Here is a 127,630-nt window from a genome sequence, read left to right as displayed (position 1 = left end):
TATTTCGAAGCTTTTAGGAGTGTAACGTTAAAGGCGCGTGCGGGCGGATGCGTGTCATATGAGTGCGTGTTATATACGGAAAATAAAGGTACTACGGTACTAAGGTACTCCTGGAAAGCTGTCCCACTCTTTTCTGGAAAGCATCACGCACTTCTGTCCATACAGGTTCGATCGGCAGAACGGTGATTCGCAGTAGAGACGAATTCTGACCTTAGATGTCCACGTAGCGAAGGAGAGAGAGGAGGCAATAAGCAGGCCTTCTGTATCTAGGTGGCGTTGGCATGGGCAAGATGGCGCCGCACAGGCAGGCAGGCAACCAATTTTCAGCGTACCGCCTCGAGAAAATTTCACAACGATGACGTCGAGGATGACGCCGTGGCGGCAGCAGCTGGAAAGCTGGTCAGAGATGCCTCTGGTGGTTTTGATCGATGGTTGTGGTGAAACAGGAGGTGACGCCTGCTGTGTCGCACCACTAAGGATTAACGTGCGTTGAAATCGACAGAGAAACAGCGCCCGCGCTTAGCGTCCCTCGTGGACAACTGAAGAAGCAAGTAAGATAACGGTGTTAGCAGATGACCTCCGCAAAATTCGACCGTTATTTTATTTGGGAAGTTTCCAAATGGCTTGAAACGAACAGATAACGTGATTATGGCAGCGGATATCAATATGACACCAGGAAAGGAAAGTAACAGCACCGAAGTCTACGATGATCGTACTATAGCAGTCTTCTCTTTCCTTTGTTGCGTGGAACTACTTTTCCCGTTTGGGCAGCAAAGAGGGACTAATAATTGGGAGTAGATTTACACGTAACGTGAGGGGGGCTACATGGCGCACCACTGCGGTTAATTTCTACCACCTGGCGTTCTTTTGACGAACTCTAGGTGGTCCAAATTATGCGCGGTCACTTCGAATACTCAAGGTGATTTATAGGGTGGAAATGGTAATAATTATCGTCGCGCTTCAGTGGCCTGTGCATGCGTTAAGACTCTAGAGCATATAGCGAAACAGACTATCGATCATTTGCAGATGTAAGACTTCCTTCACTTGTGTCAGCATGGTTTCTGTAGTGGCAAAAGTACCGTTGGAGGAGCTTCTCACAAACTGGCTATAGGAGGCTTTCCGGAGAGTTCAGTAAACTGGGTGTGAGCTTATCTGTCCGTCCTTTGGCCGGGATTGTAGGGAAAGCTTATGGTAAAAGATTGCGGGCAGCCTGGATCAATGCTTGAAGTTTTTACACGGATCATATGTAGTCGAAAATGAACTTTTTGTTACGTTGGCGTAACGATCACATACGTCGTGCCTCGCAATGCATGGTACCATCATCACTATCATTTATCGCTGCTACGAGGTTACGCCATGGGCGGTGTGTGACGGTCGTGGTCTCCTAGAGATGGTCACATGAAACCCGAATTCGCTTTTCAGTGGGAGACGGAGGTTCAGCGAGACGAACAATTTATTCTCGTGCAACAGACCTGCCGAGTCGCAAAGCCTTATTTCGGGAACGTACGTGCTGCCTCGTTGCGGGCAGTTGTAGGGCATCGGTGCTCTTTCTTCAATGCTACCACAGGATGGGTCGTGAGGCGTATTCACTTGGTGGGTGACGTCCGAGGTCGCTGGATCCGGGTACCGTCGGCCTCCGGTGCTTCAGCGCAGTATGCTAGGTGAGGTTCAGTCGCGCACTCACCGCTACAGTCCCAGCCCATCCAGACAACCCCCTCTGCCCCGGTCTAACCCTGCTTTTGAAGCTTTCATCCCTTTTCGTCTGCCCAGAAAGGGGGCATCTTTCCCACCGCGTCCTCCGCGTGAATACATATCACATTATGTCTTCTACCCCGAGGCCAGGTTCCCTCACAGCAGCGACTTTCACAGTTCCGTTCTCCAGACAAGGATTACCTTGGGGTCTCTCTCTGATCACGAGTACTGAGGAACGAGTGATGAGGAAAGACAGGAGATTAAACTTCACTCTTTCCCGCGGTCCGGAGAGAGAGGTCCGGAGTGTTGCACCAACTTGTTGTCACGTGACGGCGTCACGGCTTCCCGGTCATTTGTTGCTCCGTCCGTTCTCGATTGCCTCGTTGCCCCCCTCCGTTACCCTGCTCGGGATGCCCGCCATTTGCCGTGCCTCGTCGTCGGCCCATCTGAGCCGGCAGAGGGGTCTCGTTTCTCGTTGATTGCGGAAAACAAAGCGCGCCATCTTATTTCTTATCTTATTCCATTTATTTCATTTCCAAAAAATACAGAAATGAGGTCCAGGTACAAAAGGCGGAGCCTGACGGGGTACCTGGACCGACAAACAGGAATGCATACAGACATATACATAAACATGCTGCCATTCTGCCCATATCTAGATATGCGTTATAAATACAACCATTATACACGTTTCTCACTAGATTTATATCTGTTAAGCACTGTGCAAGCTGCAGTAAAGCCCGAAAAGTGAACAGTTTCTCCATACATTTCTATGCGAAGGCGCAAAAACGATGGGAGCACCAGCGCTGCGCCCACTGCCACTCTCCAGAATTAACTCTGTCTGATCGCGCGCCGCCGCTTGCTTCTATGGGGAGTTTCACCACCTGTTTTTCTTACTCCGTGGCGCAGACACAGTTGCCACTGCCTGAAGCTAAAAGGTGGCGGGATGACGATTGCGCTGACACTACACCTTCGTGCTTCATGCTTCTGGTGTTGTGAGACCGACGCAGGCGTACTCTTTCATCAGCAGCACCACCACCCAGCAATGAAAACCTACCGCACCTATAAGGTCACGTACACAGTCCCCAAGCAAAGGCTTAGCAGGATTGTAAGGTTGTGCATTAGGTGAAATTCTTTACGTACTCATGCCCATGCATATAGCACTTTTGGGCATGGTAGATGGGAAAGACAAAATAATGCGCAGTGACAGGTAGAGGTGTATCGTCACATGGCCTAGGACGGTGGGACAGTGTGTGAAGATATGTAGGCGTGAGATGGTGGCGGTATTACGGACGAACACCATGTGCCCCCTCCCACTTCCCAAGGAAAAAAAATATTCTACGCTAAGAAGGGAATAACACGGTTTAATGTCGTACGAATAGGGTTGCTGTAGTTGATAGCGGCAGACCCTGCACTGGGTAAAAATGTGTCACTAATATCAGTAAAGAAAGAACGACAATCAGTAATACAGCTACAGGATTTCTAAGTGGCTGTCTGATGCACCGAGAAGGCTGTTCTACAAGCAAACTTGTGCGTAACACGTTACTAGAAACTGCGTTACTTGTAATCAATTACTGTTTTGAGTAATTTTTCATCAGTTTTTCATCAGTTTCATCATTTTTCGAGTAATCAATTACTTTTCTGAGTAATCCATTGCTCAGGAACTCATTACTTTTCCGGCAGAGATTAATCTTTCAGATGATGTGCACCAAGTCAAGCCCCTCGTGTCGTCAGCCTTTGTTGGTCATTGTAATAACGTTCTGGAATTTCAGGGTCTCTCTCCCTAATCTCTTCCTACACCAGTGTGGTGGTACCTGAAAGTTTGGAGGTTTAGTTAGTAATGGGGAAGTTTCACGCAATGTTCTCCCGCAATCGGGTCAACGTCTTCCCGGGGAATAAATACAGTAGACGTGCAGATCTACTTGTCCTCCGGGTATTTCTTTTTCGTGTTATTTCAGCTGTTTCGTTGTTGAACGGGTACAATTTGCGTGAATGCAGAATAACGCCCGGAGTAACGTGTTACTTTTCTACTCGTTACTCAATTACATTTGTAGTCGAGTAACTGGTAACGGTAATCAGTTACTTTTTCGAGTAACGGGCACAAGTCTGCCTGCAAGTGCACCAACCACGCGGTAGCGAAATTATAGTTCCAAGAGCGATGTGTCTTGTATATACTATAGAGCAATGCACGGACCTGAATTTACCGACACGACCTAGCCCGTAACCGAAGCCAAGGAGCCTTATAAGACCTTAGCCCGGCGCGGCTGCCGAAAACTCAACCCGGCCCGGCTCCTACCCGATGCGACGGAGGCTTACCAGTCCTAGCCCGACCCGGCTGCCGAAAACCCAGTCCGAACCGCGGTTGTATAGGCAGATTTATAATGTGATCAATCGAACAAGTTCAATTCAGTCGGTAGGGGCTCGTAATACAGCGGAAATCGATAAACTGCGCCTCGTCCTTAGCAATATATCCACAAGGTATTCATCCAGTGAAATAGTTCTCATGGGGGATTTTAACTTTCCTAACATTAAATGGCAAAATGCGCTTCAGCTGCAGTGCTCCCCAGAAGCTCCCCGTCACAGCAAACGTGAAGGAACACGTGATTTCAAATATGGCGGCGGCCGTGATCGGAGGCCAAACTGTTTGTAAACAATGCGGTTGTTGTTTCTGCTCGACGTTTTGGATGTCTTCCTACCACTGTAATTATTTTTATCCGATAATCTCGCAGTAAAACGCGCAGTTTTGCACATGACGCCTCGTACTGTTGACGACTTTCAAAAGTGTGATGACGACCGCGCCTTAAGGCTCACAGAGCCGATGCGATGGGCTACGATATGTTGCGGAAGAAGCGCAGCATAGTTTACGCTGGCAAAATACGTTCATCTCTTGGCTTTATGACGACGGAAATATGTCTGTAAGCGGCAAAACGACATGCAAACGAAGCCACATGACCTCAAAATGACGTTTCCTATGACGTGCGACCAGGACAAGGTGGCGGCTTTGCAAAGAGCACCCGCTTGAGGGTAGTTACAAAGATGGCGGATTTATGTCACCCCTGTGGGTTCAAATCAAATCAAAATATTTCAAATCAAAATATTTTTATTTTGAGCTTTAGGTACACATGATAGGTGTGGGACAGCGAGGACAAAGCCTGTGCTGCTGTCCCGAACATGATAGTACACAGCAATAAACGCACGTCTTGTGGGCCTACCGGGTTATAACCAGTTTGTAAACATAAACTATCATAACAAAAAAGAAAAAAAGACAGAAAAAAAAGTGATATCTGCATCAATTACACGCAAAAATAACTTCGAGATACCACAAAAAAGGGGAAACACTATATATCTATATCGATTAATACACAAAAGGATAGAACAAGGCTGACGTCAATCCCATCACATCACCGACAAAATGAAGACTTTCAAGTATTTTTTAAAAGCTGGGAAATTATTCATTTGTCTATATTGTAATGGGAGTGCGTTCCATAGCTTTGGACCTTTGTACCCCATTTTTTGTAGTCCAACGTTAGTCCTTTGTTGTGGCACTCTCAGATACATATCATCTCTTCTTAAACTGTAAGAGCAGGTAAAATACTCCAACTGAACCACGGAGGAAGTATGAGGTTCAGACGTGTCTGCATGGGCGTGCCATGTGTTATGCGGAGGAGCGGCGGCGAACGAAGGCTAAGGCTGCGAAACAGCGCCGACAAGCTGAATAGGAGGAATCCCGAAAGGCTCGTTTGCCTTCGAGAGCTGCCTTGCATTAGCGTTGTGTAGGGTCGTTGAAGGGTTGTGTAGCGTTGTGAAGGTGAGTTCCCAAAGGGTTTTCAAGTTTTAATGCCAACGCATTTCCGTCGGATCTGCCAATGAATGGATCGACAATGATTTTCGTTTGCTTTCGGAAGTGCAAGGTGTGTCTGCACATCTGCAAAATGGGATTAGAGCTTCAGAATGTGTAAGACTATAGCATACCGTTCAAATGTATTATTAATTTTAAAACAGCCGGCAGTTAACCTTGAAGCAATGTTTCAGAACCACTGCACATATCATGCCCACGAACACAGATCGTTGTAGATCACTTCAGCGACTGTGTAGAAGAAGAAAAGAATCTCCGATCGTTCACGCTGTACCTCTAGCTGTACCGAACTAAAGTAATTTGCGCCACACTATAAGATAGAAGAAGAAGGAGAAAATTATTTGTGGCCCCTGCGTCCGACGAGGTGGCCACTGTTCCTAGTGGTGGAAGAAGAAGAAGAAGAGGTAGCCGAAATGCCACGTTCAACGAGGGCACGAGGTATCTTTCCCGTGGTAATGTGTAACCTTGTCGTCACCACGTTCGTGGCGTCCTTTCTGACTGGCTACCTCTTGAGCAAGGCGCAATTACACCGTCGAAGTTCTCCAGAAAGATCTAACGGCGCACGCTTCGCCCGCGTCGGATACAACGTACTGGGTGCCGACTACGTGAAAACACGTTGTGGTTACTTCGAGTCGCCGATAGAGAAATCAGAACCCACACCAGTGTGCCCGTTATACCCGCCTCTTCTGAGTAAGTAATAGTCCTACTTTGCTGCAACTCTGACTGGGAAGCGTCAATATTGCATTCGCTCGTGTCTTCCCTCTGCTAGCGTCCGTTTTCCAACTCATACAAGTAAAGACAAGATGCAGATACTTTGCTACATTAGTATATCATACATGTAATGCAGATCTTTTGACAGCCGAAGGAAGAACTTATTCGATCTGCTAGCTCGGATCATTTTTATACCAATCGTGCTATCGCAACATACGTATGTTGTTAATACAACAGATTTAATACTATAGTATTAAATCTGTTGTATTAAGCAGCTGCTTTGCGTTTTGTGCGGGCCGGAACGTTTCCTTGTTTTCTCATGCGCATTCATCAAGCTGTTTGGTATTTGGGCTTTCGAATTTATTCCGAAATCGCAAAAGAGTACCTCAGTAAAAAATAAAGCAATACGAATTTATCCGAAAAGCTCCGCCTTCGGATGGTCTAATAAACGAGAGCTCAGCAGTGCGTTTTGCGTCGAGGTGGCTTTGCATCCCCGTTTACCAATCCCTGCGACATGGAAGGTTGGTTGGCCTCTCTTGATCCAACCCTTCGCAGTGTTATCGCATGCAATGCTGGTGGGCGCCTATCAGCCTTATCAGCTTATCAGCCGACGACTTGGATAACCATATCGTTTTTCTCGTGACGTCACATGTTTGTAAACAGAGGGTCGTCTCCCTCGTGGCGTCACAGTGGCGTCGCATAAAGTCACGCATACGTCTCTGTAAGCGAGAATTTCAAATCTCGACGATTCCAGCGCTTTGCACAAGGTTGGCCTCCAATCTTGTATTACACCGTACAACTTCACGCAGAGTAACGCTGAATGGTAAATTACAAAATGCACTATACCCTTTCCAACAAAAGTATTCGATCTGATGAAAACCTGCGGTTTCGACCTCAGCAAGCCAGCACGTTACCGATTGACTATTTCCAAGTTAATACCCACAGATAATACCCTTGTCACACGGGCAGTCTTCAGTGATCGTCGAAACCAACGGCCATTGAACATGCGCGTAGCGCAATCTACAGGGTTATTCTAGCAAAGTTATACATTTCGATCGCACTGTAACAATAGAAGACTAGGTTTAACCCATCCGAAACTCTGCAGACTGATAGCCATTTATCTGAAGTTTCATTCTAATTTTTTGTAAGCGCTATGGTCATGTAGGAATAAAATTAAAAATAAAGCAAAATCTCGCCCCATGCGTTTTCGATGGCCTATATCCCCCACAAACACCGCCAGTTTTTCTTGTGTCTGCTTCACGTGCACATCACTCCACACAGGTAGCGCTGCCTACAACGATGTGACATGCCGATTCCGACGTTATTATGAAACGATAACTGGATGAAACTGGATTAAACTGGACGCAAACTGGATTACGTTGACAGCAGACGAGAATCTCAGTGGTGAAGTGTCGTACAGGCAGTGTGGAGAGGACTACTTCGTCCATCTGAAGCTAGGTGTGATAAAAGTTCCTATCGTATGTATCGATGCACCAATCCTCTTGTTCCAGTCTTGTTCTGTACGCCGATGTCACCTGTGTGTGGTGAAATGAAAATGAAGCGCACACAGCAGAAAATGGCGGCTTTTGAGTGAGATATAGGCCATAGAAAATGCATAGAGTAAAATTTTGTTTGATTTTCAATTTTTCTTCTACAGGGCCATAATGCTCACAAAAAATTCCAACAAAACTTCAGACAAATGGCTACCAGTCTGCAAAGTCTGGTGTTGGATAAACCCCGTCTTCTATTTTTATGATGCGATCAAAATGTGTAACGTTTGCGAGACTAACCCTGTAGAATGTAATGCGTCAACCTATCAGAGCACATTGAATCCAATGCTGTTGACGCGTTACACGCTATGTGGCGCTACGCACATGTTCAATGGCAGTTTGTTTCGATGATCATTGAAGACTGCCCGTGTGACAGGAGTATCAGACACAAATAGACTCCTTCAAAGGACAGCGAGTAACGGATACGTTGGGACGCGAGCCAAAGCTGCCTTGGGACTCCGAGTACAACAAGGAATACCCGGATTTCGAAATTTCCGTAGGTAGTCGTGGTACAGATTTCCTTTTCCTGTAACTTCTGATCTCAGTCGTTCTGTGTTTTTTTTTTTTTTACTTTTTTAATCTTGTGCCTGAGCGTGTCCCGGGATGAAAGACTCGTACTTTATCATCGAAGTACACCGAATCTTTGTGCGTCGTTATGAAATCGAGCTTACCTAATTCGGTTCAGTTCTGTATAGTCGTAAATGGGGTCGTATTGGATTGCGGTTCGATAAAAAATACGCTTGAAGGATATGAAGGATATGAATACGCAGCCATGTTTCGCTGCATGTACATACTGGAACAACGAGAATCAAATTCTACCATGTTAGAGACACTAATCTCAGAGGCGTTTTGCCACCAATTGTTCGTGATCTTCCACGTGCGCAGGATCTGCCACGGAACATCCAGAACGGAAATGAATAATCCAAAGGAAGCTGAAAAACACGTAGACAGGCGCACATTAGTTGCTGAAGTAACGTGGCCACGCACGAGCTGTCTAATAGCACGTCTCATAGTGTGTCTTGACCTCTCAACGCATCCTTGCACTCTGGTTTTTACAGCTGGTGTTTTGCGAATCATTCGAAGACCAGAGGAAATGAAACTATTAGAAGTGCTGTTCTCCGACGTGCAGCCCGGAGGTCGCTGGATGCCGAAGCACTGTGTGGCTCGACATCGCGTAGCCGTCGTAGTGCCATATCGTGACCGAGACAGCCACTTGCGTACGTTCCTGAACCATATGCACCAACTACTACGGAAACAAGAACTCGACTACGGCATCTACGTTGTCGAGCAGGTAATTTACGTTTGGTTGGAAAATTGCTTGTAACGAGGCATCCTGCCTGCCTGTCAACTATTGCAACTCAGAATCGTTTAAAGGTGCTGTAAAGCAGGAAGCGAGGCATACAATTTTATACTCCTGGCGTATTTGACAGCCTGGGTGCTCAGCATACGAACGACGCAAATTTCGTTTAAATCAAAGTTTTAATTCAGATTTAATATTATTGACAACCCGACAGAAACTCCGCAGTGTAGGGCGGCGAACATAAACATGCCAATAACAACGGGAGCGGACAGCGGCATCTGTGGACCGCTGCCATCAAGGAACGGCAACATCGCCGACGTCCTCTGTTTCGCGACAACCAAGGCAACCCTAAGAGCAACACCGACAGCGAATTCCAGCACAATACTGGGGAAAGAACTGACACCCATCACAACCACACCATGACGCACGACGCCCAGAGGAGCGGAAATGGCGGAAGTGGAAACTACGAAGCGCCCCCTACTGGAGTGAAGGTGCACGGAGTGAAAGGAATGCAAGCAAGGAAGGAAATGAACCAAGAAGGTCATCTTTTTTCAGCCCAGAGGCAATGACACGACTACCGTGAAGAAGTGCCAAAGGCCACTCTGACACAAAAAGGATACGACGATGACGACGACGACTACCACTACTACCACCACCACTACTACTACTACCACCACTGATACTCCACCACTAATACTACCACCACTACTAATACTACTATTGCCACGCCAAGTGGCCTGCAGGGGCTCCTCTCAAGGTGGCGGCGTGTTCTCTCAGCCTTACATTAAGGAATCGATCCGTTTGTCCAATGTGTGATTTTCTACATGACAGCGGGAGGTCATAGATCACATACTTAGTAAGATGCTTTGTGCTACACTGACTGGTATTTCTGACGCCGCCCGTGATCTTGCACCAATCTTTTCCGGCGCAGAGAACGCAACCGGGACGTTCATGAGGTACCCTATCATGCACCCTACACTCTTAAAAATGAACTTCACCGCATAGCACGCTCCTAGCCATTATTTTGTGCACGGCACAAAATAGGCTCCTCCTCCCGTTTTCAACAAATCAGGGGCGAGAACGTTGTCATTCGGGATGGTGTTGGCTAGGAGCGTGCTATGTGGTACCAGCTCCGGTGGCGCAGCGGTAACGCGTGCGCTTGGAGACTGGGAGGTCCGCGGTTCGAATCCGCGGGCCGGCTGTGCCGTCTGGGGTTTTTCCTGGGTTTCCCTCAGATGTGTAATAGGCGTATGCCGGCACAGTTCCCCTGAAGTCGGCCCATGGACGCAGCTATCCTCCCCCGAGCGGATTCCGCTCGGTCTTCCACTTCACCCTTTCCTCTCCTCCTCTCCACCACCTTTCCCTTCCCGAGAAACATGCCGCCTAATCAGGCAGACAGACCTCTCGGGTTCCTCCCAACGACACTCCTCCTCCTCCTCCTCCTCCTGCTATGTGGTGAAGTTCATTTTTAAGAGTGTAGATGACTGGCTCACTCTGGGAGGGGCGGTGCACAACCCCCTTCTCCATCATCACGTATTGTGTTGGTGTTGACTCGGGCTTCACGGGGCATGAACAGGTATGGTACACCTTATCAAAAGCAGATTTTGGGTCAGGAACCTCCTCGTCATTTAGCACCGGGCGAACACGCCTGAGTGAAGGAATTCCTATCGGGGGCCTAGGCTCAGCTACGCCCAAAAACACACGCCTGCACTCTTAAAAATGAACTTCACCGCATAGCACGCTCTTAGCCAACCATAATCTCGAATGATATCGTTATCTGCCTTAGACAACGAGATTTGGCCGAGGCAGACCAACAATTAGGGACGACACAGACAAGTAAGCCTCAAACGCCCAGAAATCAGAAATCAGAAAATCAGAAATCAGAAGACCCAGGTTCGATTCCTGGCGTCAGCACCTCTTTTCCCTGAGTTGTTTGCATATCGTTATCTGCCCTGATTTGATGGAAACGGGAGGCGTACGCCTTTTCTGTGACACTTATGCTGTTCATAATTGTCACAGAAAAGGCGTACGCCTCCCGTTTTCAACAAATCAGGACAGATAGCGATATCATTCACGATAATGGTTGGCTAGGAGCGTGCTATGCGGTGAAGTTCATTTTGAAGAGTGTGCGTCGATTTCTACACTCTTAGAAATGAACTTCACCACATAGCACGCTCCTGGCCAACCATCACCCCGAATGACAACGTTCTCGCCCCTGATTTGCTGAAAACGGGAGGAGGAGCCTATTTTGTGAACATTATGCACGGCACAAAATAGGCTCCTCCTCCCGTTTTCAACAAATCTAGGGCGAGAACGTTGTCATTCGGGGGGTGATGGTTGGCTAGGAGCGTGCTATGTGGTGAAGTTCATTTTTAAGAGTGTACCATCAGTACTCGAAAGACCACAGGTCGTTGGTTACTATACCCTGGGGGTCACAACTAATTGGATCGTTAATAAATCGTGGAACATGCTACGAATACTGTAGAAGTGGTTTTTTTCGCGCGGAATTATTTTTCGCGTTTTTCGCGCACACCTCCAAAATCGCGAATTTAAGTTGCCGCGAATAACTCTGGCCATATGATGGCGAAAATCGTTCGGCGTTCGACGCTATACCGCGACTACCTGACCCTTTCTACTCCATGTAGCATAGGCAGTTTAACTTAGCGTAGAAGATTGTTTTGTCCCATCAGGCATGATGAAAAGAAATGAAAATTCATTATGCTTTTGTTACTCCTATAAACGCTTTGCACTATACATGGAATATACCACTATACCACGAAGCCAGAACATGTCTTTCCCCGCATTCTCAAAACCAGCTTGAATGAATTAATGAATTAATAAGAACTGCTAAAATAAACCGGCTAACTTGCGCACGGCCAGTACTATGGCCCCCTACAGGGACCCTAAAGGCCATTTGACAGGACATTTCCTCCTACCTCTGTGAGGAGAAGAAAGGAATAGACCTAGAATGCCGCAATCCACGTGAACAACGGATGTCTTAGTACGTGCCGAAATATGCCCGAGTATTGACGGCGGCACGATATGCAAGAGCAAAGCACTCCCGGAAACCTGTGTCGCGAAGTTCTCGCGAATCAATCCTCAAAGCAGCTCTGCTCGAAAACGCGAAAATATTTTCCACGCGGAAAAAACCACTTCTACAGTACTTATACTAAACATGTAGCCCATGGGTCTATTTTAATGCTCACGTTTCGGGGCTTTGTAAAAATTTTCCTCGCGCAGTACAGACCGTTGTAATCAAGAGAAAAAAAAAAGGGTATGCGAGGAAGAGTGCCAGGATTATCCGTGGGAGTAGGAAAGGCTTGCCTTCCTGAAATCACGAAATTATAGGATGTGGTATATTTATTGTTCGTTTTTACTTTGTTTTGACGTGAATGCGTGTACCTATATGCGTTCCATATGATGGCGAAGACCAAGAATTTCGCGACATGATTTGGCAAGCTTGAAACGGGTCGTGCTTGAAGACTCAGCTAGAGGTCCACGGGAAAGGTGCCGTCCAATCGACAGAATAACGTTAACTGCGTTCAAAGAACTGCACCTGGTGTTCCCTCGGTGCGGTGAGGGGAAGTGAATGGAACAAAACAGCTACTCCTGTCGCTCTGGAGAGAGGACGCCGCTAGTGCGTGTGCAGATTTCAGACAAGGTCACATCAATTGGTGTAGAATGCGAAACTGCGCTTCGCTCAATTTCAAATACATGCATCTTGTGAGGGAGCTTGGCGAAATCCACACGCAAATCCGGTGAAAAAGGGGCGATTCAATCCAAATCCAAATCATTCGTGGAAAATGCGATTGAATCCAAATCCAAATCATACCTCGAATATGCGATTGAATCCAAATCCAAAGCATTAGTGGAAAATGCGATTCAATCCAAATCCAAATCCTACCCATATTTTTTTGCGCAAATCAAATCGCAAATCAAATCCGCCAGCCCTCCGGTGGATTTAAATCCGGATTTAAATCAAATCCGTGGATTCAAATCCGCAACACTGCGTCTCTACTATTGCCATCATGACGCTGTGCTGTTCGTAACAATACATCACGGAGCACGAGAGGCAATTACCTGCTCAGGCTGGGGAACGGGGTATGGCGGGCGGGACGAAGCTTGATCAGAAAATGGGTGAGGCTCCGAATGGGGCGTGAGAGAGGCAGAGGTGACAGTACGGAAAAGGACTGACACTGTTCATTAAAAACACTGTCTGCGCTTTGGAGGTGCTGCGCGCCCCAAGGCCGCCTATATACCATAGATAGCGTACATAAATAGATGTTGACAATTTCGCGACTGCATGCACTTTACAGATGGGGAAAGGTGACTTCAACCGCGCGAAACTCTTCAACATTGGTTTTGAGCTGGCGAAGGAGCTGTACGATTACGACTGCTTTATATTCCACGACGTCGACCTCCTTCCAGAGACGGACCATAACATCTACGCTTGTACTGACCTACCCAGGCACATGTCAACATGTGTCCAGAAACTTGGCTATAGGTACGATTATATAGTCTTAAATCGTGTACATGCATCGTGTATGAGCTGAGTCGAATATTAAAAGAGAAAGTGATGCCTGTAACATGTACAGTGGCGGATCCAGGGGGGGGGGGGGGCGATGGCCCCCGCAACGTCATTTTATACATTGGATATCCCTCTCTCCCCTCCCCCACTACGCGCTCTGACAAAGAAACTGTCTCCCCCCCCCCCCCCAAACCCAGAGTCTGGATCCGCCCGAGAACGTGTAGCAGGAAGAAATGCACGTATGTCACTGGCCATCCGAAGTGCCCCCAATAATCAGAAAGTGTTTGTCATTGCCGTCACTCAAATGGAAGGGAATTGGAATAGCAGCGCTTCTGGGACGTAGTGCTGTAGGACGTGGTACTCTCAATGCAGAACTTGTACGTTTAATGCTCCTTGGGGTCATCTGGTCACAGGATGTTCTTAATGTATTTCACGTGTTGGGTTCACACACGAGTGCTAGAAAAAAAATAGCTTCGAGATCCCTCCTACGGTTCTTTCGGATATGCTACCCATGTGCGAGTAAAAATACATGTCTCCGCGTTCCTTTGGCTCCATGTCTCGTTGTCTCCGTGTCTGTTGGGCTGTAAGTTCGGGTTCGGATCCCGGGATTTCGGCATAATTTCATGTCTCAAAATCCCGGGATTTCGAGAGGCCAAGTCTCGGGATTGAGGGATAATAAATTTCGTCTTTCTTCACAATGCATGCTAGGCTGTACGGCGTAACTTTTGGTTTCAAGTATCCCTTCACCGAAAAATATCATTTGCAATCCGAAACCGAACCACACGACTGAACATGGCTGCCAACTGATGCGAACAGCGCAAGCCGTGACCAAGAACAGCCCTCAAGTAGCATTAAAGCCCCTACGAAATCAGAAGGAGTCTTCCAGTCCACAGGGCTGCACAGAATACTGCCAGATTATCTATATCTCTACGCAGAAAATCTTTTTCCTTTAAATCCTCACGATAGGTTTGAAAGTGAAAAGTGAAAACGGAGACAGCCTTTTCAGAAAACTAGACTCTGCTGCTCCAGACGAGAACATGAATGTTACTGTGGAGCAATAACAGGGGAGAAATGCAAAGCGCACCATTCCATGTACTCTCACAAGCGACGTTCCGCAGAATACTCCACCGGATGACGGGAAAATGTCATTGATCTTAGCTGCAGCGCAAGTATACCAGTGCTGAACGGCATGCCTTCTCGTGTTCTGATAACTGCGAGAAGTATCCTAGGGCGCAGCCACAAGACAAGAAGAGACCAACGCTCGATATTCCGGCACGGTGCGAGATTTTTTTTTTTTTTTTTTCGGTTTCTTCCACTAGAGTCTTCCGTGGGAATGACAGGAAACGCGCGCTGTATCGCAGTTTGTGATAGGGTGGATGTATACAGGCGGATACAAATCCTGTACGGCATCCTGGAGATAGTTGCAGACAATCCCAATACCTTCCCGGCACGACACGGGATCCCGAGATTCATATTATTTAGAGATCCCGATATCCGGGGACTGTAAAAACGGCTCGGGATTCCGAACCCTACTGTACATGGTGTACACTCCGAAGTACGCTAACAAGACTTCAATCGCGTGATATTTGACACAGATAAGTATGTGCTTATCTGCTTCGAAGCGCACAATAAGTTTCATAACAAGAAGAGAGCTGCATCAAATATTTGTATATTATGGAGTAAATGATTCACTATTCTCCTACACCTATGCCAGTATGTTATAACTAGGGTTTTTAGTCTTCGGCATTTATCTTTACAGAGATTTGGTGGGGGTTTATCAGAGTTTATTTTTACAGAAATTCGGTGGCGAGAGTTCCGGATTTTTTTTTTTCAGAAATAATTAGGCTAAAAACAAATGCCCCAATCTGGGTGGCTACACCATAGCACTGGAAATAACTTGACTGTTAAGGCGAACAGCAGGACCCAACAGAAAAAAAAAGAAAATAAGAAACTCCCCGTATTTGCTGTACTACACACAAGTGCATCACTATGCTCTCCCATCTGGAACAGAAGGGATGCTTACACATCATTTCATTTCGATGGTCATGGCCTTGTCTGAGCATAGCAAGCCTAAAACCGAGTGGGAAGGGCATTCTCTATAGAAAAGCACACATGACGCACTCTGAAAATTATGAGTTTAGCGCACATGACAAGCGAAAACATTTCCTCATACAAAATGGCAATTTCCTTCTATACCGCTTCAGGCAATGACCGGAATACACTTTTCATGAATACCGAAGCACTGAGAACGCAGTTCCAAATTAAGGGGACATATATTGACTTTTTGCAAAAAGCCAGAACCCCGAGTTATAACAACTTACCAGTGTCCCGCTAATGAGTAATGCTTCAAACATCGCCTACATATCTATATTTCACACTAATTCATAGAATGTAATACTTACATTGTATGTAGCAACCATGCATGTTTCGGATGCATGGAGTCGCAAGACTTGAGCAAGTGAACATAATATGTATTACGGAATGCAGGCTCGTGTACGATAGTATGTTTGGAGGAGTCTCGGCTGTCGGAAGAGAGCAAATGGAGAGGGTGAATGGCTATTCTAATATCTACTGGGGTTGGGGAGCTGAAGACGACGACATGTCTCGTCGGTAAGGAAACGACTCCCTCCATTTTCATCGAGTGTAATATAGCCTCTTGCATACCGCCTCCAACGAGTACGATTCTCACTTACCCTTACGCTAACCCTTTGCGCAATGGGAGCCTTCCAATAAAACCGCCCGGCTAGGAGCGTCAAGTTATTCAACGCCGGTCAGGAAGATATACAGGGTGTTACCCTATAAAAGTCTACCCGCGCCGGCATGCCGTGCTCGCCAATTACTCAATGCAGGCGGTACAATGTGTTGCCTACGTATAAAACTCATAAGGACATTCCATCATGGTAAATATCGAAGTGATTGAGCACCGTAACGCAAAGTTATAGCGCAAAACGTGATGTTCCTGTAGTGAAAACAGCCAAGATGGCGCCTCTCAGTTAGCAGACGACATCCCTTTTGGGTGTCGTCTGCTGAGTATACGTCGGCATTTTTGGTTCCTCACGTTGCTTACTTCTGAGCAAAATACGACAGTTACACGAAAGCGAAATGAAAACTGCAGTTCCATCCGGCTGGCAGGATATGCGACACGTCGTCGTCTGGGGAGCAGCATGTCAAGTGCTCTTCTCAACGACGCCATCTTGATTGTTTTGACTATGGGAATTGCACGTTTTGAGTTATAACCTCGTGCTGCGACACTCAATCACCGTGAAATTTACCAAGATTAAATGTCCTTATAAGCTTTATATAAAGATCGCACAATGTGCCAACTGCACTGAGTAATTGGCGAATACGGCATGGCGGCACGGGTAGACTTTTATAGGGTAACACCCTGTAGTTTACAGCATAGATTGAGAAGTTACCCGTCAAAAAGAACTCGTTACAAGTTAAGTTACCATGTGCAAAATGTAACTAAGTTAATAACGAAGTTCTTCAGCCTGAAATGTAACTCGCAGTAACTGAGTTACTTAATAAGAAGAACGAGTTACTTCCAAGTTACTTCGGACACAAAATAGCATTATGCAGGTGCAGCGCGCGTGAGCAGTTGAGTTAGACCTTGCGTTGCCTGCGGAGGAGTGCAACACGCTTTTCGTTTTCGTTTGTGTTCAACAATAGGCCCCTCCCTGTTTGTAAACAAATGACGTCGTAGTGTTCGACAGCGCCAAAATTTGGTAGAATTGAACTACGCTCGAAGCTAGAGGTGAACAAGGCACGAATGCCACTGTCTTGAGGGGATTACAATATGGTCCCTTAAAGGGACGCGACCCTCGGTCCTACTTTTCTTTCAATGGGACAGCGAACAAGTGCCCGTTCGTGGAACCCAGCCCTCTCCTTCCGATTTGTTTCGGTTTGAGTCTGTCTACCAATGTCATGATGACGTTTCTCTGGTAGAGGTCTATTGGAACGCTTTGCATCTTACTTCCTGTGGGCGCACAATGGTTCAGCTTCATTTCAATGGCAGCGGTTTTTTCTTCCTGAATAAAATACTGTCGTTGATTGAATATCACGTTTTTTTGGCAAAAAAATGTCAAATGTGGCAAATGAAAGAACCGGAGAGAAAGCAAGAAAATATGTGGACGTGAGTGAAAAGCGAGTTAAAAGTAACTTGGAACTTAAGTTACTTTGGCAAAGTTACCTGAAAAAGGAACGAGTTCCTCTGAAAGTTACCACGGTGCAAAAGTAACGAGTTAAGTTACAAGTTACCAAAAAAAGGAACTTAGTTACAGTAACGAGTTACTTGTAACGAGTTACCTCGAACTCTGGTTTACAGTACACGCTGCACTGTAAACTAGCAGCCTACCCCCATCATGCACTGGACGTTGGATCAGCACTGGATCAGCTGCACTGGACGTTGCATAAATGGTTTCCCCCGTACGCTTAGTAGGATAAAGTAGGATAGAGGATAAACACATGGTGCGGAAAGGAAACATGACTAGGTTGCATATTTCAGATTTTGATACTACGATCCGAGTTACGTAAAACAAGAAAAAAAGAGGTCTTTCTTTCCAATATGTATTTGGATCGTCCGTTCATAATCAATAAAAATTATAACATAAAAAAGCAGCAGTTCTCGTCAGACGTGTGAGCCTAACAAAAAACGCTTGTCCGTAATTTTAATAATGAATACACACACAATACCTTGCACTGCGCACGGTCATAGTATAGAAAACAAAAGTGTTTACTGTGTAACAAGTTGGGGTCAACCGGGTGAAGTGTGGTGAGCTCCGCGTCGCTTAGAGAAAAGCAAGGTACATTGTCAATGTTACAGGGCCCCCTAGGCTGGACTGCACACAGGGTAGGAGAGCATTGTTATTACACGGATGTAGTTCTCTTGGGGGAGCTTCCACCATGTGCTTGATGCCTACACTGTTAAAACAGAACTTCAGCACATAGCACGCTACTAGCCAACCATCATACCGAATGATATCATTTTGTGTCATGATTTGTTCAAAACAGGGGGGAGGCGCCCAGATAGGCGCCTCCCCCCTGTTTTGAACAAATCATGACACAAAATTATATCATTCGGTATGATGGTTGGCTAGTAGCGTGCTATGTGGTGAAGTTCTGTTTTAACAGTGTAGGGTACAAAAGAGCCATCATCCGTGAAGTTCCACGCATTTAGTAAATAACTCTTCTGCATTGCCTAATTTCTAGACTTCGATCGAGTGGACATACCATTCACCGTTACAGCTGCAGCATAGGAAGGTATGCTTCTCTGCATCACACTGCGGTAGAGCCGAATTCAGGAAGGTAACTGCATACCAGACGTACCTCAAGGTATAATACGGCTTTATCGTGTGTCATTTGCGCAGGGCTACCATCCTGGATAAGTGGGATAGCCGCACTCGCAAGGATGGCCTCAACAGCCTGAAGTACAAGATTGTGGACACTGTGTTTAAAAAGCTCTACACATTATTTCAAGTGGACGTATTGCAGGGAAGTCATTTTCGTCGGAGTAGTCGAAGCGGTTTGACGGGTGCACCAATAGTGCCCAAATATCGCAATTCCAGTGTATAGCCTGCTTCGATCAACCTATATTATACCTGAGGAGGCTTTGCAATCTTGGAACAATTTCGAAGACATATGGTTGGTTGTGACATGGCTTTGTGAATAAAGGTTCGGAACTGAACGTTTTCATATTCCGAACAATCATTGTGGAATGTCTTCATGCACACTACTTCTGATAGAGGAGCAGAGAGGGGGAAAGAAAGGAGAGGGGGTGGCAGTATAATATCTATACAGTGCCCAAGATCAGTTGAAACATTTGGTGACGACAAATTGAGATGGCGTCAGGACATCCGGAACCCACACTTGACCAGTTTCTTCAAGGGCACGGTAATATTGAGATTCCCGTTTAGCAAGAGGCCACGAAGTCAGATTTCGTCCGTTGCGGCGACGGGTCAATGCTTGGGGAACGTGCTGCGTGATTCTACCTGCACCATTTTTGCTATGGATCATGTGCGAGTGCTCGAGGTGAATTGCTTAGTACTCGAACATTCTACTCCTCCACTGCGTTCATTAAGACTGTCACGTCAATATACGAGGGTGGTCTCAAAACCCTAATTAAAATTCTGAGTTCGATATCGCACTTAATAACTGTGTTGTGTTTGTGCCTCCTGAGCATGGCGCACGCGACAACTGATTAGAAACGGCTATCCCCCACCCCCGCTCAGGTCTGTATCAGGGAGGAACAACGGTCGGTCATACGTTTTCTTGTGTGTGAAGAGGTGACACCAACCGAGGCCCACTATCAGATAAGGAACGCGTGCTTATTACTACAACAAGTGTATGGGTAGGCGCGTAAGTGGAGGCGAGACTTACGTGCTCGACTTGCCACGACCTGGCCGCCCGCACACTGTTGCACGGGTCAAAACTGTTCGTGCCTCAGATGATCTCATCCGTCAAAACAGACGCATCACTCTGGAAAGGCTTGCCGAGTTACTGGGCGTGAGTGTTGGATCAGCTGATTTGATCACACCAGAAAAACTGGAGCATGCAAAGGCGTCCATAAGTTGGTTTTCTGGGAGCCTTACACATGAAATGAAGGAACGCTGTGTCGACGCATGAACAGCGCTTTTTGCCATTTCAGGTGTTTTCGGGCGTTGCACACACTCATGACGCGGTGACCCTGACGACATCGGGTCACAAGTATTTTGTAAATGCGAGAGCATTTCTTTATTGCACTTTTTGTCCTCGGTCAAGCCGCCGTGTCAGTGAAGAGGTGCCCTTTCACTCTCGCGATGCGCAATCCCCTGTATACCAGTTGTCCAGCTCGGAGGAGAGGCCGGCAGCAGGACTGGGAGGGGGCCCAGTGACTGCAGGACCGGGAAATCCAGCCGATGAGACCCAAGTGCTAACGGTGCTTCCGCCCCAAGGTACGTCGACTACGGTATCTGCAATGTCGCATTCGGTCCGCAGTCAGCTTCAGCAGCTGTGCTTATTGGTGGCACAACGCCTTGATGCCGGGTTGGCTTTGCCACAGCAAGCACATGTGCAACTGATAATATTGGTCCCTACCTTTTTTGCCGGTATACCCGATAAGAATTATGTCGCAGATTTCTTGGATTACCTATCAGCCTATCAGACTGGTCCCAGACATTGCGCTCAACCACGTGTTTTTGCTGCGTTCTCTCTTTCTCTTTTTTTTTTCTTAGCGCCGTTGCCGCTTCTTGAAGCTTGTGATTAGACATGTAACCTACCTGGCGAAAAAAAAAAGTCTTCTGAGTGGAAGCGAAGCATAATACTTTCGTGCCAACATCGTTGAAGTCTGATCATTCTGATGTACACTTTTTATCAAGAGTTTATGCCTCCAGAACACTGTAAAATTTCTGGCACTTTTGGAATTTTTTACGGAACTCTGCAATCTTTTCATACCTATTTGCACAGTAGCCCTCTTGTGTACGAGGCATAGATACGCCCCTTGAGCATTTATTTTACAAAGTTTTATCGAAACACTATGTTCTAGCAGCCAAAAAAAAAAAAAAGAAAAGGAACTTGACCACCCGCGCACTCATCGGGATGCTTCTTCTTCTTCTCAGAGGTTGAGAGTCATTGCCCCGGAAGGCTGCTTCACCCCAAGGCGCATCGTCGCCGCTGCCGCCAAACGCGCACGGGAGCTGCCCAAACGATTTTTGTTCTTCAGCGAAAAGAAAATTAATGATAAATAAACCTATAATCTTCAGGTTCTCACGACAACGCCCTACTGCGGCGACACAGTACAGCAGGAGCACTGGGCTTAGGGATGTACTTCGGTAACAACCGGCACAGGTGGGTTATTGAATGACCATAATCTGTTCGAACGATGACGCCCACAACGCTTACTAGCACCGATTCTACGGCGCCAGGCAATAAAGGGGGCGGAGCAATATGTTTAATGATGGTAAAAAAAGTGACGGAAAGTTGAGTCATGATGGAGGCTTAATAAGAGTGCCGTGAAGTTACACGTAAAGTTTGTCGGCACAGTGCTGCGACATATTCCAGGTGCCACAGTGCAGGACTGCGGATAATTTTGACCACCTGGGGCTCCGGAAATGTCCGACAGAAGGTGCTGGAAGCAACGTTTGCCTCCCCCACACTGCTACCGTCCTCGGTCGGGATCGAACCCGCGATGTTGAACAGCAAGACGACACGTTACCGACTGAGGTACCGAGGACAGTTCGCTATTCCCGAAAGCAAAGGAAAGGAACAAAGAGGAAGAAGTAGAAACAGAGACACAGAAAGTTATGAAAAAAAAAAAAAAAAGAGACCGCTCCTTCACTAGTCGACAACACAGACAACCTCACTCTTTCGGCTACCACCAAAGAACACAATCACAAAAGGGAAGACATAAAACTGTCCAAGTGACGTCATTGAATATAAGAAGCCTGCTCAGGAGGATGGTGTCGCCTCCGATCAAAGTGAGACAAATGTAATAGATGCAGACCCGTCGTCGTCGAAGTACACCCCTGGCAACAGTGCTCCATGTGTACACTCTTAAAAATGAACTTCACCGCATAGCACGCTCCTAGCCAACCATCATCTCGAATGATATCGTTATCTGCCCTGATTTGTTGAAAACGGGAGGCGTACGCCTTTTTTGTGACAATTATGAACAGCATAAGTGTCACAAAAAAGGCGTACGGCTCCCGTTTTCAACAAATCAGGCCAGATAACGATATCATTCGAGATAATGGTAGCATGCTATGCGGTGAAGTTCATTTCTAAGAGTGTACTGCGCCACCGCAGAAGGCCGTTCTCATGAGAACCTGAAGTTAATTAGGAACTTCGAAAGTTAATTTGTACGTACAACATATTTTTGCAGGCAACGCGAATCGCTTTGGGCAGCTCCCCATCTGTACATATGGGAGCAGCAGGGGCGATGCGTCTTGGAGTGAAGCAGCCTTGCCGAGCAATGCCTTACGAATGCAGGGGTGGTCAAGTTCAAAAAATATTTTCGATGCTAAAACAAAAAGTGTTTCGACAAAACTTTATAGAATAAATGTTCAAGGGGCATACTATCAGATGCAATTTGTCTCATATTTTTTTCATGACCACCTCAGTGTGCAATTGATGGCTGCATGAATATGGGGTAAAAAAGCAATATTTCCAAAATTCATAATTTTTTCTGGGTACTCTTCTAAGCCTGCGCGCCTAAAATATTTTAGCACTTTCTACACCTCCTACACAACATCTCTAAACAGTCTAAGTAGGTGTAAAAAAATTGCAGAGCTCCGTAAAACATTTCAACAGTTTCCGAAATTTTAGTTTCCTCGGGGCATAAACTCTCGAAAAAAAAAAGTGTAGATCAGCCTACAACAGGTCTTAACACGAAAGTATTATGATTTGCCTTCACTCAGAAAAGATTTGATTGGATTTTCGCAAGAGCTATTTTGTTATAATTGCTTTTTTTTTTTTTTTTCGCCAGGTAGTTTACATGTCAAATCGTCACGAGGACGACCACGGCCAAGCGACGGCCACGGCGCGAAAAAAAATTTTGCGGGAAAAGTAAGCCGAGAGAGCATTGGCTGCTTGGGAACGATCAACCACAATTTATTTGAAAGAAATTGGGGATGGTCGAGCGCAATGTCTGGGACGTTTGGCGTGGAATGACCCTATTCGAACTTACGTTTCTCAATGCCCCTTTCATTTCCGTCTACTCCCACTGCCCTTCTTGTGCCCTATGAGTGCACTCCTCTTCTTATGCCATTGTATTCACTTGATCGTTTTCTAATGAAACCCAAGAGTGATCTTCGAAAATCACAGTCTTCGACGCATGCACTCTTAAGTTTGCATCTTCCTCTATTTTTAAACTGGACGTCATTAGGAGCAGTGTAGTCACTGGCCGTCCTCGGTTGATTTGTGCTTTCTCTTTTAGACGCATCTGACGTGGCTGTTTGCCAGATGCTCTTGCACGGAGAGAGCACTGTTGCACCGGCCGGCTGTCCTGTCCTCAGTTTGATGCCAGCCATGGAACACGTCTTCCCGGAATGAAAAGCAACTATGCAGCTAAGATTAAAGAACTGCATGTTCTTAAGTCGAGGTTATTCACCTCACACGGCTAGACAATGTCTTTCGTTGTTCGCTGAGCGGAGGACATTAACGTGTAGAGTGTTCACTGATTAAACGACGAAAATACCTGTGTGATCTTGATATGGCTCTCCGCGTTTGTAACTTTTTGTTGTGGACCGTATGGCAGGAAATAGGTACTATATTATTTATTGCCTTCGCCTCTAATGCGTTCTCGGTAGCTTCTGCGTCGCTGACGGAATAGAACATTTGATAGAAGTTAGGGAAGGACAGCATAATGTTGCATTACTTATATTTCTTTCTGTTAGAGGCATACACTGTAAACTTTTTCACACCTTTAAAGGTGTGCGCTATGCACATTCAACCTGGTTGCGTAACATTGCATCTCCAGGATGATATTTTACAAAATTCGGAAAGCATTACTAAAGATCAAGTGTCAGTGTAAATCTTGCTTTCATTATGTCACGGATATTGTAGGTACGAGCTAATGCATATATGCATCGCTATCGATAATCCAGCACGCGCAAGTGTCTACAATACTGTTGAACAATGCTGAGATGTTGCAAGACTGAATTTTTGGAGGACAAACAACACTCGAGTAAAGAAAATTTGTGCGAAACCGTGCTCCATTATGATGTTACCAAAATTACACCTAAAAAGGCGTGCGCCATGCACGTTATTACACCGTTAAAGGTGTGAAAAGATTTAGAGTGTAGTATCAGGAATTGGCCAGTCGATTACTTTAGCTTCTTATTATTAACTTCTCTAGTCGTTTGTTCAATGTCGATTGATAAACTAATCCACTTATGTACATTTCTAGTGTCAAGAATGCCATCTTCTATGGTCTCGCTGAATTGGAATTGGGCAGACATCAAAACAGGTGGCTTACAACTCGAAGGGTGTACCGTCTCAATTGTATGTTTCGTTTTGGTCGTATATTCGTTCACATTGCGATGTGCCATCAAGCTATTCGGAGAAGTGTGCATTGCGGATAGCTACCCAACGTATCCAGCCCATTTTCCAACGCCAAAAAATGAGACAGAGAGAGAGAGAGAAATTGCTGTTGAGACGCTAACAGAAAAAATCTATGGAGAGTTTCATGGGGGGGGGGGGATATATAAAAAAAATGTTATGCAGAGAGGAAGCTCATAGAAAATTAGGACGGGCTATTCTGCATTCAGGGCCTGTTAGCTGCCAGCAAATGAAGACAGGTGCTACCCAAATGAAAGCAGGCGTGTCCAGTTCATGCGATGAACCCCTAAACCCACCGCACCGGCACCAACACGATCGCATGATTTAAAGACGAGAGGCTAGTCCCGTGTCCAGAAGCTTCGATGGTCATGCGCTGTAAGGATGAGTTGGTCCACGGAAAAAGTAGCACTTTCAAACGCACGGGTTCACTGCTTTTCAATGTCATTTTGTCTTATTCGATCTTATTGAACTTTATTTTAGCGTAGAATTGCAGTTATCAAGCGAAATCAGAAATATCGCACACTGTATTCGCACCAGAGCACATGCCTTTCCGTGCAAGCAAAGGCATTGCGTGTGAGACTATATTCGAGCTATGCAAACTGACGAACATGCCCATCGTAGAAAAACAACAAATTGTAAGATCCTGCTGGCTTAAATAGCATGTGCGTTTAATATATTACAGCTGAAAATAAAATGGATGCAAGCCTTGTAAGCAAGGTGCGGTCCCAGGAAAAGCCGCCTGCACGAAAGCCAGACATATACAAGAGGAACGTCTACGAACCGACTTTGTCTACACAGCAAAGTTTGTCTTCGGTGACAACCCTTGGCAAGTTTTCACGTTTCACCGCGAAGTGTCGTAAGCTGTCAATTCCCATAGCCTCAACTCTACTGAGAAGTACGACGTAGTCGTGACGTCACTAGCCAAAGCAGCGAGACGCCCAGCAACTGTGAAGAGCCCGTCACGCAAGCTGCGGGGTCTGAACCTGCAGTGCGCTAAAAATAGCGTTCCCGGCTGCCACATCGGAAACCTGCACTATTTTGCGCTCTGCGCGTTCTTCGAGATGTCTTGAACCGGATTAACTGCGTCCTTTTACTCCCCTCCTTTATTTCCCTGTGTTGTGTTTGTTTATTTTATATTACAACAATAACACGAACTGCGCGCTTCAAGTAAACGTTTAAAGGCAGTGCGCTTCCAAGATTAACAAGTGTTGCAAGACGCTTGCAGGAAGAACGGGAACAGTAGTTTTCGTCTGTTCTTTTGGTAGTTAGCCACATAAATCTAGAGCTGTTACTGTCCTTACGTCTACACTACACTATTTCCACGGGTTGAGTCGGAACAGCTTTCCGCAGAAAGAACGCATGCATGGGCAACGTTTGTTTTGTGAAGTGCGCGTCAGTTGGCTATAAAATATTATTTCTACTGGGCTTGTACTCACAATTAAAAACCTTTAGGGCGCTTTATGGCAGTATCGTTTGGGTAGTTGTCTAGCGGTTTTGATTGTTTTCCTCTGACGATAGCTCCAGTCTTTTAGCCATGTGGCATGGCGATATCAGCGATATCAGCGGTGTCGCTATAACCTCATTCAGGATAGAGCATTATTGTAAGCCATGGTGTACCTGTTGCATGCACAAAAAGCAACAATAGCTTATCTAATTACATCACTGGCATTTTTTCACTACGAAGTTAATCACTTTCTTGGAACTTGATTAGTATAAATTACGACTGTCCTGTGTAAGGTTAACAATGCTTCTACCACGACCAGTACACCTCTTGAGTGGGTAATGTACCCTTACGTTCCCATAACCATCTTGCAATTCGGAGGAGCAGTAAGGTTTTCTTAATTTAAAAAAAATCTAAAAAGTGAAACCGACGCATAAACATCTGTTATGCGTCCCGTCTCTCGTGTCTTTCAGCCCATGTTTTCTGGAGCGCTGATGGTTACGGTTAATATGGACCAACTACACCAACTGCTTTGATACATCGAACAATCGGTAATTGTTTATGATATCCGTAAATGCAGATATGTGGAAGTTCACTCGACAAAAGGAACTCACTGTTGCGGAGTTACAAGTAACGAAAATTAACTTGAACTTCCAAAGTTACTTTGGAAAACTAATGAGTTACCTTTCAAGTTACTTGCTACGTAATGTGTACCTATAGTTTTTCAACTTAGTGCAATTAGTTGAGACGTTGATGTCACAATGGGTGGTGCAGCACGTTCTATAATTGTTTTGATACTTTATGCAGTTCCTTAGATTGATGTTTGATGGTTTAATAAACTTCTCACTAATGAGCTTCTTCAACGGAGCACTAAGGAAGCCTCGGAATTTTAATTTAGATGAGTTCCATCATCTTTCTATACCATTGAGTTGCCATCCTCTGCGCTTGTTCCGTAGAACTCCGTCAAGCGAGCTAGCTACAGTTGCAGTTGTGCTAGCTAAGCGTGTTTTAGCTACACAGTGCATTCCGCCATTGTGCGCAGTGCACACCGTGCACGTGCAACCTCTTCGAACATGACAGTCGTCTCATTAGAGAGGGAGGGCGCAACTCGCGTTATTTGTGCGTCACAACAGTAGAAAATGTAACTGCAGAACATGGTTACAAGTTCCTTAAAGTTACAAAGTTGCACGAAAAAGGGAGGAGTTCTTCAAGAAATTACTAGAACTGAAAAGTAACGTATGAAGTTAAAAGTCACCAAAACACTCAGTTACAGCAACGAGTTACCTCTAACTGGTTACCCGCACACTTCGTAGATGTACTGCACGCTAGCTACACTATGCGCATAACACGAGTGCCTGCAACGGGATATTTGTCAATCACATTTGGCAATATCTAGCTAGCCGCAGTTCATCTGAATAAATGTAGCAGCCTGACCAAGCGACACAAGGATAAGCTGGAAACAATGCTGCTGTAGCGAACATCATCACATGGCCACAGTACTATATGGCATACTTAGAAAAAGGTTACTTGAAGGTCGGAAGGTCAAAAACGCCTGATGTTAGGATTTGCACGCTTCGTCACACTATAGCTACTAACACGTTGTCGAACGGAGCGCAGCACAAATCTTTGAAAGTTCGCAGTCAATGGACAGAAAATGTAACGTTGTCAATGTACACAATGAACACATATGAGTGGATACTTGAAATTATTACTAACTGCTTCATTAACATGTTTCGTTATTTAACTTTCTGTGCTCCACTGACATTTAGATAGTTTTCACGAAGGAACCTTTAACCGGGATTTTCCCTCTGGTTCCTTCAGCTCTATGGCAATTGTATGCATTCTATGAATGAACGAAATAAAAAAGATTGACCGACTGATTGAATTCAGACATTGGTATATGGCGCCAGCTGCAGCATAGCAGGCCCCCACCTGCTGAAGTCCACCTGCTAGGATGGCTTCACACGAAGAAGTTCATTGAAGCATATTATACGAGGCATTCTCCAAGCAGCTAACCACGCAATTTGAAAGGCACACCGCCTAGACTATAAGCGTGAACGCTTGTTCCTCGGACGAATCGAGACTATAACGTCATTGTAACCATATTTTGCGGCATATATGAGGACTGCGTGTACCTTGATCATTGCAGGTTTGTAGGAGCCACAGCGATGTAACCAGGAAGCTGGTGCGGGCCGTACTAGGATGCAAGGGTGTAACCACAAGGAGGATAACTGCTAGAGGAGCATTTTCACTTTAAAGAATGGACAGTTGACGAAAAGGCACCAGCAGGGGGATTCGAGTCCGTAACATCCGATTTCCGGTCTGAGATATAATGCCAGGTCACCTTGCTAGCTACCCTCTCATCTACTCTACGGTTCTCTACTCTACTACCCTCGCATCAACCCTATACGTTCAAGTAACTTGTCCCGCGTCCTGTACCCATCTATCGTGCCATCTTCAGTAACAGAGCACATGGGCGTCGGAAGGTGGAGACAGGGGGGGCGCCACACTTCTCAATCTAAGTAGAACTTCATGCACCGTAGAGCTTAGGGTGGTAGGGTAGAGAGTTAGGTTGGGTTGGGTTAGGTTAGGGCTAGTCCACCCTGCCGTGAAGGACGCCTCTGACAGAGCACGTCTTATGGCAGTGAGTCACGACTCATGCGGCTCATTTACAAAACAGCTTTCTTGTTGAGACACTTCGCTTGCTCCCCTCGCTCGCTGACATCAGGAATACCATGCCACCTTGGTAAACAAATGTTACGCATCCTTTTTGGCCGGAACGCCAACGTCAATGTCTCAACGCTCAAATCACGTGAGGATGGGGATGAAAAGATTCGCCGCACGGAAACCATGGAATGGGGCTTGCTCGTTAAATTTAACAGACCCTCGTGGAGGAACCTGGGGTGAGGCGATCTGTACGACCACTGTTGCTCCACCAGAAAGATGATTCCGACAGGAGAGGGCTTCCGTTCCAACTGAGAAAGCAGCAATGACTCTGCGCAGCCAAGAATTCGCCGCCCTTTCCGCTGAGTGATCACCTTCTCCCTGGTTACCCTCGGTGTGTCATGGTTCTGGGTACTAGCTAAGACGCAGCCTGATGAGTCACATGTAATGGGAAACTTATCATTGTAGTTGGATCAAGCGCAGTACACCGAATTGAAAGAGAATTATATAGTTCGCTTTGTGGAGCTCAGCACCTTCATTGGACGTACACTCTATAGAAAGGAGTGCAAAATTAGTAAAATGTGGAGTAATTGCAGCTTCTAGTCCCCTAGACTGCAATTACTCCTCGCTTTTGTCCGCTAACCCAGAAGTTTGCTTCCCATGAGCGCAAATTGTACCTGAACAGCACATTCTTTATGGAATGTGCACTCTACTGCCCGCAGGGGGCGGATACTGTGTGATGAGCCTGCCCGTATCAGCAAGAGGCCGCTCAGTTTAGCTGCACCCATTGATCCTATACTCCATCGTCGGATTCTTCACCTGTTCATGGACTTCCTGTCGTCCACTGGATTGCTCCAGACGCCTTTAGTTCTTTCTTGCATTTTCATCCTTCATTCATCATCTTCACATAATGTTACACATGCAATGGAGTAGGGTACCGCACCACAGCGGTGAAACATTCCATTTCATCGTCATCATTTATTGTTGTTGTCACTGAACTTCGCAAGTGGTCTCTTGATGCAACAGCCTGCGTAAATCTGGGTTCTTCGTTAATTTCAGGGAATAAGGCTATATAGCTTAGCTAACTTAGCACTTTTCCACCCGCTTAGGAAACAAAAAAGGGTTCTTTCTGGCAAAATTGTGCCCTATGCATGTCGCAAGATTTTATATCACTCAACGTATCATGGTTGACGGTTTCATTCAAAGTATTTTCATTCATGCACACAAATTATGTACCTGGGACTCCTGAACAGAGCGTGAAATGCAGTCCCAACTCTGTGACGTTTGTTTAGTCCCGTGCATTTACGCCCTAACGGGATTTATTTTTGCGACAATGCATTTAGTCTCCAAAAGGACTAAAATGACTCTCTCTTTCATTTTTTTTCTTAGAGTGTAGGGGCTGTAGAAATTGCTATCTGTCAGCAATCAGCATTAGTCAGTTCATGAATGGTAAATGCTAAGGAACACATATTACGGGTTCTGATGGGAAGCCACTCTGCTTGACTGCAAGCCTATAGGCCTTCGTCACGATCCAGTTCAAAACAGTCAGGGTCTTCGATGATTTATGGATTTATTGACGACCACCGGTGGCCCGAGTGCTTGAGTCACATCGCGTGGTTCCTGTTGTTATCCTTTTCCTGTATATATTGCTCAGCTAAGAGATCTAACTCGTCCTTGTGAGCCAATTCAATAATTCCCGTTTCACTCCAGTACGAATGCTATAATCTCTCACATTCTATGGGGTACACGGATAATACGGAGGGAACCCAGAGACAGGGGAAAGAAAACACGAAACACACACGATCTCTGTCCCCTGTCTCTGGGTTCCCTTCGTATTATCATGTATCAGCTCGCCTGAGCCCTTGCACTTCTTCCGGGTACACGGAGTATTTTATTTTTTTTTAATAAATTTCGGAACCATGGCCGTCCCGCTCGTTGGATCTAGCCGAGGTCATGCTGAAGACTGGAAGGTTTTGGACCCTAAGGGGCTGTGCTGTCTGAGGAATTCCCTAGGCCTTCCAAATACTTTCCAGACGAATGTGGGCACAGTTCCCCCTGAAGCCGGCCCAGGACGCATACTAAACCCCTTGGTCCCCCACTCCTTCCTCATGCCCTACCTCCATTTGTCTACATCTCTATACGCCGCTCAGAGCCACAGTTGATTCGCGGCGCTAACGCGGAACCCAGGCTGGGTGTGGGAGTGTACCGAATTCGCAGAGAATTATAGTTCGCTATACTGAAGCTCAGTCCCTTCATTCGACGTAGGGGTTGTACAAATTGATATCTGTCGGTAATTGGCATTAGTCAGTTCATGAATGGCAAACACGAGGGAACAGATACTGCGGGTTCTGTTCACTCGTATAAGCGTCATTCAGCTTCACTGCAGATCTATAGGCCTTTGTCACGATTCTGTTCAACACAATCAGGGTCTTCGATTATTTGTGGATTTGCTGACGACTACCGGTGACCCGGAGGGCTTGCGTCACATCTCGTGGTTTCTGTTGGTATCCTCTTTTTGCATACTGCACAGCACCATGGGAGATTTAGCTCGTCCTTGTGAGGTAATTCAATAAATCCCGTTTCACTCCCGTACGAACAGTATAATCTCTCACCTGCTATGGAGTACCTGGAGTTTTTTTATACCATTCGGGTGTAGATATAGTGTCCTATGTCGCACACCTCTTTGGTATATAGGTGTCACAACATACAGACGGGGGGTTTCTGAAACACTCTTCAAAAATGCGAATTCTGCATGAACCATCATTTCAAGGGGATTGTATTCTGTTTAGGACAACCTCGTGTTTCAGATGCCTTTTCTCCATCATCCAGATCCTTATAGGAAGTAGCATAGGGTGAAGAATTCGCGAAGACAGGCGGTTCCTGTGGATCATTATGTTACTGTCAACTGCTGTCACAAAAGTCATTTATTATTTCTCGTATGATTGTAAGGGATTCCTGTTCCCTGGTAAGAACGCCGTCATTTCTTCACAAACTCTCCGGTTAAAAATACACGTAATTAAGAGCCGTTCTTGCCCTTGGGCGATGGAGCAAGATAAACGGCGAAAATAAAGCATCTTGGCGTCGCTGCCCGCTCCAGGGTTACGCAACCCTAGCATACGACTTCCCAGAGAATAAAACCAACAGCTGGCAAAAAAGCACAACCCGCCAGGTGGCAGCAGAACGACCTCCAGTGACGTCATCAGTACTTGGAACTCTCGCTTCCGCTGTCGCAAGTTTTCGCTTTCTTTTTTTCGTCGCAGGCCTTGTGTCTTTCTTGGAAAGTTCACTTCGTGTGTATCGTAACCGTTTCGGAACCTCTGGCTAACGCTTTCAGAGTATTTGGAGAAATGAGAGGGGTATGTGAAGTGCAGGTTGCCGACACAATGACTCTCTTGGGGAGGAAAACATTTGACCGCAAACCTAACATTTGAAACACGATTGGAATACGTGGGAACGTCGCGTAATGAAATGGCAAACAGATAGAAGACCTCAGGAACACGAACACGATATGCGGTAATGGCGTGCCAGCCTGGGACGACGCCGAAAGCGCTGTTAGGCATCGTCGCTGTCACAGTCAACCGGAAACACGCTCAAAGCAGCCAGCCGGCAAGGCCTAACAGACAACAATTCTCGAATCTTTTCTTTTCCTTCGTGTTGCGAATAGCAATAAGCCGTTCCTGAACAGTAATAGGGCATTTCCCGAACGAATTTTGCTCTTACCGCTCCTTCTCGCCAAACTAATTCACTGAGAAGCACGTGAAACGAGCAGATTGTCAATGAAGCATCAGAGGCGTTCGAGGGTTACCGTAAACGCATGACGCAGTGTAAAAGAAAAGTAAATTTTCTTTTTGTCACTGTAACTAAAAAGAAAAAGGAAGTTACAAAATTTCGGTTCAGAATCTAGCAGTCGGACTATTATTTTTCTTGCGCCGCTCCGCTATCTTGCTTCGCGAACGTATAGCCCCTGTTTGAATAATCATTTCGCATCACTCCCCAATTCAGATGATCCCACATCTCAAATGTTCGCTAAATGGTACTCCAAGAAAGATGAAAAAAAAAAGGAATCACAACAGCTCATGAAAACTATGGAAACATAATTGGCGGTCTCTTCTTCCGGGCACAGGCGGCAGTGGTACATCAAACTGCACAGACCGACCACTGTGGCGTCGCACATGATGATAGTTTGCTGATGCCCTAATTACATCACACTGCACTCTCAGAAGGGGGCGGGGGGGGAGGGTAGGGTCGGCTCGCCGTTGTTGGCCACACAGAAATGGGAGTCGTCACGACTATAGCAAAAAAGAAAAAAAGAAGAAGAAAGAAGGACGAATGGAGGATAGAGGATGAAGGGTGGAGATGCGTAGAGGGTGCACGAGTTCGTCGGGGAGAGCAAAGTGTTAGATGGGTCGTTGCGCAAGGCCTGCCTCCTGCAGGAAGGGAATAAGGTGTCTTGCTTTAACTGAACGTTCGGCAGAAGAACCGCCGGGGTAGAGGATGTCTGCTAGCGTACCCGAAGTGGTGCGAGGGAGATGGGCTTCGCGCACAGAATTGTATGCTCGACAGTCTCGCAGGATGTGTTCGATTGTTTTAGGTTGTTGACAGTGGCCACAGCAGGCGTCACCCCTATAGAGCCGATCTTGAGTATAGTTGAGAGTTGGTGAACGCAGACCCAGTGCGGAGCCTATGGAGCATGATCTGTATGCTTCGAGGAAAGTTTTTCTTGTGGAGAAGGGGGCGATGATAGTGCGTGATGTCCCGTATCCCAGGGTGGCGCAGTTCAACAGGCTCAGAACAGGACTTCAGCGCATAGCACGTTGTCTGCCAACCATTGCCACTAATCAATGAATGGTCGCTCGAGAGGCGGAGACAATTTGAACATGTGAAGGCTGCGCTAAAGTACAGGTGCCAGGGCGATGACCCAGTTGTACACTATAGTGTGAACCCCGCTCTGGAGCGACTCTTCCTTGTAAGGCCCTCTGTTGTACCCTCGTTTCCGCTTCCCGTGCAGGCGGCGAGTTCCCTTGTGGGATTCAGTCCCTTTGGCGTTCCCCTGCAGCAGGCAGTCCTTGATGCTGCCCCTTGGCAGAGACACCTAATACAATCCAATTTAAAAATGACACAGTTTGACAAACAATCCACTGCACACAATGTCATTCACCAGGAGTTCCTGGAGATTCACCATAACTTCGGGAACCACCATGCAATCTACACTGATGGGACCAAAGTAAGCAATGGTGTGGCGGCCGTTGCCGTTGCGGCGGTGATTCTATTATGACTGCACGCCTGAACACGAACGCCACAGTTTTCACCGCAGAGCTTTACGCGATTCTCCTAGCTCTGCGCCACACTCAATAAAACGACCTTCAAAATTCAGTTATTTACTCAGATTCGCTAAGCCCTGTGCGTGCGCTGCTTTCATGCTATATGACAGCAAGAATCACCTCGTCAAGCGAGTACGAGCGCTTGCGACTCAACTTTGTTCCCGAGGCTTTTCAATCTGTCTCTGCTGGGTCCCCAGCCACACTGGGATCCCGGGGAATGAACGAGCCGACCGTGAGGCTCGGCGAGCGTTGGCACAAGAGGAGTCGGACCTAGGACTAACCTACCAAGACATCCTGCCAGTGTTAAAGAGAGCTGTCTACACACAATGGCAGCAGGAGTGGGACATGGAAGAAAATAACAAGCTACACGTCACACAGCCACACGTTTCCCCCCGCATTGGACTGAACACATCAACAGATCCTTCGAAGCTCTTTACGCGAGATTGAGGATTGGGCACACATGGCTCACGCATCACCACCTACTCAGAGGTCAGGATCAGCCAGCTTGCGCGCACTGCGGTGACAGCTTGACTGTCTTGCACGTACTGGCATCCTGCCCTCACTTCGAACACCAACGCCAACAGTATTTCACCGCATTCTACAGATACCATGTCCCACTCCACCCAGCCCTTCTATACTGGGTGACACTCCTCTTGTGCCGTTTGATAATGTCATCCAATTTTTGACCATGTGTGGGCTACTAAGTCAGATGTAGATGTTAGGCATTGCTCCGCTTTTATCCAATATCACCGAACTCCTCATGTAAATATGTCATCCTGGATCACATCATCGCTCACACTTTTAGATAGCTTTTAACTGCCATACTCACTTGTTATCGCCATTCTCCTCTCTCTCCTATCCTGGTCCATCTCATCGCTCCATACCTGTAGATAGCTTTTAACTACCACACACACACTCTCTCTCACATCATCTCTCCCATAATCATCTCACACCACCACACACTCACCATAGTTCTGGCGCTCTATGGCCTCTGCTGCCTTTGTGCCATTAAACCCATAATCGCTCTCTCTCTCTCTCTCTCTCTCTCTCTCTCACTACTCATAGCGTTACCGTTTCTGATTCGAAGAGCAAGAGGGGAGTACGCCTATTTATAGCAGTTTGGATATATGATAATTGCTACAAAAAAGGAGTACGCCCCTCTCTCTCTCTCTCACACACACTCTTCACATGATAATCGACTACCCTATCATTCGTGGCAGCGGTTGGCGCACAAGGAGCTATGCGGTGAAGTTCTGTTCTGAGAGTGTGCATCACTGCAGCCAATAGACCTCATCCCCAAATGGGGATGTGAGTTACGACGAAGGAGAACTGCACTCTTAAAAATGAACTTCACCACATAGCACGCTCCTAGCCAACCATCATCCCGAATGACAACGTTCTCGCAGCTGATTTGTTGAAAATGGGAGGAGGAGCCTATTTTGGGCATTATGCACGGCACAAAATAGGCTCCTCCCGTTTTCAACAAATCTAGGGCGAGAACGTTGTCATTCGGGGTGATGGTTGGCTAGGAGCATGCTATGTGGTGAAGTTCATTTTTAAGAGTGGTGCTACCCCAGGACGCTTACACACAGAAAACACAAACTGCTGGTATCGTAAGGGAATACAAGTTTTAGAAGAAAATGCACGCGAAGAAACGAACCGTGATCTAGCCATCCACACCTATGCACTCGCACTTTCAGTACATTGCGCTAGTTGAGCCAAAGGACTACATTGAAAAAGGCTTTTGAAAATAAAATTATGTGAGTTAATGTGCTGGGTGTTTGGAAACCCAAGAAGAGAGACTCAACTTGTCAACGCTCGTAAACTTTATACTGGTATGAGTTCGGTTGTGGAGACGAACAATTTAGGTTCGTGTACTGGCTGTGTCTCATCGAGTGCTTTGTTCCTTGTCTTGCGTTTGTTGCGTTATCGCGTTTCTGTATACAGTGTGCAAGATGCAATTCGGAGAGGCGCGTTTGTGAGGTGCGTGGGGAGGATTGGGGGTGCCATTTTTATGAAACGTCGTAATGTGCCTTGTTATCGGAGTAGCAGAACTTTATCAGCACCTATCGAATGAAATATCTGTATCTGCAACTTTTACTTTAACAAAACGTTCCTTAGGACAAGCTGTTCAATGTGATGTCACAACTTCCGACGATAGACAGAAGACTGGCAGTGCGAAGAGGGCTCATGTTGTTGTTCAGAGTTCGTCGAGTGACGCCATTCAGTTTCTCTTTTCTCCCCTCAAACCTATCACTCAGCAAAGCTATGCCATGCACAGAGAAACAACAGACAACTAAAACAAAATTGTCTTGTCAGAGAACACGACACATGCAGGAATATACGAGACATTTCTTTATCTGCAACGACAGACATGTTTGCGTCATACGCATGTGTTCGCCCCCAGGGCTTATACTATGGCTTACTCATGGCTTGATCTGTCCCATTTCTTTGTCTATTCTATGTGTCCTTTGTCTGTTGTTCTGTGCTTTTAGGTCTCCCATTTTTTTCTCTGTTCATCCGTTTTGCGTGTATTCAGGTTCTCTGGTCGCGACTTGTTTTGTTCGTTAGTTTCTTTAGCTACGACTACGACTGCTGACCGCCTAACGAGAATAACGTCTCCATTCTTTCTTCTTTAACTAACCAATCCATTCGCAGCGAAGTCAGGGGGCGCCTTCCACATATGGATGCACACGCGAAACGTGTATGCGGACAGCTTCCTATGTGTGTGCCGATGGGTTCCCTGTTGGCACAGTTTTGTATCGGTATAGAGTCAGCCTTCTATTTACATTTCTTTCGCGGATATTTACCCGGCCGTTTCTCCCATCTGTCAGCTGTGTCCTTCACAAGGCCTCAAAAGTCTGTTGCACCGTCGCTTTTAGCAACGATGTTGTGACACAGCGGGAGTTAAAAAATAGCAGCCGCGTGATCAGTCGGTGGTGTTGTCACGGAACAGGTGTAAAAACGGGCCTATTAGGACTTCTAGATATGCTGTCCGGACAGTTTCCATGTAAGAGCTAACGTGCCAGAGTCATCAGCAAGGTTGTATATTGGTGTGCGCAAGTTGATTGTGAAATACTGGGCATCCTGAGGCCTCTGACAGTCAAACATGAGACTAATGTTGTATGCATATGTATGCTCCGTAATGCAATACTAATAATGCATTATGTACAGTTCTGAGTGTTGATTTAATCGTTTTACCGCCAACGGAACCTACGGAAGTACGTGATAGTGACGACATTGCCGCATATTAGCGAGTCTTGGTGAATCGTTTTCACTCAAACGGTTTTGCCCCTGTCCAATCAGAGGATCCCATTCTGAGTCAGTCCCTCATCTAAATGGCCCCCCGCGAAACCGTTCGCGAACCATATGACTGAAAACGATTCACTAAAACTGGCTATTATTAGCGTATAGTATGACGAATCATTCAGGAGTGTCGTGCGGCCTGTCGTTCTAATGCCCATTCCTACTAATCTTTGCGATTCCCGTTCGTCTGATACACTCTGAAGACAGAACTTGATCGCATGACAAACCCAGGACCAACTATCATTCAAAATGATTCCCTATTTGTTGAAAATGAGAGCCGTACGCCATTTTGTGACACACGCTTAAAAATTAACTTCACCGCATAGCACGCTCATAGCCAACAATCATCTGGATTGATGTGTTTATCTACCCTCATTTGTTGAAAAACGGAAGGAGTACGCCTTTTTCTTGTGTGACACTTATGCGGTTCATAATTGTCACGAAAAGCCGTATGCGTCCCCTTCCAGCAAATCAGGGCAGATAACGATATAATTCCAGATGATGGTTGCCTAAGATATTCAGAGGCAATGCTTTGTGCAGAGCGTGTTCTACACTTCTAAAAAGAGCGCACACTCTTAAAAATGAACTTCACCGTATAGCACGCTCCTAGCCAACCATAATCTCGAATGATATCGTTATCTGCCGTGATTTGTTGAAAACGGGAGGCGTACGCTTTTTCTGTGACACTTATGCTGTTCATAATTGTCACAGAAAAGGCGTACGCCTCCCGTTTTCAACAAATCAGGGCAGATAACGATATCATTCGAGATTATGGTTGGCTAGGAGCGTGCTATGCGGTGAAGTTCATTTTTAAGAGTGCAGCCTATTTTGTATCATTATGCACGTGCATAATGATACACGCTGCTTCAGGAAGCAAGTAGGAAGCCTGTAGTGTAGCGAGCATACAAAAAAAGCTTGGATGACAGAGGAGCGTTTTACCACTTGGTTACAGAAGTTTGACGACGACGTGGTCGCTGAGAAACGGCTGGCGGTGCTAATGCTAGTCAACTGCACAGCCCACAACAGGCAGCCAAAGCTGACTGCTGTCATCTTGAAGTTCCTGCCTGCGAACACTATACCTCCAAGAGCCCCCTATGGACCAGCGTGTCATAGCAACTGTGAAGGCACACTACAAGAAGCGCATCTGTGAGATAGTCATCCTGAACCAGCAGTTGACATCAACCGCTTAAGGTGGATTTGAAGGCTGCTATCGAAATGATAACTGCCCCTTGGTAGCAAGTGAAAGCCGCAACCATGTGCAAGTACTGTACCGTGCCGGACAACGACACAGCCAAGAATGAGGGTGTGAACGCTGAAGACGTCTGCCGTGACCTCGTCAGGAACTACGTTGTTTCTGCGGGGACACTTTTGACGACTTCCTCAATGAAGAATGCGACGAGATCAATGTCTGTGAAGCAGCAGCTACGGACGAGCAGATCATAGAAGCTGTGCGTGGTGCTGAGGAGGAGTGCTCACCGGGGGATGCCTCCGACGGTGTCTGGGACGGGACGCCGTCGGAAGTGTCATATAAAGATGCGCTAGAATGCGTGAGAAACCTGAAGGATTATTGTGCTCAGAACCGCCTAAACGATTAGGTGGTCAAGTGTCTGAGTATTGTCGACGACGCCGTGGTCCAGAGCGCCGTGGCGAGGTGGCGGCAGTCGAAGATCACCGCATTCTTCCCCTCCGGTTGGCAGCGCAATAAACGCCTTCTAGCATCAAATTTTCGTGTTATTTAGTGTGAAGTGCTTGAAAGGTGTCTGTGCGTGTGGGGGGGTATATGTTTATTAAGAAAACAAAGAAAGGAAAGGTTAGCCAGGCAAAGAGCCGGCTTGCTATTCCAAAAAAGGAAAAAGGGTGGGAAAGGAAAGGTGGGTTTTCTATCAGGGATGCGCATTTGCTTTTAAAAAAATCATGTTTTGGTTATAATGCGGTACCGCTTATAGTGCAGGTTTTCGCCGCCCCCGCGACGTACGTTATAAGCGGTCTACATTGCGTCGTCTACATTGCACAATAACACACGTCATGTACACGTCGTCTATACATAACGTTGTGGTCTACACAACGATGTATTCTTGTGGTGAAAATTGTTGTCTTTATATAGCAAGTATCAAAATTCCTCTGTAACTGCCTTACGAATAAGTAACAAAACTGCACTGAAGGAAATGCTGTGCCTTCTCTATGCCAGGTGGGTAGTTCACACAATGGAATGTGTGTCAGAAAAAGCGCCCTATTCTGTTTTGGGGAAATCAGCAAGGGTTCTTCTTAGGTATTGTGAAGTAGACAACCACCTTCTCCGTGCTGCTTGCTTAGAAATGATACAGCTAATTTAGCGCAATGTTGTAGTGGATGAGGCAATTAAACATAGGACAAGCACAACACAAGCCTTACAACGCCCAGTTGCATACTAATTGAATGGTGGTAGCTGAAGGAAAGCACCAGTAGTTGCATGTTATTGGTAGTGTGGCAGGAGCAGATAGGCCAACCTGTGTTTATTATCTACACTATCTATTAGAGGGGGGACTGTTTTCTGTCCAGAAGGTAGCTCTCTTCTTTCTCTACCTCTTCGCTCCTCCACACCTAGGTGTCCGACATAGTTCGCTACATGCTCCCCAGCTTACAGTCCCTCCCTCCAGGAACAGTAAGGACCAAGTTCCCTATAGCGGCTGTTAAAAGGGTACCTCGTGGCCCCTTGTAGTTCAAGGCTTTGACGATCCCCCATGTCTGATGGTCTTGATAGCTTCGTAAGGTCCCCCAAAGATGGGACGAGAGCCGGGTAGCCCTTGCCGGACAAAGACAGCTTCCCCTTCTTGGATATCCGGTATCTTGGGGTTGAAGCGCTTGTCGAAATTGCGTTGCATGTTTTATGTGTATATTTCTTGTTCCAGTGGATTCTTAAGACGTTCCCTCAGGTCAAGCGAATCGACTATCCCTAATTGTTCGTCACCGTGAGACCACGAACATCTGCCCGATGGGACATTACATCACGCGCCGGTGAGGGGGAACACCATCTCCTCTACATTTGGTAACCCGAACGAGCAAGAACACGCCACCTGACTTCATCTAGACCGTCCCACCACTTTGGCAATATCCTCCTGTTCCATCCTCTGAGTACATCACTGCAAGCCGCACGATGGCTTCTCTTATAAACCGTTTGACTGCACGAATATTATGTTTAATACGCTTTTAGGGGAGTATGAGTTCCTCAGGAAGAATATACCCGTCTGCGATTACTTCCGTAATGAAGCATTTACAGAAAAATATATTATGTAATTTTTCCCTAAACATGTCAAACGCTGTAAACAATCGATTGTCTTAAAGACAATTGCCTGCGTACCGTCACCAGGTGTGCAAAGCGCATCAATAAGCATGTTGACATACGTTGATTTCCGAGTATTATTATTATTTCTTCATTTCATGTGGCTCACAAAGCTGCATTGTAAGCAATGGGCTAGAGTATCGCCTGTGGCGATGAAGCTCCCCACTCTCCAAAGCCAAAATAAAGTTGTTGTTTGTAACATACTTAATGTAAGAAAATAACTCGGTGCTTTAGGCAACTAAAAAGTTAAGAAATGCACAGAATAACACAAATTATATTCCTAAATATTCGATTGTGCTTAGCTTGTGAGAGTTAGTGAAATTGAGGAAGATCGTCACATCAGACTGCCTAAGGAATAACAAAAAGTTCTGCTTCGCCATATCTCGCTTTTGGCTTATCCATATTTGTAGTGGAAATACTTTTTCGGTTACCAGTTTAAAATGTAGCGGGATCGCTGCTCCGCTAGTGAAAAAGTAGCGAATACGGTAGTGGCGCTACTAGTAGCGCTGCTGTGTAAAACACTGGTTGGTACGCATATACAGGGTATCCCAGAAAACGTGTCATTGAATTATAATAAAGAAAACTACGCGACCTAGAACCATGCGGTCAAGAGCATTTGTTCTTATTAGGTTTTTGCCACCTCCTAATGTGAATTTCATGTACAAGTTTTTGCCACCTCCTAATGTGAATTTCATGTAGAACTTTAATTATGTAAATATTTGCGAACGCAACTCGGAAATTTGCCAAGTAAAGTCACTTTTTTACCCCACCAATATGAAGAGCGTGCCGAATTCACTCAAATTCATGATAATTCACAGTGATATTCACGAGCTATGTCGGTTTTTGTATTTTGTTTATGTGGTCTACAGGACTTGACTCCCCTCTTCGTATGAGCTATCCCATCCGAAAAAATTGCCGAATATCATACTTTTCGGAGCACCGGACCATAGCGCGCGTTGACTTTTTGAGCGCAATCGCTCTCAGTGCGACGAAAGGAGGTTCGGAAGCCAGCCCACAGAGTGATAGTAGAAAAAGTAACAGTACCTAAAATTGGGAGAGGGAAAGCGTTATCCCAGCGAAAGTCGGACGTGATAAGCCGTGCCTGTTTTATCTCTTTCTGCGATGTCGGGGAGGGCTGGGTTTCCAACCTCCTTTCGTCGGACTGACAAAGATTGCGCTGAAAAATTCATCGTGCGCTATTCTGTGCGACCTCCGTAGAGCATGATGTTCGGCTATTTTTTTCGATGGGATAGCTCCTGAATATCCCTGTCAATTATCATTAATTTGACTAAATTAGACACGCTCTTCACATTGGCGGGGTAAAAAAGTGACATTTACTATGCAAATTTCCGACTTAAGGTCGCAAAAATTTACATAATTAAGCTTACGTTACACGACATTCACATGAGGAGGTGGCAAAAACCCAGTAAGAACAAATGCCATTGACCGCATGACTCTAGGTGGTGTAGTTTTTTTTTATTATAAGTCAATGACACGTTTTCTGGGACACCCTGTATATACGGACTATGGGTGTTTCAAAAAACGTGTCATTCGGACTTTATAAAAAAACGGGGCGACGGAAAAATACGGGGTAAACGGCATTTGTGTGGCAACTGAATTTGCCATCTTGCAAAAATATTTTCATTTGATTTTATTTAAAATAAATTGAATTTCTTTAATTGAACCTTAAAATTTCCCAAGTCAACCTAACGTGTTTTATCTTTTTCTTTTTTACAGAATTAGAGAGCCCGTAGCGAACTTAGTCAGATCCACGAAGAAATCCGCTCAATATTGCGAATGGAACTGCTAAAAAAAAAGTCCCGAAATTGGGGCTTCAAAGTTTCGGGTGTTCAACGTCGCACAAAACCACACTCTTAGAAGTGAACTTCACCGCATAGCGCGCTCCTAGCCAACCATAATCTCGAGTGATATCGTTATCTTCCCTGATTTGCCGAAAACGGGAGGCGTATGCCTTTCTTGTGACAATTATGAACAGCATAAGTGTCACAAAATAGGCTCCGCCCCATGTTTTCAACAAATCAGGGCGAGAACGTTGTCATTCGGAATGATGGTTTGTTAGGAGCGTGCTATGTGGTGAAACTCATTTTTAAGAGTGCAGCCCGAAAGATGCGCGTAGAGAAGGATATGCTCCTGCCCCCGTGAAGCTAAAATAATTTATCGCAGGATCGGCGTGCTGCGTGCAGCACGCAACGCGCCGATAACAAGGCGGGTGACATTCCACCGTGCGTTGATAAGCGGGGCAAAAAAAAAAAAAAAAAAAGATTCCGCCTCTTCTTTCCTTCTCTCTTTTTTTTTTGCCTTCTATCTTTCATGTGTGCAGGAGCATGTCCTCCTCTCCACGCACCTTTGCGTCTGATTTGGTGCGATTATATACTCCCTTCCTGATTGATTGATTGATTTTAAAAGAAAAAAACATTCTACCGGTTCGCTGGATTTCTACCCATCTGCATTCGAGATTATGGTTGGCTAGGAGCGCGCTATGCGGTGAAGTTCATTTCTAAGAGTGTGGTTTTATGCGCCGTTGAACACCCGAAACTTTAAAGCCTCAATTTCGGGACTTTTTTCGGGCAGTTCCATTTGCAATATCGAGCGGATTTCTTGGTGGATCTGACTAAGTTCGCTACGGGCTCTCTAATTCTGTAAAAAAAAACGTTAGGTTGACTTGGGAAATTTTGGAGTTCAATTAAAGAAATTCAATTTATTTTAATTAAAATCAAATGAAAATATTTTTTCGAGGTGGCAAATTCAGCTGCCACACAAACGCCGTTTACCCCGTATTTTTCCGTCGCCACGTTTTTTTTATAAAGTCCCAATGACACGTTTTTTGAAACACCCTGTATGTGTCGTACACAGAACGTGCAGTGTGAAATTCTGAAGAAGTGTAATGGGACACGTAAATAAGCTTTCGCATGTAGAAAATATAAAAAACATGTGTTTTAATGCTGCGCAGTGGACGCGTAGGTTGAGTGTTCTATACCCGCACCTATGCGTCTTAACATGCTCATAATCATGCCATATACAACAACAACAACTACTTTATTTTTGACCTTGGAGAGTGGGGAGTTTCATCGCTACAGGCGATACTCTACCCCATTGCTGGTGGGAATGGGGGGAATAAATAGGAAGGAATGCCATATACAGGGTGAATTCAGCGATAGAATATTACACATTTACACGTTTCGCTCACGTGTCGCAAACAACTGTGGACATGCAGGATATGGGGCCTGTCCTGTCTCGAACGTCGCAGACTGAGAGTAATTTGTGAGAAGTCTTATTTGTCCTTATTTTATTTTCGCCCATATTGTCCTCCTGCAGAAAAAATAAAGAATAAACTCAAAATGACGTAAAATCTCACCTCACAGTGAGTTTCAACGGCCTAGCTCACTCAAAAGCCGCCATTCTTTTTCCGCGTCTGCTCCAGTTATCACCGCAGACAGGCGTCGCAACGCGCAGAAGAGGATAGGTGTATGATGTGCGCAATGTCCCATTATTCCAGGCAGCGCCATCTGAGTGCTGTGATGGAAACAGGGAAACAAATAAGACATGACAAAACAGACAAGAAACAATGCCGGCTTTTAAATGCGATAGGGTTCAAAATAGGGTGAGAGTTCACTTCGTTGCTAGTTTTGTTTCTATACAGGAAGTTAAAGTTTGCAACGAAACATAATAAAACGTCACACACATGGCTATTAGTCTGCAAAGCTTGAGGTGGGATAGGCAGCATCCTGTATCCTTACGACGTGATCGAAAAGTGTAATGATCATTGAATTCACCTGCATAATCAAAAATTCAGTGACGATTTAACGGTAAATGCGAGAGAAATGTGTTAGCATTAAGCGCCTTTTCCGGTCCATACTCGACTTGACTTCCTGGTATCCACTTCCGTTCTATACCCAACTTCCGGTTGTCCACTTCCGGTCTAAACCCGACTTCCTGTTGTCCCCTTCCAGTCTATAATTTACTTTCGGTATCCACTTCCGGTCCAACTCGACTTCCGGTTCTCCACTGACTTCCGGTTGTCCACCTCCATTCTGTACTTGACTTCCGGTTCGATACTTTCAATTACTACATGTAGGTCCATTTAATTAAATTGTCCTCAGTTACTTTCAATTACCCTTTAATTACCGAAGATAACTGCAGGTTACCTGAGGTAATATTGAGTTTCATTTAATTTCCTCTAATTATATTTGCTTGCTTTAATTACTCACAATTTCCCTTTAATTGACGTTAATGACCTTTAATTACATTTAATTACCTCCAGTAACCTGCGGTTACCTTTGGTAATCTTTAATTTCATCTAATCTTTCTCTTAATTACATATATATTACATTTATTAACTTTAAACTCAATTTTCTTGCTTTAATTACGTTTAATTACCCTCATCTCATACTCTTAGTTACCTTCAACCACTCCAATTTCAAATCATTTACCTCCATTTACTATCCTGTCCACTTATACCTCAGGCTCGGTGAGGCATCACCATCTCATACACAGACACACCACACACACACATACATACAGCTTTTTTTCATTTTGACCCTCCTATAATGCTAACGCATTAAAAGTGCAGCAGATTGTCTAGAAAGGACGTACACTCTCCGAAAAAAAGGTGGAGCAGTTACAGTGAACCCTCGTTAATATGACCCCCGATAATCTGACAATCGCGCTTTACGACCATACTCCTGGGGAACAATGCAGTGAAACCTCTGCCAATCTCCCCCGTTAATATGACAATTCCGCATTACGACCAAAAGTTTCGGGGACGACCATGGTCATAATAACGAGGGTTCACTGTACACCTTTTAGGAGGTAATAATTGTCGCATATGTTGTGCCTAAAAGGTTGCAAAGTTCTACCTGCTACCTAAGAATTATAGGGTTATAGCTTCTGATTCGGTGAGCAAGGGGGGCGTACGCCTTTTTGTAGCTATTTGGATATATGATAATTGCTTTTACCACCCTTTTACACCCCTTATCAGACGCTATGTTGACCTAGGTGGTAACTATAAAAGTCACCACCTTTACATACCCTTCTTTCTTAGAGTGTAGCGTTCATGACAACGAAGCCTGATCAACACAACATGAGCTCAAATATTGAGCTCCTGTTGTGTTGCTATTACGTCCTTGTTGTTGTCGTGCACTGTAAACTTTTTCACACCTTTAAAGGTGTGCGCTATGTACATTCAACCTGGTTGCATAACATTGCATCTTCAGGATGATATTTTACAAAATTTGGAAAGCATTACTAAAGAAGAGCAAGTGTCAGTGCAAATCTTGCTTTCATTATGTCTTGGATATCGTAGGTACGAGCTAATGCATATATGCATCGCTATCGATAATCGAGCACGCGCAAGTGTCTACAATACTGTTGAACAATGTTGAGATGTTGCAAGACTGAATTATTGGAGGACAGACAACACTTGAGTCAAGAAAATTTGTGCGAAACCGTGCTCCATTATGATGTTACCAAAATTACACCTAAAAAGGCGTGCGCCATGCACGTTGTTACACCCTTAAAGGTGTGAAAAGATTTAGAGTGTGCCCAAGCTCTAGCTTCGTCGTCGTGAATCTTGTCCACCAGTTTGCCTACGTATACTATATACTACCTTATCTCAATGTAGCGCCATTTCCTCGTAAATGTGAATGCCCTTTCACAGCCTATACATTCTTTATCGCAAGCATCACGTCTCACAAATTTTCCTGCGCTGAATCAGACAAAACATCCGCGTTTTTCTCCGTAAACGCAGCCTTCGCCGCGCGTTAACTCCGTACAGCTGCGTCTCTCTCCTGCACACCTGTTACGTAACCCAGCTGATGACTCGCAGGCCTTTTCCTATAGACTGCTTGACGCGCTTTGCAGGACGTTCACTGTCGCAATCGTACATGCAGCAAACATATGTGGTTCCCAGTACATGAAACTGGGGCTGTGACCGGGAACCGGGCAGACCAGCTGACGCCGTGGACACGTGACCCTCAAGCCCTGTGTAATCCCATCCACACATGTTGCCGTAATCATAGCGGACGGAATACTTGCATCATCCATCCCGATACATTTCGTAGTATTCGTTTCGAAGGAAGGAGAACTAGAGGTGTGTGGATGTCTTCGCTGTCTCTACACGCAAAAGTCTGCGAACGAAATGTGTTTATGCAAGAACCGAATTTGGGATGGAGAAGGTGGGGTTTAGAATTTTCTTCGTGCGACAAGATTCCTCGTTCTGCGGAAAGGTAAGAGCGTGTTTCTTTGCGCGTTTTCCTTGTGCGAGTATAGTCATAAATGCGACGCGTACAGCGCGTGTAAACCCAGTTAGTTACCCTTTTATAGCGATGGTTTAAAGAAGGGCTGGTGCACATAACGAACTTCGCCGTCCCATGTGGTCATCGCTTTATCGTTACGAGCGCTTGCTTTTGCAGAACAAACAAATCCATTGCGAGGAAATCGAAGGGAGTTTTAGATTATCGAGAGATGTTCCCGACGGTCTGTTTCGAAAACACGATAATCAAACGCGGCCATCGCTCTATTCGTTTGTAGTGAGTGATATCACGTTGCTGAGCCTGGAATTGACAGCTTTCTTAAGACCCGTTCCGACATACAGCGCTTTGCTCCACAGCGCTGCACCACAGCACTGCAAAACAGCGCTGTATTTCCACTCTGGGGTTCGCACTTGCAGCGCTCGTCCCAGCGCTGTACTTGGTGATCTCACGCATCGTACGAAAAAAAAAAAAAAAAGAAAAGAAAGGCAGCCCCGTCACGTGAACGCGGCGCCGCGTTCTCATTGGTTCAGGGAGCCTATCGTTGGGAGACAGCGATGAGAAAGTTCACCAAAGCTCAATTTCGCCAAGCGCTGTTTTCCATCGAGTCGCAGCCGGGAGAGGAGGGGAAAACAGCGCTGTTTTCCCGTGTTCTGGAACAAAGCGCTGTATGTCGGAACGGGCCTTTATCGTATCGCTTTCCTGCAGTGCCTCGCTTCTACTAAAGCTCCCTATACAAGTACAACGTGACGATAAAAAGATAAATCAAAAGTGCACAGACTGACAAACATGCAAACTAAGACAGTGTCATATCTGTTTGTCAATTACTGTAATCGGCTCGATGAGCCTGATGGTTCTTGACCTGGCCCTAGAGTATTCAAGAAACCGTTTGATATGTGCCCAGCAGACAATGCTGGCTGCCGGCACTTCTCTAGAATGGCAGTAGTGGATAGTAAGCTCCAAGCCCTATGTTCCAATAGTTATGCAAAGGAATAAAACTGTGCGCCATCTCAAAGCGGATATCTGGTATTGTGCATTTCGGGAGATAAGGGTTACAATTATAGTTTATCGGGTCATGTGTTTAAGCGCTTGGATGCGTTACCCGCGTTAAATCCAAACTGAGAGGCGACATTTGTTGTTGGGTTGGATGCCCAGGGTTGAGTGTGAGTTGTATGTATGCAACTTCTGTCGTCATGGGAACAATAGCAAAGAAAGACGGACGCCGACACGTACGCAGCGCTTGTTTTAACCCATGATGTGTCCGCTTTTTATAGCACCGCATGTACGCTCGACTGCATTTGATGACAGCGCTACGTCGAAGGGTACCTGACGTATTTGTATACCTATACCTACTATTGTGAGCCAAAACTGTCTTCAATGCCTGTACAACGCACAGATAACACATATTACACACAAAGCGCGTGTGACGATCCTCTTAGCTGAGGTGTGCACGTCCATTTCGTTCTTAAAACTATAAGAAGCAAAAAGTAATGGCAGCCGCTGAAAGTTCATAATCAAGTTTGTTGGTGGAGTGTTACTACGGAGAAGTCTGCCTGCCAGTGTAGCGACACAATCGTGGGTCGGCTTCACAAGGGACTACTATACCGATATTTGCCTATAAGTTCCGCAGAAAACCCACGGAAAACACCCAAGCTAGGACACAAACCCGAATCACCCTTCCCCCAATCTCGGCGTGGAAGGCGATCTACTTATCCACTAATCCACGGGAACTGGCAAAATCGGGGGCAAAAACTTTCATCTTATAATCAGGCCCAAACATTTCAAGTAAATTACGGCAACAAATGTTTTATTTATCTACAAGCCTGCTCCATGAGAGTCAAAAAGTTCTTAATAAGAGCGTGTATACTGCATCACTGTTACTAAAAACAATCGTATCAAAACATCAACCGAAGAAATGTCAATAACCCGTGACCGGGGCATTCCAGATCTGGTGCGGAAACTCCACAAACGAAGGAGGGGCGTTCTTTGAAGGACGCGCGTGCGGACTGATATGCTCTTCCTACATATGGAGGCTGATGCAAGGAAAGAGGAGGCCCACGTGATGCCGGTCCTACCGGGGTCCACTGCGTTTCCCTTCTGAACTACCTACTGCGTTGCAGCTCAGTCAGGTTTTAAAGCACAGGCGAGAGCATAATGGGGACAAGTCGGAGTGCGCGACTACCTCCCGCAAGCGAACAACTTTTCCCTCTTTTCCTTTAGTTATTCCGTGTTAGCACCGCGAAGCAACCGTGGCTGTGAGCGGAGCACGCGTGGGTAGACAGAGAGACGGGAGCAAGAATAAGTGGGAGCGGGGCGCGGGGTCAGTACACGTCCTGGGCCTACTTCAGGGGGAACTGTGCCGGTGTCTGTCTGGAAATACGCCGGATGAAAGCCGGGGATATCCTCGGACAGCACCACCGGTGGTCGGATTCGAACACAGCACCTCTCGAGAGACTATCAAAGAAGACTAACATCAACTTGGTTCTTTTCACTTTTATTGGCAAAGCAAAACGCCGCCAAACAAGGACGAATATCCGTGTGGGCGTATTCGTTTGCTTTGTCGAGCTGTTTGAAAAGGAAACAGGAAGTAATCTTTTGTTTCGGAGAATCGTCCCTGGATTGCGTATATCAGTTTGCGGCCAAACAAGCAGCGTCGTAGATGAATTTGCTGAGAAGAATTTGCACACGACGCCTTAGCGGCCATATTGAGAGGCTTATATTAACAGATGTGGCGCAGAATTTCCCACTGTTAAGAATCGACAGGTTCGAAATGCCAAATCGTCATATTCTAACGCTGGTATACCGCTTACCGAGTACCTGTAGTCGACAAACTTGAACTAAGCTTGGTCTTGGCACAGCACTATGTATAAGCATCTCATGACAATAAATTAACCAATGCTTCGTTTTGTGTTGCTCCAGCGCGTCCGCTCTTCTAAGCCTAACCATCGCTGAAATGTGCGTTTTTCTTCGCTAAAATTACTTCGATGAACATTTAAAACACGCGAAGCCGGCACATTGCTCAATGATATCCTACTTTGAAAGTTAAATACGCTCATTCTCATAACTTCGCAGATATAAGCTTTGATTTCGCAATTTATGATTTTGGTAACGTAGATCTCGAGATCTGGGATTTAGGACGATGGGATATCGTGGCATATACCCAAAGCAGCAGAAACCTGAAACTAAGCTGTGACCCCACATGAGCGACTGCCGATTTTACTTCCGCGTGGAATAGTGAGCCTTCTTTGCTTCTTGGTAATATGAGTTTGAGTAAGACGGTAAGTAGTTCACTTTCATCGAGTTAGCGGACATTTAGTAGAGATGGAGATGTGTTAATCACTTTGCATGTCCGCAACTGTACCAAGTGTGTTATACTCACTGCCATCGTTGAAATATTTTCGTCGCAAATAAAAAACAGCGTGCACTCGACTATGCCATCCGCGTTTCACTGAATGTTTGACTCTCCAGATATGCAAAGAAGCCCAAGATCCTAGAAATGATGAAATTCGCGGGTGTCTTGCGATCGCCATACTGCGCATGGGATATGTAGAGATTTTAATTTTCCTCTTAGAAAGACAATCGCGTATACCTGGAGTTCAGCGGCTGCAACACAACTGCGAGAAGTGCGCATGTGAGACAAGGGTCTTTGAAACCTGGCCAAGTGCGTCAGGAAGCCACGCACGTTGCGAAGGCCGGGGGTAGCCGCTGCGCATCCGTCATTTCCACGGTCGTTCCGGCATCTGTTTCGCCAGACAGGCATCTTTTAGTTGGCATTGAAAAGACGGAGGTGCTCACTGCATTTATCTGGCATTTGAGATTGTCCCTACGGTGTGCGGTGATAGTATCAACGCGGCTCGCTTTTCAAAGTCAGCGACAGATGTATATGATTAAAATGTCAGTTTGGGACATCATGGAGGTAGTATGAAACATTAGACCTTTCGCGGTTCCGTTCTTTCGTACCTATTTTTGATAACTGAGTCCTCTTCTTTTTTTTCCTTCTTTTTGGACGCCGTTGCAACACATAACACCATCACATCACGGTGTTGCACATAACATCGTCGCAAATTTCCTACAATGTACAACTGGTTGCATTATTTGCGGCACCTAGTATTTTCCAATGTATCGTAATCGCCAGTCAGGTCGACGTTCTTCGAGGTATCTATGTGGAACAACCTGCCTCGGTGGCTCAGTTGGTAGCCTGTTCGCCTTCTGATCCCGAGATCGCGGTTTCAAACCCGGCCGAGGACGCCAGGAACTTGGTGGCAGGGTGCAAGTTGCTTAGACACGCCGTCTTCCGTGAGAGGCGTTAAATAGGGGTGCCGTGTGGTGAGCTTTCATCGCACGATAAAGAACCCTCAGATGGGCAAAAGCAATCCATAGACCGACCGCTGTGGCGTCGCTCATAATCTCAGTTGTCTCCCGACGTAAACACCCAATTATTTATTTATTTTTGTTTATTTATTTGAGTACCCTGAGGGCTTTACAGCATTAAAGAGGGGAGCAGGATAATACAAAGCGTGTAAACACTAGTGGAACAGAACAAGAACAAAATTATTATTATTATCTATGTGGAACAGCTGGTATACAAAGAAACATCGAAGCATATCAAACCGGAAAAGAAAAGAGAGAGATCGACCACGTGTCCAACCTCGAAACTTTGCATTTTAATCACAGGCGCACTCTTATCGCATGTGCGCCCTTGTGGGAGAACAAACAGCTCACAGGCCCATGTGTTGGTGACTCATTGAATTGACGATATGTTTACGTACTCTGCGGTTCACATTCTTATCGATGTGAGGTTTGTCAAGACGACTTCGACGATAACCTACTGAAGGCGGGGTAAACCATGATAAGTTGTGCCGTGTGCAGACTGTTAGCCAATCAGTGTTAGAACTCTGTAACCTCTTACAGAATGCTCTGTTGTTGGGTGCTTTGTGCGGTTGTCGGGCTCATCTACGACAAACAACTGGGGAATGCATGTACAGGTACTACTAGGTCTGGTAAAACAACACAGTAGAATAAAGGGCGTCCCATAGAGAGAAAAATGTTAGGAGAGGAAGCGTAATCTCAGTAACGTTGGTGCTGCCAATTTTGGTCAACATTGGTAGAAGTGTACGACATCCTGATTTTCGATAGAAATACTCGATAGAAAAAAAAAAAAACATATAGAAGTCTCTCGTTCCTCTACAAGCTTGAGAAGGCGAACTTGCCAAACTGCCGAACATGCGGCGATGAGGAATCCACAGCGCACATCCTGATTCACTGTTGTCGATACAGTATGCATCGAAGTGAGCTTCGGGCTGCATCACGATGACTAGACCACCGCCCATTCGAACTGAACATGCTGCGACCGAATCTCTTGGACATTGAGGCTCCTTACAGTTTAATAGATTTCCATTCCTTTCCTTCTTTCACAGACATATATGTACAAGCATAGACACATTCTGGAGGGCCCGTCGTTCCAGGAGCCGACATCTGGGTAATTTTCTCCGCTACACCTCACCTCTTTTTGTTACCTCGTCGTAGTTTGTCAATCTTCCAGTTAAGTGATACAATTTTCTTAGCGATCCCGCCGGATATCATCTTTCCGCAGAACAATACAAATGCGATTTCTTAAAACGTTACATCCGGTAATTATCATTGTAATACAACATTTTTTCGTTGCTAAACCGGATTCCTGCCGATTTTTGCAGACTGAGTTTATTGTGGCCAGGAGAAAGAAACGGAACTAAGCCAAGATGAAAAAGATTAACCTCTTGGCGGCGCCCGCCATCACTTCCAGGCTGGCTTTGAGCTCGTACGCTCTTTTACCGAACTCATAATAGTACTTCCTGTTGCCTTTTTATGCTGCGTTGCAGTTGCCGCTTTTCACTGACTCAGGGGAATCCTAGCAGCAAGAAGTGCGAGTTCCGAGTCTCGCCGTTGTCCGGATTCGTCGACGACGGCCTTCTTTCCTTTTGTTTATCATTTCTCCCTCTTTTGCACCGGAATATTCCCCGTGTGTCATACGAGAGTTCTAGTATGGCGCAAAGTCGGACCTATACGTACGCGCGTCCGCACTGCGCACGCGCACGTCCAGAAAGCAAAGCTGCATTTACGCGTTGCGTGCACGCGCTATTTTGGAAAGTTTTTCCGCGCGGCGCACAAAATGATTTCCGTTGTTCGCGCGCGCCTCTGGCGGTGACATTGCTTGCTTGAGAGCAGAAATGCCAGTCGCGTTGTCTTTACCAGACGGCGCAGTAGCCATCTACGTTTCAAGGGACATAGTGTTGCACTGCACCTTATATAACGTTACACCATTATAACCTTGATTGATTGATTGAAAGAAAGAAAAAAATGGGGATTGTAGCCCTCATCACGAGGGCCGGCTACCCCAGATCACCTAAGGAAAGGAGTTCCAGACACATCCACCATCACCCACTGGAGATGTCGTGAAGCGGCGACGAACGCCACAGACAGGTCATAGCCCATCTAACAGCTTGGTGTCCCCTAAAAACTGTGTAACTGCTCACAAAGCTGGCAGTTGAGTGCTCATTGGCCATGGGCCCGGCACCTTCTGCACTCCGAAGGGTCGATTGTCAACCCGGCCTAACGTGGCTACAAGTCTGTCACGACACTCAGAGTATCTTGGGCACGTAACTATAATATGTTCGACGTCTTCGATTGAGCCACAGACTGGACAATTAGGACCTGGACCTTATACAATGTTATACCATAGCTACTGTCTATGGTGCTGTCAGGCCATGGGCCGCAAGCACTCTGCGTAGCGGCAACTGATGTGCATGTCATGTAACCTAAGTTTAATTATGTAAATTTTTGCGAACTGACCTCGGAAATTTGCCAAGTAAAGGTCACTTTTTTACCCCACCAACAGGAAGAGCGTGCCAAGTTTACTCAAATTCATGATAATTGACAGTGATATTCAGGATCTATCCTATCGGGAAAAATAGCCGAACATCATGTTTCTCGGGGCACTTGAGTATAACGCAGAAGCACTTGAGTATAACGTTGAGAACGCACTTGAGTATAACGTTGCAGAAGCTCAAACGCAATTATAAAAATCTCTATTACCCAGTTCGGAAAATAACGTTCTTTCGCATAGTCATCGACATCTCCCATCTGCTTCGCGTTGCTGTAGCTGCAGCATACGCAGTTCATCTGCCATCAGCAAATCCAGCAACCGCAATTCCGGCGAAACAACCTACCTATTATGTGCTCCGGTGAATTGAATACTATGCTCTCCCATGAAACTCTTAGTACTTTACCCCGCCGCTATCCTTTATCGGTATTGTCGCAGGTGACCCATTGTTTGTCTAGATACGTCGAATGAAGGCTTCCCTCGACAGAGAAAGGGGATCGACTATTCTGTTCACGCGCGCACGTTTGGAACAAGCTTACGATATGCTACCCAAAGACCGAAACCGTCGCTACTTCACCAGACATTCCTTGTGCTGTTTGTTAACGTCAGCTATAATTGCGGGTCCACGGGTGAGGTGACGTACAGTGCTAACCGTGTAACTGTAACTGATCGTGCATTTGAAGTGTTGGTGTGGTGGTGGTGAAGTGTAGAAGAAGGTGTCGTAGAATTTGTGGAGTGCGTCGAGTGGATTACGTCCAGTTAGACAGAGCCATGACGTGGACTGAGGCAAGTGTTGTTGTTTTTTTTGTTTGTTTGTTTTGTTGCCCAGTGGATAATACCTACTTCTCGTTCCATTGCACAAGTCTACAAATGATACCGGTAACAAATGCCGATCGTGTGTAATTTTTTTAGTAGCTTCGAGCGTTATCGTTAATACACATGCACTAGAGGCGCTATATGTAACGCTCTATAGCCGCCTGTGAGCCGAGTGTCTTTTTCTTTCTTTTTCTTTTGTATTTGTTTATTTATTTATTTGCCTTTTTGTTATTTCTTTTTCTTTCTTGTTTATATTTTTCCTTTTTTGTTTAGGGAATAGCAAGCCGGCGTGCTGCATGGCTGACCTTTCCCCTTTCTTTTTCTTCTTTTTTTTTCTGCCAATAAATCCCCCCCCCCCTCCTTCTATAGCCGCTTCGTGGGCAGAGCTACTGGTCAGCTTTGGAGGAAAGACTGGAGGAGAGCGGGTCGCTTCGGAAGCAAATGTTAGCGTGTAGCGTAGGATTTCAGACTGTTGCAATCAATATCCTAAGTGCTTCACATATCAAATGTCCAACACACATGTCAATGTCAAGGAGCAAAGCCCTAAATATCTCGACATAACTCGTGTCTCAGTGAATGGGCTTCAAGGTGGAAACACAGCAAACGAGATATTTTTTTTTAAATACACATATACGTATATCTAAAGAATGTATAGTAGGAAATATGGAAGAATTTTTAGTAACATAACGGAACCGGCTACGGAAGCGGTTCAGACTGATCTCGGAACAGGTAAGCTCTATACTTTAACCAACGTCACCCACACCGCCTTAGTGTACTTCTCACAGCTTGCGGCGCGGTTGTGCTTTGGGAGGCTCGTTGTAAGGCAGTCGCGCAACGTCGTCGAGATGTGCCCATTTTTTGCTTGGTGCGGAGAGCGCGCATACTGCTCACTACTGAGTTGCAGCGGGAACTGTTCGCTATTGGAGATGACAGGTTTCTTCGTCGATGGCGCTTCCATCCGTCGCTTTCAGCCCGAGGTGGCTGCGTTACGATCAAGGGCACGCCGCCGTGAACTATATCATATCATTTCATCGATCACCATGTTGTAAATAACCGTTGTACATAATCGTTGCGTCATCCTGCAGCCCCTGAACATGTGACCATACCTGTCTCATACCTGTCTCATTAAATTTTCCTATTACAGCTCTATACTGTGAAACATTATCCACACGCGACTCGCGATAAGGATATCCGGCTTCTCTTTTTTTTCTTTTCTTTTTTTTTTTTTTTAGAGCGCATCGCGAATTTCACTCTTTCGTGTGTTCAGGAGTAAAGGTGTTTGTACCAGTATCCTACTTGTACGTGTGAGAGGCACATATACTGTACTAGAGCATTGTTTGCGGCATATTGTTTGATATTGACAGAGCAATGTTTGCCGTTCACCTTGGGAGGTGCACATGTGAACACACAGGGAATTCCCCTGTCATAGAAGAGCCGCATACTGGTGATTCGGTGCAACGTGCAGGTTTGTTCGCAATCCTCTTGAATCATTGGTGGTCATTCGAAGGGCTCATTCGATATTTATTTTTTTGTTTAGAAAGCGGACACCTTGAGGGATCTTTGTCGGAGAAAAAGTGGGCAGGTCGCAAATTTTGTATATCTAACTGGTTTGCATATATGATGTTAGGCAAAACACAATAACGAAATGGTAAGAAACGCCCTGGTGTGATTCCAGCGCCACAGCCTACAGGTGGATTCGTCGTTGAATATGATATTAAAGCTATAGGGCCAACCCTCACGCCCAGGACCACGTGACGTTGTGGTGACGTAGCTACGTAACAGTCCTATATATAAATCTACCAGATCGAAATGTGTTTGTCACAATGCCCAAAGATATCGCCATCTTTTTAGTAATCCCACTGACTACTTTTGAGATTACTTCAAATTCGTCAAAGTACAACGTCCCTCATACAGGGTGTTTCACCTAAAGTGATAAAAAATCTAAGTGGTGACGTACTCGCCGGAGGATTTTGGGATTTTCGGCAATTACCTTCGGGAAACATTTGCCACCATTGGGGGAGGCTTTTGACAGTTTTTAATTAGGATAAATTTATTTTTTCAATTGGACTTTGAAAATTGCCAAGCGAACCTCACTTTTCTTTACAGAAATATGAAGACCTCCACGGATAACCGCAGACCCAACAAAAACTATGCACAGTATCGCAACAGAAATAATCGGAAAAAAATTAGTAAAAATTACGCTTTAGCAGCGCCTGCTTGACCTTCGCAAAGAAGCGCGCTCGAAATGTGCGTCTAGAGGAAGTGTCCCCACCTTCCTTTGTTTTGCCTTGTTTGTGGTAAGACTGTTGTCACCAGCGTCAAGGTCAAAGGGGGGAAGAAGGGTAAACCAAGAGGCGGAAACACTTCCTCCTCTTCACGCACCTTTCATGCGCTCTTCTTTGCGACAATCAGGCAGGCTGGGCTAAAGCCGAATTTTTACTAATTTTTTCGACTATTTCTGTTGCGATACTGTGCATAGTTTTTTGTTGGGTCTGTGGTAATCCGTGGAGGACTTCATATTACTGTAAAAAAAAAGTGAGGTTCGCTTGGCAGTTTTCTAAGTTCAATTGAGAAAAATAAATTTCTCCCAATTAAAAATTGTCCAAGGCCTTTCTAAATGGCGGCAAAAGTTTTCAGAAGGTAATTGCCTAAAGTCCCACAATCCTCCGGAGAGTACGTCGCCAGTTAGAATTTTTTTATCACTTTAGGCGAAGCACCCTGTATATCTGTCCCGATTCTTTGCAGAAATGGATACTGCGCTACTTATGTTCAGAATATGAAGTGCATTCACTCGAGTACGTCCAAGTATAGTTGGGCAAACCAAAGAATGGAACACTACGAAACCGAAATTTGTGCCGCCACGTCGAACTTCCAACTCCTGCCAGACGAATGGTGATGGCCACGAGAATAGTTTAGGCTCCAGAACAGAAGAGGATTGCGCTCGTGCAGCCCTGCTGTGCCCCTGGGACCGTGTTTCTCGTGGCGATGGGTGGATGACGACTATCGTAAGAACTGACGGCATATAGGAGAGACGGCTTTCACTTCCATTAACCAGACTATCATATTGAATTTTAAAAGAAAGGCGGACTCGGCGAACGGCTGATTCGACTTTTTGCACTCTGTTCCGAATCATTTGGAGTCCTCTTTTCTGGGCGTGGCGATTATGTTCGCAGCTTCACGGGGCTGTAGAGAAGCCATTCTCGCAGAGAACCAACCAACAACTATCCTTACGGCAGTATAAAATTTGTCATTTTAAACCGGATGCGAGTTGCAATTTGAGTTGAATTCCCAGAAATTTCGCTGAGAATACGCTCTCTCTCTCTCCTTCTCATTTCTTTCCTCTGTCATTTGCAAAAGTTTTTTTTTATCCTCATTTATGTCCAATCTCAAAATGGCGTGAATGATCTGAGGCTCTCTCTTAAATTTTGAAATGTCGATCTTCCCATATTTCTAACAGGTCGCTCTCCTTGAGCAATTTTCAATAGTCTCACACTGGGGAATATTTTTGTCTACAACTATTTAACGGTTTAAACAGGTATGCCTCGACAGTAGCGTTAACCAGCAAAATTTCGAACGTTAAGCTAAATCCTGGTTAAAACTCATCGGCGACGGTCAGTACTCACCCTTACATGCTTGACGTCCGTCCGATCCGTCATGAACCACTGCCTGCGATTCCCTCTCTGCAATGAACAGGGCCACATGTTACCGCAACTTTGGGCTTTTTTTTTTATTAGAGAGAAATTTGTACGCATGCTCAGCAAGTAGGGCAACCAGCAGGAGAAGAATAGGCTCGAGAATGAACAGAACAGAATGATAAGCTCTCGAACAGCCCGTTTTTGTCCCTGCGGACTGTGCTCGTAGCCTCACCAGAGCCTGGATCATGACGATGGACTTCTCGTTGGGAGGATAAAGACGACTGTAACAAGAAGCAGCAAGCACCCAAACTGAAAAAATCGATTTAAAAATGTGCTGGTGACTGGTTTTATTGTATAAGCATCAAAATTCTTGGCCACATTCTGACGTTTTGCGTCACGGGAATGTCTTAAAGCTGGTTCACACTGCTGCGTTTACGGTTGCGCTTGCGGCGAATCGTCGCCTTGGCAACAGAGCCCCGCTTTCCGCAAATGAAGTATGTAAGCGGAACAGAGTGGGTTGAGCCAACTTCTCACTTTCTCGACGCAAGCAAGCAACCGCAAGCCAAGTGCCCAATATAAGGGGATATAGCGCATGCGCACTGTATGCGCGGGGAGCTACGGTAAATGCGGCGTTTCCCTTTTCTCCGTAGGGGTGCGCTGTGAACTGCGCTAGTTCATTGGAGGAACGTAACACTACAACGCAACGATGTGAACGGGGACTATACGAGAGCGGGGACTATGAGAGCGGCTCAGTGGTTAGCGTGCCGGTCATGTCACGTCGAGACTGCGAGGTACCCGGGTTTGAATCGCGGTTGCCGGCTATGGTGTCTGGGGTTGACGCTGTCAGACATATGTCCGCACAGTTCCCAGAGAAGTCGGCCCAGGACGCACATTCCCCCAGAGCGTTAGTCGTGACGTTGCCCCCCTTTCTGAGGCTGACAACGTCGAGCTCTTTCATTAGCACCACCACCACCACGAGAGCGGTAAAATGAGCCCGTTCCGCGATGAAAAGCACGTAAGAAGAAAAATGAGCTCAAGACGGAAGATAAAAAAAAAAAGACCAGGTGGTGGTTATATCCGCGTATCCGCACGACATCCTCGTTTGCCCATACAAAATATAATGCGTTGAAATCGGCAGGGATAACAGGCGGATACAACCACGTGAATAAAACCACGTGAAGTATGACCGCAGTTTAACTGCTATTGTGGGAGAAATGTATATGCTCCAGAGATAATCAGAGTGTGTCAGATAAGAGAGTCTCAGATGTAGCGCGAAGAAGTATTCAAAATAGCCAGGAAATAGCCAAGTCGCATTTGCCCAAATTTCGGCGCCACGACAGTCAAAAAGTAGCCAATTTGTCGTAAAGTAGCAAGATCTTGCAACCCTGTCCAAGTACTACGGGTGCACCCGTACTGGGCGGCGACACCTTCTTCACTAAAAGAGGTTGTGACATATTCATACTTGTGTAGAAGGGTAGAAAACCCAGCAAACCGGAGGGTGTAGAGGAAATGCTATTCCTCTACATGAGTCCTCATCGGCGATGATGGAATGTCCCTGAGGGCCGGATGTGCTGGGGTGCTTCTCAACCCGTGGCTGCACTCCAGGATGTTACCGATAGAACCGACCAACCAACGCAGTAGCGCGTGGCAGCAAGGCCACATCGTCGTCGTCCACGGGCCGTCACATCACTCCCTCCCCTCAGACGCGGAGCGGTGCTTGCAGTAGAGGTTCGCGTCGATGCCGCGAGGTGTAGAATGGGGACGACACATGCACGAGACGATTGGGCACACGGCTTGTAATCATGGCAGAGGGTAGAGCAGTTACATGATGGCATGGACAGGCGCGATGTAAGCGGGGCGGGTTCCAGCGAGAAGCTGAAGCAGTGTGGGCCCCAGGGAGAGATGGCGACAGTACCACAGCCGGTATGCTTTTATAAATTCCGTGTCAGCGCCGCGAAGCAACTGTGGCTATGAGCGGCATACAGACGTGGACAGATTGAGAGATGACAGCAGGAAGGAGAGGGGAACAAGGGGTTAGTATGCGTCCTGGGCCGACTTCAGGGGGAATTGTGCAGACTTTCGTCTGGAAAGTCTTCGGAAAACCCAGAGAAAACCTCAGACAGCACAGCCGGTGATAGGATTCGAACCCGTGTCACCTCCCAGTCTCGGCGTGGAATGCGACCATCTTATAACCACTATGCCACGGGAGCTGGTCCAACCGGTATGCGAACGGTGAGCTCGAAGGGTTGTCGCCAAGGAAGTGCCGTGGAGGACCATGGCCCATCGCGAAGCAGGTGGAGGATGGGAACGGAGCTCATTGTGACCTCCCTGCGGGTTCCCGGTGGAACCGTGATCCCGGTGCCCCTTGTCTGCCAGTGGGTGGTTGGCTGCTGGCTTTGCCAAGGTGAGGATGAATGGGGAAGGCGAGGTGGGAAGGTAGTGTGGGAAGGGCTACGCGGGTTTGGTTCCTGGACCGTTAGCCTAGAAGCTGCGTGTGGTGCGGTCGACAGCGGCTTATCGCGACCGGTGCTAGAGCGTGTGGCTCGGTAAGGTGCCGCTGGTAAAAGCCCGAAGAGGACCATCACGAAGTGTGATGCGTTGTGACGTAATGAATATTACAATGGCGTGACCATGGCATAACTCGATACGATACGCTTCTGTTGCATTCATGTAACCGTAGCTAATGTGAAAGCTGGATGCGGGTGGACACCGCAGGACTAATCAGGACTTGGTTTGCTCCATGCTTCACTGCTGCGTAATGATTACGGCTATGTAATTGCATCAGAGTGCTGCTAGTTAACGGGATGACGCTTCTTTATGTACTCTATGACCATAGTTCTATGCTGGAACTCGTTTTCGAATATCGTGGATGATTTGCGTAGGATTTTCATATCAGGTAGAGTAAGAAAATTTTCGACTGTGATGGGGACGTAGCACCCATATCTGCAGACTTTCCGAACCTTTTGCGTCCTTTTTGGCCGTGTCCTATTCTTGTGTGTACGGATGGGTGGGGTGGGTGGAGAATATTGCTCAACGTTATCAAATTTCTATAGTATGACGTACTGGGGATAAGCAGGACGACAGAAACAATACGGTTCAAAAACAACAAGACAGCGTACCTGCCGTATATCTGCTCGAATTAATTTTCGCTGCTACTTATAATGACATATATCTACCGAAACGGACCATTATCGTTTGCTAAGCAATACTGGAGTAATATGCACACAATGTCCTATTCTTTCATGCCGTACCCATGAGGTCAGAGGCGACCGGGAGAGGAGCAACATCCAACAGAAGATTTGGCTGATGGTCAACTCGACCTTGTGCTCGGCGCCGCACTACCGTTGCTTGCTATCCTGCATTGATACTGAAAGTCTCCTGACTGCAATGATATTGTTATCCGCTCCATAATCTGTCAGAAGGAATGTGAGAGTTTCCGATAACAGAAAAAAGCCATTAAGCCGCACGGATAAGGTTGTGTGCCATTCATGCATTGTTTCCATAAGCACAGCGCTACAGATAGGCGAGTATACGTCATATACAGGATGCCTGCAACTACCGCTGCGATACGGTGTCCTCATAGGTCGTAGACTTCATACGTTCCATTTATTGAGTGATAAATTATGAGTACGCCATATTGGCGACTTTGCCCTTTCAGATGGTACTCGCTGAGTGTTAACCGATAAAATATAAACTTGATCCGCAGCCATCGAATTGGAAGGTTGCTGTTCCGGACAAGCATTGTATGTACGTACAAGCAGGTGTTTATCGAGGACTGATTGGAATTTCGCGAACACAATTGCGACATCGTTAAAGCGTTGCACTAGTGAGATACCTTGCCGATAATGGTATCTGCTGAACTCGTACATCTCCTGCATTTAGAAAGATCATGTGAGCTCTTGATTGCACAATGTGTGTCGATGTTTTCCTTCTTCTTTGATAATGGTATGCCGTTTTCACCAGTTCCGGTTTGGTGCCAAAACGACATCCGGGGTTCACAGCAAACACGCCCTGCGCCAACCACTGTGCCCATTGATCCAGTTACCGCTTGTGATTTGAGGAGAGAGATGGTCGTATACGCCTTTTTGTGGCAATTCAAATTGCCACAAAAAGGCGTACCCCTTCCGTTTTCAACAAATCAGGAAAGCGAAAGATAAAATTTTGCATGTCGGCTGATTCCGAACGCCCTTAGCGACCGGAAGTCTTCGTGGCACCGGAAGTTGTGGCGGGGCTTCTTTATGTCTACCCGATAATGTCATGTTACCACACAAAATAGGCTCCGCCTCACGTTTTCAACACATCCGGGGCGAGAACAGATCAACACATCAGAGGCATTCGGGATGATAGTTGGCTGCAGGAGCGTGCTATGTGGTGAAACTCTTTTTTAAGAGCGCAGTTTGCACTGGACCAGCGCCCAGCCTGTGGGCCGGCTTCAGCCCCATCTTATCATCACAGAAAAGTCAGCGTTAAATTTCGCAAAAAAAAAAAGAAGAAAGTTACGGTTCCGTACATTTTCAGCGCGCACTGTCTCGAAATTAGGGACTAGATTCCAATATCTATTTCAGGTGCAGCGATGCGCTAAAATATTTTCACTTGAATATAGCACGAGCCTGCCTCCTAAAATACCGGCGTGCGAAGCATTTTTACGATGAAGGCGTGCAGCTGCAACCAATACGGAAACCAAATATTTTGAATCTCCGCTTTTACTTTTTGTCGCTCTCTATACTTTGTTGACGCGAAGTGCACGGGCGCTGAAAGTGCGATGGGGCTGGCAATACGATATTTGCGAAGCGAAGGCTCCGTGGATATAGGGCTGAAACTGAGAGCGAGGAAGTTTATTTATTAAAACTTTAAGATTTATTAGCACTCAATAACACGTTGACTGTGCCTTTGCTGTTATTTTCTGGATATGTGAATATTTAAAATTTCGGCTATGGACGACCTAAACCTTTTACGTTCGATTCGAGATTTACGAACATTTGTATTTCTATTTGGACGGGGGTATTCAGCTCACATACGCACTTTCTGTAGCATTGTCGTGCTTGCATGCGTAACTAATGATGACGATGAGATGATGATGGTGATGATGATGATGATGATGATGGAAGAAAACTAACCTAGGATGTGTCCGTAAATTGTGTATAGCTCGCGAACTGTTGATTCGTGGTGGCGCCGAAGGAGAATAACGAAATTCACTAGGGAAGAGAGACGAGGAGATCCTTGTTGGCAGACTGCGACGGTGCCACAGCGACTGCCGAGTAGGCCGTGCTGACTCACGAGGTGCATATTTGATAGGCATGTGCAAATATTCGAATTTGTCGAAAACCAAAGAGCATAATTTTATATTCAACTTCATTTTCGAATCGAATATTAAATTCTATAATAGATTTTTCTCGTTCTTCCAAACCATATACAGGGTGTGTGCAGAAAAACGTGACCCGCATTTAGGCACATAGCTTGTTGCCTACCTAACTAACGAACTTCCGGTGGCGCACGATGGCGCATTTATGCGTGCGAAATCTGTAGAAAAATTGTGGAAGCCATACCCAGCTTAGAAAATAAACAGAACAACGAAAACGTCGGCTTCCTGCATCAGAATAGGGCAACATGGTGGACAACAGGGTGTATATAAAAGGGCAACATGGTGCACGTAGGAGAGTTGTGTGCAAGTACCGCTAGGGGAGCTACCGGTGCATAAATCGAAACGATGTCCCACATGGATGCTCATCGGCAGTACCCCTAGCGGTGCCTGCACATAACTCTCATGAGACCGAAATGCACTACCATGCACAGTCATGACCGCCCTATTCTAATGCATGGAAGCCCGTGTTTTCGCTCTCTGTTTATTTTTTTACACTGAGTATGACTTCCAGGATTTTTTTGTAGCTTTCGCACGCATAAATACGCCGTCGTGCGCCACCGGAAGTTCCTCGGCTAAGTAGACAACGAGTTACATGTAAAAATGCGGGTCATGTTTTTCTGCGCACACCCTGTATATTCGAACAGTTCAGAAGCTGTACACGTAAGGCTGGCGCTACTTCATATTCTGATCCATGTGAATGCATCGCGCATACGAGTAGATGCTGCACACATGCTTATATGTGCTGCATGTGTGTCCGCGATCCGGTTATACAACTATTCGTTTCGTATTTGGACTTGGCTATATATCTATCGCTTCGGTTTTAGAATAATCATTCGCATACGTCTAAAATTTCGACGATGGGTTTCGCGACGGCGATATTTTATTGTGTGAATTAACATAATTTGGAACACTTCGGTGAGGGCAACGCAAGCTAGCACATCTTTCATTGTGCAGCACCTTATGTACACTGCATGAATAACATTGCAAGATAATATACGTACGTGGAAATCTACTCCCAATTGTTGCAATCAATATTGCAACATGCTTTATTCAAAGAGGAGCGTTTAGGATTTCTCGTTATTCCTGTTATCCGTGTGTATTGTTCACGTTCGCCTCAGCAGCACAAATATTGCGTTCCGATTACAGTGCACTCCCCTTATCATTTTCATTTGTCGACGATGGCAATCTTTTCCGTTCGGTACCATTCATAATACCAATGAAGTCAATCGCGATGGTACGCCAAGTGACACAGCCTGCTTTACGGTCCGTAACGTTCATTTGTACGTCCCATTTAAATTGATTTAATTTTTGTTTCAATGATTGATTTAGTTGATGGAATTTTACGTACAATGTAGGCGACTATCGCGCACACTAAATGCACACGTAACTGAATTTTCTTTCACGGTTAGCACAAAGAAAACAAAAATAGAAAAATAATATAAATAACGCATATTGGATGATTGGAAAAAGAAAACTATGAAGGAATACAGCTGAAGAAAACTGAGGGTTCTTGTAGGAAGCGCACGTGTCTTTTGAGTAAAATTTGTTTACCATTTGGCAACCCTGCATTTTGAGGTCATGTGGTCCGGCTGCCGTCATTTACCCGCCAACATAGAACGCTTATATGAGCACATTTCACTTCACCGTATAAGTTATACGGTGCCTGTTACTCGACATGGTAGTTTATTCCTCCGAGGTGCATCGATGAGTCTGAGGACCAGCGTCGTTATCGCATGATTGGGAGTGGCCCATGGACGTAGAGCGAGGAGGGCAAGGGGAGCCGTCTCCCCACCCCTGACGCTTCAAGAGCACATGAGAAAATTGTGCAAGTCATAGGTCGACATGATCTTTCTCAGATGCCATAATAACATGAACCTCTGAACAACCGCACTGTTCCACAGCGTCCGTCTCCAGAGAAAGAGGTGTGTTGTGTGTGTGTGGGGTGGGGGGGGGGGCAGTGGGTACTTTGCCCCCTTGGAAAAAATCCTGGGAACGCCCATGGAATGACCAGCAGTACGAGGCCACATTCGCAAATATGGGCTACTTCTTTCGCTGTACGAATATTGGATGAAACCAAATGCTCAGGCCTAAGGGTGTTATTGAATGTCGCACACCAACGAATGTTGTTGTGTTGAATGGATAACGCTAAAGGAATAGTGAAACGAAAGAGGCGTAAATATGTAACCAATTCGAATTTCGAGACAACGCCCGCGTTTTGAGCATTTTTGTATGCATGCCCACCATATAAACACACAAAAAAAAGTTCAAAAATTGATGCGTGCTTCTTGGGCAGTCTACACTCTTAAAAATGAACTTCACCGCATAGCACGCTCCTAGCCAACCATCACCTCGAATGATATCGTTATCTGCCCCGATTTGTTGAAAACGGGAGGCGTACGCCTTTTTTGTGACAATTATGAACAGCATAAGTGTCACAAAAAAAAAGGCGCACGGCTCCCGTTTTCAACAAATCAGGTCAGATAACGATATCATTCGAGATAATGGTTGGCTAGGAGCATGCTATGCGGTGAAGTTCATTTCTAAGAGTGTATGACAGACAGGGTGTCGGAGCGAACCGAAAACCAAGAAATAAAAAAGAAGAAAACGCTATTTTGGTGCGAACCGGAACGGAATCGAAACCGTATACGTTTTTTTCGCTCAGGAGGGAAACCGAAAAATTTATTTAACGATTTTCGATCCAAGAAAACACTTCGTCGGTTTGGACTACGAATACGCGAATGAAACTGGCGTCGTGTGTTCTGAAGTCACGTAATGGATACTTTACGAGGGTTACGGTATAAATGTATGTCGGTATACTATATGACCCTTAGATGACCCTTAGACTCCCTTTGTAACGTTTTATCGTTCGCGCACATTGACTTAGAGGTACATGTGACCAGTTGTGACTCCCTACCAATGTGCCGTAGTGTTCGTTTTAATTTCATCCGCCCAAACTCTCCTCAACTAAAGGCTGCGTGACTGCTTCTCTATTGGTAATGTCGGGCAACGCATCCCTTGTTTGAGAGCAGCGAAGTTGAATACATTTACGTTTTCGCGAGGGCAAGCGCGTGCGAAGTGGCGCCCCTTTTGTGGACTAGAGTCACTAAATAGGAAGCAGAGTAGCGACATTGAGCCACGCCGGCGAGCGAGAGCGCCATCTTGGGTCTAGCGCGGCTGTGTCGCCTAGCAATAGGTTGCAACCTCCCGCTTCTCCGCCGAAGAACTGCGCGCAGTCGAGCCCGCTCGCGCACGAGGAAACCTGTTTTGGATGGAGGGGACTCAACATGGACGGCGCGTTCTTGGAAGGAGAAACCACGTGACACGATCGACCCAATGGAGGACACCGGACGGCGGCTCCGGCGCGGAAAAGGAATGCGATACTCTGTACCCCTATTTAGTGACTCTATTGTGGACAAGACACGAAGAAAAGAAAACGGAGCCGTCGAGCGCGTTTGTGAGTTAAGGTGTTCTTCGATTTGCGTGGTACTCGTGTGGCGGTGCTTGCTGGTTAGGAAGCAGCAACAGATGTTCGGATGGGACGCGATCGCACCAATCCAGCAAGAAAGTACTTTACGTATGCCATCATGACAAACAAGTCCGTCTGTATCATGTGCTTCAAGAAAGGAGAAAGCGTATTTGAACAGACAGTCACCTACAGGAACCAGGAGCTACCAATTTCACAGCTGCCTATTGATATTATATACAGTCTAAACTCGTTAATATGACCAAGTCCGTTCCCGCCGATTTTGGTCATAAAGCGAAATTGTCATATTAACGAGAAACACACGGAAAAAAACGCCCCCTTCACACACATACACCTGTGTAGATCTACTGCTACATGCTGTACGAAAATGAAGAGGATTCAGTTGCTGATTTACAATTTACTTGCGAAAGAAATCCGTCAGAACTGTCTGTTTCGTAGCACTTTCAATTCGCAAGCTCTCCACTGTCTCTATAGCGTTACAGATAGCATGCACATTTTGAATGTCCTTGTTTCCAGCCATGCTCATCGCGTTGCCCGTATATGCACGATAAACGCAATGATCAAGGGAGGAAACGTCCTGGCCTTTTAAGCGCTACTTTCGGTGCAAGACTATGACTCACTAATGAATTCTGAAGACGGGGGTGTGCTCTGTACGACATTGTCCACACATGCGTCACACGGGGCCACTGATATTCTTGGTGGATCACAAAAGCCGCAGGGTCAACAGTCGGTGGTCAAAATTGGGACAGAACACCGGGGTTTTCCGCCATTGGTTCTCGAAACTCTGTTCATCGTCGACGAGGTCAACAGTCGGCGGTCATAATAACGAGCTCAGAATACACGTGTTCTCCTTGGTCCGTCCTCAAAATTTCGATCACAGTCGGATTAACGAGTTGTCATAATAACGAGGGTGAGTTACATGGTGTTTCTATGGGGAAAAAACGGTTCCCTAGAAAACCGGTCACAAAGTAAGGATGTCGTATTAACGAGTGTCGTAATAACGAGTTTAGACTGTACCATGTATGCGGAATAAACGGGTTTACATTTTGCAACATTGATTTTTTCTTTCTCGGAATGAATATGCCCATCAGAAGCGGAACCGGTTAAAACCGGTATGAACCGTTTTTTTTTTTGCTCCGGAGCAGAACCGGTGCCGGACCGTTTACGATAGAACCGGAACGAAAAACGTTTCGGTTCCACACCCTGATGAGAGAAGTTTTCGTGCAACCGTCCCTTGAACATGGTGACATACGCTATCAAGGACCGACGACTCGAAAAAGTAGGAGATCATGAAATAGCATCCCCGTACCTTAGAAGGAAGAAGCCAGAGGGAAAGCTTTACGAAGAGCGTATACGCCTTTGCGAACGAGAACATGTGGCTCGTCTATTCGTGGCTATTTCTGCCTCCTCCTCGTTGAGGGGGACAGGAGGCTTACGAAGAAGGACGCCACGTCTAGATTATTGAACCGGGCGCGCGGGCGACCAGTCTCCTATCAACGAACTTATTATTGCGTAAATAATGAAAAAAAAAAAAAAAAGTTGTTTGATAGAGCAAGCTTTTGTAACACACTGGGTATGCCCTAGCGGGTAATGCCTCTACACTTGCGTCGATGACTGCCGGATTGAGCCTGCAGGCGTTTTTTATGTGCGTTTGATCTTGTCCAGAACAGTCTTATTTCTAAATATTGAAAAGAAGAAAAAAAAAAGACGAGCCGGTCAGTCAGTCAGTCAGGGAACTACCAAAAACTTTCTTTCAATAGAGTAGGGATATTACCGTTCAACCAAATACTGAAGTCAACCAAATACGGAGAGGACCTTTGTTGTCGATACGCCACTAAAACTTCAATCATCATAATCAAATACGGAGAGTTTCGACGCAGAGGGCGACGTTGCAGCGGATCCTCTGCCCTGGTGCAACCAACAAAGCCACGCCAATTTTTGTACACCGGCGTCACAAGGTAGGGGCAGAGGAGTAGACTGCCCCCCCCCCCGCCTCGATCTCAGGCTGTGGGGTATTCGCTCCACCCCCCACCCCCCTTCATCCACGGAGGTCAGGCTGGGTGCCTGGTATTTTTACTGACAGGCTATTACAGGATTTGCATGTTAACTTGCGTGAACTTGGCTTACTGTAAGTATAAAGTTTTGTAAATGAGCTAGCAAAACCCCTTATTTTGCATAAACATATTCACTGGTACCGTCACTCTCACTTACACACATGGCTATATCTGTTACTCGCATAGAAAAAAGACTACCTCCCTCAACCGAATGTCATAAGTGAAAGCTCTTTAATGTATTTGGAGTCATTTTGCACCCTCTTGTCCAATTCCAATTCATTTTGCACTCCGTATAGCATGTGTCGTTATCTTGGGCGTTCTGATAGGGGGACAAGGGAGGGCCATGCCCCCCCCCCCCCCCCCCCTGAAGTTCCAAGGTGACCTGTGCAAAGTGTGCGCTCTTTATCGCAGGTCGTCAAAATTTGCTCACATGTCGTCATCATTACTCTGAACCTTATCCGCCAGATCCTCTGCATGTCAGAGGTTTTTTCATTGTCGTTATTCTATTGTCTGTTATATATTGGTCGCACGCTTTGGACCTTCTTAGAACCTCTTTACTCTTCCCTGAAATAAACACTCGGAACGCCCATGGTCGTTCTGTTGTTCTGTTACGCCAGATTCATGTGCTGAGAAGGTTTTTTAGTGTTCCGATCCCTGGAACTTCAGCTCGCCCTCTCTTATGGCGATGGACTTTCCGACGCCCCTGTCCTTGTGCCAATGTTAACCTCCTTCTCACTGCAACTGTCCGTGACCGTTTAGATTGGATTTGTATCGCATCGTTGTCATTCCTTAAGCACATACGCTTCACATTCAAGTGTGTAGTTCAAGTTTTTCCATAGCGATCCATTAATGTGAAACCTGGTCATTGAATGTTGAACCAAGCTCAGAAGTTGGGGCAACGTTTTGTTCTTCCTATTATTCTCCATGCATATCTCACGAGACGTGCTCTGGGTAACGAAGGCCAAAGTTGCTAGATTGTGCTCACATAATTCATAATTCATTTTTCAGGTGAGTATACCCATAGCTACGTCTTCAATGCTTCCAACTATGCAGGCATAGCACGTGTGTTAAAGCACTGTTGGTTGAGTCTTGACCATGGTTGACTCACTTGATGACTCACCTCAGATGAGCTTTATGCTTTCTTTAACGCAGATCACTCCTCATGCTCTCCGTTGCTTTCATTAAAATTATGTAACAGCACCTGTTAAATGGTTTTTTTCTATTCACACTTACCTAATTACGCTGCTGCATGATGTGAAACTTAGTCCGAGAGTGCATTTGATTCCTTCCTCAATCTGTCAGTCTATCGTCAGTTCAAGACGCAATTGAACGTCAACTTGTATAAGTTGTTGACGTTGCGTTCGTTGCGATTACGCAATGGTTAATCTATAGGGTAAAGTGGGGCTACTTGAAGACGGGGGCAAGTTGAGGACAGTTTGGGTTTTTCGCGTGGCATTTTCTTAGCAATATTTTTTTCTCGTCTGTGACACCAGGGTGAGCATAGTCGTTGTCTGGGCTTTGAAGTAACGTGTTGACGTTCTGCACGTGGCTTTTTAGAAAGACGTGAGACGCTGTTTTGCAGATGTAGTCCAGGTAAGGGGGGCCCTCTTTTGTTCCATCTGTAACTTTCGCGAGCATTGACTTCCAATTTGCTCATTTCTGCTCCTCGGCTAATAAAATATGACCTCACCGTTATGATGCTGTGTCATTACCCTGTGTTTCCATGTGCACTACTGGTGGCTGTCCGTTTCGGCTGGCCCAAACAAAAGACAAAATTTAAACCCCGCATTAATTTTTTGATGTCCTCAACTTACCCATAGGGTGGGGTAACTTGATGAAAATATGTAGCCTGCCATTTTTGGCTCGTACGAAATAAATATTTGGTTTAGCACCATCGTAATTTGTGGATTATTTCTCAATGGTTTGGGGATTCAGTTAACGAATTATGGTACAATTTAGGCGATTATTCTGACTGCTATTAACAAAATAGTTCAACTGTCTTCAACATAGACCACCTTACCCTATACGGCATGTGCCGTATATAGATTAATCATTAACCACCTGTCAGCATCTCGACTTATCTGGGTTATTCTTTCCGTTACGTACATAAAACTTCCCTTGTCCAACACAAGGCATCACTCACAAGTGATTTTGTATTCGTACCGCAAGAGCAATTAACTGTCGAGGCGCACGTAAATAGTATTAGTATTGCATAGAGTGACACAGCTGTTCAAGTTAATCTATGGCGACGTACAGCTCCGGTCAACCTTAACGATAACACTGGAAAAAATGTGGTCTTGTTCCCGAACGCGATTACCGCCACCCATGGGGGCCATGAGGAAATCTTAATTTAACAAAAACTGTTCCGTTAGTTTAATGCAGGGATTTTGTTCATTTAACTTTCCCTCAGTACCCCAGGGGTTGCTGTTATCGCGCTGTGAAATGAGACCGAATTTTTTCCAGTGTTATAATTAAGGTTGACCGGAGCTGTACGAGTCTATCTGTAGCGCCAGGCACGAGACTTCATACGCTGTGTAGTGAACAGAAAGTGCAGAGACTAGTGTTATATACATAACATTTCAATGGAAGTTCATTCATGACGTCTGAATGCAATATTTCTTCAAGGATGCAAGTCTTGGCAGTCTTGCATACAGGAGGTGAATCACGGTAGGGACTCTGAGTCTCTGACATAGTAGAAAAGCTTCGTTTTGGCCCTGGTACTGCTTCGTTTTATCTCCGTGTTCCCCGTGAGAAAAAAAGAAGCAGGTAAGGACGAATCACAGCTGGATGTGGCCACGTGACAGATTGAGAGAGGAGCGAAAGCTATTTCTGGCCCGGTGGGCTCTCAGTGAGGTCCAAGTTCTTCGTGTCGCAGATCTCGCAGTGAGGCTCCCTGGGGCCACGTGTGCTTCGTGAGTTTCCCCTTACGTATCGCCGCTAGGACTTTGAGGAGTTCGCCGAGCCACTGTCCGCAGCGGATACGGATTTTTCGATTCGGTAAGGTTCCGTCTTCGTGAGCATGTGCAGGTATAATAGGAGATGAAGTTTTTCGATTATTCTCGGTCTCTGCACTCTTAAAAATGAACTTCACCGCATAGCACGCTCCTGGCCAACCATCATCTCGAATGATATCGTTATCTGCCCTGATTTGTTGAAAACGGGAGGCGTACGCTTTTCTGTGACAATTATGAACAGCATAAGTGTCACAAAAAAGGCGTACGCCTCCCGTTTTCAACAAATCAGGACAGATAACGATATCATTCGAGATCATGGTTGGCTAGGAGAGTGCTATGTGGTGAAGTTCATTTTTAAGAGTGTACACGCACACACACTCTTAAAAATGAACCACACCGCACAGCACGCTCCTTGCCAACCATCATCTCGAATGATATCGTTATCTGCCCTGATTTGTTGAAAACGGGAGGCGTACGCCTTTTCTGTGACAATTATGAACAGCATAAGTGTCACAGAAAAGGCGTACGCCTCCCGTTTTCAACAAATCAGGGCAGATAACGATATCATTCGAGATGATGGTTGGCTAGGAGCGTGCTATGCGGTGCACTCTTAAAAATGAACTTCACCGCATAGCACGCTCATAGCCAACCACCATCTCGAATGATATCGTTATCTGCCCCGATTTGTTGAAAACGGGAGGCGTACGCCTTTTTTGTGACACTTATGCTGTTCATAATTGTCACAGAAAAGGCGTACGCCTCCCGTTTTCAACAAATCAGGGAAGATAACGATATCATTCGAGATGATGGTTGGTTAGAAGCGTGCTATGCGGTGAAGTTCATTTTTAAGAGTGTGGGTTCGAGTCCCGGTGCCGGCGGTGCTGTCTGGGGCTTTTCCTGGGTTTTCCTCAGACGCTTTCAGACATATGTCGGCACAGTTCCCTTTGAAGTCGGCCCAGTTCCCTTTGAAGTCGGCCCAGGACGCACATTCCCCCAGGGCGTCAGTCGTGACGTTGCCCACCTCCGTGAGGCCCACAACTGCGAGCCCTTTCATCAGCACCACCACCACCACCTCATTTTGAAGAGTGGATAGGTCGTTTGGGCTATTGGACATTATGTCATGTGTTGGAACCGAAATTACGATGAGGACTCGTTTCACATTGTGTTAAGCAGTTGATGTGGGGGACTGTCTGCCTGCTGGGAATAGTCGCGAAGTTCAGTTATTCATCTCACCAGCTCCACCACCGAAATTAATGCAGTTATTGATACAACAGAGATGTTCAGACTGTGAAAAGCATTGTCTCAGTTTTATCTACACCAGAAAAAGAAAATACCTGCGATGAATATGCTGTCTATCGATGTTGGCTGCGCAGAAATGCTTACGTAATACCGGAGCACAATCAGAACGAACGGACGTTTTTGTTTACAATACGCAGTGTACGGTACCTCTATCAGCTATTAATCGAGGCGAGAAAGAAATAAAAGGAAGCGCTTGTCTAGATCCTTAATGACTTTCCCGATGCTTCTTTTACTCGCTTAAGGGGCAATCACTTCTGCGCAAGACAATAGAGAAAGTTTGTTCGCGCACCGCTCAGAAACGGCGTAAAATATCGTGAAAACAGAAGCACTGGTGTGTTCTCTTTGCTTTACCCTCGTCAATGACACATTTTGTAGAATTCCAGGACTATCCGTTGATTTGTATTGAGTCCGAATTCACAAATATTTTAGTGTGCGACACTCTATCGAGATGGCAGCACACGTTCGAGACGCACCAAACTTTAATTTATTAAAAATCAACGGCACAACCTTGTCCTCTAAAAAATACGTCATTGACTAGAGAAAAGCTAAGAGAACACGCCAGTACCAATCTTTTGATGATAGTTTAGTGCGGTCACGTGTCTTGTGCGAACGAAAATCGCCCATAGATTTCTGAAGAAGTGATTCCCCCTTAAACCGAACACTCTTTCTTCTCTCTCTCTCTTTCGTTCTTACGTCACTCACGTTGTTACATATTTCAGGAGTTTTAGTATCCTACACAATTTTAGCTAGCACTGTCAAACGCGTCTCAGTAGTGGGTGCTTTCTGCCATCGACAAGCATACGCCTATAACATGGCAGCCCGGGCGTTGACTGTCTTAATCTGGCGCTCGCCTTCGCGAACTATCATGTGAAAGTGCGTCCAGCGACTATCTCGTGCTCAGCACAAGAACGTTGCATGTTTGTTGTCCATCTACTTGAGCGACACGAGCCTCCTGGGTACTTTTATCGCTTCAACTTTGCTTAAGATTTTCCGTTCGCGTTCAGCTTGCGATCCGCTTCCTTGAGCACACATAAATATTTATCCACTGGTATGCCGTGGGAAAAGCTACAGTGTTGTTGTACTTGGTATGAGTATGAGGAAGGCTATATGACTGCGATAACGACGTGCGGTCAGTATGCGTGTTAACGATGTCGAATATTGCATCAGGGAGCGCCTTCCCATAGTGACTCTCACTCCATGTAATGCAGTGGTAGATGCGTCTAGCAATGTGTGTCATTCTGAAAGCACAAAGAAGTAAAGTATTAAGTACTTGCAAAAATGTACTTTGAATGCAGTAAAAAGTAATTCCTGTGCTAAATCCTTTGAGTAAAGTAGAAAGTAGTGAGAAATGTGCTTGAAGTGTTTATCAAGTACTCTCAACTACATCGTACTGTTTTCGTGCCACGTCTTTTAGCTCTCTACTGAGTACAAGTTGTGTGTTACGTACGTAATAAATCTTTCCATAACAACAACTACAGAGCATTCACATACATATACGTTCAACCGCAACCTCTCAGACAAACCACACACGAATGCTATATGCATGAGTAAATAACGCGAAAGACCACTTTGAAGCACGCCAATTTATCGGCATGGAAAGCAATGCGAACTGGCTATAATAGGCCGGGGCGCAGTGCTGTGAATATCACGATGAACACGGCGGTGACAGCTTTCACGCAGCGAGCTAGCAACACTCACAGGAGGATACTTGAACTTGAATGGAAAGTACAGTAAAATGTACATCGAGGAAAGTAGAAAGTATTATTCAGCAGAATTACTCGAAGTAAAGTAAAAGTACCCAAGTGAACTGTATACGGATTACGTCTATCTATTAAAGTTATAAAAATCGGATGTTGTCGAGCGTTACATCACACAGATCTGGCACCACACGCTCAAGTGCGATTCACGACGAATATGCGTATTTCGAGCACCGCTATCTTCAAAGTGGCCTTTCGTTTCTTGCTTTTCACGCTGTCATTTTTCGTTTATTTTCGTTATTCATTTTCACCGTCGTTGCACAAGCGCTTCAGAGGCTTCTGGAGTTTTTCACTGCTTCCTCCGCAAGAAAAGCGACAGCAAGCTGGCAGACATAGGCTATTGCACCGGTTGCGGGCAACCCCTTCGAAGCTGGCATTCTAGCTAGCATACTTTCACTTTCTGCAGAAAAGCCTGCATCCAGGAACGTTTTTTTTTTTTTCTTTGGCTTTAAGATTCTGTACTCTTGTACGTCCCCATCTGCATAGCTCAGGATCACGGGCAAAAGGAAAATATTCCATCAGTATCGCGACATCTCGGAAGCCGCGGGATATAGTAGGAAGCAGCACGTGGACTCGTTAGTAATATTAAGCACTGTACTTGTCACCTACTCAAGTGATCAGCAAGTCAAAGCAATTATGGTTATGACACACTGATCAGTTCATTTGGAAAACTGGACATACCAAAAGTACAACAGGACGCGTGTTGCCCTTCCTGCAAGCGTCCGCTATTGTGTACAAGCTAGTCCACATTACTGAGGCCCATATGAAAGAGATAATGACCTCCTACGGCTCCCAAACTATGTCAAGTATACACTGGTCACGTTTTCATCTACTATCTTTAAAACACGACTGACGACGTCGCTTCCCCGGTCCACGTTTGATCGCCGCTCAGGATGAGGAAGAGACACCCCGAGGGTGCCAAGTTGGCACCCAAACCCCTCTGGATCTGCAGATCGCAAGCAAGAATTAATTCCTTCCAAAATAAACGCTCTCTTCCTGTGACAAGAGCAGATAAAGAAGGGGGTCCTTTAAAGCCACTGTTTCGCAGTCATCGCCCTGCATGAGTTTGCGTGGCCTACCACGAATTACCCGGGCAGTATGCTAATTGAGCAGTCACCGACTCCTTTTCTTTGCCTGTGTATGTATTCATTATCTGCACAGTGCCTGCCAAAGTGTCTATTGTTTGGTGTCCTAGCCAACTTCTCAATCTTCCTTTACATAGAAATAACCTACAGAAAATCAGGTCCGCTTAAACCATAACGGTTTGTTGACTTGGCCAGCACTCAATAACTTCAACAGTGAAGCGTAACAATAACATTTAACAATGCCCACACAATAATGACCGGAACGCACAATGAATGTATTTCTAAGTATCACACGAAACGCAAGCGAGCCAAATCTAACAACAAATTAAAAAAAAAAAACTCTCGGGGTGTTCTTGGTTTTAAAGCTGCAGCATTGGCTGTGCAACAGATATTCCTTTAAAAATGATTTCAGCTTCGTAACAGAGGAAATCTTTAGGGCGAGGCTAGGGAGAATATTAAAAGCTGTTGGGATGTAAAACTGTCGCGTTACCGTTACTGTATCTAGAATTATTGGTACTCTGTACAGTGTCCACTTTTTCGCAGGACGTGTTGATTGTGACGAGGTGTTCTGAATTGTGATTTCCAAAAGTGTCATATTATGATTGTTCCAACATACAGACTTTGAAAAGAGGCGAACCTGTGTTGAATATGTCATCACCGCAAAACTCATCCCAAGTGGAAGCCATAAAGAACATTTCTAGCTTCACGCTTGTGAATTCGGTTGTTACGGTTTTGCATGAATATCGTAGGATAGAATAACTTAAAGCATACATTATTGATCGCCTGATCTGACGTGGTGGGCAGCACCGCAAATTATACAGCGTGCGTGAGACAGCTCTCAATTTCTTCGAAATTTGCGTCAAATGTGTATTCCAAGATAGAGTCATGTCAAACACTATGCCTACACTCTTAGAAATGAACTTCACCGCATAGCACGCTACTAGCCAACCATAATTTCGAATGATATCGTTATCTGCCGTGATTTGTTGAAAACGGGAGGCGTACGCCTTTTCTGTGACACTTATGCCGTTCATAATTGTCACAGAAAAGGCGTACGCCTCCCGTTTTCAACAAATCAGGGGTGTGAGCGATGTCACTCAGGATGATGGTTGGTTAGGAGCGTGCTATGAGGTGAAGTTCATTTTTAAGAGTGTAGATATTTCACAGATTCAGTGTAACCGACAGGGGTACAAGAACAGTTTCTACATTCTGAAGCGTGCATATGTCACGGTATGTTGTATTGTATTTTTGATTGTGGGGACAAACAGAAACAAATCATCCTAGTTTTCTGCCTGTTTATAATAATATGGATATTATCGAAGCATTATACAATCGCTGACGAAGCTGTCTGAATGACACTTATGACAGTTTCTTGTGTTGTAGATAGCGACAGCGAGTGTCATCCGCGTACTGATAAACCGTAACAGAGTCTGTGTTGGAAATGAGGTCGTTTACATATACATGTCAAAAGAGGCGGGGATAGATACGAGCCCTGTGGCACCAGCCACCGACTTGAGATGTATCGTGGAACTGTATGTACCTTTAATTTTCACCACACCACTTGCGTTCTATTGCTGAGATAGTTCTTAAATGACACTAAGAAACGTCAATGTAAACCTGCGGATAATATTTTTTTGTCAAAGTCAATTAGTAAAGCAGCTGCATACTCATTATTGTCTAGAGCCCAATGAATTTGACCTAAAGCTTCTGGGAGTTTTTTCCATGAGTCCGTACTTTTCCATCGACAATAAATCAAACTTCGATATGACATTTCGATAACAACAACAACAATAAATGAAGGGGAAGCGAGGATGACATGGGATGTTTCCCGTTGTAGCCACAGGACCCTACTCCACTTCACAGAGGTTCCCAGTCAGAAAATTCTGTCGTACGGATGTCCATCGGATATACTTTCATGGAGATACGGATATCCGTAGAATAATGAAATTCCTCCAGCGGAGATACTACGGAGATCCACTTGGCCGGGCTTCGAACTTTCTACGAACGTGCACTTTGCGGACATAACCAGGAGATACGGACAGAAACAGGAGCTCTCTGGGATGTAGCGTGTATCTCGAGCGCGTGTTACTTTTTATTTTTCAGAAGTCAGTATACGCTTTGTAGTAAAATATAAAGCGTGTTCCCGCCATTTTTTTAACATCAGCCACCGTCGCCGCTCGTTTCACTTTCTGTTGCTCCGCTTTGCTTCCCATGAGGGCAAATCAGCGCGGCGTTTAAGAAAAAGTAAATAAAACAAAATAAAAAGAAAAGAAAGAAGAAACAGCAACAAGAGATTGGGCCACTCAGCCGAAATGCTTTGGAAATGAAGTTGCATTCACTTCCAAACAGGGAACAGACACTGTACATTGGTGTTCACGCGAGCTTCTACAGATTCGATAGCCCTGTTCGCCTGTGAGTCGAAATGAAGGGTGAGCTGTTTAAGTTTAATTCGATTGCGTGCACAAACAACGGCGAAATGAGAAATTATTTAGCGTATTAAGTTGGCGTAGAGGTAATGTCTCTGTTTCTTACTCATGTAGCTTGAGAAAGTGAGTTGGTTCATGGAAAGCCGAATTTCTGCAGTGCTACATCGTCCCGCGTTTCTCTCTCTCTTCAAATGCATGATCCGTACAGCATCCCATCACGGAGCTGATTCGGACAATCCGTGAAACGGCCGCAACAGGACCTCCTGCGGATATACGGCTACGGATATCCTTCCATATATATCCGAGGAGAGTCCCACGGAGGTCAGTTTTTGGATATGGACATTGGGATCTATTTCGGACGTCCGTAGGAGATGGTGAACGCGAAGCGACGACAGGTCATCGTTCTGTTTTGTATAGAGTTCTTCGAGGTGCACGAAAGCAAAAAGGGAGCGTAGAGCCGGGCACTGATGCGCAGGGGACCTCCATGGGCCAAATACCCTGGACAAGCTGAACGGTCAATGGTCAAGGAGCTCAAGCTGGCGTCGTAACATCAGGCGTTCACTTAACTATGAAGCAATATGGACTTAACGCATTGCAACATACTTTTCAATCACTCGCGTTAACACTGGTAGAAGGCAGATCGGGCGGTAATTTCTCATAGCGAGAGGAGCACGCCGAAGGAACTCGGGTTCCAAGACGGGGGACAGGTGGTGGGGAGAACAGCTAAGGGACAAGAAAAAAGAAGAAAAAAATGGGAGAAAGAGTCGAGGTTAACGTTTCGAGCACTTGCTCTTCATCAGAACCGGGCAAAATGAATCACAAAGGGCAAAAGTACCAAGCATGCCGCGCAGATCCAGGTGGCTAACGAACTGTTGTTTTTTGTCATCCTACCTGGAAGCTGGCAATAGCCTGGCTGACATTTCCTTTTTTTTTCTTTTTTTCACTCTATTAAACATATCCCCCCCCCCCCTACCAGGAAAGGTAGGTGCGGTCTCATTGGCACATTCTGCAGCCAAACACACTGACAGGACGCTTTTCCGCGAGATCACAGTCCTTTTTTTTTCTCTCCAGTTAATCTTTCATCGCGTGTGCAGAGCCGACAACAGGACGTTAACCTAGAGACTCCGTTTTCCGGTCACGGGTTTTACGTTTACACCACCGTCGATGATCCTTTCTGGTCAATTGTGGTGTCTCAAGTATTTCACGAAGGACAACTCCCCCCATTCACCCCTCTCCCATTCTCTCTTACATGTTAATCCCTCGCTGATCCAAATATGTGGCGGGCGGTGTTACGCACAAGGTAGGACAAATAGCTAAAGCTATAGCTTCATCAATAGGGACAACACAAAAAGCCTCCAAACGCCCAAGAATCAATTATATATGCAGGGCCGTTTTGAGCTTCCTTTTCTCTTTTTCTTTTTCTTCCTCTCCTAGATGGAGTTCATCTCACTTATTTGTCCTGCCGAGCTAGGAACAGGCCGCTGTGAAGAAATCGGGTAGCTTCCTAGAAATATTTAATATCAAGGGACATACGTGAAGCCTGTCCTGCAGTCATGGCGGCGTTACGTCGCCAGACAGCTTGTCAGCAGTTCCAGCAACAGTCAGTTCCAGCTACGCAGATTCCGCCGTATCCCCCGTTTTCTGCACTCCCAATTCGCCTCGTAGAAGATGTCGATGCGTGTGTTTGCACTGCTACATCGAAATGACAGTAATGCACCGTCTGTCACTTAATGACCGTTTCGTCGCAGTACATTGAACTGGACATTGAACTGAACACTCTTTAGATATAGCGAATTTGTTCTAATTTCTTCGATATATAATGAATAGTTGTCGGTCATTCGGCAGAACTGATAAGCTAGTCTCAATCACTTTTCATTCTCTATTCATCTTGTGATCTGAGCGTGTGGCTACTGATAACTGCAGATTTGGGTGCATGCCCTCCGGCATACACGTCTGAATTTCTGTGTGTTTGTCTCTTATGAGGAAATTTATATCCTGTATATAATACACGTTTATCTTCGCAGCGAGATTCTACGCAAACGAAAGACTTGTATACAGCAGAAAGGCTTGCACAGAGCAGCAGGGTAACAGAGAGGGAAACTGTATTATATAGGAAATATAGCAGGTAACGGTAACGCATATTCCACATTCAGAATACCTGAACGAGAAACGGAAACGAAATAATTTGAGGTAATAATGCGGGTACTGCAGGATCCATTACATTCATTTACGGTATCACATAGTTACATTACAAATAAACCGAATAAAGCGAACTAAAATTGATCAACTATAAAACAACAACAACTGATGGTGACGATGAAATGGTGCATAAAACTGGAGCATGTAAGTACCGTAAAACGTATAGTAAATAGAAGAAATATGGAGTTCTTACGGTGACTTGCAAGTTGCGAGCGTGAGTAGCATTCGTGAAAACCACGTTCCTACGTATTAGCTGTTCAAAGAAACCACGTATGCGTATATTTTTAAAAGTTCTCTGTTGTGTCCACGTATCGGTAATGTCCTTAAAATAGATTTGAGAACATATACAAGCTTTGTCACGGTCTCAAAGCTTACTAAGGGAAACAGCAAGCGAGTGGACCGAAGACCGAAACAGAAACAACAATGGTAAAAGAATCAAGATGGCGTTATCAAGGTGGTGGTAAACGGAACCGTTATCACGAGGGGTGTAACGGAAACTGAAACGGAAACAAATATGAACCAGTAACGGAGGCAGTAACGGAAACGAAAAAGATTCCTTTAACTTTCCCTGAGAGCACGTGCACCAGTGTGGCCGTGCGTGTGAGTGCGTGACCCAGTGTCGGAAGAATTAAACACTGCCTTCTTTTTATGTTGTGAGATTAACGGGCTGCATCTTAGGTTTTCCTCTTTTATCGTGATAACGAACTTTAGTCCACAAATTAAACTCGGAGACCTAAGTTTCGAGGGAAACACAACGAAGCTTCCGCTGCCGACAGTCAAAGACAGTCTGCACATAGATTTAAGTAGGAAGCACAAATAGTAATGGTGATGATAATCGGGTCCCAAGTAGGTGGCTGTACAACATACTTACAGGCTTTCCATGGTTGCGTGGTCGGTGGAGTTTTATTACCGAGTGATCTGTCTGGCGATATGATGGCATGTTGCTCGGGGGGCTTGCTCAGGGACAGTGGAATCATGGCACAATTTTCTGACTGAATCACGTCAATGACGATCACAATCTCCTCATTATCTATCGACGGTGTGAGCTGTCCCCCGAGAAGCCCCACTCATAGCAAAAGCACTGGAACTGAACCATGCATAACAGTGCCCGCTCAGATTCTTACGCCTTTGTCCCTTATCTGTAGTGCGACACTGACAGCTTAGTGATACTATTGGAATGCGGGAACATCCCTTCTTTATCTAGCGCATGGATGAATTGTTATCTTTTCTGCCAGTAGCATCCAGTTTGACTTTGTCAACGGCTCTGATAGCAAACACACGTGAGGGGGACACCGCTTTATTAGACGCGCGAATACCATCTCATGAGACAGTCGAACGCGTGGCATCGAGAAGACGCTGTACTCTGAGCCGGTCGGCTTACCAATGTTCCTGTTGTCTTTCCAGAAGGACACAAATGACCGTGCTCCAGTTCCTGCAATGGCATCTGGAATACACATAGACAAGGTGGTCGCAGACATCCGAGGTAAGTTAAGGGACGCCAACAGACTCTAGTAGAATGACACGTGCTGGTAGCGGGGTAGCACGTCATCGGGCTGAAACGCCATTTTCTTGCTGTGACACGACGCCTTCATGGTTTCGCGCCCATGACGCGTGTGTTCATTTCTGTAAATATATCTATCAGTCTTTCATGCCTTTTTCTTTCCTTCTCGTGTTTCGGTGCGTGCAGGGATATACACAGGATTTTCGGTGACACCCATATTTGCAGCTTTCCTTGCTTTTTTATCTTCCTGCCATGCAATTTGGGGCGGGGGTGTTGCAAGGCTTTTGGGGGTCGTAGCGGTCTGTGGGGTGATACTGAAAAAGTTCCTGAGTGTGTGCCCCCTCCTTTCAATCGATATGGTCGTTATTCGTGGTGAAGTGTTTGTGTCCTAAGTAACTTGGAAGTAACTCGCTCTTTTTTTCAAGTAACTCAGTAACTGCGAGTTACATTTAAGGCTGAAGAACTTCGTTATTAACTTAGTTACATTTTTCTCTCGATAACGTAACCGGTAACGAGTTCTTTTTGACGGGTAACTTCTCAATCTATGATCCCCATCATTGGAGGTAATCGGCTTTCGTGGTTCCGAAGGGCTCGGTCGTTTTTTGATACAATGTCAGGAGTTGTATGCCCTAGAGTCACTAAATAAGCTTCGCTACCATCCATGATTTCAACAGCAAAATACGGGTGCAGCTCAGCGATTCATGCGAAAAGCAGCAACTTCTCCGCAAGTGTATACGCGGGGTCGGCCGGTTGTACCTGCATTTTTTTGCTCACTCATACACACATTCATACGACGGAAGTCGACGCAAGCGGCACCTGTTGAACAAGAGGGAAACTGATGTTCTGGGGCTGGAACAACATGGAAGGGACAGATACAAACAAAGCCTCAAATTGCCCCGGTTGTACCTGATTTGGCTAGTCCCGAGTTTCACCGCTGTGCGGCGTCGATTTGGCGAAAAACGCGAATACGTGTTTCTGTCTGTTTTTCATATAACACTAAAAATGTGTTCTGTAATGTTCACACATAATCAGTACTAATTCTCGTGGTCGACGTTTGTGGGTGTCCGTTCGAGCAGGTTCAACAAAAGAAAAAGAAAATATCCAGATGCTTTCTACGTAAATGCATGCGATGAAGCATTTTTTTTTCTCTTGCAAATTAATCAATCAAGCACTCCCTCGAAAGCAGCTCATATCGCATATTTGTGTTTCAGAATTCGTGAAGGAGCTATGCAAAGAGTACCAGGAAACTCTTATTCCTATCAACGATGACAACGTCAATCTCCACAAGCTCTGCACCAAGCTTGAACACGTTGTCCAACATGGACAGAAAGGTTCGTGTATACAATGCCTCTTCTTTCCTGTCTTTAAACACTTCTGGCGTCGTATCCATAACGTCTTCTGTTGCTCGTAGACAAGTTCACCTTCTTGGGCAATCCCAAGGATTACTGGGACTACTTCTACCGTTGCTTCGCGTCGGAGAGCAGCTGTCCTGCATACGGCGGCATTACTTACGCAAAGTCTTTAAGCGAGGTACGTTACATGATCGGTGTTCGTCCTCTTTATAGCACAACTATACGCAACGACCAGTATTATATATATTGTTACTTGTATTATTTTCAGGTCAAGACTAGTCTTGGGAGGGGCCGAGCTTTCATCAGGTTTTGTCTAATGTTCAAGTGTCTTCCCGATACCTTGAAAGCATGCGCTGACAATGTCAAGGCAACTAGGTAAAATAGATGCTATCTGCAAATAGAAAATTCTGCATTCTGAATGACGGGCTCTTATCTTCTGTGTTGCCATACAGGCAAAGTGAACGCACTTCCTGTTTTTATTATTACAGTGAGTTTTACCAGGACTGGTCAATACTCCACAATTCACAGAAGTTCCATAACTGTATCGCTTCATTGTATGACCTAAATGCGGCAGCGTTTGACCTGTCACCAGGCGCAACTGATCTAGATGTGTCATGGCCGCATTTTGCAAAGTAAGTGTAAAATCCCAGGAATACGCAGTCGTAACCGTAGCCACAGTTTATGCACTAATTCAAGCTCTACAGAACCGCTTTCGATACTTTTTACAGGAAAACCAATTATTCCTGGATTCCACAGAACAAGCGTTCAAGTATAACCAGTATTACAGTTCCAGTATCGGGGGTAAGGTTAAGTTTCAATGAGATTAACTTAAATAAGCAATACCACAGCCATGTAGCAAAAACGAACATCTTACAGAATAAAGACGGTCCCGCATCTCCAGTTCCTAGCTCCGTTCCTCAGGATGTCTTCGAGCAGATGAAAAAAGAGCTTCAGCAGAAAATTTGTGACGCCGAAGCTGCCACTGCTGAGTCTGCGAGAGAGCTACAGGTGCACAAGGACGAGCAAAAACAGAAAGAAGAGCGTTGGAAAGAAAGGGAAGAGGAACTTTTGGCAAAATTAGCTGTCCTTGAGAACGCTGGGATGAATGGATCCGCCCAAGATTCTTCGACAGAAACGGATCAAGAACTTGACAAGGAGTTGCAACAGCTCGCAACAGAAAACAAGGACCTGTCTGTGAAGAACGGTTTTCTTACTCGACGACTGAACGAGATCCTACAAAGGCTTGAGGACAGCGAGGAGGCACTGGTAGCTGCAAGGCAATCGGAACTCGAGTTGCAGACCAGAATGGAAAAGCTTCGGCTCGTTAACGAAGGTCTCAAGAACCTCGTAGATGCAGTCCGGCAAGAGAACACGATTCTGCGGCAGCAGGCAGTGGTCATGGATAAAGAGATACACAACACGCACATTCTTCTGGAACAAAAGAAAGTACAGTGTAAGTGTCTGGACGATCAGCTCACAGAACTGAGGTCAAGGTGCTGTGAAGCCCTTAATAGCAGCGCCCTTAAGGATAAAAAAATTAAGAAATTAGCAAGCATACTGTGTGTGATACGGAAGCGGCATATAACGTCAAGCAAGTCGCCAAGTGAAGGAGAAGGAATCTCAAGTGGTGATGACAAGAATGTCAACTGTGATGTCTGTGATAGCCCCGCCGACGGGACCACTGAACTTTCTGCGCTAAGTGCGAACAATGATAAAGTACAATATCGGGAACTCTGTAAAGTCGTGGACGAATTTCCTTCAGGAGACTCATCGACAGATGCTAACTCTGAGCTGTTTGAACACTGTTTGCGCTACCTCGGGTCGGCGTTGCTACAGCAAGAATCTCTGATCGAGAAAGCAAGCAGCAGAGTGAAAGACTTGTCTTCCGCAACTCATAGTATTAACTTACAACTGCACGTCTTACAGGAAGTGCTAAGCATGAAGCCTCCTGAAGATGCCGCACCTAGCAACGGTCACACTGTGGTGTCACAAGAAATAGTACAAACAGAACTGACGCCACCTCGAATTGAGGGATGTGATTTTATTGCTACACTTTTCGAAACCCTCTGCCGTAATCACGCTAAGCTGCATGGGTTGATGCAAGCAGAATCTCAACTGGATGCTGAGCTAGCTGACTGCAGAGAGCTCAACAGTATACTCGCGAGCAAAGTGCATGAGCAAGAACGTAAACTCTGTGGGTTCGTGCAAGAGCTCGACAGGACTAAAGTTCTGCTAGAAACTTTAGAAGGAACGCATCAAAAGTTGCAGACAGCTAAAGCTGTCATGCGGTATGAACTGCAGGAGAAGAAGCACATATTGAAGAACCTCAAAGCCCAACTAGAAACGACGCGCGAAAACAGTGCCAGAGTTCGTCGTTCAAACGCAGAGTCGGAGTTGGAGTGGAAAAGTCTGCGGGAAGAATTTACCAGCAGAAAGAAGCAAGACAGTCAGGACAGCGGTCTCTCGGATGCGGGTCACAGCTCTCGGGAACAGTCTCCTTCTAGCGGTGACGACACGTCAGAGAAGGACGACCCAGATTCAGTTGAAGACTTCAGTTCTGCAGTGGTAGATTCAGATAACGACTTGTCCCGTTCGCCCCATATGCTGGTTATTGATATCGAGGAAAGATATCGTATAAGGTCACAAAGGCTTGAGTTTCTGGAGCAACAGTGCAGGATACTCTACAATAGTTTAGTTCGTAGCACGGAGCGCAGCAACGGGTTGCAGAGGCGGCTCCATAGTTTGCTGCGTGGCACACGCTACGATACTTCCCCAACCAGTAGTAGCAGCAGTGACGACGACGCGCCTCCAGTGCCTCCATCGGAACTTCAAAGTGCATTGGCTGTTATAACAGAAGAAGCGGCAGCGCTTCCGGAGGAAAGGCTATTGACGGATTACGAGTCTGACGTAGAAGAGACCTCTCAGGACGACTCGCTCCCTGAAATTAGAAAACGTACCCTCGACACTGTTGTGCAGCGAGTGAAAATGGAGAAATTTCAAAGCGAAGAAGCTATCGCAAACTTGAGACAAACTATAACGGAGCTCCAAGAAGCCAATGAACGACTGACTCTGCAGATTACCCAAATGGCAGATGAAAGACTGCAAAGGGAGAAAGATGTAAGGTAAGTCGGCGTCATTTGACATTTGTATTGTTGTCCTACTCGTGAATTCAGTTTATTTTCTTTTTCCTGCACCTTTCGGGTCTTGTCCTATGGTACACACCTTTTTGGTGTCTGTTTCACGCCATGCAGAACGGGGTTTCTGAAACGCTCTTCCAAAAGTGGCCGTATTCCAAATATGGCGCGAATGACCAATTCTATACGAAACACTGTTTCGCTAAGTATTTCGCACGCACCTTTTTGATCACTGCGGTAACACGTTTCAGTTGAGCCTACTGGAGGAAAACAAAGTTTTTATTTGCAAAACCGTCCCTTTTATACGCTAGAAAGTGTCATAGGAATACTGTGTTGCATGGAAAGTTGTACAGTGCTCAAAAGTTTACGGAACACGCTCCGGCGCATTCATTACTCAGAGTGACACGCTGGCAGCGAATGGGACCGTATAGACTTACAAACACGTGACTGGGTTACCTAGGCACATGTCTGTAAGTCCGTACAGTCCCATTCGCTGCTAGCGTGTCACTCTGAGGAAGGAAAGAGCCGGAGCGTGTTCCGTAAACTTTTGTCCGGCACTGTACATGGGACAGCGAGGCACTGCCAGTAAGGCGGAACTGAACACACAACAGAAATACAGGGTGGGTGCTCTAAAAGGTGAGCGACATTTTCGTGCGTGACATGATACTGCCTTGACCGATGCCTCGTTGACGGAAAGGCTTCCGCTGCCTCAGAGTGAAGAATTTATGCCAGAAAAACCTACGAAAAAGTCGTGGTTACCAAGCACTGTGTAACAAAATCAGTAAGCCCACGCAAATTTTCGTCTTAATCCCTCGGTATAGCGCATAGGAAACGCACGAAGACGAAAGTTTGCGTGGTCGTATTTAGTTTTTTACGCCGTGCTTAACAACCACTTTTTTTATACGTTTTTCGGCTACAAATTATTTACTGTGTGGTAGAGGAAGCCTGTATCTCAAGTACATATAGAGTCGCGCACGAAAATGTGAACTTTTATAGCACCCACCCTGTAGATAGATAACGACAATAATATAGGGGGTTTCCGAAGACACAAATCTAACACTTTGTAGCGATTTTCTGATGCATAGTTTGCTTTCGTTTCACCAGGGAGATATGTTTCACTGGTTGCTGTCCAGACACGTTCTGCTTCGGATGCGAAGTTACCTTAGCCGTAGCATCATACAAAATTTGCCTCCTTTGAATGAAGTGCATGTTATGTCTCCGCAGGCAGAGGGCATGTGATATGCTGAAGAACGAGCGGTGCATGAAGAGCGTTCAGGTCCAAGAGTTAACAAAGGAACGCGATTTGCTTCTTGAGCAAAGACAAGAACTGCTTGTGAAGCTTCAGGAGAAGGATGAGAAGATTGCGGAGATGGAAAAGAACAACAAGAAGACTATGCAAGACTATAGCACACTGGAAAAAGAAGTCGCTGTGCTGACTGAGAAGCTGCAGTATCAGACATCATCGCATGACCACATACAACAGGTATACTTTTGTGGTGTTTTCACTGGTCATCCGATCACGACTGTTTTCCTGATTCTAGTTTTATGGCCCTTCAATCGGGACCCAATAGGTTGATAAGTATTGACGTTTCAGAGTTTCGCGGTGCAGCAGACCTTGATAACAGAAATGAAAGACAGGATCGAGGATCAAGAAAAATCACTCGCTGAGCTTGAACAGTCACTGGTGGGACTTCGTGAAGATCGCATAGCGGAACAGACCCAGTTCTTCACGGAGGTGAGTAGCATCGTAATTTATAGCAGTGTTTATCAGCACCTAACTGGTGTACACCACACTCTAGTATGTTGATCTGGATAGTTTCAGTGTGTGTTCTGCATTAGATTTCGTGATTCTGCTCTGTATAAGAAATGCAACGGGATAAAATAGTTTAAGAGCGGCTATTAGATTGCTTTTCTGGTGTGCGTATTCCATTCTGAAAGAGTGGATCTGAATTCAGAGGACGGTCACGTGCGGTCGTCTGCCAAGTTGCGACAGATTAGTTTCGACTGCGAGGCTCCATACGTGATGACGTGTGGTAAAACAAATAGTGACAGGCTGGTTTTGCATATTAGTGTTGTGTTACGCCTGCGTCAGTACCCTAACTGTGACGATTAAGGGCAACGTCAGTATAGACGTCGTTTCAAAGCCCCTAACTCCAGGTCATCCGTATATGCTTTCTGGGTAGAGGGCTTAATGATCCACTCACCAGGAGAACCACCAAAGTTTCATGCGCGAAACAGAGGAATATTGGCAACTCCCAATTGCCTGGTGGTTCTACAAAGTTCTGCGGCTTAGTCCCATTAATGGGCGAAGTTAGTTCGACCTTCCGTACTGTACCTTTAATATGGCATGTAGAACGACTTGTCCGTGCATCGTCCATTATATATCCTGCTCATGAAGGAGTATACATCCCCGTGGTACAGTGTGCAGTGCAGGAAGAACCCACAAAATTAAAATTGAGTAAACCACCAGACATTACTGTGACGAAGATATACATCTGCATAACATCGTACGGCGCAGTTTGATCTTCGATATCCTTGCTCCAGAAAATTCCAAACTCCAGGTTATCCGTGTAATCTGTCTGATATGCTCCGATGTCTCCCGTACGTAAATTTTCTACGTATAAATGAGTTTTCACGTGGTACAGATGAATTGTTTGTTTTGTGGCAGATGGAACAAGTGCAACTTGTGGTAGCATCCAGGGAAGAAGAATGCTTAAATCTGGGCGAAGAGCTTCGGCAGGTAATATACATCGTGGAATCCAATCTGATTATCTATGCACGCTACCGCAAGTCTACAAAGTGTGTTTATTCTGCATAGCTACGTGTCCAAGCAGACCAGGACAGGCATCAGAACGAGCAGCTAAAGACGGAACTTGCAAAAGCCAAACAGTCGCTGACAACACTTGAAGGGGATCTAAAGCAGATGTCTGGAGATTCCGATGGCTTAAAGAAGCAGATCATAAGGCTTGTAAAGTAAGTAGAAGTTTCTTATTAAGGAGGATAAAAATACAATAGAAGGAATATCACGATCGAATCAATAGTATGGTAGGAGTACGCCTTAATTTTTCTTTTAAAAATCAGTCAATCAGTATGCCATAGATATGTGCTCTATGAAATTCATGACGCAGGAGGGACAAACGACACAGGACACAACCACAGTGTCTGCTTGTCTGTTGTACGTCAAAGTAACTACTTTCCAAATCTAGAAGCTTCTAACAATGATTAACATTGCCATCAATATAGACTAATATCAGCTGTGGGATACCTTTGTTATTCATTTAGTCTTCTTCCCGTCTTGTACCGCGCAACCACCTGCGGACCCCTCAGTTATTCTGGTGCCAACACACTATTGCAGACATTTATATTCAGAAGACAATATGTTTCTGTGGTGTTCAGGCAACGATGCAGAGTGGGACGTTGACTTACACGATATCGGTGGCTTTATTCATATTCACGTTTTCCTTCGATTTGACTCACCAAGTTTGTATCTTTACCAGGGAGAAAGACCTTCTTTGGAAGGAGAACGACAACCTTCAATACCTTCAGCGAGTACAAGCGACGGATAAATGGATGAACAACAGTGAAACTGATTGCTGCCTTCACTGTTCGACGCAGTTCACACTTACCATGCGAAAGGTTTGTAACCTGACGGTGCTTAAAGTGCTACTGCGGACTGAAAACAAAATTGATTAAACGAACTCAAATTTAGCTCAAACTAACTCAAAATATGAATCCCATTAGTGAACGTTATGCCCTTCCACAAATTTTAGAAAGAACCCGCTAAACTTCATAGTTTCGGAGTTCCTAGAGTATGTGACGTCATCGAAAACTTTAGTGTCTGTCTCCTAGCAACATTTCAGACACCTTCCCGGTCTCCACTGTTTGCCTCATTCTCGCACATGCCGCTGCGAGCAGCCTTGGAGTTGGGTGTCTGAATACCAGCTCCCTCCGCGTAAGGTGGAGTTACCCTTTGTAGAAGCGAATGCTGCAAAGCCGCCATGTTGGCTCCCATGCTTACCATGCATGAATGCTACGTACCGATTTCACGCGCTTTTTTTAAAACCTGTTTTGCTATATATTTGCTCAACTCCAAAATATAGTGTGTCGCTAAGCGTATAGCTACACTTTTGTGAGCGAATCGCGAGCTGCGCGTGGGCTTCAAGATGGCGGAAATTCGTAGCAGACGACGCGGTTGTTTCAACCTATCCATGGAGAGACGACGGAAGCCTTGCAGGAGCAACGTTGCAAGACGGATGGTGGATTACATACATTATGACCTCGTACTTCTCAAAACCAGCATTTAATTTTAGGCGACATCGGCGTCACATAGAGGAACAATATTTTGAAAAAACGTATTGGTCCGTAGTGCCACATTTAAATGATTCATTTTTGTTCTTGTTGAAGGCGAAGCATCATTCGCTTCTTTATATAATGCAGCACCACTGCCGGCTGTGTGGAAAGATATTTTGTCACAACTGCTCCAACAACTGGCTGATGACAACGGCGAGTCGGTAAGTAAGTTCGACTCAAAAGCTTTGTATGCAAAGACGTGCAGTATTTCTTTCGAGCCTAAGCGCCGACGCCCTTTACTTCGATCAGGAATCCCACACGAGTGTGCAACGATTGTACGACAAGGAACGAAGAACTTATGCGCAACGCCAGGAGGGTATCCATTACGAGCACTGTGGACAGCGAGTTCGACCTCCCTGAGGCGTCGGGCTACAAACTACAGAAAAGCAAAACCACTGAGATACCCTTCAGGAGTAAAAGGAGTAAGTAGAATCGCTTTCACCTTCAGGGATAGCAATGGAAATTGATGATCTGAGGCTAGGATGTTCTGAGGATGTTCTGGTAGGGTCCTGGACCGGTAATCCAGAATAAGTATGTCGGTTCAAGTCCTACAGCTGGCTAACCTTTTCAGTGACTTCCTTACTTCCTCATGGATAGCATTTCTTTGTAACCTTCCACAATAGAGTATGAGGATATTCCCCCCACACAATGCAGCTGAATACGTATATAACTGTAATCTGTTAACTTTTCTCCCCTATGGCTTCTTCTCTCTATCCGGTTCCAAATGGCGTTTTGTTCCTCCCCAGCATCCATCCCGAGCCACCTCGCAGAGGAAGTGGCCTTGTGCTCCTCGGCCCCTTCTTTGCAATCGTCGTCGCCACGCACCATGCCCAAAATTGTTCGCAACTGGTAAGTAGTAGGAACTGTTTCTACGAACTCCATGTCCGTTCAGCTGCATTACCCTGCAGCAGAACTGTTGCGTTTCACACGTTTCATGTCTGGGTGGCTCTTGTAGTGAAGCTTTCAACTGATGCTGTGAATATCTACAACGAGTATCTCCGAAATTCTAGGTTAAGAATCGGATGACGTCTCGATCCGCCGCTATCTGTAGCACGACTGACATTTCGTGTGTGGGATAGCCGTAGTCTTTGACGGGACCTGAAATACAGTCACATGCGCTTGACTGATAGGGTGCTTGTTCGTATCTTTGTCTCTACCAATGCAGAGAGCACTGCAGTCAGGTACAGGCAGCACAGCAGGTAGCCTGAAAGTCCAGCTACGCAGCGACGGCGTCATGACAGTGCGGTGCTTCATTTCGCACAGCTGCCCACGTACCAAACCGCTCTGACTTACCCCTATGCACTTTCACTACATTGAGCTGCTTCAGTATTTTCCTTTTGCTATAAGGGTTCATGGCGTAACAAGTCTCGCTTCGTAGTATATTATAAACTGGGCACGAAGGAACGCGAGCAGTACAAGTTCTGTTTCTGCTATGGCAGCGATTGCATCACCGTGTGGATCATCTGTATCGCAGTAGCACATTATCTGTATCTGTAACATATGTTAGCTAGAGCAAAAGACTAATAGCTTAAAGTTTACACCCTAGCATTGTAGCCGCAACTCTCCACCAGCGGCCCTGTACGTCCTTAACATGGTTGTTATTTCCTCAGGTCATTCCCACGACTTCGAAAACTACAGTACCTGCAGAGATCCCCGCGTGGAGCCGATGACAAGAACTTTGACATCATAAGCGACGAAGAGATAGCACGGTCGCTTTCTGCCTGCAGTCCTTACAACAGCTTCAGCCCTCCCGCCAGCACGGAGATATCTTTCCATCAGAGCTCTCCTCGCACCGCAGACGACATTGCCGACTGCGGAGACGAGGGTTGTCGCGGGGAACTATGGGTCAATGCTGGTGCAAGCTGTGGCATTCCTATCCACCTTGACGTTGCAGAAACTACTATCCGGTACCAGTTCACGTCAGACCCCAAGGTAAGTCTGCTCTTACGAACAATGATGTCATATCATGTAAATGTGACTTTGCGCAATCTACTCTACCATATCCGCAACTTCATCCGCCTTCTCATTATGCTGCCGTAACCCTCACTATGGGGAACTGTACAGGGGTTGAGTATAAAAGAAAATCTCGATCTTGTAGTTCAAAAATATACAGTACGGTACACGAACCGCACAGGAACTGCATGGAACATGCCTCTCTTGTTTATCTGACTTGGTGGGTCGCCAGATGATGTGTACGCCGTTGGTATGGCCGTATACAGACAAAGGATATTCACTCACAACGTTTCCTAAATCCATACTGGATTACCAACGCCTGCGCAGCTGAAGTTCTTGTTTTATCTCAGGATGTGCTGACAGATTTCGTTGGATAATCAACGTTTACTCATCCTTACTTTGCAGACTGTCTCCTTCGAGATAAAGTATAGATCATTTGATGCAGACGTAGACGCCATGGATGTCATCCTACCCTCTGTGAGTGTGCAAGCAAGTCCCGAACCCGTAGAAGGACAGCTGATAGTGCGAGACCCTGGACTCTACATGCTGGTATTTGACAACCAGCACTCAAAGTAAGTGTCCTAGTGAGAAGAACGTGCAAAATTACTACATTAACATTAATTACGGTTTCGACGTAAAATTAATAACGGTTTTTATTTTACCGTCATTATTATTATGAAGCCGATTCAACTGTGAATTCCAGTCACACGATGCAGAAGCTACGAAGCAGCGAGGAATTTCGATGCTCAATTCATTTGACCCCGCGGCACCTCATGTTTGTGACACTGACCATGACGTCAAAAACTTCAATTGCGATCGGCATCGTGTATACCTTTGTCACATCCATTCTAATGCCGGTCTGTTAAACGTCACCTCGACTAAGTGAAGCCTGATTGCTAACGGACGTGACGTATGTGCCACGTCACGAATGTTCACCAATCGCAGTCATGTTTTCAGCGGCATTGGAGTTGAGCAACCATCAGGCATATGGGTAGCCGCTGCTTGCCACATACTTTCTGTATTTGAAATAGTCTACGGTGAATGGCTGATGCGGGCACCGTTGATTTGGTCAACGAAAAGGTAGAGGGAGAGGAGACACCGAAGAGTCTAGGAAGGAAGCGGCACTTGCAGTGGCGCAGCGAGCGCTATCGCCATCGCTTTTCCGCTGTTTTCTAACTTCTGCCGTTTCATAAAGCGTGAAATTTGAACACAATCTGTGACACTATGGGTGCTGAGGGCATAGCTGGCGCCAAATCATTGCTCAGCTGTTGCAGTGTTTCAGTGTACCTGTCAATGATCATGCCTTCGAAATTTCGTTGAAGCCTCCGCGACGTCGCCTGTGTCATCACAGCCCAAGCGCAGCACAGTGTACTGAAAGTCGAGTGCAATAGGGGTGGATGGTATGTGTCTTACCAATGTTCTCTAGTTTCACGAGCCTGTTCAGGGCCTTCCATCTACCCGTCCACCCCTATTGCACTCGACTTTCAGTACATTGTGCTGCTTGGGAGTATAAATGCGTATGGATGATAAGAGATTTTGAGCGCATTCCAGTCTTTAGCTATCGCCCGCATTGACGTTTCCTTTCCTTACAGGTTCATGGCCAAGAAGATTTGCTACAAGCTTCATGCGCAGAAACCGTGCAAAGACGGTCAAGCGTCGTCGTGCGTATGAATTGCCCGACTCGTGCCCGTCTCGGCAGACTTGTATATTAATGTAAAGGTTGTGTTAGTGTTGTAAATTATAGGCTTGTTTGACAATGTAGAGCACATCCGCTGTAAATGTGCATGTATATGTCATAATTTATTAGAGAATGACCATCATTTTAACGTCAATTTTTAATATAATGGACCGTGTACAGATGGCATTCATATAGTTCCGTCCCTCGCATAGACCTGACAACGTTTTATAAGAAATGTTTTAATAAAACGTACGTTTTAAAACAAAATTCTGATCACGTGCTGTGTGGAATTTATTAAACAGGTACATCGTATCGTAAGACTTTTTTTTTGTTGTGGGGTGTGACTATTAGGAAATTCACACAAAAGATGTCACACACAGAGAACAGTGTAAATAACAGTGACAAAAACAGTTGTGTTTAACATGTAGCTATAGATTCATCAGGTACAATTGGACTAACAATAAAGATACCAACATCAAGAATAGCTTCATCAAGTCAGACAGGCAGGGGTGGGCAGTATGACTGAACCTCGTATCGTGATCCATTTTTACATCGATTACCCTCCATCGGACGGTGCCTACGGAGACATCGCGAGCAGCATCTCGGTTAAATTGAAAATATGGGCGACTGGAAAGGTCCTCTAGAAGAGGAACGAAAACAGCGGTAAATAATGAAAGCTGCTCGAATTCTACCCAAAAGGTGCCAAAGCAAAACACGTTGATACCATTTTGTTTCTTTTGGGGTGAAAGAAAAGTTTTGGGAGAATTGCTTTTGCCTGTCTTTCAGTGACGCTTTCATAACGCTGATACTCGAAAGCAATGCTCTGGTTTGGAGTAGAAGCGATTTATGTGCAGTTTAACGGTCGTGGGCAAGCGTCCCCTGAGCACGTGCTCGCAGTCATTTCCTCCGGTGCGGTACCGACGGGACGGACGAGGGTGCGTGCACTCATTCTGAGGGATGGACCAGTGAAGCTACTGGGAACCCATGGACTCTGAAAAGGCAGCGCTCTCATGTACGGGGGGCTTTTGTTCAGCAGAAAACTACCATGTAAAATCTGCTTTTTGTCGTAACAGCTAGATAACCAACTGATATTGGTGACTCGAAATGTCATGTTCTCTATGTGTTAGCGATATCAAAATATCGAATACTTCCGAGCTCCGCAGCTCGTTCTGCACTCCCTACGGCCTTTGCGGGCTACTGGCAACGTCCTGGAATGACTCCACGGGCTGAGGAGCTCCCCAGCACGTTCGGCCCTCCGAGACATTCCATCATTGCCGGACTCGCGTAGTGGGACGACATCATATCTACATTTGGTGACCCAGAGAATGAATACCGCAGTTATGATAGAGGATTCGGCCCTTCACCATCCCAAATTTGAAAGACCACATACGACGCCATCATGGGCGTTCCCAGGCATCCGAGCATCCACCAACGGCACCTTTCTGAGCCACGCGCTTCAGTACCGGTTGCGGTACGCCGCGTCGACCGTACCACACGCATCTCCAACGCAAGCGGTCAAGGAACCCAGCCCGTGAAACCTTCCCATCTGACTTTCCCCATTGGTCCTCATCTTCGGCAGCCCCGCTGGCAGACAAGGGGAACCAGCATCTCTGTTTTACCGAAGGATCACAGGGAGACCACGTGAGCTTCGTTCCCGGCCTCCGCCTGCTTCGCGATGATGCTCCCCCGCACCTCCTTTGCGACAACTTTTGGAGCTGACCGCTCATGTACCGTTCGCGATGCTCCCGCCCTCTACCCCTGGAGCCCACGCCGGTTCATCCCTGTACTGGAACCCGCGAGGCTTACATGGCATTTGCCCATGCCACCATGCAGCTCTGCCCTACCCACTAACATTACCACAAACCATATGCCCTGTCGTCCCTTGTCTTTCTGTCGTCCTCATTCTCCACGTCGTGGTATCGACGCGTACCAAACCGCAAGCACCGCTCCGCGTCCGAGGGTGGAGTGATGTAGCGACCCGTGCACGACGACGACGACCCGATGCACCATGGCACAAGCCAAGCATAGACCTTTCCTTCTTTTTTTTTTCTTTTCTTCTGTCTTCTAATAAATATATCTCCCACCAGTCACTGGAGTGAAGCCACGGATGGGAAGCTCCACAGCACATTCTATCATTGCCGATCAGCACTCATGTAGATGGACGACATCTCCTCTACAGGGACATAAAATTACCTTCTCACAAAAGACATAACAGACGTCCTCGTAGGTCTCCCTCGAAATGGGGTAACACTATATGCGCCACCACAACAGATGTCTCCAAAGCAAATGATAGGATTACTTGGTGTACACAGGGAGTCGTAAGGCGTAAAGGGCTGCTTATACTCCAACGGCAGACAGCGTCGCCCCACGCAATCGCGCGCAATCGGACGCTTCGTCTTCGTCTACCGCCCGAGTATAAACGCTTCGACGGCAGTCAACCTCATTGCACGCTCTCGCTCGTCGACTTGACGCCGGAGTATAAACAATCCTTAAGTCGTAAGCGATTGGAGGGCGCTCAAGATTCCCCAAAACTCCCTAATATCCATCACTTGTACCGCGATATAAGGTCAGGGCATCCTACCCACTCCTGACGATTGAATGTGAGCAAACATTGGATTCCAACACGCAACAATTACCACCCCTGAAAGTGTACGTTCCTCTTGACTTCTAATAATTTATAACCGTGGTCCACTGGAACTGTGCATTTTTCCTGCTATTTCTGTGTTCATCTGAATTACTAGATCCAGGAGACGTAGGTGTTCATACGAATGTGCCGCAGCTTTCAGTAATTTCAAATTTGTGGTGAGCGCGAAGGGTACTTCACGTTTCTACTCGTAGCACGACTACAGTATTGCTCCTGCCGCAACTGTACCTTCAATTTTCTCCCTCTTTGTACCTGAAAGGAAAAGAGAAGTAGCAAACATAATAAGCATGTTACCAAGCAAAAAGTTGTCTTACTTACGAAAAGACTTACACAGCGAGAGCGTTTCTTAGTTCCTTAATCTGGTCGTTTTTGGCAACCAGCATTTTTTTCATGTTGTTGTATGCAGTCGTTTGGCTGAACTTTTTCTCCAGCTCCTGAAGTCGAGAAAATATGGACACATGAGTTCCCGCGGCAGCATATCGAACTACTACAACCTTTTCTGCGAGGTCCAGCTGTGCTTGTACTTCGAGGAGTTTCTGCTTCGTAAGGGTCAAACCTTTCTCTAAGTGCTTCTGTGTTTCGCTGCTCTTACGAAGACTCTGCAACAAATTTCCCGTGGAACATTGTGGAATATTATACGTGGAGTACTCGAAAATAAAATTTCCCGCGCAATCCTTACCTCTTCCATCTCCTCTTTCACTTTGTTCATCTTGTCTTCCATCAGTTCTAGAGATTCATCAATCTCTTCCTCCTGCGATCGCACACATGATCTCGTCACAACAAACATATTTTAAGTGAAAATATATCTTATATTCCAGATAGATCTCATATCCCGTCCGCGGGCGAGTACAAATGTAAGTATTCGAACGTAGTAACGGGGAACAGGGACTATACTAATTTGCATGGTGTCGTATACCTGGCTCTTCTTGATGCCGTCTAGTTCGCGTTCTTTCACAAAAAGGATCTCAGATATTTCCGACTTCTGCTTCAAAATTTGAGAAGCCTGCAAAAAAAGGAAAACGAAGAAAGTCAAGAGACTCGAAAGAGTTTCTTAAAACGCAGTTCTACAGGTCTTTGCAGTCTTCTTGGTCGCACATTGAAAAGGACGGAAACGATGCACTTTTCCTGCAGTCCTATACAGACTTTACCCAAGGCTCCAATTTGTAGCACGGCCTCCGCAGAAGAACAGTGCGCTGCCATATCAGAGTCGTGAGCCACAACAACATAGGATTAACGCATCCTGCTGTGCGATGCCCTATCCCGACGAACTGTGATGTCCGTTTAGGAAAAGCGCAGCGTTCCCTTGAAATACTACTTTGCAGGATTCCTACTTTGCATTTTACCGTGGGAATTGATTTCGGATGGATGGATACTTGATTGATCGGATGATGGATACCGTGGATAATTGATTCGTGGGAACAATTGTTGAAAATCGGTAAACTCAAAGAGAACGTGTTAGGTATTTCATGGCGGTTACCTGTCCTTCCACACCTTTCAGTCGAGCACGGAGTACTTCATTTTCAGACTTCAGTTTCTCTATTTCCTGGAAAAGGTAAAAACGTTATGCAAGATCTTACCACGCGGATCCACGAAGTCTGCATCTTTGTTTTATATCACTGGTTTCATTCGCTTATAGTGCGCCTTTTTTAGGCACTCTGCATATTCATGTTTCGTATGAATAAACAGTGCATTTACAGCACAGTAATAGGCGATATGCAAAATGCGACGCGCCATCTCACGGTAACGGTTGTAACTAGGGGTTTGATATGCAATGATTGTGGTGCAATAATACGCTTTTTGCCGACGCGTCAGGAAGTAGTGAAGGAAGTGAAGTTGATATTTGCTTCATGTGACTCTGCACGAAATCATTAGCCATTCCCCAACCATTTCATCGCATCTGCATGCAGGACCCAAATGCAAACTGTCTCACCTTTTTCAGCAGCCCAATTGGGCCTTGATTGTCTTCTAGAGGATCAAGTTTATTGGATTTGCTGGTCTGAAATGATTGGATTGTCTCCCCTTTTGAAGGTGATATGCTATCTTCGAAATATCGGACTTGCTCAATTGCATTCCTAACGTTGAGGTAGAGAGAAAATCGTAAATGAGAGAGGGATTCTCCAGAATCACAATTGATTAAAAGCTCTGATTAAAAGTAACGCCGATGACGTCGGCATGCCTATAGGAGGGGAACTGACACCAGTTCGACCTCCTTCCATTTTTACCGCGACGTCATAGACGTTAATGTCATAGACAACACAATGAGGAATTGGAGCTGATTTACAGTCTATTTGTATGGCAACATGCCGCCCGCGGGGTAGGACTGCCGATTATTTCGCCCACCTGAGGTTCTTTTGCGCCGGAAGTGCGCCGGAAATATCTGAGGGCGAAAAAAGGGAGCTTTAGTATATCGTACGCTCTCACATTTGCGTACGTAAGACATACGTACGCAAAGGCGACAGCGTACGCGATATACTAAACCTGACTAATGTTTACCCCCCCCCCCCCCCTAGATTTCTACCGTCGAGATAGAATCCGCGATCTTGAGCTCAGGAAGACGACGACGACTTACCGACTGAGCTACCGATGCCTTTATTTGTAGTTTATTTTGCCTTTTCTTATGCCTCGTTTCTTTTGCTGCCCTGGAGTTCCAAGAATGGCTGAAACGCGGCAAGTCCTAGCTGAAGCTGGTGAACTCCCGGTGGAGGTCCCCCGTCAGCGGGAAACAGCTGGACACTAGCTACGTTTGCGTGCACACACTCTTCGTCACCCACTCTTCAGGAAAATTCGATACCGCCCTGAAAGCGATTTCCATCGCGTAGCGCAGAGGACACGCCAGGCTCTCACTGACTTCATACCTAAGGACGTTACACCATCGAACGCCCCTGGTCTCTGCCCGTGCCACCCACCTTCGCACGTCTTCCGGACCTCCAGGACCGCAGAGATCAGGTTCCCCTCAAGTCCTTCGAGACCATTTTTATACTCTCGTAGACGCGAAGTTTTCTACCTGTGCCGCAGCATACACCGGTGGCGCATCTCGAAATGGCAAGTTCGCGTCGGCATTCGTCATCCCATCCGAAGGCATAGAAGGACGTCGCCTTTCGCGTCAAACCTCATCCACAGCTGCGGAACTCTATGCCATACTTCTCTTTCTGCAGGGCATCGTTCACTTTACCCCACGGAATTGGGTGGTATTCATTGACTCAACATCTGCGCTGCACGCAATTGAAAATTCTGACATCCGAGGCTCCTCGGTAGTGCACACCGTTGCTTATGGATGTGTTAATGGCTTACAAACTTGTCTACGAAGCAGTGCACAGGCTCGTTCTCCAATGGGTTCCAGCCCATTGCGGTGTCGAAGGCAATGAACATGCTGACAGCGCCACCGAAGCAGCTCTCTCGTCTCGGGGACGGACGCGTATTGCACTGCTGAGAGGAGATCGTCGGTCCGTACTTCGACGCCTCGTGACTCCTCTGGCTACCCGCCAACGGACCGCTGACATTCCCCGCCGCCATTCCGAGCAGAGTCGATCCAGCGCTCACTTGCCGCACGCCTGCACATATGTCTCGACAAGATGCTGCATTTGTTCATCGAATACGCCTCGATGTGGTCTTCACAGCACGGTGCTGCCCGCTACCGCTTGAGACAAGTTGCCTCTCCCCACTGCAGCTACTGCGGTGCTGTAGAAGATCTAGAGCACATTCTTCTCCATTGCCCACACTACCAACCTTCTCGAACCGTACTCTCCGTATCCCTCAACGAGCTAGACTCCCGCCCCCTCTCTCTCACAAATTTGCTTGGTCCCTGGCCACATCCAGCACACCAACGCTCTGCCCTCAAGGCTCTCTTCACCTTTCTGGACACCACAGGACTCCGATCCTTATTGTGAAGGGGCTGGTTATTTCATTCCCCGCATCACCACCAGCATTGGGGTAGAGTATCGTCCCTGGCTGACTCCCCATGAAACTCCCCATTCATCATCGCGCAATAAAGTTGTTGTTGTTGTTCCACCTCCAAATTTTGATATGCCAATGAGCCGAAACCGAAAAAGCGCGCCTGAGACGCGCATCACCTTCGCCGACCGCGGCTTATCTGGGCGGGAAAGCGGATTATCTGGCCCGCAGGTCGGCACCTACTCCAATCATCTCCATCGCTCCAAATCACGTGGCCCTCTGACGTGAAATGAGTCCTGTACCCCCTGCGTTCCAGGTCGCCGAGGTTTCGGTTCATTTTGCATATAAAAATTCGGGGGTGGATATCTTCACGCACGTGCGTGTTTCAGGATTTTTTAAACTATGGAATGGCTTTCAACTAGGATGGTCTCTCATTCTGATCTACCGCTTTTGTCCGAAATACCCTAATTAAAGAGTTCATTAATGAATTTTAGGCAATTAGTCATCTTGTAGTTGCATACTTTCTTCCGTAGAACTCAACTGCGAAAACGACATACATGCTGCGCTCATGGCTTTTTTTATAAAAATAAGAGAAGATAAGAGAAACACACTGTATGTAATTCACATAGGGAAAGACATTTCCTAATTAACCGAATTAACGTAATTGCCATTAGTGGTAGCTATGCAACGTAATTGGAATCATTCTGCACTGTGTTCAACTTCAGCATTTGTCGTTCTGCACACAGAAAGTTATTAACGTGCCAGTTCTTCGAACTTCAGCTCGCCACCCCAGTGGTGATGGGACTTCCGACGCCCATGCACCTAGTACCCTCCCCATAATCACCTCTTGCAATACAAGCTGGGATGCCCATTCGTCTGGCCTGTGTCGATGCTGGCTACGTCATTCTTATTGTACATTAACCAATACAATTAGATGCAAAGACATGCCATGAGTTGATGGCATGTGAGGACAAGAGACAATGATACCTTGAGGGGTTGTGAGGTCATGAGCTGATGGCATGTGAGGACCAGAAACAATGATACCTTCAAGGGTTGTGAGGTCATGAGTTGAAGACATGTGATGATGTGAGAGTGTGGCGTGCAGTGAGGTCTTGTGGTGATGAGAGGCCATGGCATGAGTTGATGGCATGCGAGGATGAGAGGTAGAATGGCCACGCCATCCTTTGGGAGTATGTGAAGGAGAAGGGCAGTGAGGCTATGCCACGAGTTGAAGACATATAGGGGTCGGGCATGACGAGCTAGGCTGCAAGTATCGTTTCGAGTTTTCGGAGTTTATTTTTCTGCATATTCGGAGTGTGTTTTCCGGAGCTTAGTATTTACCCCAAATTCGGAGCTTTTAATAGTTTAGTTTTTCTTACTTGAGTTAATATTTGAAATTCGGAGGGAAAGCGGCGCCTGTGAAACGACATACAAAAAAAAATGGTCGATTCATTGGCGGATCCGACGTAAATGCGTTAGCATTAAAACTTGAAAACCCTTTGGGAACTCCCCTTCACAACGCTACACAACCCTTCACACGACCCTACACAACGCTTACGCAAGCAAACGAGCCTTTCGGGCTTCCTCCGATTCAGCTTGGCGGCGCCGTCTCGCAGCCTCAGCCTTCTTGCGTCGCCGCTCCTCCGCACCGCTTTCATAACCCATGGCACGCCCACGCAGACACGTCTGAACCTGTCGACCACCACAGCTGTACTGCCGTGCCGACGCGCCGCGTCGCTCTCTCTAAGCGTCCTCTCTTTCCCTCCTTCCCTCCCCACTCATCGTGCCGTGGCTACAGACAGACCACGCCGCTATTCTTTCGTAGCGAGGACTCTAATGCTTACGCACTAATAATTAGTAGCGGCCTAGCAGAAGCGCTTATGGTTATGCGGCAGAACTTGAAGACAACATCTGTATCACTATCGCGTGGCACGGGAACTATGTAGCTAGGTAGCTAGCATCTGTACTGTCATCTGTACTCCCTTGTGTGTGCCATAGGTGGGCATTTTGGTGAAACCTCACTCGCCCTCACCCTCACGGCCCTCACGGGCGCATGCCCTCACTTGCCCTCACCCTCACGGCCCTCACGGGCGCATGTCCTCACTCGCCCTCACACTCACGGCCCTCACAAGCGCAAGCCCTCACTCACCCTCACGGCCCTCACGGGCACATGACCTCACTCGCCCTCACCCTCACGGCCCTCACGGGCACATGACCTCACTCGCCTTCACCCTCACGGCCCTCACGGGCGCGTGCCCTCACTCGCCCTCACCCTCACGGCCCTCAGGGCAATATGCCCTCACTCACCCTCACGGACAAACGCCCTCTCTCGCCCTCACCTCACGGCCCTCAAATGTGTGCCTTTACTGGCCCGCGGCTTATTCGCGGCTAACACTGCCAATTTTTTTTCACAATGAAAATTTTTCATGGTTACAGATATCTCTCTTGCACCGCGATAGGAGCCTTTCCGGTCGTTTTAAAGGGCTGGTGTGCCACGTTCTTCGGGTGTTCGCGGTCAACACTACCGAAGTCCCTGTGGGAAAGTGTCCCATATGGTTACAGATATCGCTCTTGCACCGCGATAGGAGCCTTTCCGGTCGTTTTAAAGGGCTGGTGTGCCACGTTCTTCGGGTGTTCGCGGTCAACACTACCGAAGTCCCTGTGGGAAAGTGTCCCATATGGTTACAGATATCGCTCTTGCACCGCGATAGGAGCCTTTCCGGTCGTTTTAAAGGGCTGGTGTGCCTCCTTCTTCGGGTGTTCGCGGTCAACACTACCGAAGTCCCTGTGGGAAAGTGTCCCATATGGTTACAGATATCGCTCTTGCACCGCGATAGGAGCCTTTCCGGTCGTTTTAAAGGGCTGGTGTGCCACGTTCTTCGGGTGTTCGCGGTCAACACTACCGAAGTCCCTGTGGGAAAGTGTCCCATATGGTTACAGATATCTCTCTTGCACCGCGATAGGAGCCTTTCCGGTCGTTTTAAAGGGCTGGTGTGCCACGTTCTTCGGGTGTTCGCGGTCAACACTACCGAAGTCCCTGTGGGAAAGTGTCCCATATGGTTACAGATATCGCTCTTGCACCGCGATAGGAGCCTTTCCGGTCGTTTTAAAGGGCTGGTGTGCCACCTTCTTCGGGTGTTCGCGGTCAACACTACCGAAGTCCCTGTGGGAAAGTGTCCCATATGGTTACAGATATCGCTCTTGCACTGCGATAGGAGCCTTTCCGGTCGTTTTAAAGGGCTGGTGTGCCACGTTCTTCGGGTGTTCGCGGTCAACACTACCGAAGTCCCTGTGGGAAAGTGTCCCATATGGTTACAGATATCTCTCTTGCACCGCGATAGGAGCCTTTCCGGTCGTTTTAAAGGGCTGGTGTGCCACGTTCTTCGGGTGTTCGCGGTCAACACTACCGAAGTCCCTGTGGGAAAGTGTCCCATATGGTTACAGATATCGCTCTTCCACCGCGATAGGAGCCTTTCCGGTCGTTTTAAAGGGCTGGTGTGCCGCGTTCTTCGGGTGTTCGCGGTCAACACTACCGAAGTCCCTGTGGGAAAGTGTCCCATATGGTTACAGATATCGCTCTTGCACCGCGATAGGAGCCTTTCCGGTCGTTTTAAAGGGCTGGTGTGCCGCGTTCTTCGAGTGTTCGCGGTCAACACTACCGAAGTCCCTGTGGGAAAGTGTCCAATATGGTTACAGATATCGCTCTTGCACCGCGATAGGAGCCTTTCCGGTCGTTTTAAAGGGCTGGTGTGCCACGTTCTTCGGGTGTTTGCGGTCAACACTACCGAAGTCTCTGTGGGAAAGTGTCAGATATATTTACAGATATCGCTCTTGCACCGTGATAGGAGCCTTTCCGGTCGTTTTAAAGGGCTGGTGTGCAGCGTTCTTCGAGTGTTCGCGGTCAACACTACCGAAGTCCCTGTGGGAAAGTGTCCAATATGGTTACCGATATCGCTCTTGCACCGTGATAGGAGCCTTTCCGGTCGTTTTAAAGGGGTGGTGTGCCACGTTCTTCGAGTGTTCGCGGTCAACACTACCGAAGTCCCTGTGGGAAAGTGTCCCATATGGTTACAGATATCGCTCTTGCACCGCGATAGGAGCCTTTCCGGTCGTTTTAAAGGGCTGGTGTGCCGCGTTCTTCGAGTGTTCGCGGTCAACACTACCGAAGACCCTGTGGGAAAGTGCCCCATATGGTTACAGATATCGTTCTTGCACCGCGATAGGAGCCTTTTCGGTCGTTTTAAAGGGTCGGTGTGCCGCGTTCTTCGGGTGTTCGCGGCCAACACTACCGAAGTCCCTGTGGGAAAGTTTCCAATATGGTTACAGATATCGCTCTTGCACCGCGATAGGAGCCTTTCCGGTCGTTTTAAAGGGTCGGTGTGCCGCGTTCTTCGGGTGTTCGCGGCCAACACTACCGAAGTCCCTGTGGGAAAGTGTCCAATATGGTTACAGATATCGCTCTTGCACCGCGATAGGAGCCTTTCCGGTCATTTTAAAGGGCCGGTGTGCCGCGTTCTTCGGGTGTTCGCGTCCAACACTACCGAAGTCCCTGTGGGAAAGTGTCCCATATGGTTACAGATATCGCTCTTGCACCGCGATAGGAGCCTTTCCGGTCGTTTTAAAGGGCTGGTGTGCCGCGTTCTTCGGGTGTTCGCGGTCAACACTACCGAAGTCCCTGTGGGAAAGTGTCCCATATGGTTACAGATATCGCTCTTGCACCGCGATAGGAACCTTTCCGGTCGTTTTAAAGGGCTGGTGTGCCACGTTCTTCGGGTGTTCGCGGTCAACACTACCGAAGTCCCTGTGGGAAAGTGTCCCATATGGTTACAGATATCTCTCTTGCACCGCGATAGGAGCCTTTCCGGTCGTTTTAAAGGGCTGGTGTGCCATGTTCTTCGGGTGTTCGCGGTCAACACTACCGAAGTCCCTGTGGGAAAGTGTCCCATATGGTTACAGATATCGCTCTTCCACCGCGATAGGAGCCTTTCCGGTCGTTTTAAAGGGCTGGTGTGCCGCGTTCTTCGGGTGTTCGCGGTCAACACTACCGAAGTCCCTGTGGGAAAGTGTCCCATATGGTTACAGATATCGCTCTTGCACCGCGATAGGAGCCTTTCCGGTCGTTTTAAAGGGCTGGTGTGCCGCGTTCTTCGAGTGTTCGCGGTCAACACTACCGAAGTCCCTGTGGGAAAGTGTCCAATATGGTTACAGATATCGCTCTTGCACCGCGATAGGAGCCTTTCCGGTCGTTTTAAAGGGCTGGTGTGCCACGTTCTTCGGGTGTTTGCGGTCAACACTACCGAAGTCTCTGTGGGAAAGTGTCAGATATATTTACAGATATCGCTCTTGCACCGTGATAGGAGCCTTTCCGGTCGTTTTAAAGGGCTGGTGTGCAGCGTTCTTCGAGTGTTCGCGGTCAACACTACCGAAGTCCCTGTGGGAAAGTGTCCAATATGGTTACCGATATCGCTCTTGCACCGTGATAGGAGCCTTTCCGGTCGTTTTAAAGGGGTGGTGTGCCACGTTCTTCGAGTGTTCGCGGTCAACACTACCGAAGTCCCTGTGGGAAAGTGTCCCATATGGTTACAGATATCGCTCTTGCACCGCGATAGGAGCCTTTCCGGTCGTTTTAAAGGGCTGGTGTGCCGCGTTCTTCGAGTGTTCGCGGTCAACACTACCGAAGACCCTGTGGGAAAGTGTCCCATATGGTTACAGATATCGTTCTTGCACCGCGATAGGAGCCTTTTCGGTCGTTTTAAAGGGTCGGTGTGCCGCGTTCTTCGGGTGTTCGCGGCCATGGTTCGGTAGTTCGGTCATTGCAACCATATCACCAAGTAACCAGTCAGCTCAGGACGCTTAGCTGTATTCCCAGCGAGACATAGACGAAATTGCTAAAAATGCGCACACGAGCCCTTTAATGTGCACCCCGCTGGTAGTTGGGTCATTGGAACCATATCATCAAGTAACCAGTCAGCTCAGGACGCTTAGCTGTATTCCCAGCGAGACATAGACGAAATTGCTAAAAATGTGCACACCAGCCCTTTAATGTACACCCTGCTGGTAGTTGGGTCATTGGAACCATATCACCAAGTAATCAATCAGTCAGCTTAGGACGCTTCGCTGTGTTCCCAGCGCGACGTAGACAAAATTGCTAAAAACGTGCACACCACCCCTTCAAACTGCACCATGTGCACTTTTCAGATGGCTGCGCAGGACAAAGCGGTCCCTGCCACGGTCTAGTTTTTTCGTCATCAATAAATAGATACCCTGTCCATGCCACATATGAGGGTGAGTGCACTCACCATATTCCTCATGGCTTGAGCGTCGTCAATAGGCTTCGCGTTACTGAAGGCCTCACGTGTGAGTGCCTTCATAATTTGCGCAAGCCTCGCATGGGTCATTTGGCCTCATTTCTGAGTGCACTCATAGTGACCTCACACCCCTCAGGCCTCACCAGTGACTTCACTCACACAGACCTGGCGGCCCTCAGACCTCATGAGTGCACTCACAGGAGGTCTCATGAGGGACAAAACCTCATGAGTGCACTCACAGGAGGTCTCGTGAGGGGCAAAACCTCATGAGTGCACTCACAGGAGACCTCATGAGGGGCAAAACCTCATGAGTGCACTCACAGGAGACCTCGTGAGGGGCAAAACCTCATGAGTGCACTCACGGATGGCCTCATCGCGGGCTTGCCCTCACTCACCCTCACCTCAAAGGCGTGAGGTTGAGGGTGAGGGGCACTCATGAGGGCCCTCATGAGTGAGTTCGCCCAGCTATGGTGTGTGCACTTTGACGAGGAGGGGAAGCATGATCCAGAGAAAAAGGGAAAATGGCATTTTCCAAGTAAACTTGAGAAATGACCGAAATGACCTTAAATGCACTCATGACAACTAGAGTCGACAAACGGGATGCCCTTTCCGGACGCCCTATGCACTGACTCCAACGTCGAGGTGCCTCTATAAGCAAGGACGGAGGTCGCCCCGCATTACATAGTGTATTTGTTCCGTAGACCGCGATGCGTGGCAACGCGACACGGGCAGCAACGAACCCCGTCAATTGGTCATCAGGGCATCGTAGTGTACTAGCCCTGTTAGGGGTCCGAATATGTGCTAACAACAGCACCAAACTGCTGCCATCCAACAGCCACCCTTATTATGTCGAAACTATACATTCCAAGTATGTGGCCCGTCCCTTTCCTTCTCGTTTGCCGCTTTGCCGTTCTCTGACTAAGCTAGTTCCTGCGGGATTGCTCCTGTCGAACAGGCGTCGAACAGGCGTAGCTGTTGTTGCTGAGTTCTGGATTTCTGGAACCCTCAAGAGCTGAACTTTTCAGATAACTCCGGATTGCTTTCACCTTCACCGGTCAACCAATCGTCGGTGGTACCAACCACCGGTCAACCAATAGGTGTATATTTTTCTTATTTTTTTTTCGGACAAGTCCGAAAACTCGGAACTCTTGCTACAAGCTAATGTAAGCTGAGGCCTTGAACGGTTCTGAGGCCATGTCACGAGGTAAGGGTATGTGAGAGGTAGGAAGGGGTTGAGGGGTTGCGAGACCAAGTCATGAGTTGAATACACCCACAATATGGTGAGATAAGCTAAGAAGTTACAAGGCAGTGAGGCCTTGACTTCTTGTGAGGTCACGGGTGAAAGCGTGCGTGATACAAACGGGTTGTGTGGGAGAGTGAGGGTCCAGCAAGACTCGTGAGGCTATATGTCTGGAGAATTACGGATTCCGTGTGAGATCAGGTGAGGTGAGTTTGAATGGAGTTGCATGAAGTGAAGGCCTTGTGAGGTGCAAGTGACTGAAGTCACACCGAAACACACAACTATGATAGGAAAACGGTCAAGCAAGTAGCTTTGTCAAGAAAAATTGATTCTTTGCAACATGGGAGCAAGCAGGGAAAGATCCGGGATTTTTCTGAGAGGTGGGATAGGGGCATCGCATGCCATATTCTGAATTGTTGCTCAATTACGGAAATACAGCCACGTACCCATCTTCCAGTTCCGACACGTCAACATGTAACTTCAAATGCCACTGCTCCGCTTGTTTAAATAACTGCTGCAGCAGGAGGACGTTTGTGTGCGCGGAATTAATGAGTTCACTTTCCATTTCCGCAGTCAGAACGGAACATAAGGCATTCAAAATGTCACGAACTTCATCAGCAGTATAGGTTTCTTCCATCAATCTGGAATGGGTCAAGACAGGTAATCACGCCATGGCTGCATGCACAGCGCACGCAGCCTCAAAATCCCCTGTTAGCACTGCGAAAACAGGTGGAAAATATGTAATAAGCCCAGCGGTCACCCAAACCCCTATTCCTCTCATGCCACTGTTCACCTTCCTTCTCTTCCTCTGTCCTTGCCTGCACCCTAGATCCAGGGCCGTCTCGAGGCAAGCGCGGGGCCCGGTGATGTGAACCGATGCGGGGCCGGATGTAAAAATGATGGAAGCGTAAACAAAAAAAAAAAGAAAGAAAGAAAAGAGAACAGCGGATAGCTTATAAATTTCTCGGGTTCGTAGAAATCCTAGAAATTATTCGGTGTCCTCCCGGGCCCGGTATCCGGTATGGAACCATCGGGCCGAACCCGGGTAGGTAAATCAACGGAATGCAAGGCACGGGCAGTGCTCTAGGGCAAGCGGCAACCTCGAGAAATTTGCACGCAATGAGGACAGTTTGTGAATGCGCGATGGTCAGAGACGACGATTAGGCTGTGGTTGAAGTGGATCTCAAAATGGCCTTTGACAAAGCGGTACACGAACTTTTGTTCACTCTACGCGAATTTTGTTCGCACTTGGCGAGATAGAACAACGATGTTGAACTGGATCAGGATTTGCTACCGGGAAATTTCAATGAGGGTTATCATCAACGATGCACCTGGAAAGTGTATCCCATTTGAAGGTTCAGTGAGGCAGGTGTGCAAAATGTCCCCAACAGGAAACCTGCAGGAACATCCTGCAAACGAACCTGCACACAACCTGCAGGAAAAGTATTGGAAGTACAAAAATCACGGAAATGAACATCTCGAACAACAAACCCTGACTTTTGTCGATGACGTAAGCATCATCTGCACCACTCAGATACACGAAGGACTGTCAGTGGTAGAAATTTTTTGCCGTGTGAGTGAACAAATCCAAGTCGACAGGCGCATGGCTGGGTTGTTTGAGCAACAGTCCCAAAACAATACGCTGGAATCGAGTTCTCCACTGAAATCCATAAACATGTCGGAATTCCTCTGGACTTGCAGAAGCCATCGGCAGAAGCGTGCCAGCAGAAAGCTGCCGCATTGCAAGCGAAGCTCCTCTCGTGGGAGTGTAGGACCTTGACTTTTCTAAACATGAGCTAACGTCTTCAACACTGTGACCTTCCCTGCAGCACTATACTGGGCGCAGGCTATCACACCATGCGCAACAACTTTACAAAAGTTACATCTATTGGGGGGCTGCATTCTAAGTTTGAAAGAATGAGACCCATGAATGTGTATTGGTGTGCAGAAAAAGCAGGGATGTCTTTGATAAATATTGTGATGAAAGTCCACAGGTCCATGTATTTTGGGGACCTGAAGTATCCCACACAGTGCACTACGATGCACGTGATAACTCTCATGTTGGATTGTCAGCACTGTAGCTCCAGGCAAGACGATGGCTGTCGGGAGAATGTACAGAGACGTGGCTGATGCCATCGCTTTCTTCCTTCGAGGACCTTTTCACTTTGGACTACCTGTCGACAGTGAACAAAACGCAGCTCTAGTGGGATACCATAAAAAAGGTTTTTCCGACAGCATTATATCGTCAGCTCAGGCTTACGTCGCAGGAGGGCAACGTCCTTCGCAGGCTCAAGCGACCCCCGGTTAGAACGGCCTCTAAACATTTCTTCATAAAACTGCACATGGAAGTTCTGCCAGTAAGAACATGGGAATTGTCGAAGGGCTTTGTGGTGAGCCAAATGCGACTTGTGTGGGGAAGATGGAATACTGTTGCACGTGCTCCTGGTCTGCAGAACTGTGTTCGTCTTCTAGGCCGACTTCAAGAAAGTGTTCAACTTGAATTTTGGCTTTGACTGGCAACTGATCAAGTTCTTGGACCCACAGAAAGTCGGAAGTACACCTTTGGAATCAGTGATCGTTACGGGTCTGCACTCTCTCTCTCTCTGGCTGACGCGGACGGCTGTGGCTAATCGGGAAGTGACTCTGAAGTCACTTTGGGACTATTTCCGGGGATTGTTGAAGTGGACTCTATCGCCAAACTAAGACACGAGGACGGACAACAAATTAGTCATGGACGGTGCACCAGAAGGGTCCACTGCCAGACGACGGTGCAAAACCCATCGTTCCCTGCAAAGAGGTACTGCAAAGTCCTCAAGCTCACCAAATGGCAAGATAAACAGAAGGGGCATGGTAGTCGAACCCTCAAAGCGGTGAAATTTGCTCTACTGTGCTTTGTGACCGTGCACAGTGTAAATATTGTAAAATTCTAAATAATTTTTCTTATGAAAAAAAAGAAAAAAAGAAAGCTAGCATGGTGTAATTGGTAGCATCTCTGGTAGCATCGGCAATCACAGGGTGCCGGTTCGAATGCCTCTGCTGCTGACTTTTCTTCAACTGCCATCATTCACATTCTTCAATTTTTTTTTTATCGGGAGCATTACAATGCAGGTCTGTGGTGTAATGGATAGCGTGTTGAGCTCACGCTCTGGGACGCTATCTTTCCCGCTTCAGTCCGTGTTGTTAGACCGAGGCGTGGGGCGGACATGCCTAGCGCCGGCGCTGCCTACATCGGCTGCGTGCCAGCAATGACAGAGGACGAGAAGAAAGGTAAACAGTGGCACGAGGGAATAAAGAATAGGGGTTTGGGTGACCACTGGGATTATTACAATATACAATAACAGTTTTTGGATAACTGATAAAGGTAACAAATAGTTATGCCATACCAGCTACACTATCAATGCCCACCATAAAGTGCTATGTTCAAATTCTACCAATGTCAGTAACTTTTAATTCAGTATCTTGTATAGTCAAATGAACATTTCAATTGAGTGTTCAACGTAGAAATTCAAAGCAAACAAAAGTAGAACGCAAGACATAAAGCAAAAGGCACAAAACTTTTTTTTTCTAAAACAAATTTATTATAGAACTAGAACAAAGGGTACAGCTTACAATACCGTTGAAATGGCAAATCATACGCAACAAAAGTCAGAATATTTGTCACAGCATATACCACACAACATGAAAGTACAGAGATGGCTTCGAGTGAGCACCACATTTAAAGCGCACCTGAAAGAAATGGCGATATCACTCTGCGAGGGGGTATTACCGTATTTTCTGTATAACGCGCATGTTGTACATTGTCAAAAGAGTCCTTAAGAGGCAGCGTGCATTATCTACCAGTGTGCGTTATTTATCGAAGCTTTGCCCTGCAGAGCCGGAGCTAGGAAGATGCCATGTTACCTCTTGCCTCGGGCCTTGAACCAGCTGCTTGACATTGGCGTAAATCATGTAACGTACCATGTTCGGGAAATGTGGAAAAAATGAAAGATAAGACAGCGAGCACGAGTAGCAGAGAGAGGCGTGCCGAGCCAGTTAGGTGGGATTGGTGAGCTATAAAGTATGTCCAAAAAGAATAGGATGTCTTCGAGATGACAGTAATCCTGAGTTCATTTCAGAAGGCTAGCGTTTTTCAGAAGGAATGTGTGACAGAGAGGGGCGAGGAGATCAAAATCTACCGCAACACCAACACTGTCATGTTGGACTTCAATGGCTTCGAGTAAGCATTACACCCACGATAGATGTAATAAAAGGTACTTACACTCGATGCACAGGCTTCCATTACTGTTGACAGTAATGGTGATGACGAGCTTGCAGTTTCTGTGCACTATTAGCACTGGTACGTTCAACCCCGTGGTGCGTGTTATATATACGTAATTCATTTTCCATACGTTTTCATGGGTTACAGTTATACACCAGAAAATATGGTACATAGAAAAAAGGAGTGCCATTTTCGCACCTCCCTTCCATAAATTGGAAAAAATTAAACAGCCAATCCCTGTTTTCCCTCCATGGTTATTTGCTCTGTTCAGCACTGTGCACCCTAGGCCTCATTATTTTCATACTACAATATATATTTTGAGAATGTAGATGTGCAGTTTGCACTCAACATGACAGTGCACCACAGTCTCTCGGATAGAGTAGCAAAGCCGGTCATCAGTGTTGCAGGGGAGAGGGCATTCCTAATTTGTTTCATTCTACAGAAGTACGTAGTATATCCATATCACGAACGTCCCTAAGGACGTACATATAATTTTTTAGCCGCTCATACATGGGTGACAAAAGTCTCAGCACCTGAGCTGAGGTGCCGTTTTGTTAAAGTAGGCTTCAAATGTGGCACATCACCGAAGAAAAATCCACACATTAAAGGAGTTATGACACTGTGCTACACATGTTTTATTAGCTCATGCACACACTGTACTGCATGGCAAAGTTTCGAGGCAAAATTTGAATCAATTGCCAATCAATCAAGTGCCATAGTTGGCGCAATACAATTAAATGAGATTCGGCATCCAACTCTAACGTCAGAGGAGTAAGAGCCTCAGGTGCTCCTATTTGTTCCCATAAGGACGACACCTCTCTCCAGCTGACATGCTTGCCGCAATGTCACAGCTTCCAAACAGCACAACATCTTGGCACAATATTGGACCAATATTGCCAATATTGGCCCAAGATGTTGTGTTGCTTGGGCTGAATGAGTTTCATTATTCGTGGTGTCAATGTTCTACGCATGTTACCCATGTTGCTGTTATGCCAGCAACGCAGATTCACAACGATGCAAATAATGATCTTTTACATTTATTCCGAAAAACTTGGAGCAAAATGTCACAACTCCTTAAGTAATCACAAAATTTACAAAATTATACGGACATACAAAGTATTGCATAGAGAACAGCAATACGGCATCTTAACAACTCTCCCACAAAGCACTTGGTGAAGACATATCCAAAAATCGTTCACTAAATAGTGCACCGAAAACTAAGTTTGGGTATACCTAGATTCCTTAAGATCGTCAAAGCACCTGGCCACCACCTTGAGACGCTGTGACCTCTGGAACTTTGCAAACTTCAGATAGCTAAGTGCCACATCTTGGTGCTCTTCACTGATTTCCAAATGGGAAGCCTAGACAGCAAAATAAGCACTGATGAGTCTACTATTACATTTTTACATTATTACACATGTTGGGATGCTTTCTTTTCCTTGTGTATGATTTACTATACAAGTTCCTCCTGCTTCCAACCCTGAAGTGGTGAAAGCGGAGATGGTGCCATTTCACGTATGTCGTTACCTTCATTAGGGCTGTCGTATCAAGCAATTTTCATTTTTATCTTCGCTGCACCACTCCTATCATGTGCGGCAGAAAAATTTGCTTTTCTCTCTTTTTTTTTTTCCGATGAGAGAGCTATGTTGCTTCTAAAAAATTCGTTTAACCCATTGTATGTCATGAGTAGCCAAATATTGATATCAATTAAACATTCTGTCAATAATTCCACATACAATACATAGGTGCAAGTAAGTCATTTGGAATCCAGGCCCAATTGATAAGTCAGGCAAGAATCTCAGACCTGGAAGGGCATTGAGCAGTGGTTGCTGCACGTGCAGGAAGTGCATGCAGAAAGTAACTTACTTCAGTAGAAAGTACTTCACGTGAGCAGCATATCTGGTAGTAAACACATACATGAGCTTATAACTCAAACGTCACCATACCAGTACTGCACAACTGTTTCGGCCTTACTGGGCCTTCGGTGGCAGTGTGCAGGTAGGCAATGCTTGAGGGTATGGCCTCTTATCAGGGTGAAGACACGACGGGAGAACATCGCGTTGTACCCAAACATTGCCAAACACACACACTCACACTGTTGACAATGGCTTAATGGCCATTGGCATAACAATGCTTCCCCTAATGGCCTAACAATGGCCTAAGGCCGAAAATTGCTGTCCAGTGTTAGTATGGCATGTTAAGTTATAGATTCACATACTACATCCAACCAAAGAGCTTCAGTTAGCCTTTTCTTTTTTTCCTTACATACTTTACATGCTGCCATTGACATTCCGCTTATTGCCCACCGAAAATTCACCATCTCTCTTTGCGCTGCAGTTCCCTCAGGTGTTGCTAGCGCACTGGAACAGTCATATGTTGCACTGTTGGTGACATTCCCAAATGGGACAGTGGCATGCCACACATGCAGACACGTACTTTACATGCTGCCGTTTGGCTGCGGCTGATATTTTCCTGTCTATATATGCATATAATTACTTGCTTTCTTTTTGCTTATCATGCACCTTGCATATTTATTGTAAAGCAGGGTGTACTTGTGTAAATGTACTGCTTGGGACACGGTTGGCTAAAATCTCCAGCCAGTGGTGGAGTGGTGCCCTATCGGCGATGTCGTGCACGAAAGAAACTGTACCAATAGAATCTCCGATGGGAGGCCGCGCTCAACTAACCTCACTTGCAGACGACACTGTGTATCCAACGATCATCTCTCCCGACAGGTGGCAGTCTGTGACCTGCCCTCAGAGACTGTATTGTTATAGTTAGAGGTGAATGCGGGTAAGCAAACTTGGACCCGCACCCGCAGAGTATCCGCGCGTGTGTGACCCACACCTGCACCCGCAAGAATGTAATCTGGGCGACCCGCACCCGCAGTGCTGTCTGTATACCCGCATACCCGCTTTGGGACCTGCAGGAGGAAGTGTTCTTCGTCCACCGCAGTTTCTATTTTAAAACAATGGAAATTCTGAGTGTTGGCTAAGAGTCTCGGACGGTTTCAATCGTATGCCAATAAAACTGCAATTCAACAGAGAGCCATATATGTCTGCATTAATAATCGAACTCGCCCACCAGCTGAGCTCTCATGTGACAGAGAGGGATCACTTAGTTGGCCATGGAGTGCGGGTAATGCGGGTACACCCGCATTTTACCCGCAGCGATCGTGAATTCCTACCCGCAAATCGTGACAGCTACCTGCGGGTATATCCGCACCCGCGCTCAGCTCTAGTTATAGTACCTACGTGTGCGACACTGCCGATAGTGGACGGCTCCGCCACGGACTAAAGATTTTAGACAACCATGTCCCAAATAGTACAGCAATTTGTGGTACTACAGCAGCTGTCCAAATATGGGACACCAGATGTGTTCAAATCGTCGTTTGACATACTGAGGTGTAGCACTGCTGCAGAGAAATCTTGCAACTTTTCTGCCAAGCACATTCCAACAATAGCGGCAGGCCATACCAGCCCAAGACGGAGATTTGCAAAAATGCTGTGCCTGTGTAGGTCTGATAATTTTTGTTTGCTTATTTTGTTGTTGTGTGTTTTGTGTTATTGCCGCAAAGCAACTGTGGTCATGAGCGGCATAGAGACGTGGACAGATGGAGGGAGGATAGCTAGGAGTCGGAAGACAGCACAGTTAGTATGCTTCCTGGGCTGACTTCAGGGGGAACTGTGCTGCCATTCGCATCGAAAGTCTTCGGGAAACCTCGAACAGCTCATATGATTCGAACAACGCCAGGGTTGTTCTACAGTGTTGAAGTCTAAAAATGCTGTTGTGGTGTCTTTGTCAGTAGTTTTTTTTTTTTTTTCATTTATTTATTTTTCCATAAATAATTTGGACCACGACAATGACGCCCATTTGATCAACAGGCTTATGAGATTTCCGAACACCACGTACGCCACTGACTGCAGTTTCGACAGCTGCCGTATTTCGCTAGGAAAACCCTGTGGAATGTTAAGGATTCTAAGCCTTGTACAGATATATACAATGCTTTCTACTGTTTGCGTGCATGTTTCTCAGGGCGCAATCATTCTGTTGAGAATGGTGGCTAGGCATGCGCATTACGTTCCAAATGCCTAAAGGTGAAAGTAAAGTAACATAGCAAAGGAATGTGAACTCAGGTCTGGGCATTATGATATCACACAGTATATCTCAGGAAAACACAGCTTTCTTTAAAGAGCGATGTGAAGAAGAAGAAGAGAAGCGATGGAAGCTGATTGACAACCATAGCAGCATTGACACAATAAAGAAGCGCAGAAAGCTGCATTGCACACACAACTAGGTGTTCACTAGAAGCAAAAGTGACTAGATTCATCCCAGTTTACCATGTCAGGCGTCCACACAAGGACTAAGGAATAAATACGTCAGCTATTCGTCATGGGAAGCGTGCACAATCGTGCACTACATAAACGAAACTTCCCTTCTAGAACACTGTAAACGAAACCAACGACGTCGTCGATGTTGGTGTTGCCAATGACGATCCGCTGACCGCTGACACATGCGAATTTGTACAATACTTCCCAATTTTTTCGACCGCTGTTGGATATTAAATTGTAGAAAGAAAAAATAAAACAGTAGTTGTACCAGACCAGGTGCAAGCTCCTGTCTAGGAACTATTTTTGAAACCGTCAACCAGCCGTCAACCCTCTTCCGGTTCCTGTTTGTATCTTTTCGCCCTTTTTCTACAGCGAGTCGCCATCGAGGCTGTCGCTGGCTGATAGTTGTAACTTAACTTAGCAAAAATGGTATGATTTTTTCGCTTTTACTATCATATCTGTTGTTATGATAAATGTTCCTGCTTGTTATTTCACGTATTTACTTCTGATGCTAATGAAAAGGCACAATGTATCATTTGTCAAGATGCTGAAATTTGTACCGGCACTAAGCCTAAGGCACTATGCTGCATGCTTTATTAATAGTACTCTCTAATTAGTTATTGAAGTTGGGTATTGTAGGATAAAAACAGTAATAGTCGTTCTGCAGATCTCAGCTGTTGCTTGGAGCTTGCTGACATGTTTGGTTTTGTTGCATGGTTTGCACGTATAAATCGCCACGTGGTACGCTCACAGCCGAACTCGCACGTTATTTCCTTTTAACGTTTGGTTGTATGTGGCATTCGAAGTAGAAGCTTGTTCCAAACTGGCGATTATAAATTCGTTGCAGTGCATTGAGTTTTCGTCGCAAAAATGTCGGCCCTCGTATGAACTAGGACAGATGTAACGTAAGGGGTACTGCATTATAGTTATTTCTTACGACAATACATTTCGATCTACTCGACTAAGACTTATGCATCTGTATACTACGTATACAACGAGAAATTAGCGGATGCTGTTTAAGGCTGATTTAATTGCTTATGCATCTACTTCTCATTTCTTCCTCAGCGTTACACGGTGCACCGTCCATTGGTGACCGTCTACACCGAGAAAAATGAGGTGGGAGACGCGTCGGTCGCTTTGCCTGCAGTCTTCAAGGCACCCATACGACCTGACATTGTCAACTTTGTTCACATGAACATGGCAAAGAACAGGAGGCACCCCTATGCTGTGTCTAAAGAAGCAGGTGTGTTGCATGTGCAGATAGCACTACTTATGTAAGCAGCGTAAGCCTTGTGACAGAAAACATGCGAGCCCATGGCAGATACCCTCCTCTGCCACTTGTGGCCTCACATGGAAGCAAATGACAAGTTTTGTTGTCTTTGTGTCTTCTCTGATGCAGACACCCCTGTAGTGCACATCCGGTTTTGTACATGAGCTCAGTCTTTCATGCTGTGTTCCCTTTCATCGGTAGTTGGTAACGACTGCTTTTCTTGTTTTCTTCTTTCGGTTGCCTTTACCCCAACAGCGCGCAGATTGCTTCAAAACTTCACAATGGACGCCTGTTGACGCTAAAGATATTTAAAAGTGAGCGACTGAAAACAGCAGAGCTCTCACGTGAAAAAAAGGAGTAGACAGCAAAGTATCGCCTGTTTGACAGGATGCCCTATGGCAGGAGACAGGATTGTCCAAGACTACATCCTTATCAATCTTTGATTCCTGTAATGATTCTTTGAAAATTGTTGCTTCTTTGACGGGATGCCCTAAGGCAGAAAGCAGGATTGTGCAAGACTACATCCTTATCAATCTTTGATTCCTGGCGTAGCGACGTAGCCCCCCTATTATCAGCTGGCCAAATGAGTGCGTCAGGAGTGATGGCAACAGAGAAGGGACAACTGTCGTTCTGCTCGTGTGTTCCTTTTCACAAAGCTCGGGATAGAACAGCTGGTGTGAAGGGGGGGGGGGGGGGAGTGTGTTGCACATTTCTTTTGCGAATTGTCTTTTTGCTGATCTTTTTTCGTTTGTTTGCCAACCAGCATTGTTTGTTTGTTTTTGTTTTTTTTTTTCGTGTTTTAACAATTGAAATTTCCAGGCCACCAGACTTCGGCTGAGTCTTGGGGCACCGGACGAGCTGTGGCCCGTATTCCGCGTGTTCGCGGCGGAGGCACTCACCGTTCCGGTCAGGGTGCCTTTGGCAACATGTGCCGCGGTGGCCGCATGTTTGCCCCGACCAAAGTGTACCGTCGTTGGCACCGCCACATCAACGTCGGCCAGAAGCGCTATGCCATCTGCTCTGCCGTAGCTGCAACGGGCGTGCCTGGCCTTGTCCTTTCCAAGGGTAAGTTGAACAGGCGTAGTGGCACGGACAGATTTATTTTTGTGATCGCACGGTGACACGGAGTTTGGGCTTTGCATGTCATCAGGACACAAGATTGAGGAGATCCCTGAGATACCACTGGTTGTGACCAGCAAGGTGGAAGAGTTCAAGAAGACCAAGGAGGCTATGCTTTTCCTCAAGAAGCTCAAAGCATGGAAGGATGTAGAGAAGGTAAGGAATGCGAAATGGCCAGAGTTTGTTTGCTGTAAAGGTCGTGCTAGGATCCTGTTCTTAAAGCTGCTATAAAATTTCGGGAAACTATGTGTAAGGATTTCTCTTATGCTACTGTCAGGCCCCGCATTCAAACTGTTCATTTGTTTTTATAACGATTCGAGTCAATTTGTCATAGTAATGAAGCTGTTATATTTAACTTTATTTCGATCACATTTGCTACATAAAATCATCGTAATCAGCTTGTGCGCTCTGGGTGCAAAAACATTTTTCTGTCTTGTGTACTGGAACCATTTTGCACACACCAATATATGCTTCTTCCTTAACCATTACAAAAACTATGAGACTATTACGTGTATGACTATTACAAGCATGAGACTATTTCTGTTGCACTTCTATGCGAGCTTTCATGGATATTACTGAACTATTGAACCAATCTGGAGCCAGGAAGCTTCCTGGATTGTGTGAGGCCCAACCTAACATGTCTCTAACCTATGTGTCTAATATGTTTTGGAATAGCAAGCCGACCGCCGTCTTCTTTCCTTTCCTTTCTTTTTTCTTAAAAAACATATCAATGTACAATGTACTGAAAGTCGAGTGCAATAGGGGTGGCCGGTATGTGTTTTATCAATGTTCTTTAGTTTCACAAGTCTGTTCAAGGCCTTCCATCTACCCGTCCACCCCTATTGCACTCGACTTTCAGTACAATGTGCTGCTTGGGAATGTCTCAACCATGGTCGTAGCTGACTGGTGGATGCATTCAACATGGAGACATTGACAATTACGTGGCTGTGCTTTGCAGGTGTACAAGTCTCGTCGTCTGCGTGCTGGCAAGGGCAAGATGAGGAACCGTCGCCGCATCCAACGCCTTGGCCCACTCGTTGTCTATGAAAAAGACCAGGGTCTGTCCCGTGCTTTCCGCAACATCCCAGGTGAAGTTTCCTGCCTGTTGCCTCCGGAGTGTCTTTGGCACACCATTTTATTTTTGGTGCTGGCATTCGTTTGCTAATGTCACGTCATAAGAGGTCACAATCACTTTGTCTTGTTCCCCGTGTAGGTGTGGAGACCCTTCGAGTCGACCAACTGAACCTGCTGAAGGTTGCACCAGGTGGTCACATTGGACGTTTTGTAATTTGGACCGAAGGTGCTTTCCGTCAGCTGGACCGTCTCTACGGCTCCTTCAGCAAGCCTTCCAAGACCAAGAAGAACTTCCAGTGAGTGTGTATACACTCATTTTAGGAGAGCTGTTTTTTCTTGAAGCTGGCTCGTTTCTGTAATATTCTGTGGTGTCTTGCCGATTGTTCCCCCACACCTGGTGCTGTGACCCCACACCTAGGGTGCTGTACGTTACAGTGCGAGACAGTTATTGTGATTGCCTTTTTTTTATATACATCTAAGCATTTGGGTTCATAAATGTCATTATTGCCGCATGCTGCTGACATACAGTAAAAAAAATGCTAGCTGGATTTTGAAAAGTTATCTACTGGCAATAATTCGAGTCAGGATTGCAGACTTACTGATTGCTTCTACTTCTACTATCAGTTCTGCTCTGTATTGCATGCTTGTAACAGCAGTTAAGTAGATGAATGTCATGCCTTACACTGGCAATTTATTCCTGCAGCCTCCCCATCCCCATCATGACCAACCCAGATATCAATAGGGTTCTCAAGAGTGCCGAGATCCGACACACGCTCAGGCCTGCAAAGTAAGTATATACCTGATGCATGTTGCATGTGGGTGGTTGCAAATGTGACACTGCATTGCCTTCCTGACTCTACGAAGGAGGAAGATTGTCCGCCGAACGCAGCACAAGAACCCGCTGAAGAACATCAACCTTATGGTCAAGCTCAACCCATATGCAGTGGTCCAACGACGTGCAGCCGTTATCAACAACACGAGGCGCAAGCTTGAAAAGAGGGCTCTCCTGGCAAAGAAGCGCGGGGTGAGTATTGCTGTGGATTGATTTCTTGATTTTAACCGCATGAAATCTATAGTTATGCTCATTGAGCACAAGCACAGAAAATGGAAAGTCAGTAATTTCAGAATATAGTAGGTTTTGGAGAAGAGCTACAGTTAGGGTTGCCACCTTGCGTAGTGAAAAATACCGGCTGAGGAGAGGAGGTGGAATAGAGGGAAAGGAGGAAATGCTCGCGGGAAAGGGAAGTGGGTGAGGGGTGGAAGAGCACACACAGAAAACCAGAGAGAGAGCTCAAGACAATAGGAGGAAACGTGTTCCTGTGTGTAATAATAGCAGTAATAATAATAATAATAATGAGTGAGTAAGGAAACAACTGGTGACTGCGCGGAGTTGCGTCTGTGGTCCAGATTTATTCAAGCTGTAGTGGAATGTGAAGGGAAAAGCCCGCCCTATGAAAGGTTTTGAGCGGCGAATACCGGCAAAAGGCTGCCGGTATCGCCCTCCTACCGGCAGGACGAGCAAATAACCGGCCGTGCCGGTATAACACCGGCCTGGTGGCAACCCTAGGTACAGTAGAATCTCGATGATACAAATCTCGTGGGGTAGCGGAAAAAATTCGCATCAAACGAATTACATAAACCGAAATAAAAATTGAATTGAGAAAATACAGTGACTGTTCATTTTCCATTACTGTCTGTGAAAGGGGTCGTTCGTAATGCTTTTGCGTCTACGTTTTTGATAAGTGCTGCTCAAATTCGCGAGATGATTGGAAATACCCAGCACGTGCTTTCCACACGCGAGTCGCGCAACAGTGTTCTAAAGCGAGCTTCTCCTAAAGCACGCATGCGTTAGGTGAAGCCGACTTGCGGAATGGTGACGCATAATGTTGCCATAAGTTCTCCTGATATATGTTCCCTCCACGTGTTCTGGTAGCTGTTTTCCTCCAGTCCTATGTCACAGGCTTCGCGGTTTATGGTTGCAAGGGGGGTAAAAAGGTCAAAACGGTGATAAGGTTCCAGGCCGTCCATGTAATCCCTTTGACCTTATCTCCACCACCACCAAATTGAGAGTCATTGCTTGCATTGTGCAACATTATTATAGGGGAGTTCGTGGTGAGGGTGTTGAGGATCTCCCTCCCTTTTCAAAAGAAGGAATAGCATTACTCTCGCGCTGGCGCTGGCGCGTCACAGGGGAATGACCTCTGTCGCATCCTCGGCTCGTTCGTATAATCCGAACTCTAATATGTGGGAAGAATAGGTATTCCGGCCGGGACCGGAAATGAATTCGTGTCATACCGAAATTCGTATCATCGAGATTCTACTGTACCTGTGCCCTGCCACTTGTAGTAAAAAAATGAGGATGTGTGGCTTGCAACTCTACATTGCAGTGAGTCTGTGAAACCTCTTGTCCCCTTCCAAACACCTGTCTTTGAGGTTTTGTGAAAGGGGCTACAGCTGGATGCAGGGGATGTTTTCTTGTTTGTTCACGTACACATTTCCAGTTATTTGAATCAGACAGTGTTCGGGAGATTGAATGTTCATGCATACGCTGCTGACTGCAGCGGTTCATTTACCAAATTGTTTTGGATGTCACTTTAAACCTGCGCATTCGGCAACTTCGCTGTTAAGCTATTTTGTATGGGCGAGAGGCATACTGAAACTCAGTAACATGCATATTGTACCCTCCGCAGCTACCACCACCTGAAGTGAAGTTGGCACCGTGGCAACAGGTCCTCAAGAGGTCTTCTGAGGCTCGCAGGGCAGCAGCCATTAAAAAGAGAGGCGGAAAGCAGATTCCAGTACAGGAACCGAAGCCGAGGGGTAAGCTGGCTACCAAGCGTAGGGTCAAGGCAAGGATCCAGGCTTACAAGGAAGGAAAGATCCCTTCAAAGAAGAAGGTAGAGGCACCAGCTAAGGGCAAGTCTGCCCCTGCAGCGAAGGCAACCCCAGCTAAAAAGGCTCAGACTGTCAAGAAATGAGCTTCGGTGTAGCGGGTTGCTCATGGAAATAAAATGTTGAAATGAACGTGATGGAGCTTGGTGTATCTTACACAAGGTTTGGTTACACGTAGAGCCTGAAGTTTTCGGGAATTTTTTTGTTTTTCTAAATTCGGGGGAGGTAAAAATCAGGTGAATAAAAATTTATTCTAAATTCACGCAAATTCGGGGAGAAATCACGCTCTGTTACTCAGACTAACTGTACTGGTTTGGTACAAATGGTGATGTAACTGCATTTGCTGCCAAGCAAGTTAGTGTGCATTCCTACAGATGTCTCAGTGTGGGCAATTTACAGGGTAAAAATCTGGTTTTACCCTAAAGAGGCAACCTTCAATTCGGGGAAGAATCTGGTTAAACCCTAAAACTTCAGGCTCCAGTTACACGGTGCAATCCCGTCAGTTCAAACTGATGCCTGGGTCCCGTCAGCCCTGGGACACACATTCGCACAAAAAATATGAATGCAGGACCAGTGATTTCACTCCGGTGCCATTTGCACAATCCTGATAGAGATAGCGAATTTTGCGCCAAAGTGCTCCAAGCGAATCAGGCGGTCTTCTCCCACCTGACCACTGGTGGCTGGAATGCTGGCTCTGGAGAGGGGATATTCCTCCTTTCCACGTGCCTTGGCCTTTCCTTTTTTCTTGCGCTAACCTACTCCCACTGTAATAAACCTCTACCCGAGAAACGTCATCATGACTTTGGTAGACACACCAAAACCAAAACAGATCGGAAGGGGAGAGCTGGGTTCCACGAATGGGCAATTGTTCGCTGCATCCTATTGAAAGAAAAGTAGGACCGAAGGTCACGTCCTTTTCAGAGACCATCGTAATCCCCTAAAGACCGTGGCTTTGGGGCGCGACCTTGTCCGCCACTAGCTTTGAACGTAGTTCAACTCTACCAAACTCGTAACGCTGTCGAACATTATGACGTCATTTGTGTACAAACAGGTAGAGGTCTATTGTTTGCATGCGGCTGCGCAACTTTATTCTTCGTGTTCGTCATCGCCGCTTAATTGTTTTGCAACCTTTGAATGCTCCGAAGTGTAAAAACAGATTTACGAGTTTAAACTCTTCAGGCTGTGTGTGCGCGCAGTGAAAAGCTAACTCCCTTGTTTGTAATGTATTCCGGTATGTCTCCTGTGAGCATAGTGTAGGGCACAGAGAATGTAATTTACACGAACCAACTTTTATATCAATCAACCACGCTGAAGTACTCAGTGTAGAAAATGGGATCACTCAGTCATCAATGTGCACATTTTCGAAAAGGTTCATAGATTTGAAAGATGAAAGTCACTGAAAAGGTTAGCCAGCTGTAGGACTCGAACCTACATCTTCTGGATTGGTTCTTTCATGTTCAACAGTTGCCGCCTGCGTCAATCTCGTCAAATGAATGTGTGTATGAGTGAGCACAAATGTAAGAGTGAAAGGAGGATGACAGAGAGAGAGTGGCTGGTTTGTCCCTTCAGGTGACACACCCTGGAAGTTGCTAAGTGGGCGTGTTAGCTTAGCTCAATTGGTAGAGCCCTAGACCAGTAATCCAGAAGATGTGGGTTCGAGTCCTACAGCTGGCTAACCTTTTTGGTGACATCTTTCATCATTAATTTGAGGCAATTTGAGGCTTTGTATTTGTCCCTTCTATGTTGTTCCAGCCTCAGAACATCAGTTCTTTCATGTTCATAGATTTGCATAGTTTCGGATTGCTAATGAGATTGGGATGACACCCGCATAGCACACACTCTCTCTCTATTTTTTCTTTCCTTTTACTAGTTTTCAACAGCATACCATGGGGATGCACTCTATCATTAGAGCCTGAAGTTTTCCGGAAATTCAGGGGATAAAAGTCTGGTAAATGAATATGTGCCCTGAATTCATGTGAATTTGGAGAGAAATCAGGTTCAGTTACTCAAACGAATTGTAGCGGTTTGCTAAAAATGGTGATGTAACTGCATTTGCTGCAAAACAAGTTCGTGTGCATGCCTACAGACATCTCAGTGATTTGCCGGGTAAAAATCTGGTTTCACCCTGAAGAGGCAGCCTTCAATTCGGGGTGCAAATTTGGGGGGAAATCGGGTTAAACCCTAGAACTTCAGGCTCTATCTATCATTTAAATTTTGGTATGTGCTCCAGATTTGCTCCCAAATTTTGTGGCTATGTGCTCCAGAGCGCTCTAAAATAGCACATTTGCATGCTCCAAAGTGCTCCGAAGCATTTCGTTGCTCCGAATTACTTTTGGGGGTGGCATCGCTTCATTCTCATGGGTCGGAAGAGGTCACTCCCATGACTGACAAATTAAGGGCACGAACGTCATCAATCGCTTAGCAGTCACTGCACATAGCACACGTACTGTGTTACAGCAAAATGAATTAGGTGTCAAACAATGTGTCTTGACATGCTCTAACTGTACATGTATACAAAAAGAATTGTTTTTGAATGTTGGAGGAAGTAGTGCACCAAATAGTAAATTTTCTGATGTCAGCATATGTGCCAGTAAAACTATAATCAGAATCAAAGGAAATGTGCCCTACAGGAAAGTGCAAACGTTAAGGAATATAAAAAAGGTGTCACTGACTGCTGCAGAACCACTGGTGTACCCAGAGGGGGGTTTCTGGGTGTTCAACTTCCCCGGAAATGCTACCTTTGGCAGTGCATTTGGGAGAGGGAAACAAGGGGAAATCCTCCTCCTCCCATGTAAAATCCCCATACAACCCCTCCCGAAATATTTTTCTGGCTACGCTGCTGTGCAGAATGTTCTAAATTTTGTAGAAAGTAGAGCTGTGCAAATAGCAAAATTCCCTTTGCGGATAGTTTACTGAAAATAGGTTGCAAATATTGTTAGAATAGCATCAGATATTTGTTTCATATTTGAAATTTTGAATATTCGCACAGCTGTAACAGAAAGGCAAAGGCTAGGCAAGGTCGCTAGAAAGGCAAAGGTTGCACTAGCAGCGACATTAAGACACCAATAATAATAACAATAATAATCTTTATTTTGGCTCAAGAGCTGAACCCAGAGCTCCGAGACAAACCAAGGCTGTCAGCTCGTACAGCTACAAAATGACTTAACAGCTAACATGTCTGTAGTTGTACGTCTAGGCCTGACAGCTGTGGCCATAAGCACAGCCACCACCATCATTTTCCTTTTTTTTTGTAGTCGTATTTGGTACCACATTGTCCCACGTCTGAAACAGAGCAGATGCCTTGCTCCCATACCACAGACAATTTGTGACGTCACGAAACACCAGAATGAGCTGGGAGAGACAACCACCATGGCATGCATTCTTATAAAGTAATTTTCTCAGGCAATGTGCACTTCCCAAGGGAAATATTTTGTGTGATGGTTTCTCAAGGTAGTGTCCTTTGATGGTGTTCAGCAATTTCTGAATGTTTCTAGTGCGTTGGATCTCTGGACACAAGCTCAGTAGACGGACAACTGTTCCCACGGCACCATTTTATTTTCAGCAACACCTCCCCCCCCTTTTTTTTTTTAATGCCATCTATGAGTAATAATGTGTTGTGTGCCTTACATTCTGGCTGAGCTGATCAAATCCCCCAATCAAATTCCTCAGGTGTGCTTTGACCTTGTGCACATTAGTACACTTACCCAGCACCTTTGCATT

The 127,630-nt window shown here is 46.1% G+C and overlaps 4 protein-coding genes across 9 annotated transcripts; 3 read left to right on the top strand and 1 right to left on the bottom strand.

Annotated features, from left to right (window-relative positions):
* The first annotated feature begins 5,909 nt into the window (after window positions 1–5,909).
* LOC135374781 (beta-1,4-N-acetylgalactosaminyltransferase bre-4-like) lies at window positions 5,910–19,284 on the top strand. Its single transcript, XM_064607712.1, has 6 exons — window positions 5,910–6,235; window positions 8,865–9,097; window positions 13,423–13,610; window positions 16,122–16,244; window positions 18,843–18,938; window positions 19,001–19,284. Exons 1-6 carry the CDS (start codon window positions 5,959–5,961, stop codon window positions 19,203–19,205), a joined length of 1,122 nt encoding a protein of 373 aa, XP_064463782.1. The 5' UTR covers window positions 5,910–5,958; the 3' UTR covers window positions 19,206–19,284.
* A 27,415-nt stretch (window positions 19,285–46,699) lies between these two features.
* LOC135374712 (FYVE and coiled-coil domain-containing protein 1-like) lies at window positions 46,700–95,156 on the top strand. Of its 5 annotated transcripts, none has more exons than XM_064607629.1 (19): window positions 46,700–46,961; window positions 82,320–82,398; window positions 83,628–83,747; window positions 83,828–83,946; window positions 84,037–84,143; window positions 84,257–84,400; window positions 84,497–84,569; window positions 84,645–86,890; window positions 88,127–88,385; window positions 88,497–88,637; window positions 89,571–89,642; window positions 89,721–89,875; window positions 90,400–90,538; window positions 91,307–91,413; window positions 91,502–91,674; window positions 91,999–92,101; window positions 92,863–93,184; window positions 93,611–93,777; window positions 94,798–95,156. In XM_064607629.1, exons 1-19 carry the CDS (start codon window positions 46,902–46,904, stop codon window positions 94,874–94,876), a joined length of 4,665 nt encoding a protein of 1,554 aa, XP_064463699.1. In that variant the 5' UTR covers window positions 46,700–46,901; the 3' UTR covers window positions 94,877–95,156. The 5 variants fall into 5 exon arrangements, with proteins under 5 accessions (XP_064463699.1, XP_064463700.1, XP_064463701.1 ...); XM_064607630.1 differs by having other exon boundaries at window positions 46,702–46,961; window positions 91,340–91,413; XM_064607631.1 differs by lacking the exon at window positions 46,700–46,961 and adding an exon at window positions 54,373–54,630.
* Window positions 95,032–117,698, bottom strand: LOC135374713 (leucine zipper transcription factor-like protein 1). 2 transcript variants are annotated; one of them, XM_064607635.1, is made up of 10 exons: window positions 117,565–117,698; window positions 114,458–114,585; window positions 109,413–109,607; window positions 99,458–99,599; window positions 99,005–99,070; window positions 98,444–98,530; window positions 98,207–98,278; window positions 98,022–98,126; window positions 97,846–97,961; window positions 95,032–97,779 (listed from the first exon to the last, which is right to left on the bottom strand). In XM_064607635.1, exons 1-9 carry the CDS (start codon window positions 117,565–117,567, stop codon window positions 97,854–97,856), a joined length of 906 nt encoding a protein of 301 aa, XP_064463705.1. In that variant the 5' UTR covers window positions 117,568–117,698; the 3' UTR covers window positions 95,032–97,779; window positions 97,846–97,853. The 2 variants fall into 2 exon arrangements, with proteins under 2 accessions (XP_064463705.1, XP_064463704.1); XM_064607634.1 differs by having other exon boundaries at window positions 97,858–97,961.
* A 179-nt stretch (window positions 117,699–117,877) lies between these two features.
* On the top strand, window positions 117,878–124,042 carry LOC135374744 (large ribosomal subunit protein uL4-like). The gene is made up of 9 exons (XM_064607669.1): window positions 117,878–117,984; window positions 118,621–118,798; window positions 119,645–119,890; window positions 119,976–120,100; window positions 120,903–121,032; window positions 121,158–121,314; window positions 121,722–121,805; window positions 121,883–122,042; window positions 123,709–124,042. Exons 1-9 carry the CDS (start codon window positions 117,982–117,984, stop codon window positions 123,994–123,996), a joined length of 1,371 nt encoding a protein of 456 aa, XP_064463739.1. The 5' UTR covers window positions 117,878–117,981; the 3' UTR covers window positions 123,997–124,042.
* Window positions 124,043–127,630: the final 3,588 nt, after the last annotated feature.

This window comes from Ornithodoros turicata, unplaced genomic scaffold (genome assembly GCF_037126465.1).
Source record: "Ornithodoros turicata isolate Travis unplaced genomic scaffold, ASM3712646v1 ctg00000746.1, whole genome shotgun sequence".
Classification (NCBI taxonomy): Eukaryota; Metazoa; Arthropoda; class Arachnida; order Ixodida; family Argasidae; genus Ornithodoros; species Ornithodoros turicata.
The sequence above is the reverse complement of the archived record's forward strand: the minus strand, read 5'-3'. Positions and strand labels throughout refer to the sequence as shown.

What these genes read in the sequence shown, in the direction of transcription:
- LOC135374744 (XM_064607669.1), top strand. An exon ending in TGCTTTCCGCAACATCCCAG is followed by an intron (nt 121,033 to 121,157) that starts GTGAAGTTTCCT and finishes TTCCCCGTGTAG; the next exon opens with GTGTGGAGACCCTTCGAGTC. An exon ending in CACACGCTCAGGCCTGCAAA is followed by an intron (nt 121,806 to 121,882) that starts GTAAGTATATAC and finishes GACTCTACGAAG; the next exon opens with GAGGAAGATTGTCCGCCGAA.
- LOC135374781 (XM_064607712.1), top strand. Translation starts at nt 5,959, where the DNA reads ATGCCACGTTCAACGAGGGCACGAGGTATCTTTCCCGTGGTAATGTGT. An exon ending in GTTATACCCGCCTCTTCTGA is followed by an intron (nt 6,236 to 8,864) that starts GTAAGTAATAGT and finishes TGGTTTTTACAG; the next exon opens with CTGGTGTTTTGCGAATCATT. An exon ending in GTCCAGAAACTTGGCTATAG is followed by an intron (nt 13,611 to 16,121) that starts GTACGATTATAT and finishes TACGGAATGCAG; the next exon opens with GCTCGTGTACGATAGTATGT.
- LOC135374713 (XM_064607634.1), bottom strand. An exon ending in GACGATCTTAAGGAATCTAG is followed by an intron (nt 109,608 to 114,457) that starts GTATACCCAAAC and finishes GACCCATTCCAG; the next exon opens with ATTGATGGAAGAAACCTATA. An exon ending in CTAAGAAACGCTCTCGCTGT is followed by an intron (nt 97,780 to 97,857) that starts GTAAGTCTTTTC and finishes TTTTCCTTTCAG; the next exon opens with GTACAAAGAGGGAGAAAATT.
- LOC135374712 (XM_064607629.1), top strand. Translation starts at nt 46,902, where the DNA reads ATGGAGAAGGTGGGGTTTAGAATTTTCTTCGTGCGACAAGATTCCTCG. An exon ending in TGTCCAACATGGACAGAAAG is followed by an intron (nt 83,748 to 83,827) that starts GTTCGTGTATAC and finishes TGTTGCTCGTAG; the next exon opens with ACAAGTTCACCTTCTTGGGC. An exon ending in CTGATGACAACGGCGAGTCG is followed by an intron (nt 91,414 to 91,501) that starts GTAAGTAAGTTC and finishes TACTTCGATCAG; the next exon opens with GAATCCCACACGAGTGTGCA.